The sequence below is a fragment of the Muntiacus reevesi genome, chromosome 7, assembly GCF_963930625.1.
Source record: "Muntiacus reevesi chromosome 7, mMunRee1.1, whole genome shotgun sequence".
Lineage (NCBI taxonomy): Eukaryota > Metazoa > Chordata > Mammalia > Artiodactyla > Cervidae > Muntiacus > Muntiacus reevesi.
This window is the reverse complement of record NC_089255.1, coordinates 13,551,781-13,695,959: the sequence shown is the minus strand read 5'-3', so window position 1 is coordinate 13,695,959 and position 144,179 is coordinate 13,551,781. Positions and strand designations below refer to the sequence as shown.

At 49.1% G+C, this 144,179-nt stretch overlaps 1 long non-coding RNA gene across 1 annotated transcript; it reads right to left on the bottom strand.

Annotated features, from left to right (window-relative positions):
• Positions 1-74,502: 74,502 nt before the first annotated feature.
• Positions 74,503-142,897, bottom strand: LOC136171921 (uncharacterized). Its single transcript, XR_010663940.1, has 4 exons — positions 142,793-142,897; positions 97,897-97,991; positions 97,098-97,349; positions 74,503-74,636 (listed from the first exon to the last, which is right to left on the bottom strand). It is a non-coding gene; the product is annotated as an uncharacterized lncRNA (long non-coding RNA).
• Between the last annotated feature and the right edge of the window lie 1,282 nt (positions 142,898-144,179).

The following is a 144,179-nucleotide window of genomic DNA, read 5'->3' as shown; positions in this document are numbered from 1 at the left end:
GAGCGAATCCCAGAACATAAATCAAATGGGGTGTAAAATTGTTCTGAGCCACGCTTCGTAAAGCTGCTACAGCACATCTTTCGTAGCAGCCCCAGAGCCAGCGAGACACACAGACAGGCACCTGGTGGGTGGGAAGGGTGGCAGTTAGCCCTGCAGAGATGATGCAGGGGCCCACGGCTCGTCTCCGGGGGCACTGCTGACCCACTGCTGACCCCCGCTGGTGGGGCAGAAGGAAGGGAGCTGAGGGGCAGGTGCTGAAGGTTGGCTAGTGCTTACCAGCCCTTCCTCTAAGTTCTCTGAGAATTTCATTGTGGGCACACCCACCTACAGCTTAATCTACAGAGGGGCCAAGGGCCCAGGAAGGGCCGTCAGCAAGCCATCAACTCTTCCAGACATGGCCAGGGCCCAGGGCGCCCAGTATACTGCTAGGATGAAGTCAGCAGTCAGCTAATTCCCCCATGATCTGGCATCTTAGCCAGGGGAACAGGGAGGAGCCTGCTTGAGTGATTTGGGACCTGTCAGTGATCCCCAGACCTAGATTTTGAAGATGCAGAGCTCCTTTTGTTTGCTCTTTTGCCAAGTAAATATATATTTGTAAACCCTACAATCTGATATCAGTACTATGTAGTCATGTTAATAGCAAAAAAAAATACAATCAGCATAATCACTTTCCTAAATTTGCTATATCATCTCAATTTTTCTCATTTCATTGTGAGTAGCAGAGGTCAGTGTTATACAAGATGTTATGAAGACCATTAACAAAATGAAAGATGGCCTACTGAATGGGAGAAAATATTTGCAAATTATATGACCAATTAATATTCAAAATATGTACATGGTTCATACAACTCAACATCACAAAAACACACAACTTGATTGAAAAATTGGGCAGAAGACCTGAACAGACATTTTTCCAAAGAGAACATGCAGAAGGCCAATAGGCACATGAAAAGATGCTCAATATTGATAATCATCAGGGAAATGCAAATCAAAACCACAATGAGTTATCATCTCACCTCTGTCAGAATGGTGACCATCAAAAAGGACACAGATAACAAACGGTGAGGATGTGGGAAAAGGGGACCCTTGCACACTGTCGGTGGGAATGTAAACTGGTGCAGCCACTGCGGAAATCAGTATGGAGGTTTCTCAGAAAACTAAAAAGAGAGCTACCATATAACCCAGCAATTCCACTCCTGGGTATATATTAAAAAAAAAAAAAAAAAAAACCTGAAAACACTAATTTGAAAAGCTACATGCACTCCAATGTCCATAGCAGTATTATTTAAAATGGAAAGAACCCATGTCCATCAACAGATGAATGAATAAAGATGTGACATATACATACATATATATATATATATATATATATACATACACACACACACACACAATGGAATACTACTCAACCATAAAAATGAAAAAAAAATTGCCATTTGCAGCAACATAGGTAGACTTGGAGGGTATAATGCTAAGTGAAATAAATTAGACAAAATTAAACACTTATATATCACTTATATGTGAAATTTTAAAAATATGACAAACTGGTGAATATAACAAAAGAGAAAGACTTAGATATAGAGAAAAAACTAGGGGTTACCAGTGGGTGGAGGAAAGAAGGGAGGGAAAAATAAAAGGGTAGGGGACTAAGAGACTTAAAATATTTTGTATAGAGGAAGCTACAAGAATATGTTGTACAACTTAGAGAATATACCCAGTATGTTAGAATAACTATAAATGGAGTATAACTTAAAAATTGTGAATTACTATGTTGTACACCTGTAACTTCTATTGTATACCAGCTACACTTCAAATTAAAAAAGAAAAAAGATGTTATGGAGGATCAACATGTGAGAGAGGAAACAGAAGGAGAGCAGGCAGAGAAGAGGTGACCTCAGTGCAGGTCTGATGATGAAGGCTCTGCCAGTGCCCGTCAGACTGTCCCAGATGGACCCACATGGCTGGGTCTTTATGCCCCCAGCTTGCTCCGTCCCTGGCTGCAACCTGCCCCTTAGGAGGACATGACCTTGAACCGTCAAGCCTCTGCAGCTGAGACCAGGTGAAGACCCTGACAGCTGGAGACCATCTGACCACTGGCCCTACTCCTGGCAGCAACCTGGATGGGGAAGTGGATGGTCACCTCCAAGTCTACCAGAATAGTTAGTTTTCAGCACTTGGACATCTCTTGAATATTGAAACCACCTTGGAACACAGGCAGAGTGGAAGTGCTTACCTGACTTCACAGATGGGTAAACTGAGGCCGCACATCGAGTGAGACAGTGCTGAGCAGGTTCTCTAAGCCAGGCCTTCAGAGTCCTCCTCCAGTGCCTCTGTGACCAAGAGCAAGGACTCAATGAAAAGAATAACTGTTACTGTAAATGCTAACAATTAGCATTACCAATCTATCACTAGGTGAATGGACAGGTTCTGTGTCTTAAATTTTGTGTATTAGTTCATTTAAACTTCCCCACATCCCATGAGCTGACTTCTAGTGTTATCCTCATTGTGGAGACAAGTAAACTGAGTCTCACAAAGGTAAGGACTGTTGCCCAAGGTCAGTTCAGTTCAGTCGCTAAGTCGTGTCCAACTCTTTGCGACCCCATGAATCGCAGCACGCCAGGCCTCCCTGTCCGTCACCAACTCCCGGAGTTTATTCAAACTCATGTCCATCAAGTCAGCAATGCCATCCAACCATCTCATCCTCTGTCATCCCTTTTTCCTCCTGCCCTCAATCCCTCAATCCCCAGCATCTGGGTCTTTTCCAATGAGTCAGCTCTTTGCATCAGGTGGCCAAAGTATTGGAGTTTCAGCTTCAGCATCAGTCCTTCCAGTGAACACCCAGGACTGATCTCCTTTAGGATGGACTGGCTGGATCTCCTTGCAGTCCAAGGGACTCTCAAGAGTCTTCTCCAACACCACAGTTCAAAAGCATCAATTTTTCAGCGCTCAGCTTTCTTCACAGTCCAACTCTCACATCCATACATGACCACTGGAAAAACCATAGCCTTGACCAGACAGACCTTTGTTGGCAAAGTAATGTCTCTGCTTTTTAATATGCTATCTAGGTTGGTCATAACTTTCCTTCCATGGAGTAAGCATCTTTTAATTTCATGGTTGCAGTCACCATTTGCAGTGATTTTGGAGCCCAAAAGAATAAAGTTAGCCACTGTTTCCCCATCTATTTGCCATGAAGTGATGGGACCGGATGCCATGATCTTAGTTTTCTGAATGTTGAACTTTAAGCCAACTTTTTCACTCTCCTCCTCCACTTTCATCAAGAGGTTTTTTAGTTCCTCTTCACTTTCTCCCATAAGGGTGGTGTCATCTGCATATCTGAGGTTATTGATATTTCTCCAGGCAATCTTGATTCCAGCTTGTGCTTCTTCCGGCCCAGCATTTCTTATGATGTACTCTGCATATAAGTTAAACAAGCAGGGTGACAATATACCCTGTATGTCAAACAGCCTTGACATACTCCTTTTCCTATTTGGAACCAGTCTGTTGTTCCATGTCCAGTTCTGACTGTTACTTCCTGACCTGCATATAGGTTTGTCAAGAAGCAGGTCAAGTGATCTGGTATTCCCATCCCTTTCAGAATTTTCCACAGTTTATTGTGATCCACATAGTCAAAGGCTTTGGCATAGTCAATAAAGCAGAAATAGGTGTTTTTCTGGAATTCTCTTGCTTTTTCGATGATCCAGCAGATGTTGGCAATTTGATCTCTGGTTCCTCTGCCTTTTCTAAAACCAGCTTGAACATCTGGAAGTTCACAGTTCATGTATTGCTGAAGCCTGGTTTGGAGAATTTTGAGCATTACTTTACTAGCATGTGAGATGAGTGCAATTGTGCGGTAATTTGAGCATTCTTTAGGATTGGAATGAAAACTGACCTTTTCCAGTCCTCTGGCCACTGCTGAGTTTTCCAAATTTGCTCACTCAGCTAATAAAGCAGGGTCAGAGACTCAGACCCAGGTCCATCAGCTTCCAGAGCCTGCAGAGAATGTGCTCCCAAACAACAGGGTGATCTGATCCCATTGCCTACCAGGTAGGGGTTGAGAGCTGCATGCTGGTGCTCCAAGTGTGGGCAGGCTGGATGGAAGAGCCCTAGAGATAGACATCACTTAATGCAGACCTGCTCTGACTGGGGGATGGAGCAGCCGCTGGTCCCAGTGATGTGGCTTGAAGCAAGTTCCTCCTACTTAGGGCCTCTGGGAAAAATGAGGGTCTAGCCCATGTGCATTCTTTTTTTGTTAAGGAATAAACTCTTTTTTTTAAACTTTATTTTGTATTTGAATATAGCTGATTAATAAGTGTTGTGATAGTTTCAGATGAAGAGAAAGGGACTCATCTATACATATAAATGTATCCACTGTCCCCCAAGCGCTACTCCCATCCAGGCTGCCAGCCAGCACTGAGCAGAGTCCCATGTACTATACAGTAGGTCTTTGTTGGTTATCCATTTTAAACAAAGCAGTGTGTCCATGTCCATCCCAAACTCCCTCACTACCCCTTCCCACTATCCTTCCCCCCGACAACTATAAGCTCATTCTCAAAGTCTGTGACTCTGTTTCTGATAAACTCTTTCCTTAATAAATAATCTTATTTATTTAGGGTTGTGAGTCTTCACTGCAGTGTGGGCTTTTCCCTGTTTGCGGTACACAGGCTTCCTGTTGCGGTGGTTTCCCTTGTTTGGGAGCACAGGCTCTATAGCGCATGGGCTCAGTGGCTGCAGCTCCTTGGCTCGAGTGCACAGGCTCAATATCAATAGTTGTGGCGCACAGACTTAGTTGCTCTGCAGCATGTGGGATCTTCCCAGGCCAGGGATCGAACTCACGTCTCCTGCGTTGGCAGGCGGACTCTTCACCACTGAGCCTCCAGGGAAGCCCCCCACCCCCATGTGCATTCTGAAGATCTTCCCTAGATCTCCTGACCATCTGGGTTTCTACTCGGGACTCATTTCTGGAGCCGCCCATGGCTCTGTAGGCTTCTTAGGAACACCCCTGTATGGCCCAGCCCCTCCCTGGCCTTAGGTTGACCCAGACTATGAGCATCATGTCTGTTTTGGGGTGGCAAGTGGGTCTCCCAGCTCTGCCATCTCTCCTTCTCCATCACACTTGTTTGCAAAGCACAGCTGGGCCTGGACCTGGTGAACCCTGCCTCCCCCAGACCTCCTTGCTCTTGGGCTCTGATGAGCCCTTAGGTTTGGGAGATACAAAGACGGGGTGGGGGAGAGGAAACAGGGAGCCGGATGTGCGTGTGTTAAGGGGCAAGGGAGGGCCTGCAGGGGCTCCACGTTCCTCAGGGAACCTCCTGCAAGAAACTCCATGCTCCAGCAAGAACCCATAAAAATCAAAGATGTGCTTCCATATGCCATAATTTATCCCAAACAAGTGATGAAAACTTCCCTCCCATTAATCACTGGGCAAGAGGCTAATTTATTTACAGGCGTGTGGTCTATACAGCGCTCTAGAGGGTTATATGTGGGGTGACTGCGGATGTGACATCATCCGCTCTCCAGCTCGGCCTTCCAGGCCCTCCCACCTCCACCTGCTCACCCATGTCCCCACAACTCCTCCCACTGCACCTCAACTTCTGATAAGTCCCTAAAGCTGCTCCTGTTGTTGAAAATCCAGAGACAGAGGTTATGACTGTGACAGACAGTCATGGTCTGCTACTTCAAACCCGTCACTACAGACTTAAACCACTTCTAACCAATCCAAGCAGGTTCTAGCTAATTCTAACTCTGACCAGATCAGGATGAAAACTGGTTCTAATATGATCTGATGGGATCACACCAATGGAGACCTTCTAAAGTAGGTTCTGGCTAAATCCGGGGCTTCCCAGGTGGCACTAGTGATAAAGAACCCACCTGCCAATGCAGGAAATGTAAGAGACTTGGGTACAATTCCTGGGTCAGAAAGATCCCCTGGAGGAGGGCATAGCAAACCACTCCAGTATTCTTGCCTGGAGAATCCCATGGACAGAGGAACTTGGCAGGCTATAGTCCATAGGGTCGCAAAGAGCACGCACTGGCTAAATCTAACTAGATCAAAATCACTGCTGTCCAGATCAAAGCAATGCTGACTGGTCTCACTGAGTCCAGACAGAGTCCAGCTCTGCCTGCTTCTGCTTTAAAGCTGTTCTCAATACAAGAGCCTCTCCCTTGGCCTCCTCTAGGAAGGTGACCCTGCTCACTGCTCTTGAACGAAAAGAGGGTTGGCTTTGTCTTCTGAGATCATTTAGAGAGGGAGGCTGTTCTTTTATTAATAACCCTATTTAGGGACTTCCCTGGTGGTCCAGTGGTTAAGAATTCACCTTGCCATGCAGGGGGTGCAGGTACAATCCCTGGACAGGGAACTAAGATCCCAAATGCCACGCCACGGGGTCACGAAGCCCGGGCCCCACAATTGCTGAGCCCACTCACCAAAACTAGCGAGTCCATGCACCACAACAGAAGATTCTGATGCTGCAACTAAGACCTGAAGCGACCAGATAAATAATACTTTTTTAAAAAGAACCCTCTCTACAGTTTGCTGGGCGCCTTTGCAAACACTGGTTACATGATCCCCACAAACAGTGTCCCAGCCAGAGGGTCATATTCTGCGCCCACTGGGTCTTCAGAAGGGCTGAGACGTAGTCTTGAATCTCAACCTCCCCTCACTTGGCTTGGTGGCTTCAATTTCCCTTCTTTGAACCTTAGTCTCACCCTCTGTAAAATGGCATAATCACAGTGCCTACAATTGTGATGGTGAAGATTGAGAAAGGTAATCAAGGTCAAAGCACTTTGAACAATGTTGCAACCTATAATAAGTGCACAGTAATTATTAGCTCTTTTTAGAAATCGTGATGATTCTTGTTGTTACTGTATGATTTCTATGGTCATCACGCAAATAGAAAGCTATCTGGACTCATCCTCCGGCCTTTCAGTCTCACTGGAACCCTAACCCCATCGGGGCCACGGCCTCCGGCTTCCTCTCTTAGAGGGCTCACATGAAGTTAGAGAATTGATTTCCACGATGCTCTTCGCTCTGCCCTGCCAGGTGAAACCCCAGGCTGTCCTGGGATGTGTTTTCCAATCGGCTCCCAGGAATTCATCACTTCTAAATTGCCCGCTGACAACTGGCGAGGTTTCCTCTTTACTGAGCGCTTTCTACGGGTGGGTGAACTCCCCTAGCGCCCGGGAAATGGAGTGAGCTGGAAGGGTGGGCAGAGACAAAGACCCTGCATGGAGAATGTGCTTTGAGGGGCCTCTCCTTGGGCTGAGGGCCCTGAGCTGAAGACCTGGGTCCTGGGTGTCTCTGCCTCTCTCCAGGCCTCTGTGTGGGGACAGGGGACTGGCTGAGGGTGTAGGGTCCTTTGGAGGCCCTGGAGAGCTGGTCTTGGGCCTCTTGACCCTGCTCTGATGCTGGGGGTGGGTGGGGGTGTAGGGGGTAAGAGGAATAGAGTGCTGGAGGCACCTCACCCCATGAAGATGGCAGCAGGACACCCCACCTTTATGCACAGTTACTAAACACTCAAAAACTAACAATTTATATAAATTATTGTTTGTTGAGGCTTCACTGTGTTCCAAGCACTTTCATGCATCTGCCGCTTAATCTCACCTGGACCCCACGGAAGAGGGGCTGTTCTCACAGCCTCACACACAGCAAGACAGGGGCTCAGGGAAGGAGGTCTAACCCGCCCCCCGCCACCCTGGGACTTCAGGGCCCATGGTCAGGTGATAAAGGCAGCAGCTGGCTGCTCTGCTGCTCCCCTGAACCCACCTGACTGTCCTGCAGGGCGGGGGCCTGCCCAGGGAGGCCGGCAGCCTGGGCTTGGGACCTGGTCTGGACAGGACGTGGCTGTCGGGGCAGAATGGCCAGGAGGTGAGCACAGTCACTGGAGATGTGGTGGACGCGGCTCAGACTCCGCTCAAAGCCCTGGTGGAGAAGGAGCTCAGGGGCCACCCCACTGCGGCACTGGGCCGCCGACCTCCACTTGCATGCTGCCTCTGCTGAAAAGCTCACCACCTACATCGCCGCCCTGACCCCACGGGCAGTTCCAGCCCCTACAGCTGCATCTAACCGCCACTGCGACTGCAGGCCCAGAGACCAGCCCTCTCAGGAAAAGGGTTAGGAAGGAGGAGCAGGATTTATTAAGCGTCCTTTTCACTTCAAACATGGTGCATAGCGATGGGGGTGACCACCTCATTTAATTCTCACAGCAACCTCATGAAGTAAGAGCTCATGCTGGCCTCGTTTTCTTTTTCCTAGATTAAAAAAAACTTTAAGTACACTAGTTTACCATCTTAAACATTTTTAAATGTACAGTTTGATGGTGTCCAGAGCACTCACTTTGCTGTGCACCAGATCTCTAAAATTCTTTAACCTTGCAAAACTGAAACTCTGGCCATTAAACCCCCACCCCGCCTCCCCTCCTCCAGCCCCTGGAAATCACGGCGCTGCTTTGTCTCCGCCTGTGCCGCCTCCAGGCACCTCATGTGAGTGGAGTCTTACTTTGCCTCCTGCGATTCCCTCAGTTCAGTTCAGTTCAGTCACTCAGTCGTGTCTGACTCTCTGCGACCCCATGAATCGCAGCACGCCAGGCCTCCCTGTCCATCACCAACTCCCGGAGTTCACTCAGATTCCCTAGCACCATTTTAATACAGAGATGGAACCAGGGAGACTAAGCCACTTACCTGCAGTCACCAGCTTCTCTGAGACACAGACCAGGGCCTGGGAGCAGGCTACCTCTGTCCATCCTCACAGGCCCACGCCGCCCTTCGGACTGAACCAGGCCTCTTGAGCCGCCCTTGCTCAGGTGGAGCAGCCTCACAGGTGTGAGCACTTCAGCCTCACAGCTGAGGCCGGTTGCGGGGACGCTGAGACACCTGGGTCCAGGCCTAGACACAGCTCAACGAGAGTTCGATTTTCATTATCACTCCCTTGGATTCGGCGTGAAGGTATCGAGTCGGTGGGGCTGGGGGAGGGTCCTAACCTTCGTCAGCTATGTATGCCTTGAGGCCCGACCTGCTCTCCAGGCCCTTTTCCTCAGGAGATGGCGCCAGGGTTAGACAGCCTCTCAGAAAAGAGCACCCGGACACTTATACTCCTGAATCTCTGCTAACTGTCGGACGCTTGTTGTTCATTCTGAGGGACAGATCTATGTGGGGACCCAACCATCAGCATGTCTGGGTCCAGAACAGTCAGATTCAGAAAGAGACCCTGGCTTGAAAGACCTCCCTGAACTAGGAGGGGCGGGTGTCACCTGAGCAGGCAAGGTGAGGGGGCTGAATGAACACTCCAGGAGAGGCACAGTTATAGAGGACTGAGGGAGTCTGTGGACAGAGATCATTTCCAAGGGGGGCAGGAGGCAATCAGGGAGGCCTTCCTGGAGGAGGTGGTACTCCACTGGGAGAATCCAGACAGGGAACGGAAGTATAGTCCAAATGGTGAAATAGCCTGAGCATAGGCACAGAGGCCCGTGGGTGTCTCGTCCCCTCAATTAGGGCAGAGATGAGGTCCACAATGTGTGCCAGGAAGTGTTCAGTAAGTAAGCACAGAGAATGAGTTCCTGGAGAGGGGGAAGAAGAGGGGAGACCCTTGCCCCTGCTTGGCCTGTCCTCCTCTTCTCCCTGCCCACCCACCAGGGTGCAGGCCATGCAAAGGCAATCTCCCTTCAGAACCAAACCTGCCCCACATGCCTGTAGCCCTCCCTAGGGGGAAAGGACAACCAAGGAACACCAAGAGCCCCAGTGGCCCCCCAGCACTCTGCACACAACAGGTCCCAGAAAACGCCTTCTGGGACTTCCCTGGTGGAGCAGTGGATAGGAATCCAGCTGCCAATGCAGGGGACACAGATTCAATCCCTGGTTTGGGAAGATTCCACCTGCCACAAGGTGACTAAGCCCATGCACCCAAACTACTGAGCCTGCACTCTAGCACCCACGTTCCCCCCACAGTGAGAAGCCCTGCAACTCCTGAGCTCACGTGCCACATCTGCTGAAGCTCGCAGGCCGACAGCCCGTGTTCTACACAAGAGAAGCCGCCACGATGAGAAGCCCCTGCACCACAAGGAGGAGTAGCCCCCACTTGCCGCAGCTAGAGAAAGCTCATGAGCACCAGTGATGGTCCAGCACAGCCATAAATAAATAAATAAATTTAAAAAAAAGAAAGAAAGAAAATGCCTTCCTCGTGACTTCTGTTTGGACGGAAGGGGGACAGACCAGGTGCTACTCCTGTTTGTTGCAGAATGCTGGCTGTGAGTCACCTGGAATTTCCTAAGTGAGTCAGAAGGTGGAGGAAGGGGCAGGGATAGGCCTGTTGGAAAGAGAATAAGGGACAAAAAACCAAACAAACAATGCACTAGACTACAGAGGAGGCAGAGAGCACCCCCTATTGTGGGGAATCATGATGTCATCAAAGAGGCGGAAGCATTAACTAAGGTGACCTTAGTTATGGACAGAAGAGGTTTTGAGAAGTTGAAATGGAGAGAAGGTGAAGGCAGGCGCCCCAGGTGGAGGGAGCCACATGGGCAAAGGCTCCGGTGGGAGTGTGGGCCACATGGGGAAAACATATGTTCACCTTGGCTGAGGCCTAAGGGGAGTGCAGAGGAGCCTGGAAACCGAGTTTAGAGATGATTAGAAGGGCCAGATCATGGACACTCTGGAGCGGACTGTCTTGGGGACGTTGCAGAAGACTTTCAGAAGTCCTTGAGCTGAGAAATTCAGGAAGAGCATGCTGGCAAGTTGCTGCAACACACTGGAGCCCGGAGAGAGGACCTGTGAAGGGAGTCCGTACAGAGGCGACAAGAGACAGAGCTCCCTGGTGTTGCAGGGAGCAGAGAAGAAAGATCAGTGAACAGAAACACAGGACTTCTAGTCTATCCTCCTGTTCTTCAGATGGGAAAACTGACAAGAATTGGCCCAGGTCACCCAGCTGTGGAGGTAATTGACCTGCATCCACTACGTCAGGAGTGGCAATCATCAATTGATTGGTAGTGACTACTTGAAGCACTGTGTAGAGAAAGATTCTGAACTGCGAAGAGTGATGCAATTGATGAGTGATGTCTGCCACGAGCGAGGGCAGAGCGGAGTGAGGCCTGAGAGCAGGGGGTGTGTTAGCTCTGCACTCTTTAAGTTCCAGGGTGAATACTCTGCCCTCCCAGCAGCAGTCATCAGCAAGGTCGTGTGTACAAAAACATTCTGAAGATTGTCAGGGCCGAATAAGTAGGAGGGGTGTTCCTATGGTTATGCATGGCACTCTTAGTCACCCTGATGCTGGTGCCAGAAAAAACAGCCCCCCGATATCCTCGACAGCTTTCACCCACCAAATGTCCCCAGCATGTTGACTCGCTTGTTGACTAAGGCAGGCTTAGTCACAGGTGGCTGCACAGGGGCTGAGTTTGGGGAGCATATGGAGAGATGACATATTCAACAACCACAGGCCAAGGGCACCATGAGTCACCCAGCTCCCTGGCACTTGGAGCGGAGGGCAAGGGCCTGACCCTGTTAGGATGTCCAGCCAAGTTAACTATTTATGCTGCATCTTGGCAGGCTCCAGCTTCAGCTCACTATGGGCTTCACTCTGTCCCTAAATTTCAGGGTCAGGATGGTTAGAGGCTCATTCTCCTGTTTGTATGTCTGATAAGGTGTGATGTCAGATTACCTGCTCATTTGCTCCCAGAACAGTGGACCTTGAGGCCTAGAGAGTCTGTTCCTGTTGGGTGGAGTCCAGAGGGATTTTCTTTCCATGGGGGTTTTGTAGAGAAAGCCTGGTGAAGCAGAGACTAGATTCAGGCTCACAGGATTGTGACCCTGGCTCTGCCACTCACTGCTTGTGGCACTGTGGGTACATCACTTAATCTCTCTGTGCCTCAGTTTCCTCATCTGTGAAATGGGGATAAAATTATCTGCTCTGCCTAGTTCCCTAGGAAGAGTAAGGTTTGACTCTGAAATAAACATATGTTCTTAAAGAACTACCACATTTGGAAAGGCCTTTCATACCCACTTGCATATTTCAGCTTTCTCGGACTCCTGTGGGGTAGGCAGGGTAAGTGCTTGTACTACCCCCATTTTACAGATGAAGAAACTGAGGCCCAAAGTCACATGGCCAGTTAGTGGTGAAGCCTGCACTTAGCTCCAGGTCCTATTCTCTGTTCACGATGATACCAGAAGGAGGAGAGATGTCAATGTGGTTGAAGGGGGCACTGCAGAAAAAACAGAGCCACAAGAATAAGATACAGAACAAAATGCAAGCTCCTGGCCACGACCCTGGATGGGGGAGCATGGGGAGGCCCTATCTGAGCCCTCCGGGTCAGACGCGAGGACTGCTGCACACTCTGGCCTCTGCAGCCACCAGCCTCCAGCTCTGGGGCCCTGCCCATCTTCCGCCACCCAGCAGCCCCTGCAATCTGCCCCACGTCCTCACACGCCCTCTCTTGCCCACATTTGGCCCATCTCCGTGCCCTCACTACTTCTGGTCCTCTGGTCACAAACACCTTCCCTTGGCCCATCTTTGATTCCGTGGGAGCCTCCCTTCCTCCCAGAGGGACTGCCGTGGGGGTTCGGAGCTGGAAGCAGGAACCCTCTCATCCCTACCTCCTCACTGCTCCCTCTTATCAATTTACCACTCACATGTCTGGTCCGGTGATGCCCAGACATCTGGCGCCTGCCACAGGGCTGGGCACCGCTGGTCAGGGAAGGTTTGTCCAACTGAACTGAACTGAGCATATTGCTCCCCTCCCTGGGCCTCGGCCTCTACCCCCGAGGAGTGGAGTTCTTGGCAGTTGCTGTGCCAACTCCCCAGCCAGCGTCTAAATGAGGATATGGAGACTCAAGAGCTTTCAGATTGACAAGTAGTAAGTAAATTCGGGTGATTCTTCCCCATGCACTGGTCCCGCTTAGTCCTCACCTTTCAATTCTCCCCCAAACCCAATGTCCCCAGGGGCCACTGCTCTTTAGCTGGGTGGTAGGCTTTCTCCCCCATGTCTAGTCTGAGAGTTCCTGGGGACAGAGACCTGGGGTCTTAGCCTCAGTGGCTCCTACATAAAGAACCTTCCCGTGGCCACACGTGGCCAAATGCCCATTAGCTGCACAAGCCTCTGGGCTTCCCCAGTGTAGGCATTTTAACCTGGGCCTGGAACCCTTCAGAAAGTACATGCAAAATGTCAGGGTTGGGGGTGTACTGAGGCTCATGACTTCCCAGAAAGGAGGCCCACAGAACTCACTGGAGTATCCAAGGGGGCCAGCACCCTCAAAGTACCAGAACCACTTCTAAGACCTCAAGTCACTGTCACATGAGCTGGTTCCCTGTGTCTAAGAACCCAACCAGACCATGACGCCCTGTCTTCATATGAGCACCGGCCCCAGGCCTGCCCCACAGTACTGGCTCAATACACTGAATTGGGAGCTTAAAATGTGTACATTTATTTGGCCATATCAACCCCCTTCGGAACTTTGCTTCTTGTATCTGGATGTGGAATAGGCTGCCTGAGTCATTCACTCCCCCTTTGCTCTCCTTGAGTCACCAATGAGATCACATTTTTTGAGTACTTGCTGAGTGCCAGGCAGAGCCTGTGCACACTCACATACATTGCTAAACAATCCCCATAACTCTGTGAGGTGTATCAGTCAGGGAAGGTAGGTTACGTGGCAGTAACAAAGAGCCCCTCACCTTTCCATGGCCTACGCCAGGTTTGTCTCTCTTACGACTCCGCAGTTTGGCAAGTTGTTCCACTTCACCCTTGCTCTCACTGACCCAGACTGATACAGCAACCACTATTGGAAATGCTTCTAACCATGGCAGCAGAGGCAGAAGGCTCTGGAAGGCCTTGTATCAGTGATCGTACAATCAAGCTCAAAAGTTACACACATCATTTTAGCTGACAAATCATCATCAAGAAGGAGGAGAGACATCAAGGTGCTTGAAAGGGGCACTGCAGAAGAAACAGGGCCACAAGAACGAGACTCTTACAATAGATACATGGCCCCGCTCAAGCGCGCAGGTGCTGAAAAACATCTGGGAGCAGGAGGAAAGCTTTCATCACCCTCATCTTCCATTTGTAGGCACAGCAATTAGAAGACTGCAAGGATATGCGAGGGAGCCTCGGGGCTGGAAGCTAATGCACTCAGGCCACTGCAAAGCCTTAGTTCTTAGTTCTTAGTTCTTAGGCACCATCCTGCCCTTGAGAGGGGCTGCCCAGGGTTGAGGAACAGTCTGAAACTGGTTGAAAAATCTGTAGGGCATAGGATGGAATCAATAAGCCCTTGGGGTTGAAGCCCTCGTATGGATACTCTAATGTGGAGTGCTGAACGAATGATGGGTGGCAAGATGTCACAGACCCCCTCTTGGCCAAATCCTTTGCAGGAAGGACAAATCAGTCTATCAGAGGTGTACTGAGCTTCTCCTGGATGTCCGGCTAGAGTCTCACAAAACAGTTGGGGAGCTGGGGTGGAGACAGATGACAACCTAAATGTCAGTCCGTTGCAGGGGCGAGGAAGGGGAGTGAGTCATCATGGCAGATTAGGCACCCATGTCTCTTTTTGCTGCCCCTTCAGTCCTCACCACAAAAACCAGAAAGGATGACTTTTTTAAAAAATACAAAGGTTGGAAGGACAGGGGGAAAAAAACAGTGAACAAAAAACACTGGAAGATAGAAATCGAAGAAAATGGAACGGTAACAGTAGTGGGGAAGGCCAGGCGCCAACACAGCTTGCACACCAGAATCTCTAGGAGGCTCAGGACCTGGAGGCTCCAGAAGCCCTGGAGAGACAGAGAAGAGAGGGGCCAATATACGATAACTGAGGGCAAGTCTGAGGAAAAGACAGATCCATCAAAGCTGCTGGGTTATTTTCTTGAAGGGGTAACATCAGAGCGTCTCTTAATGGGTACATGCTAAGTTGCTCCACTTGTGTCTGACTCTCTGTGACCCCATGGACGGTAGCCTGCCATGCTTCTCTGCCCATGGGATTCTCCAGGCAGTAATATTAGAGTGGGTTGCCATTTCCTGCTCCAGGGGATCTTCCCAACCCAGGGATTCAACCCACCTCTCTTATGTTTCCTGCATGGCAGGTGGGCTCTTTGCCACTAACGCCACCTGGTGAGCGCCAGCAGAAGGGGAGGGCAGGGTTCACACCACCCCCTGTAGAACTGAGTGAGTGTATCATATGATGCCAATGTCCCCCCGCCCCAGCCCTCTGCTCCCCTTAGTCCTGGAGCCCTGGCAGCCAGGCTTCCCCTTCCAGGAAGAGACTGGAAAAGTCTTTTCTGCAGAATCTAAGCTGCTGAAGAAGAGTGGCTTAAAGGTCCAGCCATCAGGAGTTCCCCATCCAAATGACCCAGTGGCTCACCCATAACTGATGAGCTCTCAGAGCCTCCAGTAAGCTGGCTAATTCCTCACCATGACATGTGAGCCTGTGGCCAGGCATTCTCAGACACCAAAGAGAGCCCCTGACTTGAAAGACCTCTCTTTACTAAACAAACAAACAAAACTTGGGGGAATCAGACTCTGCAGTTAGAAGAAACTGCAAAACAAGCAAAAGCTATCATTACTACCTTCTGAAATAAAATATACAAGATGAGATTACAATCATGAAACAAAAACAGGATACTGTAAAAGAGAACAGTTAATTAGATATAAAAGTAGCTCTTCCTCCTTACCCTTCTCCTCTGCCCCTTCTCAATAGCTCAAAGACCATTACGTGGAGCTGCAGAACAGGTGTCTTCTTGGGGTTGGGGACAGGGGTAGCCGAGAGAGAGAGAGGTGGAGCCTGTGTGGTATGAGGCGGGCACTCATGTGAGGATGGTGGCTGTACAGAGTGTTGAAAACCACGTGAGGTGAGATGGGTGCCCCCATGGAGGGGGAGCCTGGTGAGCAGGGGAGGACAGCATACCTGTGGAGGAAGGTGGCTGCAGGGACCTCAGAGGCCTGGGTGGGGTGAGGGGGGCATTGGTGGTGGGAGGTGGCAGAGCGGGGAGACTGGTTACACAGAGAAAAATAAATAAGTAAATATATTAAAGATAATGGGAGTAGTTTACTCACCATTAGAAAAGGGAGTTACAACTATGAAAAGGGACAGAACTAGATGAAATTGTGCTGGTGGCTGGAATGGGAAGTTTCAGATTAAACTCACAGATGGATGGGTGGATGGATGGATGGATAGATGGATGGATGTAAGCAGGTGTATATTGACATAACATGTAGAAATAAACATATACTCCCTACCATGGTTCAGGATCGCTGCTCCCTGCCATAGCTCCAACCATGGGAAGGGCCTGCAAGCAGCAGCGTTCCAACGGCAACTAGTACACTGAGCACCCAGGGCTTGGCTCCTGAGTACCACTCTCCATGGTGGGACCCGGGGCTCCTCGGAGAAATGAACTGGCTCAGAGAAAGTACCAGGTGAGCCTGACCATCTTGTGGTGCTAGAAGCAAGGAAGGGCTCCGAGAATGATGGGACCTGCCAGGAGGACACACAGGCCACCCTGCAGGGACTCCCACTAGACCAATCTGTGACAACTTGAGGACCAATTTATATAATGCTGGTAACAGATTCTAACCCATTGAGCAGAATAACAAACACTGAGTCCATACTCACATAAATAAATGAATAGGGCTTCCCTGGTGGCTCAGTGGTAGAGAGTTTCCTGTCAATGCAGGAGACATGGGTTTGATCCCTGATCTGGGAGGATCCCACATGCTGCAGAGCAACTAAGCCCATGCACAACTGCTAAGCCTGTGCTCTAGAGTCTGGTAGCTGCAGCTATGGAAGCCAGCGCACCCTGGAGCCTGTGAGCCCGTGTCTGCAATAAGAGAAGCCTCTGCAAGGAGAAGCCGTCTCACTGCAACTAGAGAGTAGCCCCCACTCTCCACAACTAGAGAAAAGCCTGCACCGCAATGAAGGCCCAGCACAGCCAAAAATAAATAAAGTCATTTAAAATAATAGTAAGAGAATTAAACAGGACAAAGTAACTCCCCCCAAATACTTACCAATTACAGATGGCAAAAGAATAATATTGCAATGGGGAAGTCTGGCAGACACCATCCTCATCAAGGAATCAAAGTGAATGTCATCATGAATTAGACAAAGTGAATCCTGTCCCATCCTCCTACCTGGTAGGATGCAATGAGAAGATGGCATCGTAGAAGAGTGCTGTGGAATTCCTGCCAAAGATGCAGGACCTGAATCTAGTCATGAGAAACATTAGACAACCCCCGAAGAAGGGACATCCTCCAGCAGCCTGGTGGTCCTAAAAGTCACAGAAATAGGAGAGACTTGACAACTAATTACAAGCATGCTTCTGTTCTGAATATTTTGCTACGAAGAATACCAAGGCAAAGCATGAAAGGTGGCTGCAGATTAGGTGGTAGCGATGCTTCTATGCTGATTTTATGATTTTGATGGTTATAGTGTGGAACTCTACACAGAGTTCCCTGGCAGTCCAGCTGTTAAGACTTCACCTTCCAATGCAGGGGGTGCAGGTTCGATCCCTGGTGGGGAGCTAAGATCCCACGTGCCTCAGCGGCCAAAAATCCAAAACATAGAACAGAAGCAGTATTGTAACGAATTCAATAAAGACTTTAAAAAGCAGTTCATATATAAAAAAAAAATCTTTAAAAAGAAAAACGAATTCGGTGGACTTGGGGAATCATTTCAGCAACTTATTCTTAATGGTTCAGGAGTGGGGGGGAAATGACTTTTTCTTTAAAGTATTTGCAACTTTGGTTTATGTAGGACATTGTTTCAAAATGAAAACTATTAAAAGCGAAAACAAACGAGTAACAAAAAGTGATAGGCCTTTCTTGGCTCAGTAGCTGGGGGAGAATGGTTTAAGGCAGCTTCGTTGGTGCGAGGGCGCCCTCTTGTGGTTTTTATACTACAATGCAGCACCCGAGCACCGGGTTGGGTCTGGGATTTTGCTAGTTTCCCAGAATTAGATGTGCCCAAAGGTCATCTTATTCGGTCCCCTGTCTCAGGCCATGGTTTCTCTTTATCTAAACCATAAAAATACCTGTGTCCTCTGTCTTCAAGGTTCCAGAAGTGTCCTTTTCTGGCCCTGATGCTGGAGACTGCCCTTAGGATTGGACTCCTTGGAGGTTCTCTGGACAGTCAGGGAGAGGTAAACCAGCATGATGAGGGGCTGGACCAGTGACAGAGGCTGTGGAGGATGGAGCTAGGTGGAAGGCTTGAAGTTGCCCCTAATGGTCTGGTTGGCCTTGGGGTCGTCACTTCCCTGCTCCCAAGTTCATTTTCTTTATTTCTGCACTGGAGACCAGGAACTTGCCCAGACTTTCACAGGAACTAATGAGATAAGAATAATAGATCCCAGTTTCCACTTAATGGGTGACCACATGTCCAAGGTGGCCTGGAAAAAGTCTGATTTATACCTGCGGCCGGGCATTGTCATTAATGACCCCTCTCTCTGTCACACACACACACACACACACACACTCAAACATCTCAGTTTGAATGGTAAATCATTCGATCACCACCAAGTATAGATAATCTACCAAGTGGATGACAAATGAAATGGCCACCAGCCACCTGAGGGCTCTCTTTTAATGCATCTTCCAAGGCCTTCAGGATTCTGAACCTCTGTGGTTTCTTCTCACCCCTTCCCCTGGGTGTGATGCTTACAGGAGAAACGGGTGCACACTCCTCTCACCCAGTCACAGAAAGCAAATCCTGGTCTGAGCTAAACCCATCTTAAGTGGCTGGACACCAGCTAGCTGGGAACTGGCTCCTTTATCAGACAGGAGTCCAGGCAGGTAGGTGGGTCCCAGGGGCCTTGGAAGTTTAGGTTACATGTCATCTATTGAAAAAAATTAGCATCATACTTTTGTGATGGAAGAAAGTGATAGCATCTCTTGCCATCTCCCCAGAAAGGAGAGTTCATGACTTTGAGTCCCAGGGTCAGGGAGAAGAAGGCAGAGTAACAGCCTCTGTATGTTTCAGGGGCTGTCACCAGGTTTGGTCCATCCAGGGGGTGGACCTGGCTTTTCCCAGGGGGAGGGGGGAGAGAACACTGGGGCTACAGTGCCTTGAGGATCAGAGAGGCAGTGACCCAGTATATTTGTAAGGCCTCCTCAGACAACCATTTTTCCTTTTTGCATTTCTTTTTCTTGGGGATGGTCTTGATCACTGCCTCATGTACAATGGTGCAAACTTCCATCCATAGTTCTTCAGGCACTCTGTCCCATCACTTCATGGCAAATAGATGGGGAAACAGTGAGAGACTTCATTTTAGGGGCTCCAAAATCACTGCAGATGGTGACTGTAGCCATGAAATTAAAAGACGCTTGCTCCTTGGAAGAAAAGCTATGACCAACCTAGATGGCATATGAAAAACAGAGACATTATTATGGCAACAAAGGTCCATCTGGTCAAAGGCTATGGTTTTTCCAGTAGTCATGTATGGATGTGAGAGTTGGACCATAAAGAAAGCTGAGCACCAAAGAATTGATACTTTTGAACTGTGACATTGGAGAAGACTCTTGAGAGTCCCTTGGACTGCAAGGAAATCAAACCAGGCAATCCCAAAGGAAATCAGTCCTGAATATCCATTGGAAGGACTGATGCTGAAGCTGAAGCTCCAATAGTTGGCCACCTGATGTGAAAAGCCGACTCATTGGAAAAGACCCTGATGATGGGAAAGATTGAAGGCAGGAGGAAAATGGGACAACAGAGGATGAATGGTTGGATGGCATCACCAACTTGATGGACATGAGTCTGAGCAAGCTCTGAGAGTTAGTGATGAACAGAGAGGCCTGGCATGCTGCAGTTCCTGGGGTCGCAAAGAGTCGGACATGACTGAGCGACTGAATTGAACTGAACTCAGTACATAGAGAATGGTGGGTGCCTATTCCATTGGGAAAGGAGAGGAGGGGTTTGTAAAAGGTGGTGTCCTATGCCTGCTCCGCATGTGGGCAGGGCCTTGACGGGCTGGTGGTGAGAGTCAGGGGGCTGGACAGGGTCTTCAGCAGCTGTGAGTGCCTCCAGCCCCATGCAGCAGGGGACAGAGAAGAAAGACCACAGAGTCATCTTCAGAGGAGGGGGCAGAGACAATGTAAACAGCCAGAGCCCAGACGACAGGCCAGGCCCTACTCTACATCCCCACACACCATATGATCAGACTTTCTATAGCATCTACGAAAGGGGTAGAAAATAGGGTGCTATAGAAATACACAAAATTGGCCTTTATAAACAGGTTCAGGAGGCATGTGGATTCAGGTTGAGCTTGATTTAGGAAAACAAAGAACCGTGAGGTTTCTGGAACTCAAGTGTAGAGGAGGGAGTGGCCACAGACACCAAATGAGTTCCTCTGAGAGGGGCCAGGCCCTTAGGGAGCTAGGGGTGGGGTGCAGCAGATATTTGAAGTTAAAACCTCGTTTTTCTTTATTTTTTTTAAATGTACATTCAGGATATAGGTTTTTTAAATGTACATTCAAATGTACATTCAGGTGAAAAGGGCATATGTTTTAGAAAAACAAGTAATATGAATGTTCACACAAGGGGTAATCTCACTGATCATTTAAGGGGTACCTTCTATGAGCAGGAGCTTTAGAACACACTCTCAAACCCTCACAAACACCCTGCAGAGAATCACTACCATCCAAAACATCGATGGGTCAACAGTGGCACAGGCCGGGGTCTCGGCTGAGCCCCCACAGGCAGGTCAGCGATGGGCTGCGATGGCCTGCTTGCATTCTGGCCACCACACCCCAGGTCTCTCCGGGAGGAGCCACAGGCCAGCTCTGCCCCAGTCTCCCGTACATCCTTGGGACTTGGGCTCAAGCCTGCGGGGAGATTGGCGAAGTGGGGCCATGGAGAGAGGCCGCGTGGAGAGGTCTGAGGAGGCTGCTGCCCTCTGACAGTGCCCGGTGGGGGCCTGGAGACCGCTGGAGGTTGAAGCAGTCAGGAAGACAGGCTGGACGAGGGACAGGAGGGGAGCCAGGACACGCTGGAGCCTGTGGGGGACTTCCACATGCATGACCCCCATTGGCATGACCCCCAACTCTGGACTTCATTTCCATCTTGCAAATCTTACCATTCACACCTGGCAGGGAAGCATCTTCTGGGAAGAGCAGTTCTGAGCTTTAGAGGGGAGTGGAGGTGCCAGGTTGACACCCCAACCCCGAGCAGTGACTTGAGGACCTCACTTCGGGGGGTGCTGGCATGGGGAAGGTGGTCTGGCAGCTGTGTATCTTTGGGAACCATCTCCCCCTGCCCACCCCTCACACATGAGACACAGATGCACGGGCAGCCTGCAGGCCCCTCCTGCCTAGGGTCTGGGGCCAAAGCAGTTGGCCCAGGGTGAGTGGTGATGGTGACTGGGCCTCTGGCTCTAACATCCAGAGGGAAGAGAGGCTGGGGTGGGACTCTGGAGAAGGTCCTTCTCCCACTGGTTCCCTGTCTTCTCTGCTGTCTGCCTGTTCCTGAAGGGTCTTCCATTCTGCCCAGGAGGTCACAGAGCCGCCCTTCCTGGGTGGGGGCTATGGGACACAGCAGGGGAGGCCTGGGGAGAGCTGGCCATGCCTGGGGACAGGCTCTGGGGGCCTAACTGTTGTCGTTCAGTCGTTCAGTCATGTCGGACTCTTTGCGACCCCATGGACTAGAGCATGCCAGGCTTCCCTGTCCATCACCACTCCAAGAGCCTGCTCAAACCCATGTCCATCGAGTCAATGATGCCATCCAACCATCTCGTCCTCTGTCATCCCCTTTTCCTCCTGCCTTCAATCTTTCCCAGCATCAGGGAATTTTCCAATGAGTCGGCTCTTTGTACCAGGTGGCCAAAGTATCAGAGCTTCATCTTCAGCATCAGTCAGTCCTTCCAATGAATAATCAGGGTTGATTTACTTTAGGATTCACTGGGTGTCTGCTTCCTCAGAGATGGGTCTGCTCACTCAGCCTCCTTCATTCTCTTCCTGGGAAGCAAAGGCCATCACCCCTCTCCCCTGCCAATCCCTCCCTGCCCCAAACACGAGACTTTTCCCATGAAAATAACCAACTGGGAAACGTACCTTTATCATGAGGCCCGGGTGGGCAGCCCTGAGCAGAAAGTGCTGGGGCAAGGGTCACGACCAAGGCTGAGCCCAGCCCCCACTGCTGGGTGGTCAGGAACCTTCTGGTGTGTTTCTTACCAAGGCTCTGACTTGGGTTTCCACCTGCGATGAGTGAGAGGGCAGCTGCCTCATCAGCTGTGGGCAGAACTGGGGCAACAGGGGGAGCCCAGCCCCCAGCAGTGTTGAGCACGTGGCACACGCCCCATAGAGCACCAGGGAGCATGAAAGAGAGAAAACACACTCAGGGCTGGCTGGGGGCCCTGGTGAAGATGGTGAGAACTGAAAGGCTTCCCATGGAAAGAGTGGGGGCAGGCCTCTGTGCAGAGACGCAGGAGTGCAGACACAGATCCATAGAAAGGTGCCCTGGGTGGGTGGAGGGCGGGTCTGGGAGCCTTGGGGTTGTGAGTTAAAGGGAAGCGGCTGTTAGCAGTTCAGTTCAGTTCAGTTCAGTCGCTCAGTCGTGTCTGACTCTTTGCGACCCTATGAATCGCAGCACGCCAGGTCTCCCTGTCCATCACCAACTCCTGGAGTTTACTCAAACACATGCCCATTGAGTCAGTGATGCCATCCAGCCATCTCATCCTCTGTCGTCCCCTTCTCCTCCTTTCACCAATCCCTCCCAGCATCAGGGTCTTTTCCAATGAGTCAGCTCTTCGCATCAGGTGGCCAAAGTACTGGAGTTTCAGCTTCAGCATCGGTCCTTCCAATGAACACCCAGGACTGATCTCCTTTAGGATGGACTGGTTGGATCTCTCTGCAGTCCAAGGGACTCTCAAGAGTCTTCTCTAACACCACAGTTCAAAAGCATCAATTCTTCGGCGCTCAGCTTTCTTCACAGTCCAACTCTCACATCCATACATAACCACTGGAAAAACCATAGCCTTGACTAGACGGACCTTTGTTGGCAAAGTAACGTCTCTGCTTTTTAATATGCTGTATAGGTTGGTCATAACTTTCCTTCCAAAGAGTAAGCGTCTTTTAATTTCATGGCTGCAGTCACCATCTGCAGTGATTTTGGAGCATCCAAAAATAAAGTCTGACACTGTTTCCACTGTCTCCCCATCTATTTCCCATGAGGTGATGGGACCAGATGCCATGATCTTAGTTTTCTGAATGTTGAGCTTTAAGCCAACTTTTTCACTCTCCTCTTTCACTTTCATCCAGAGGCTTTTTAGTTCCTCTTCACTCTCTGCCATAAGGGTGGTGTCATCTGCATATCTGAGGCTATTGATATTTCTCCCGGCAATCTTGATTCTAGCTTGTGCTTCTTCCAGCCCAGCATTTCTCATGATGTACTGTTAGCGGTTAGCACACCATAAATGTTCAAGAGAGAGCACAGTTCTGGCTCTGGAGCGGGGAGAGAGCACCTAAAGACAATGGAAGGCCTCAAGAGAGAAGCAGGATGACAAAGGACAAAGGGAGCGACCCACCAGGATCGCACAAGTCATCAATTACACACACTCACCGTTTTCTCCCAGGCTTTCTTACAACCCTGTGAAGCAAATCTTAACCGTTCCTCATCTTCATTTTCAAGCCCATACATTGCAAAGCCTTCTTTTTTCAGAGGAGGAAATCAAGATTCAGAGGGGCAGTGATTTCCCCAAGCTCTCCAAGACAACATCAAAACTCCACCCCACATCTGTGGTTCAGAACTTGTGATCCAGGGGACCCAGCTGGACAAAGATTGGGAGTTGCAGGCTTGGGCAACACGGCGTCTGAGTGACCTGGAGTGGAGGTCTGCCCCAGAGAGCCCCCGGGGGGCCCAGTGGTGACCCTGGAGGAAGATGGAGAGGTGGGCTGGGAGGCAAGGCAGACACCTGGCAGAATGAAACTGCTAAAGCCATCCTGCCTGACTTACCGCACCAAAGCGCTCAGCGTATGTAGCCTTCTGGAGTGGGGGGTGGTGACAGAGGTCCACAGAGTCTGGTGGGCAGAGCTCAGCTCAGACATGCCTCTGACACTGGGTGAGGCTTCTCTGTGCCAGTTTTTCACACACCTCCATTTCCCCAAGAGGACATTATATTCTCTACTTAACAGTTCAGAACACTGAGGCCCTGAAAACTGAAGTCACTAGCCCAGAACCTCAAAAGAAAATGGTAGAACTATTCCACAAACCAGGATCTTCTGTCTCCAATGTGTTTCTTTTCAAAATATGATCCACTGTTAATGAGAGCTGCTGATGATTGAGCAGGAACCAAGAACAAGGCAGGTGCTTTACCTGGATTACCTTCAACCTACATGATCCTCCCTCATCTTATGGAGTAGGAACCTCTGGTTCAGAGAGGGTAAGTGACATGTCTGAAGCCACACAGCATTCAACCCAGATCTTCCTCGACTCCAAAGCCCAAATTATTCTCTCTATAGCTTGTTTCCCGGAGTGTATTCCATGGGGCGTCCATTGGTGTCCAGAAAGGGTGGGGACAAGGGATGTTGGTGAACAGATATTTTGGGAAGCATTGAGTTAGACAACCACCTTTAAGACTTCTTGACGGTTTAATAATCTATTTTTTTTAATCTCTGAAAGTGGAAACTGGTGTGCTTACATTTAATTGGTCCACAGTCTCCTTTTATCATAAAACAATGCATTAGTTAGGAATATGCAGAACTGCAGACAGAGAAACAGCCCCTCAGTAGCAGCCAGGAACCAGCAGAGACGGGCAATCAGAGCTGATGTAGTGGCTCAGACATGGCACTGGAACCCAGGCTCCTTCTAGCCTCCTGCTCTGCCATCCTTCACAGGTATCTTCCACACCCACGGTGGCAAAATGACTGCAGCCCTTTCAGACACCAGTTATGTTCCAGGCAGGAAGAGGCAAAGAGCAAAGGTGAGTGGAACCTTTGTACCCCAGAAGCTCCCCCAGCAGACTTTTGCTACATCTCATCTGCCAGAAGCATGTCATATGGTCACCCTAGCTGCAAAGGAGCCTGGGAGGTTGAGTAATTTTAAGGGCCCATTATCACCCAGAAGGAATTGGAGGTCTCTGGGTAAGGAGGAATGGGGAAATGGATATGATAAAACTCCTGGAGTTGGTGTCCCATGGAAATACTTTGGAAAATGACGCTCTCCCTTCATGCCATCTCCTCTTATTTTTCTTTCCAATGACAGGCAACTCATTCTTCAAAGCCTACAATGGCCCCTCTGCAACGAAGGCTCTCAGATTCCTCCATCTCCCACCCCTGCCCCTCGCTTCCTGGCAGATGAGGTGGCCCTGATCAGTCCACTGTGGGCTGTGCTAGGATGAGGAGTAGGAATGTCCTCTGGATGGACTGCCTACCCATCAGCTGCTAGAGGGCAAGGACATGACCCATTCCTGACTGCGTCTACCAAGCCCTGGCACAAATGTCCAAAAAGAGCCTGAACGGCTTTCAGAAGGAGAAAGGGGTTCAGGATGCTTTGCTTGGTTAGGAGAAGCAGGTGCCGATCTCAGCTGCCAAACTCAGAAAGTCAGGCATCATAATAAGGATCCGGGGGCTTCTGGTAACCAAGGGTAGGGATGTGATCAGGGCTCAGGAAGGTATGCTGTAGAGTCTGGGTGAGCACCGGCGTCCTAGGCAGCCTTGCTCCATGCACGCTCCTTCATCCACAGGCCTGAAGCCCAGCCTTTTCTGCTTTTCCATCCAGGGAACAGAAATGAGATGCTACACTTCCGCTCCAGTGAGATCAGCTCCAGAGGCAAGCTGACTCTCTTAGCCTCAGTGCTAAATTGGGGGGGAGACTCAGATTGGCCCAGCTTGGGTCAGGTGCCACACTCGTTCAATCGATTGTGCCCCTCAGCAGCTGGGGGGAGGGAGGGGAGGCTCATGTAATGCACGGATGGGAAGGACAACACAGGCAGACATCTCAAGATGTGACTACCCGACTTTAGGGTATAGCAGGGGTCAGCAAATTATGACCCCGGCACTAAATCCAGCCTGCCAGCATTTGTATAAATCAAATGTCATTAGAACATAGCTATGCTCATTCACAGGGCTTGCTTCCCAGGTGGCACCAGTGGTAAAGAAACCGCCTGCCAATGTAGGAGATGTAAGGGATTCGGGTTCGATCCCTGGGTGGGGAAGATCCCCTGGAGGAGGGCATGGCAACCCACTCCAGTATTCCTGCCTGGTGAATCCCATGGACAGAGGAGCCTGGTGGGCTACAGTCCATGGGATCACAAAGAGTCAGACACGACTGAAGTGACTTAGCACACACACATACATGCTCATTCACTGATGCACTGTCCATGGCTGCTTTTGTGATAGACCACAGAACAAGAGTTGTGCCATGGACTGTGTGGCCTGCAAAGCCAGATAGTGACTATCTGGTCCGCACAAAACAAGTTTGTCAACAACTACCCAGCACCCCTATTACAGGGAGGAGCTTGTCTGTCTAGGAGCTTGAGGACCAATTGAAGGCAAGGATATGCCATTCGGATCTGCATCCCCAAAGGCCACAGCACAGGTAGCTGGTTGAGCGAAAGAAGGAAGGAAGGAAAGGAGAAAGGAAGGGAAGAAGGACGGGAGGGAGAGAGAGGGGGAAGAGCGAAGGCAGAGGCGGTGTGCCCTTGCTGGTTCCCAGACCTCTCCCCTGGCTTTTGAGCAGAGGGGCGGGATGCTGGGGAAGGGGTTTCTCTCTCTCCGTTGGCTCAGCCCGCATCTGCTCCTAATTGAGGCACAGTGGTACAAGCCTGATTGGGAATAGCAGGTGCCAGGACGTGGTGAACATTAGGGAATAGTCACTTGGCGGGCTCTGGAGCTGCCAAAACGAAAGTGTGCCGATGGGCCAGATGTGCGCTCATTACCATCCGCTCTTCCTCAGCAACGTTTTAAGGGAACATTTGTTTGTGGAGGAAACACAGCTGTTCCCTGGGAAATGGGTTTCCCTCTTTGAGCAGAGGAGTCAGGGAGGGGCTGCAGCAGGAGGGACTCTGGAGCCGTCTGGGGGACCTGGCAGCTGAAGACTCTCTGCCTGGCCGAGGGCAGGGGTTCAAGAGGACAGTGCCCACTGGGACCGTCTCCACGTTTGTGTGAAAGAGAACGTTAGCCCCATTTCTCAGAGGAGGAAGCCAAGGCCAAGGAAGGCCACGTGAGGCCTCCGCCAAGGCCACCGAGCCCATGAGTGACGGTCCCCAAACGCAGGCTCCGTCCCCCAGGACCGCTGCCCTCACACGGGCCCGGCTCCACCTTCTCAGCAGCATCTGCGATAAAGCATCTCTAATCTCAGCCTCAGAGTCTCCACTTCCCAGCCTGTGTGTGTTTCTGCCCCAGCAACACGTGGCCAATCTCCTATCTCTCTATCTCCAACTCCCCATCCCCGGGCCTCTGTGTTTTCCACTTGATCTCACCCGTCTCTTTCTCTGCCCTTCCCTGGCGTCTGCGGGTGAGTGGTCCTTGTCTGCTTGGCCCTTCCCGTCCATCTCTATCCCTGCTTCTCCCTCTCCATCGCCTTCCTGATGCCCGAGCTACCTCGATAACATCTGTAACATCTCGGGTCTGAGGCCAGGTCTGTGTGATTCGGCCTCCTTGGGGTTGTTTGACGAACTCTGTCTCTGCCTCTTTCTTTCTGGCACCTATTTCTCCGTGTTTTCAGAATAGTGTTTTTCAAGTTGTGTATCATGACTGTTGGTCACAAAATCAATGAATTAGGCTGTGACCAGCAATTAAATAAGCAGACAAAAAAAAAATACCAGAATATGTTCACATACTATCCTATGAACTGTTTCAGCTTTCTACATGACTGGGTTCCAATGTAAAATGTTTTCACTATAAGATTTGACAAAACAACATTTGAAAACTGTTTGTACTGAGTGGAGATACTTTGGCTGCAAGTGCAAAAATCTCTGACTCAAACAACCTCAACAAGATTTATTATCACCACTCCAAGAAGTCCAGAGGCAAGAGTAAGGCCAGTTAATCACTGCCAGACAACATCACTGGGAATCAGGTACTTTCCTTTCTCGCTTTGCCCTAGGCCATCCTCAGCGAGCCAGCTCACTGTCTTCACGGCCACAAGGTGGCTACTTGGCCTCCATCCACTCCTGACAGATTCATAACAGAACGAGGGGCGGTCTGCTCCCATTGTTGTTGTTCAGCCGCTAAGTCACGTCCAGCTCTTTGCAACCCTATGGATGGTAGCCCTCCCAGGGTCCTCTGTCCATGGGATTTCTCAGGTGAGAGTACTGGAGTGGGCTGCCATTCTCTTCTCCAGGGGATCTTCCTGGATCGGGCAGTGAAGCTGCCGGCAGGCAGATTCTTTACTGCTGAGCCCACCAGGGAAGCCCCGTCTAGGCCCATACATCCCTTTTATAGAAGTTAAGACACCCATCACATCTCATTGGTCAGGACAGGGTCACATGCCCACCTCTTAACCAATCACAGCCCAAAGAGACAAGGCTCACGGCGAATGGCTTAGATGACTCAAGAGGGAGTCTCTTCCATTTACAGAGGAGGGCAGACACGAGAGGCCTTGGGCCTTCTCCCACCGGCAAGAAGTGGGAGAAGCCTGTAGGCGGGGCTGTCACCCACATCTGCCTCAGCCTCCCTGTCCCCTCTGCCTGGGCGCCAGCCTCAGTTTCCCTCCTAGTCCTGAGGGGAGGCCATGGGAAGCGCAGGGCACCATTTAGAGTCTCTGCATTTGTTTTCTAGGCCTGCTAAAACAAACCTGGTGGCTTAACGCAACAGAAATGGATTCTCCCACAGTTCTGGAGGCCAGAAGCCCAAAGCCAAGGTGTCTCCCAGGACACACAACCCCTGAGGAATCTAGGGGAGAGGCTTTCTTCACTCTCCCTCCTTCCGGTGGCTCCAGCTGTTCCGTGACATGTGGACACATCACTCCTGTCTCTGCCTCTGTCCTCACACGGCCTTCTCCTATCCATCCCTCTCCCCCACCCCATGTCCCTCCTCTGTATCTCTTATAAGGACACTTGGCTTGTATTTAGGACCCACCTGGGTAGTCCGGGATGACCTCAACTTAGTCTGGGATAATCCTTAATTACATCTGCAAAGATTGTTTTTCTCAAATCGGGTCACATTGACAATTCCTGGATGTGGGCATATCTTTGAGGGGCTACTCTTCAGGCCACTACAGGGGCTCTGCTCACTTCACCCCAGCCCAGCCCCAGGTTCTTGCAGGCACAGGACCCAGAGTCATGGACACCCTCCCACCGACCCCTATGGGGCCTGACCTCTGAAATGCAGCATCCTTATCTGCCAAACAGAGACGTAAGTAACGGCGGCAAAAAAGAAAACCTAGCAAATATCAGGAAATAGCACGTTTTCCTAATCCTTCTTGTCCCTTAAGAGAAAAAGCAGGTTGACATTCCCACCCATTTTCCAGGGAACTAAGGCCTTTCTGGAAACTGGGCTGAGGCAGAGGGGCCTGGTGAGCTGTTAAAAAAACATCCCTATGTCCCCTGTGAAGGTCACAGGACCCTATTCAGGCTCTGGCTCCCTTGTACTTCCTTGAATCAAAGTATGAGGTTTCTAGAAAGCCCCTCTGATAAGGCTGCACCTGTTACCTGGGACGGGCTATTCTGGCCCCACCATAGCTATGGTAAGACTAACAGTAACTGCCCCTCAACCTTGCCTGAGGCCTCACAGCTCCCCAAAGACCCTCATACATTGGACTCTGGCAACAATCCTCATGGTTCAAGTAAAGTGACTGAAGTATATTCACTCTTTCCTTCAACAAACATTGACTGAGAACTAATTTTGTACCTGTCAGACATTGTTGCCAGCAGGCCTGGGGATTCATCAGTGAACAAGACAAACACCTCTGCCCTCACAGAGCTGATGTGTTCCAGAGAGAACAATTAAGTAATTCACCCACGGCCACATGCAGCTAAATGACTAGACTGGACCCAGAACTGGCTCCCCAGGCTGTTCACACTGAACCCATTGGTCCGTGGTCTTCTGGGAAAACCTCTGGGAGCAATGGGATAAAAACAGCAATGTTGGGATGATGTGTCAAAAAGAATTTGGCTGCCCTCTGACCCCTGTCCCTGGGAGGTAACCCTAACCCCCCTGGAGTTTACCCAGGGTGTCTCCTGACACCTGGGGTCAGGATGGGGTGTCTCCTCCCTAGTGATGGGGTGTCTCCATTACTCAAAGAGGGGCCCTCAGACCACACCCGCTAGTTTATGCTAATCAGATGATTCACGATTGTTCTCCCCATATTTATGCTAATAAGATGGCTCAGGGTTGGACCTGACTAGATCAGAACAACCAAGCCTGTGACTGGAGGGTTGAGGCTTTGGGTCTGTGATGTCAGCCTGATATGGTGGGGTCAGGGGGCATGGAGATGGAGTTCAATCATGTAGCCAATGATTTGACCAATCATGCCTGCGTAGTGAAGCCTCAATAAAAACTCTGGACACCAAGCTCAGTGAACTGGCCTGGTTGGCAGTATGCTCCGAGTTTGTGGCCCTTCCATGCGCAGGATAACACTTCCCTGAGGAGCACAGCAGTTTTGCATCTGGAACCCTCCCAGACCTCGCCTGTATGTCTCTCCCTTTGGCTTGCTCAGATTTGTAAACTTTTGCTATAATAAAATTAAAATCATCAAAAAAAAGAAAAACACTTATGATTCCACATATGAGGTATCTAGGGTAATCAGATGCATAGAGGCAGAGCTCACCAGGGCCTGGGTCATGGGAGGAATGGGGAGTTAGTTTTTAATGGGTACAGAGTTTCAGTCTTGCAGCATGAAAAGAATTCTAGAGATAGACTGCATAACAATGCAAATGTACTTCACTACACTGTACATTTAAAAGCAGTTACAGGGACTTCCTTGGTGGTACACTAGCTAAGAATACGCCTCCCCATGCAGGGGACTCTTGTTTGAGCTCTGGTCAAGGAACTAAGCTCCCACAAGCCACAGAGCAACTAAGCCTGTGCCCCAACTACTGCGCCCACAAGGCAACTAGAGAAAAGCCTGTGCATCACAAAGGCAGACCCAGCATGCTGCAACTGAAACCTGATGCATCCAAAAATAATAAATTAATTAATTCTAAAGTTATGGTTATGATGTTAACTTCTAGGGTATGTATGTTAGTCACTCAGTTGTGTCCAACTCTTTGTGATCCCATAGACTAAAGCCCTCCAGGCTCCTCTATCCATGGAATTCTCCAGGCAAGAATACTGAAGTGGGTTGCCATTCCTTTCTCCAAGGGATCTTTCCAACCCAGGGATGGAACCCAGGTTTCCTGCATTGCAGGCAGATTCTTTATCATCTGAGCCACCAGGAAAGCTCCTGGGTATGTGTATCTTACCATGATTAAAAAAAAAACTATAAAATATAGCACTTTTCTGAGCTCTTTCTATGTGAGTCTTCCTATCAAATTGTCAACCTGAGGGTGATCATAGGAACTCCTGAATTTGTAGCCAGCTTGTCAGAGTAAGGGGGCCCTGGGAACCCTTGACCTTCCGGCGGAGTCTGGAGTGAGAGCCTCGTCAAGGACTGTGTCCTCAATCTGGGAACGGTGGCCCAACTCCAGGCACATGGCTGAGGGAGGCAGAGAGTGGGAGCTGGGTGGGGGATCAAGTGGCTTCTGGAGCCCTGTCCAGCTCTGAGTCTCCGTGATTCCTCCATAAAGGCCCCCAGCCCCCAAGCACCGGCCCCTACACTGTCTGCTCCATGCACTTATCCCTTGACTCTCCTCTTCGTGTCCTTTTCAGGGTGTGTGCGTGTGTGTCTGTCCATTCCCCATCAAGGCTGTGAGCTCCTCTGGGCCTGGAACTATCTACTCTTCATTTGCTTCCAACACCAGTTTCTCTGTGGATGAACTGAATAGCCTTCCTCTTTCCGGTCTGAAGCTCTGGTCCCCGGGGCCCCTATGGTGGGGGTGGGGAACTCACTGCTGCAGTTCCATCTTAAGCATTTGCTTCCTTGACTTGGTGCTGGATTGTTTTTCAGAGGCACCTCTAGTGGTCGAGCTTCCCTGGTGGCTCAGATGGTAAAGAATCCGCCTGCGATGCAGGAGACCCCGGATCGATCCCTGGATCAGGAAGATCCCCTGGAGAAGGGAATGACTACCCACTCTAGTATTCTTGCCTGGAGAATCCCATGAACAGAGGACCCTGCTGGGCTACGGTCTATGGGGGTTACAAAGAGTCAGACACGACTGAGCAACTAACACTTTCAGTCCACTTCTAGTGGTGAGGCGCATGAAGAGGAGGAGAGTTTTCGGCTGTAACACACTTGCGCCCCAAGCTCACCACCCCTGCCTCCAGTCCTGAGGTCACTGGAACAGATCAGACCCTCCTTCCAGAGGATGACCTCGTCCCCCTGGGGATGTGGACTGTTTAATTAGAACACCTTCAGTCGAAACGCTCATTCGTTTATGGGGAATACAGGCACAGGCTTTTAAAGACATGCCATAAGTTTAACAGTTATTGGATTTTTCAACTTGTTTACAAAAGCAATATTGTTAAATGGCCAACGGCCAGGCCCAGTTGTTTTTCCTCCTGTGCCTTCTGACGACAGGAAAGCGTATTATCCCCCCCAGCTGGCTCCCGGGAGGTATGGGGAACAGCATTCCATTTTGCTGTCTGTTTAATTATCCATTCAGCCGGGCTTACACTAAAGCACTTCCTCATTTGTTCACAGCCAGATCTGCTCTGGAATCGACAGAGAGCTCCTTCCCCATTCCACAACCCCTGCAACAGCTCCTGCAAGCAGCTTCACTCAGAGAAAATGCCAGCCTCCTAAGAACCTGTCCCTTGAACAATGGATCCAAAAGGAGATGCAGGTAGTCTGGGTGACCTTGACACTTGACTTCACATTCCTGGGTCAAAGGCTCTTCCTTGCTCAGGGAAAGAATATTGATTTGGAAAAGTCTTTTTAAAGCAGGCTGCTGGACACTACAAGCTGTTGGAGAGGTTTTAAAAATAGAGCTTGCCATGACTTGCCTCTTCAGATTCTGATTTAGAGGGCCTGGGTCTTCAAATTTGAGATTTTAAAAGCCTCCCAGGTGATAAACTAGCAGCCAGATTTAGAGGCTTTTGGACTGGAAAATCTCAGCCTGCCTTTGACGCTGAGGTTCTGTGATGTTCTGTCCCGGTGGAGGGGAGGGTGGGAGACTGGGCCTTCCTTTTGCTCTTCACACCAGACCAAGTAGGCGCTCCATGGTCACTGAGCTGGCTGAGCTCGACGAAGCTCACACCTGGTGAGAAGTCATCTTGGGGAAACAGCCAGGTAGACGGGGCTCCAAAATCCTCAAGTAGCTAGAAATAAACCGAGTAGTGCCTATAAGCTGATGCAAGGGTTCTGTGGATGATCTTTGAAAGGTCACGCTGATTGCTGGCGGGAAGGCGCCAGCCAGAAAATGCTGACAGAGAAGCCCCCCCCCCCCGCCCCCTCGCCGAAAGGTCTCAGATAAGCCCGTTGCCAGGCAGACTGTCAGGGACAGACATCCACCAATCAACAGCCCATTGCCAGGCAGACTGATGGACGCGAAGGCGCCAAGACTCCGGCCAATCAAAAAACCGAAGCGGGACCTAGAGGTCCAATCAGCACCTTGGTCCCGTCACTTCCGTATCTGCCGGGGTATATAGGTGTCGCCCCGCCTCCCTTCAGATTGCAGACTCCCGCTTTTTCCCCTTGCTCGCACGTGGGAGCTCTGCCCGGGAGAGGTTGCCCAATAAAAGCCTTTTGATACTCTGGCGCTCTCTTTGTTTTGTCGTGGCGTTCTTACATCTGGCGCCCAACGTGGGGCTCGAGGTGAGGGCCCCCGCTCATGCCGTGTGGGCCCCCTCGAGCTCCACCACCGCGGCCATACGCGCCCAGCCACGGACCAACCTCCCAGACAGCAGACGACGGGGTAAGTCCCTCCGGTTTTGGATCCCGCCACCCTGGGCGACCACTTCCTAGGGCCAGATAACCGGTGCACACATATCGGGCCCTCATCCGGCAGCTGTGCCTCCTCCCAGTTCTCAGCTCGTGCCGGAGACGTCCTAAGTGGCTGAGTAACCCCCGGTCTCTCTCGAGACCTCCGGCTGCCTCTGTTTGCCCAGGACGCCTGGACAATAGAGGCTAGCCCCACGTGGTCGCCATGGGGTCGACGGCCTCCAAACCTGAGTCCAATTGGTCTACTCCGCTAGAATGCCTGCTAGCCAACCTAAAAAATCTGAGGTTAACGGGCTACATCAAGCCAAAACAGCTCACTTTTTTGTGCGCAGAGGCTTGGCCTCAATACCCCCTAGACAGTGATTCCCATTGGCCCCCCACAGGGACGCTAGATTTTGATGTCCTCCGTAATCTAGATAATTACTGTCGGAGAACGGGAAAATGGCCCGAGGTCCCCTACGTACAGGCTTTCTGGACACTGCGCTCCCGCCCTACCCTTTGCACAACCTGCTCCCTGACCCAAATTATGCTCACCATGGCTCCTGGACGGCCCGCCTGCCCAAATCCAGACCCCTCTCCCAAAGAATCGCCAAGCCCTGAGTCCTCTGCCTTCTCTATTCCCCCAGAAGACCTGGACGCCGCCCCCCCCCCATGCTCCCCTGACTCCAACAGCCTCCTCCCCCACTCCCGCTTCTCTGACTCCAGCGGCTCTCTCCTGCACTCTCACTCCCCTAGCCGCCCCAACAACACCTCCCCACACCTCCTTAATCGATACACAACCGACTGAAACTATACGCCCCCCTCCTACTCCCATTCTCTATCCTCCACTACCTCCCCTAACACCCTCCTCATCACCGGTCAGCTCACACACACGGTCCCACGGACAGCCATCCCGAGATTCTTTTCCCCGTGCCCCGGCCCCCCTACTCCCTCTGAGACAAGTAGCTGGAGCCGAGGGCTTAACACAGGTCCACGTCCCCTTCTCCCTCCAAGACCTGTCTCAAATCGAGGCCAAGCTTGGGTCATTCTCATCCGACCCTACCCATTACATCAAGCAGTTCACCCAACTGACCCGCTCATATGCCTTAACCTGGAAAGATATCTATGTGGTCTTAGGTTCCACCACCACCCCAGAAGAGCGACAAGCCATCTGGATGGCTACTAGGGCCCAGGCCGACCAGAGACACTTCGCTAACCCCTCTCCCGAGCACCCCCCAGGGGCCCAGGCAGTCCCCGACACAGACCCTAACTGGGACTATCAGGAGACTGGGGGAGGCGAACTCAGGGTCAGGTATATGATAGAGTGCCTCCTGGATGGCTTGGAAGCCACTGCTAATAAAGTGGTCAACTTCCTCAAGCTGGATGAGATCACCCAGGGCCCCGACGAAAACCCCGCTATGTTCTTAAATAGGCTGACAGAGGCCCTTATCCAATATACCCGACTGGCTCCAGACTCCCCAGCCGGAGCAGTCACTCTGGCCAGTTGTTTTATCTCCCAATCTGCCCCCAACATCCGAAAAAAACTGGCCAAGGCTGAGGACGGCCCTCAGACTCCCATACGAGAGACCTGGTAAAAATGGCCTTTAAAGTTTACAATGCCCGGGAAGAGACTGCAGAGGCTAGTCGTAAAGCCAGACTGAGACAAAAGGCTGAACTCCAGGCCAGCCTCCTCAACCAACAAACCCAGGCTCTGGTAGCAGCCCTGCAGCTGGCAACGGGCTCGGGCCCACAAAAACCCCCACCGGGGGCCTGCTTCAAATGCAGCAAAGAGGGTCACTGGGCCAAAATGTGTCCCAACCCAAGACCGCCCACAAGGCCCTGCCCAAAGTGCAGGCAACGCGGACACTGGGCAAGTGACTGTCCCTCGGCCTCTCGGGCCCTGACCCCAGGGGTTAAGGGACCAGAGCGACCCAAGATGACTCCAAGCCCAGACCCCGCTCTACAACTGCTGACCTTCGATGAAGACTGAAGCCGCCCAGACTCGGGAACCCCGATAACCCAAGCCGAGCCCAGGGTAATGCTCCAGGTAGCGGGTAAGTCGATCGACTTCTTAGTTGACATGGGGGCTACCTGTTCGGTCCTTCCCTCTTTTGGAGGCACCTTGCGTCCTTCCCTGGTCTCAGTAATGGGAATTGACGGCCAGCCGTCACAGTCTTTAGAGACCAAGCCCTTAAACTGCCAATTAGATAATTGCCTATTCACCCACTCCTTTCTAGTTATTCCCTCCTGTCCGACCCCTCTGCTAGGGAGAGATATTTTAACAAAACTCAAGGTCACACTTCACCTAGCCCCAGGGCCTTTCCCTTCCACAGGCAGATTCCTACTGCTACTCACCGGGTCCTCTAGCTCCCAAATAGATCCCCAGGTTTGGGACACCGAGATCCCAACAATTGCCCAACACCAACCCCCAGTCCTCATCCACCTAAAAAACCCCACCTGTTTTCCGGCTCGGGCCCAGTTCCCCCTGTCCCAGCCAAACCTTTGAGGGCTTAAGCCAATCATTGACCACCTCCTGGGACAGGGCCTACTGGTCCCCACCTCGTCCCCATGTAATACCCCCATCCTTCCAGTCCGTAAGGCCTCAGGAGCCTACCGACTAGTCCAAGACCTCTGGCTTATCAATGAGGCCGTTGTCCCTCCACACCCACTGGTCCCCAACCCCTATACTTTATTGTCCCAAATACCCACGGGCAGCACCCACTTCATGGTAATCGATCTCAAAGATGCCTTCTTTTCCATCCCAGTCCACCCCGACTGTCAATTTCTGTTCGCCTTCACCTGGACTGATCCTGACACCAGACAGGCCACTCAACTCACGTGGACGGTCCTGCCTCAGGGGTTTCGAGATAGCCCTCATTACTTCGGCCAGGCCCTGGCCCGGGACCTGGCCCTCTGCCCTCTTAGCCCTAGTACCCTGCTCCAATATGTAGATGACCTCTCACTATGTAGCCCTTCCGAAGATCTCTCAAAACAACACACCACAGCTCTCCTTAACTTCCTGGCCTCCAAAGGATACCGGGCCTCACCGGCAAAGGCCCAACTCACCCAGTCCTCAGTTACTTACCTGGGATTACAAATTACCCCCACCACCAAGGCCCTCACAACTGACCGTTGCCAACTCCTCCGGTCTATCCAGCCTCCAACTAATGGAGACCAAATCCTGTCTTTCCTGGGCCTGGCGGGATTCTTCCGCCATTGGGTTCCCAACTATGCCTCACTGGCAAGACCCCTCTATACAGCAGCAAAAGAAACCCCAAAGGGCCCACTCTCCTCACAAAACGAGGTCACCCGAGCCTTTCTCACGTTACAGTCTGCTCTGACATCTGCCGCTCCCCTTTCCCTGCCTAATCCACACTACCCATATCATCTCTATACTGATGACAAGGGGGGAATAGCCTTTGCGGCCCTGGTACAGCCGGTGGGCTCTGAGTTGCTGCCTGTCGCCTTCATCTCCAAACAACTAGATCCCACTGCCAGGGGATGATTCCCCTGCCTGCAGGCATTGGCAGCGGCAGCAGCGGTTTACATGGATGCAAAAAAGTTACTTCAAAATCAACCTCTAACCATTTTCTCCCCTCACCGCCTCAGTGACCTCCTGGCCTCCAGATTCCTCTTTGACCTCAGCGACTCCAGACTACAGCAGTTCCACTTAATATTCCTAGACAACCCGCAGGTCACCGTGGGATGTAGTTCTCAGCTGAACCCGCTACCTGCGCTTCCCTCTCTCCCTATTTCCTCAAGAGTCCCTGCTCACCAGTGTACCGAGGTCTTGGACTCTCTGACACAGCCACCACCAAACCTCTTTGCAGAGCCACTGCCGCATCCCGATATAACCATGTTTGTCGATGGGAGTTCCAAAAAGGACCCAGATGGGCGCCGGGCAGCGGCCTACGCTGTAGTCACCCTACAGGAAGTCCTTGAGGCCCAACCCCTCCCACTGGAACAACTTCCCAAAAGGCAAACTAACTGCATTGACCCAAGCACTTCACCTAGCAAAAAACAAAAGGGCCAATATCTACACGGACTCTTAAGTACACTTTCCTAATCGCCCACTCACATGCGGCAATCTGGAAAGAGAGGGGCTTTCTCACAACTAAAGGCTCCCCAATATGTAATGCCTCCCATATTACCAAACTACTGGAGGCCATCCCCCTGCCAAAAGAAGTGGCCATCTTACATTGCTGGGGACACCAGGCAGCTCGAGATAAAATAGCCCAGGGTAATAATTTGGCTGACCAGGTGGCCCGACAAACCACCCTGCAACAAGAGGCGGACCCTTTACTGGTCCTAGAAACCTCCTTTACCCCTAAATACACCAAGGCAGAAACCAGAGCTCTACTCGCCCAGGAGGGGACACAAACACATCCTTCCGGGTGGATCACCCTCCACGAAAAACTGGTCCTCCCTGAACAACAAGCCATTACCATCATAAAGCAGATCCATGACACCCTCCATATCGGACCGCGAGCTCTCTTAACTTTCCTTAGCCCGCTCTTCTCTCCTCTTCACCTTAGACAGGCCATCCAGACCGTACATCGCTCCTGTCTGACCTGCGCAATGATCTCTCCTCAAGGAGGGCTCCAGCCCCCCCAGGAAATCCACTAGCTGAGAGGACATCTGCCCGGTCAAGATTGGCAGGTGGACTTCACTCACATGCCCAGACACCGGGCTTATCGTTATCTGCTGGTACTCGTGGACACATTCTCAGGATGGGTCGAGGCCTTCCCCACCTCCTGCGTAACGGCCGCAATAGTGTCCGAAAAGCTGGTCAAACACATCATCCCCAGGTTCGGACTCCCTAGCTCCCTCCAATCCGATAATGCACCTGCTTTTGTTTCGCAGATAACCCAGCAGGTAGCTGCAGCCCTCAACATCACCTGGCATCTTCACATCCCGTACCGACCCCAGTCATCGGGTAAGGTAGAACGGGCCAATGGGGTCCTCAAGGCCCACCTCACCAAGCTCGCCTCAGAAGTGCGGCTCTCCTGGGTCGACCTCCTCCCCTTGGCTCTCACCCGCATCCGCACAACACCGCACTCAAAGACAGGTTTGACCCTCTTCGAACTGCTGTACGGCAGGCCCTACCTGCTGACCCATCTGCCCCCAGAAAAACCACCTCCCCTGGCCAATTATCTGCCCCTCTTCACCCACCTGTGCACCTTACTCAGGGAACACGCAGATTGGGTCCTGCCACAACCTGGAGACGGTGACGGCTCCATCAGACCGCTGTCGCCCAGGGACCAGGTGCTACTCAGGACCCTGTCTCCTGGGCCCCTCCAGCCTCGTTGGACGGGTCCTTACACAGTAGTCCTGACCACCCCCACCAAAGTCAAGCTCTCAGGCCTCGAACCCTGGTACCACGGGACCAGGCTCAAACGAGCCCCCCCCCCCACCCCCGGCCTTCCAGAAAGAGATCCAGGCTTAGACTCGGGTCCAAAGGCTTCGCCAGGACACACATACCAGTCCTCTCTAACGGGGCCCACAAAACTAAAAATCTCCCAGACCCCCTTCCCACCAGCGGCCAAAGAATGACAGGCACCCTCCTATTGCTTGTTCTCCTCTGTCAGACCTATGGGGGATTTGATGACCCGGCTAAGGCAAGGCAAATCCTGGCCAGGTAAATGGGAAAACCTTGCGACTGCGCTGGGGGGACTCTCTCCCAATATCCTGAGGGAAGGGTCAGACATGTCCAATCAGTCAACTGCGGGGACAAAATGGCTTACAACTCTATAGGGTTGGGATACAAGTCTTCCTCAAATGGATACTCACACATTGGAAAAGTCAATTCATGGCAATGCGTTAACGCCATCCAGACCCCAGAACCCCTGCCCCCAGGTCAGCTCAAGAACTGCTCTTGCTTAGAATACCAGGAAACTCTCCACTCTCTATGCTACCTTAAGGAACAGGCACGCCAATGCAGGGGCCCAAAAAATAAGACTTATTGGACTGCAACACAAACAGGACACTTCCCGGGTACATCGGGCCCAGGCCCTTGCTCACCTGCGTGCCCAAATAAGGCAGGTAAAGAGGTTTGCTGGAACCTAAAGGCACCCATACACATCTCAGATGGAGGAGGGGTCCAGGATATGACACGAAGGGAACAAGTCCAACAAAGACTCCAAGAAGTAATAGACCATTACTTTCCAAAAGTCCATTACCATCCCCTGGCCCTGCCTGACTGGCGGGGCCCTCTACAACTAGATCCAGCAACTACAAACTTAATACAGCTAACATGGGACACCCTAAATCAGTCCAGCCCCGAATGGGCTCAAGATTGCTGGATATGCCTAGCCGTAGGAACCCCTCACCCGCTAGCTGTGCCGGCCAACCTCTCCCAACTGGTCAACACCTCCGCAGACCCAGCAGCGTGTAAAGTGACATCACCCTTGCAGGTACAACCGATAGAAGCCTCAATAGGATACTGCCTATGAGGCCAAATAACAGACAACGAGACAGCTCTAGACGTGGGGGTGGGAGACTTTGCCAGCTGCACCACAATACAGAACATCACCACCTCAATATGCACCCCTCATCCCCTGGTCTTTGTCTGTGGAGGAAACCTGGCCTATACTTTCCTCCCTACAAACTGGACTGGAACCTGCGTACTCGCAGTTGTGCTCCTAGATATTGACCTGATATCAGGAAAAGAACCAGTCCCTATACCCACACTAGACCATGTGGCCGGGAAAAAGAAGCGAGCCATCCAAATGGTACCCCTGCTGGTGGGACTGGGCTTATCCACCAGCTTAGCGGCAGGGGCAGCAGGGATCAGCCTCTCACAGCACACATACGCCAAGCTCTCCCAACAGATCATATCAGACGTCCAACATGTGGCTGACACCATGTTAGAACTTCAGGGGCAAATAGATTCTCTAGCAGAAGTTGTCCTCCAAATAGACGTGGGCCTGACCTCCTCACCGCCCGAGAGGGCGGCATATGCCTTTTCTTACAGGAAAGATGCTGTTTCTATGCCAACCACTCCGTAATAGTCCGGACTAAGATTAAAGAACTACAGGACGACCTGAAACAAAGGCGCAGACAGCTCCAGGAAAGCCCCTTCTGGACCGGACTCAATGGTTTACTCCCATACCTCTTGCCCTTTCTAGGCCCTATACTCCTGCTGGTTATGAGCCTCACCATAGGCCCCTGCCTCCTCCAATTTGTTTTTCGCAGGGTTCAAGAAATAGCATAGGCCGCGACCGGACGGGCCATGATACTAACAGCTTACACTCAACTCAATCAAGAAGACATAGACCCACCTCACAATCCTGCATAAGCTGACCTTTCATCCCGACCGGCCCTGACCCCCACGTCGCCCCCGTCCAGCAGGAAGTAGCCAGAAGACAAACGTCGCCCCTTGTCCTATACCAAAAAGACCGGGATGAAAGGTCACACTGACCGCAGGTGGGAAAGCGCCAGCCAGAAAATGCTGACAGAGAAGCCCCCCCCCGCCCGCCCCCTCGCCGAAAGGTCTCAGATAAGCCCGTTGCCAGGCAGACTGACAGGGACAGACATCCACCAATCAACAGCCCGTTGCCAGGCAGACTGATGGATGTGAAGGCGACAAGACTCTGGCCAATCAAAAAACCGAAGCGGGACCTAGAGGTCCAATCAGCACCTTGGTCCCGCCACTTTCATATCTGCCGGGGTATATAGGTGTCGCCCCGCCTCCCCGCAGATTGCAGACTCCGGTTTTTTCACTTGCTTGCGCGTGGGAGCTCTGCCCGGGAGTGGTTGCCCAATAAAAGCCTTTTGATACTCGGGCGCTCTCTTTGTTTTGTCGTGGCGTTCTTATAATCTTATCGTGGAACACCTTCACTAGCCCAGCAGGTATTTGAAGGGCCAGGGAAAATGTATCCCTGTCCAACTTTCATTGGGTAAGTGCCTCTGGATAGGTGGACTCCACACTCAAGGCTGACTTGGCTACAGATGCAGAGAGGAGTTTGAGGGCCAGAGAGCTGGAGGTGGGGGCCCGCCCCCTCTCCAGGTCCCCATCCTCCCACCCCCCCCTCCAAGCAGTGCCAATTTGTCCCCCCAGAGAAGTCTTGGATTCAAACTTCCCCATCCGTCCCATCTAGAGTGGTCAGAGCGCAAACAACCTCAATGGCAGTTACACTCAAACTAAGGCTCAACCTCTCTATGGCACTTAATAAATAACACACTTGCCAACCATCATCACCCTCCATCCTCATAACACCTCTGTAAGGGCAGGACCATTTGACAGCCTAGGGGATGGAAGGTCAAAGACAGGACTGAATGACTTGAAAAACGTCAGAGGGCTGCCACATGGAGGAACCAGAATCTACCTACCCTCAGACCTTCTAATTCGAAGTCCAGAGCCCACAGCCCTTCTTAGTAGCATACACTTTCTTGGCTTTCATCTTTCTCAGAGTGCTTCCATACATGTGACTCTGTTAAGGTAATTATACTAAGCCTCGAAGGTTTTAGATCCTCAACTGTCAACCGAGGAATCTGAAGATCCAAGACGTTAAAGGGACCACACAGCTGTACCCTTTTAATCCAGGAGTTGTAAAAAGTGAAAGTTGGGGGACTTACTTGACAGTCCAGTGATTATTACTCCATGCTCTCAATGAAGAGGGTCCAGCTTTGATCCCTAGTCAGGTAACTAGATTTTGCCTGCTGCAGCTAAAGATCTGAGTGCCTAACTGAGACTCAATACAGCCAAATAAATTTTTTAAAAAAGAAGAAGGAGAGGTGTAAAGTTGGCTCTGGGAAGTGGGTAGCAGAAGTAAGGTTTTGAATTACACTGTAGCTCTTACAATCTGTGACCCTGGACAAGTTATTTACATTTTAAGTTTTGTCATCAATGTTCAGGGATAATTCTTAAAACATAAAATAACCGCTTTAATATAAATGTAAACATGGACAAATGTCAAAAAGATTTTATTTACCTAATTAATGAGGGAAGCAATAAGGTGTTAAATACTGGTTCAAAGCAGAATTCAAAGACCTTACATACCTAAGGCAATCTGAAATGAGTTTATAAGCAGTGCAAAACTGATCAATATCCTCGGGGCAATAGTCATTTGCATTCCACAAGCAAAATTTATTTGCATCTCTGGACAAGAATTATTTGCATTATTATCAGTTTGCTGCAACTTCTAGTGTTGTAAAAAAAAAAAAGCCCAAAGACAATAAAATGAACAGATCACCCAGGAAAGAGCCTTGCAAGGCATCAAGCAATGTTTTTTGGCTCATTACAAAGACTTTCACAATTTTTTCCTAACCTTGTTAAATGCAGATGATTCATGGGGCTGTTGGGAGGATTACGTGAGGTGGCGTGTTTCCTGCCTGATGCATGGTAGGTTTCCCTTCCCTGCCAATGGCAAGGATCTTCCTTCTGGGGTGGCTTCCTGATTACCCAAGTCTAGGGGCTTTCTCGCTCCACTGAGTCTGGTAGAAGAAAGGGACTGGGACTTAATGTCACGTAGACTCAGGATCTGGTCCTGGCCCTGCCACATCCTTGGGCACATCATTTCTTTGCTCCTTCCACCTCAGTTAACCAGCAGTAAGAACAAGGAGCTGGACAAGATGACCTCAAAATTTAGCTCAGTAAATCTTGGTTTCATACTGACTCACACTACTTCCTGCTGGACGGGGGCGACGTGGGGGTCAGGGCCGGTCGGGATGAAAGGTCAGCTTATGCAGGATTGTGAGGTGGGTCTATGTCTTCTTGATTGAGTTGAGTGTAAGCTGTTAGTATCATGGCCCGTCCGGTCGCGGCCTACGCTATTTCTTGAACCCTGCGAAAAACAAATTGGAGGAGGCAGGGGCCTATGGTGAGGCTCATAACCAGCAGGAGTATAGGGCCTAGAAAGGGCAAGAGGTATGGGAGTAAACCATTGAGTCCGGTCCAGAAGGGGCTTTCCTGGAGCTGTCTGCGCAGGACTCACACAGCACAGACAGAACTGTAGATTTCCTGAGACCAATTCACGGGATGGATGACAGACATAGATTTTGGAAGCACACAGATAGATGTTTGAATCCTAGTTCAGCTCCTACTATCTGTGTGACCTTGAGTAAGCAGCTTAACATCTCTGAGCCTACATTGCTCATCTGTCAGATGAGGTTATAACAAAGGCTCCAGAGTTTACTCTGAAGATGAAGATGGACAATATGTTACGTGTTCCCACATAGTTAATGCTAGATGTCAGTTTCCATTCTCCACTCCCGTGTACCAAGTGGGCTCTGCTTTGGGTCACAGAGTCAGAGATCCCCTGTCTCTGCCCATGGTCACTCAGTAGGTCTGTGAACAAACCCTCACTGGGTTTGCCTCTAGCCAAGCATTGCAAGATCGATTACACTTGACTCCTATACTCAGGCACTTTCGTCTTGCCAAGGATCTAGGCTGCAGACATGGCTAACGACAGAGGGAGAAAACTCAGTCTTTCAATGGGGTGGGCAATGGGCTGGGTGAGGCCCCAGGAGGCAGAGCTCACTTTGGCAGTGGTGGGCTTCCAGGAAGAGGTGAACCTTGAGTGGGCACTGCAAGATTCAGATGCAAGAAGGAGCTTTGAGGCACAGGGGCCACTCAGACAGAGATTTTTCGGCCATTGCTTCCGCAGTGACCTGCCTCTCCTGCTGCACCATGAGCTGCATGAGAAGCACTGTAAAGAATGCACTTTTTACCCACAGTGCCTGGCACAGGGGAGTTGCTTCACAGTATCTGAAAAATGAATGAGGGCAGTACCTAGAGCCCACGTTCACGTATAGATCGGTGGTTCTAACAGGGTGATGTTGCCCCAGGGACACCAGGCAATGTCTGGAGACATTTTGGTTATCACATATGGGGTGGAAGGCTAAGAAGGGGCTATTGGCATCCGAAAGCCAGGGATGCTGCTAAATAACCTCCAGTTCACAGGAAAGTCCCCACATGAAGGTTTGTTCAGCCCCAAATGCTAAGAGTGTCAAGGTTGAGAAACCGTGGTACAGAGGAACAGTAAGTAGATCGGGTCACAATACTTCCAGGGGATGTTTGGGGCCATGGAACACTGACAGTGTTTACTAAAGAAATCGAGACCCAAAGGGGATGAAGCATCTTTCTCCGGGTCACACCACAAGTTAGCAATAGCCTGAAAATATGAGGGGAACCACTGACTGAAACTGCCCTCCCTGGCCAGACTCTACAGTCACCACCTGCCTGAATTATGTTACAACAGGAGCTCCTGGTAAGAAACGCAGAGCTAACAAGCCATCACCGAGCAAAAGAATTCGGGAAAGGTCAAAAGGAAAGAGGAGACTCCAATCCATATGTCCCACCAAGCTTCCAGAATCCCCCTCACTGGAAGCCATCTTGGCTGAGCGATGCTCTCACCACCAGGAAGGACCCTGAGTCAGAGCGCTTGGCCAGAGACAACCTGGAAACTAATTCCACTACCGTGAAACACAGGACTACGAGCCACGTGGCAGAGCAGCTCTGCCGGGTCTCCTCACGCGACGGGTCTCCACCCAGGTGCCCCTTCCCGATAAAGCCCCTTGCTCTGTCAGCATGTGTGTCTCCTCAGATAATTCATTTCCGAGTGTTAGACAAGAGCCGCTCTTGGGCCCTGGAAGGGGTCCCTCTTCCTGCAGCCAAAAGAGAGGCCAATCTTTGGACACATTACCTAGGGCTCTTTCTGTCCCCACGCCCCTCACAGCCTCTTCACACCTGTTGTCACATCTCAAAGTCATCTTTACCCCACTCCCCCACACAGCTTAATAAGACTGCTTCAGTAGCAGTGACTTGAAATACACCAAATGGTTCAGGTCTTGGAGGCTTTAAACATGTCACTGACAGCACGACTCTGAATCCTTGTCCCAGGCCTGGGCCCATGGCATCATTCCCACACAAGAATTAACTTCAGAAAAATTTAAAGGTTAATAAATGTTGAGTCATGTATGAATGTGAAAGTTGGACTATAAAGAAAGCTGAGCACCGAAGAATTGATGCTTTTGAACTGTGGTGTTGGAGAAGAGTCCTGAGAGTCCCTTGGACTGCAAGGAGATTAAACCAATCAATTCTAGAGGAAATCAGTCCTGAATTTTCAATGGAAGGACTGATACTGAAGCTGAAACTCCAGTACTTTGGCCACCTGATGCGAAGAACTGACTCATATGAAAAGACCCTGATGCTGGGAAAGATTGAAGGCAGGAGGAGAAGGGGATGACAGAGGATGAGATGGTTGGATGGCATCACTGACTCAATGGACTTGAGTTTGAGCCAGCTCTGGGAGTTGGTGATGGAAAAGGAAGCCTGGTTTGCTGCAGTCCATGGGGTCACAAAGAGTTGAACATGACTGAGCGACTGAACTGAACTGAAAGCATGCCACAGTGAGTTAGTAATAAGATACCTTGGGATGTCCATCATGCTGGATTTTCAGACAGTTAAATTGGTTAACACGTTTCCCTTTGTTCTGTGGCTCAATCTTGGTGACTATCAGGGACAGGGTGGTCACGTTGTTATACATTACAGCTTAAATACCTCACTGAATGCCACTGAGGTCCCGCTCTCCAGGTAAGAGTCTGATTCATAGACAGCAGAGTGAAGGAAACATATGGCTCTGTGCCCACTGTGCTAGCTGCCTGGCAGGCCTCACTCTCTCTTACACCCCCTCCCTTGTATGCAGAACCCCCCAAGCAAGTAGTTACATACGTGCAAGTGAAAGTGATTTACTCAGATATCTTCTACTGTTGTGGTTTGGTTGCTCAGCTGTTTCCAACTCTTTGCGACCCCATGGACTGTAGCCCTCCAGGCTCCTCTGTCCACGGGATATCCCAGGCAAGAATACTGGAGAGGGTTTCCATTTCCTTCTCCAGTTATCTCCTACTACTAATGCATATTAATGCATTAATTCCCATAATCAATTATTTCCTGTAATTTGTGGGCATGAGGAAAATCCTCACCTCCTCTCTCCGTGGGGAGTTTCATTTGAGAAGCCACAAGCGGTTGGTCTGGCCCAATGAGGGCGTGCTCAGAGTGGGCGAGTGGGATGGTCACTGTGCAGAAAGTGTGCAGCAGATATCTGAAGCGGGTGGTTCCCTCCCTCAGGGGCAGGGATGAGGTGCAGAGCTCATGAGCATCGTGAAAACCCGGCCTGGGCAGTACCTCTGTGAAATGAGATCTAGCTCCCCTTTCAGTGTCCATGTCTGTTCAATGGGGCTAATAACTAACCTTTCACCCATCATCTTCCTTCCCAGTCTGTGCAGACTCCAGACAGGGCCTCGGGAATATCACTGCAGAAGAGGAAGAAGAAGGATGGAGAAGGGACCAAGGACAGCAAGACCCCAGAGAAAGGCTGTGAGCTGGGTAAGTCAGGTGGGAATATCATTCAACGGGGACAGAAGCCCAGGTCCAGGCCCCACTGGGGAATTCATGGCCTTCCCCTCTGGCCCCCGACACCCATGACTGGCCATCCCCCAACCCGGCAGTAACCAAGGCCAGACTTCCCCCTGAGGTCCCTGCCTCCTGGATGACATGTCCTCCTGGATCTGAAGCATCCTTCACACCTCACACACTCCTCTACCATCTGCACGTTCCCTGTTTCCTCCTTACGGCTGTTCATGGAAAACAAAAAGATTTCCCACAATGCTGCAACTAAAGATCCTGCATGCCACAACTAAAACCCAGCGCGGCCAAGCACATAAAACAAATTTAAAGAAAAAGAAGTGAAAGCAGGAACTCAGATATTTATGCACCCACACTCATTGCAGCATTACTCACATTAGCCAAAAGATGGAAATGAATAAACAAAATGTAGTATATACATACAACAGAATATTGTTCTGCTTTGTATGTGCTACAACATGACTTAAAATTGAAGACATAAGTGAAATAAGACACAAAAAGGCAAATATTATATGGCTTCACTTATGTGAGGTATATAGAAGAGTCAAATACATAGAGACAAAAGTATAATGTGGGCTTCCCTGGTGGTCCAGTGTTAAGAATCCGCCTGCCAACATCGAGGACATGGGTTCAATCCCTGGTCTGGAAAGATCCCACATGCCGAGAGGCAACTAAGTCCATGTTCCACAACTGCTGAGTCCGCTCACCTAGAGCCCATGCTCCGCAAGAGAAGCCACCGAAATGAGAAGCCTGTGGGTGGCAACCAGGGAGCAGCTGCTACCCACAACTAAAGAAATACCCTGTGCAGCAACAAAGACCAAAAAATAAGTATAATGTAGGATACCAGGGGCTAGAAGGAGACAGGGATGGGAGTTACTGTCTGGTGGGCACAGAGCTTCAATCTGGGAAGATGAAAAGAATTCTAAAGACAGATGGTGGTTATGGTTGCACAATGTGACTATATGTCACTAAACTGTACACTTAAAAGTGGTTAAAACAATAAATTTTATGTTATGCATATTTTACCACATTGAAAAAAAAAACTGAAGAAAAAAACAAGCCTAAGCTTTGAACTCCTTGTGGTCAGGGCCTGCATTTTTCACTTCTTTGGACTCTGTTCAGTTATAACAACAAAGGCCACGCCTGTGTGGAGAGAAGGGGAAGAGAAAGAGAAGGGCCTCTCTGGGTCAGTGGCCCACCAGGCTTGGAGGCAGGAGCTGTGGGTCCATTCGGGTTCCCTGACCCCACAGCATGCATCTCCCACAGACTCTTTTTCCAGACCTGCAACCCTGGCTCCACCCACTCCTGACCTGAAGCAGGTACTGTAGCCACACACCTCAGACCTCCAGGTACCCTACCAGACCTTGCCCGCTCCATTCCTGCTGACCTGGAAGGCCCCATCACTCACCATTCCCCTTTGTCCCCTTGTGCTCAAATCACATCCAATAACACTGTTCCTATTACATCGCATCCAAAAATATCATTCCCAGTTGTGCCATATTCTCCCCACCTCCATGTGCCTTTGCAAGGACCATAACTTTTGTCTGGAAAGTTCTGTCTTATCTGCTACCTGATAAAGCCCACCTCATCCTTCACGTCTCACTTCACACCCCCAGCTGCTCTCTGAGGCCCAGCACCCTGCTCGGCATCTCAGCACCCAACATCCAGACCTGTAATTGCCAGCATCTCCCACTGGATGGTGGGATGATGGAGCAGTCAGTGCTGATTGGACCCATCTCCCCCTTCCCCAACTCCCCATTTTCTTTCTTGCTTAGAGCCCAACTTCTGTTCAGCTGCTCCTTTTCTGCTTGGCCACCTCAAATGAGAGCAACTGGCATCACAGTGCAGCTTGAGGGAGATGAAGCCCGATTGGCTTACACCAATCACAGTATTCTATTCTTCTGTCTGGTATTGGCTGAGGAGGGGTCATGTGATCTAATTCTGGCCAATGAAATATGAGGAGAAATGTGCATGTTTCTCTCTGCTTAAAACCACATGGGACAGGGACAAAAGGAAAAAGGTACTTTTCTGCCTCTGGGCCTGCTCATCAGTACTTGTCAACTGGCATTGCTTCAGCCACCCTGTCACCCTGAGGAGTGATATCACCTACATATTGGGGGTGGGAGGGCAGAAAGATTTATTATCAGGCAGGGTCCTGGCAGGAGGTGGGAATCATACCAGTTATGCTAGGGAGAATTTATGGTGACTAATTGCTCACTAGGTGTAGAAGATGTTAATCAGGTAACAGAAAAGGTAAAAAGGAAGGTAGCCAGATACTACTTTTAGGGTTGAGAGAACATAGGAAAGAGGCTGTAATCGGTAACACTTAGAGGAGCGGTGCATGGAGCTGAAATGCCGACCTCTGGGAAGGGGCTGCTGCGTGGCTGGTGCAGGTCTCTCTGAGCTCAAAGGATGAGTCCACTGGGGTCTGGACCCAGCTTCTGAAGAGAAGACGCAACGATGCTGTGTCTGTGAGAGTGGGAAGAACAGCAAATCCATTCAGCCTTCAGAGGAATGGCCTCTGTGTGGTGAAGAGACCGTGCTGGAGGGAAGCTGGCAGGAGCAGGAAGCCCTGGGAAAGGTATTAACAGCCCCAAGGGCTCCCTCTAGTGTCCCCTATTGTCCAACACTGGCAGGGAGCAGCTGGCAAAGCAGAAATGGGACTGGTGGCCTTCCAACTCATGTCATAAAGCCTACGGTGGGCTAGGAGCTGAGACAACAGCCTAAGAACTGATACAGATGGAGAGTGCCTGAATCCTGGACCACAGCGGTACAACACTGCCATGAAAAACCAGGGTGTCGCCCTTCCTCAGATTTCCTGGCATGAGAGAAAATAATGTCCTCTCCAGGTCCTATAACTGACCCGACATCTGTACAGCCACAGTCCTGTCTGAGCTGGGTTCCCCCACAGGGCCTCGCGTGGGGCCCCACTATTTGGAGACTGATGAGGTTGACCTAAAGCACCCTCCTGTCCCTGGACCTTCTGTGGCCTCCATGAGATGGGTCGGGGTGCTGACTTTCATGGAGTTGCTCTTCAGCGGTGTATTGATTTCCTAGGGTTGTTATAAGAAATAACCACAAACCTAGTGGCTTAAGACACCAGACACTTATTCTCTCTCAGTTCTGGATGCCAGTCTGAGATCAAGGTGTCAGCAGGGCCAGGGTGCCTCTGGAGGGCCTGGGGAGAACCTTCCTTGTCTCTTCCAGCCGTGGCGGCCCAGTCATTTCTTGGCTTGTGGCGGCATGCCTCCAGTCTCTACTGCGTGTCCTCCTGACCTTCCCCTCTGTGTCTCTGGGTGTCTGTTCTGTCTCTCATTGGATCTAGGGCCCACCTCCACCTCAATCCTCATGTTAATTACACTTCTGATGATATCCTAGTAGCTAAATCTTCCAACTCTCTGTGACCCCATGGACTCTAGCCCCCCAGGCTCCTCTGTCCATGAGATTTCCCAGGCAAGGATACTGGAGTGGGTTGCCATTTCGTCCTCCAGGGGATCTTCCTGATCCAGGGATTGAATCCATGTCTCCTGCATGGTAGGTGGATTCTTTACCACTAAGTCACCTGGGAAGCCAAATTACACTTCTACAAAGACCCTGTCTCTGAAGAGGTCACACTCTGGGTCCCAGGTGGATACGAATTTGGGGAGGACACCTTTTAACATTATAAGAGGCAAGATCCAGATCCGAAGAGGAAAGCTGGAGTTGGAACAGCAGCTGCCTTGCCCAGCACAAGGGCTCCTTCAGGCACCAACTGTCGCCTGTGGGATAATCTCAAGACTTCAGCCCCTGGAACCATCCAGGCCCTGAAGGTCAGCAGTCACTGACAGACCCTCTCGGGAGGTTACGTGACGGCCCCTTGCATTCCACCCACAGGCTGCTGGTAAGGTCTGTCTGTCAAAGCACACACTGTAAATAAAGTCTTTTCCACTTGAGGACTGGTGGCAAAGCAAAGGGGAAAGGAAAAAAAATTAAACAAATGAAGGCAAAGTCTTCATCATCCACAAAACAATACACAAAAACCAGGGCATTCCTCTGGAATCGATAATAATCGATAAATAATCCAGACCACAGAAATAACACATTAGATGGCCTGTGTGATGGTAGCATGTGAAAGACTGTGGGACTTTCTAAAATTAATTTTCTTCATTTTGGTTTATTAAAATTGCACTCATCTATCTCCCCTGTTAAATATTTTATTTTTTCATATTAATGGCTGCAATTTCAGCTTGTGCCTGTTTCTGTCATTAACACTGTACAAACTTAATATCATTAGTAGTTTTTCCCTTAATTATGTGACTAGAGAAGAAAAACATCAAAGTTTCCGTGAAATTGGAATAGTATATCTAAATTGCCTCATGTTTATTTTAACATTAACAGTAAATGAAGCTAATGGGCTTTTATATTATTAAAAGCACTCATTTGTGTCCTGCCTGTTCTAATATATAACAAAGCTTTAAAAGATGTTAAATAATTAGTTATTTAATAGGGATGGGTAGAATAGATCAAGCGAAAGGAAAAGTTGAGGGTAACCAATGCACGCCATTGAGGGGTCTGTTCCTTTTAGGTCTTTCAGATGGGATTCCCTCTCCACAGGTTCCCTGTCCCCACTGTTAATGTGAGAGCTTCTAATTTATATCGACCCTGGAGAGTTGAAGCAACAAAATCTATTGTTGCAGCCTTGCAGAGGACACATGTGTGGGGGGCAATAATGCTCTCAATTACTTCTGGGCAACTTCCATTCATAATTCAATACCTGCAAAGGCCCGTGTTAGGCTGGGGCTCGGGAGGTCCTCTGCAGGAGGGAGCCACGTAGCTGCTACTGCAGGCCAGCTCCTCACTCACAGCCTCCTCACGGCCTCCTGGAAGCAGGGTCTCCTTGGCTTTAGAGGATGCCGATGGATGGAGGCACTGCTCTGCGTCAAGAGCCCAGTGGGGCCTGGCCTGTGGGTCTAAGAGAGGGGATAGACTGTTGTCACTCTCCTGCTCAAAAACCTGCAAGGACTCCCTGTGGCCTGCTTGGTCAAGGCCAAGCTGCTTGCTTGGCACTTGAGGCCCCACCTACCTGACCCAAGCTCCTGCTCTTTCCAGCATCTGTACTCTGTTCGGTCCAGCTCTTCCTCCAACCCCGGGCCCAGAACATGCCGAGCTGTCCCATCTCCTTGCCTTTGGTCGTGCCATTTGCCCTTACCTGAACCCACGTTTGTCGTTTCACCTGTCTATCCAAATTCTAATCGTTCCTAAAGATTCAAATTCAGATCTGGGCTTCCCTGGCGGTCCAGTGGTTGAGACTCCACCTTGCAATGTAGGGGACATCAGCTGGATCCCTGGTCTGGGAAGATCCCACATGCCTCAGGGGAACTAAACCCATGTGCCTAGAGTCCATGCTCTGCAGTAAGAGAAACCACGGCGATGAGAAGCCCACCACAACTGGAGAGTAGGCCCCACCCACAACTAGAGATAGCCAAGCAACCATGAGGACCCAGCACGGCCAATACACAAACAAATGAATGAATAAAATTCAAATTCCAGATCCTCCATTCGTCCTCTCCTGGTCCCCCTGTCTCATGAACCCCTAGAGCAGCGGTTTTCAAACTTGAGTATGTATCAGAATAACCAAGGGGGCTTGTTACAACACAGATCGACAGATTCCATAGGTCTGAGTGGGGTCTGAGAATCTGAATTTCTAACAAGTTCCCAGGTGATGCTGACAGTCTGGGGACCACACTTTGAGAACTACTAGAACATATGCAGCCGTTCCAGACCGTGAGGCACTGTGCTTGTACTGGCTTGAAAGGCTCTCTGATAGTAGCATGTGGCCAAGACTTCTCTCCTCAAATAGACAGCAGGTACTTTGAAGGCAGGGACTCTGAACTACTCCTCTATATCCCTCGAGGCATCACTAGCTCAAGGATGGGCTCATGGTGTGTGAGCCAATGACTCAGATGAGCAGATTGACTAGCTGCCATGAGTTTCATTCAATCCTTGATAAAATCTCCATTTTATAGGTGAGGAAGCTGGGACTTAGATGAATTAAGTCACTAAAGGTCATACAACTATTAAGTGACAGATAAGATTTGATCTCAGGTTCATCTCCAGAGTCCTGGCCAATGCTTCTTAGTCAAGTGATTTCAGACATAGGACTTGGGAGGATAAGGCCCCTGTGTTAGAAGGAAATTGGCTGCTTTTGTCACTTCTATGCTAAGGATTATAGGTTGTAACGATCCTTTAGTCTACGATGGAGTACACATGGCAAACAAGTTGCTACTCTCCTCCAGCCAGCTAAGGTACTCAGCCACCCTGACATAAATGCAAGTTTCAGTATCCTTCACACTGCACCAACTGATTGGCCTTTCTATGGCAGGATGAAATATATTTGCCATTCATAACCTAGTCCAATTTCTCCACCATGCTGGTGAGACCCAGAAAGGAAATGCAGCTTGGCTACCCTGCATATCAGTAACATGTATTAGTCGTCTCTTGCTGTGTAACAAATTATCCTCAAACTCAACAGCAGACATTTATTGACTCATAGTTTCTGTGTGGCATGAATTTGAGAATAACTCAGCTGCTTAGTTCTGGCTCAGGGTCTCCCATGTGCTTGCAATCAGGATATTGGCAAAAGATGAGATTTGGAATGAAAAGATCTGTGCTTACTTCTGTCAGGTACCATAAAGGCATTACTGATCCAAGACAGTGAATTAACTTCATGGCTATAGTTATTCTGGCCATTCAGGTAACACAAACTTGGGCTGCAAATCTACTTTTTTTTTTTTTTTTTCAGTGGGTTTTGTCATACATTGATATGAATCAGCCATAGAGTTACACGTATTCCCCATCCCGGTCCCAAATCTACTTTTTAAGAATGGTTCTTTGCCCTCCTGCCCTGCCCAGAATCAAAGCAACTTTTCTTACTGTCCCTGAGTGTGCAAGGGGTGAAGCAGTCTTCCTCTGGTTCATACTTACCCTGAGGGTTTCCTTTGGAGTCCAACCTTTATGAGGAAGGACATCCTATTAGATTCGCCACATTTGCTGGCCCTGGGTTTTATCTTCTCTCCCCAAATACCCTCGGTCATGTCAAGACTGAAACTCAGGTTTGCTTGTTGGGCAAATACCCACAGGGTACAAGGAGCTTCAGTGCTCTCCGAGTTCCCACTCTCACATAGATTTTGGCCTTGTAGCTTCTTACCATCTTGTCAGCCTTTAATGCTGTTAAGAAAATATTTTTCATTTTATTCAGCATTTCTAGTTGTTTCTACCATGAACATTGGTCTAAGTAACTCAACCTGCCATATTACTAGCAATAGAAGTCTGCTATGTGCTTTTTCCACAACTCTAGATTAATTTATTTTCTCAATTAAAGTGACAAAAATAAGAAGTGGAATGGATCAGGACAGTGGGTGGTGAGGTGATGGGATGGTGGCTGTCGTACAAAAAATCCTCCTAAAGATGGTGAGGGTTCCTTACCCACTGACCATGAGCCCTGCCCATGCACCTGAGTAACTGGTCTGTGTTCTCCAGGCAGGATGGTCTTGATCAACCAAACCTCCCAAGGTCTTTGGAAGATTTTAAGCAGGACGATGACACAATCACATGTTTCTCCAGGAAAGATGGTCGTGGCTATTCTTTGCTGACCAAAGTCCATATTGTCAAAGCTATGATTTTTCCAGTAGTCATGTACAGATGTGAGAGTTGGACCATAAAGAAGGCTAAGCGCCAAAGAATTGATACTTTCAAATTGTGGTGCTAAAGAAGATTCTTGAGAGTCCCTTGGACAGCAAAGAGACCAAACCAGTAAATCATAAAGGAGATCAACACTGAATATTCATTGGAAGGACTGATGCTGAAGTTGAAGCTCCAATACTTTGGCCACCTGATATGAAGAGCCAGCTCATTGGGGAAAAGCCCCTGATGCTGGGAAAGATTGAGGGTGGGAGGAGAAGGGGGCGACAGAGGATGAGATGGTTGGATGGCATCACTGACTCAATGAACATGAGTCTAAGCAAACTTCGGTGAGATAGTGAAGGACAGGGAAGACTGGCATGCTGCAGTCTATGGGGGTCACAAAGAGTCAGACATGACTTGGCAACTAAACAACAAAAATTTTTTGAAGAAGGGTTAGAGACACAATAGCTTTGGATGGGGAGGTCTGGAGGCTGTTATGGTGGTCAAGGTGAAATACAGTGACAGGTTGGACTGGGGTCAAGAAGGGAGAAAGAAGTAAAGGATTGATTGATATCAGCAGGTACCATCAACAAGCATCACACTGTTGGCATGTGATCCTGGACTTGATATAACTGAAAACTGTAGGTTTAAGAGGCACAGCTCTTCTTGAGGCTCAGCGGACATGAATGGCAATTTGATTCCAATGAACCAGTCCTGTCACCACATTGAAAACTGTGGCCTGGTATGGCAAAAACCACTACAATATTGTAAAGTAATTAACCTCCAACTAATAAAAATAAATGGAAAAAAATAAATAAAAAGAGTAAGAAACATCCCAAGCCAAAAAAAAAAAAAAAAGAATGTAAAATTTCAAAAAAAACCCCACAAAACTGTGGCCTGTGGAGAGTTGATTGTGAGACTCCCTGGATAAAGGATCTGAAGGGTCTTCCTTAAGTGGCCATGCCAGATGGACAACTACAAGGCCAGTGGCGGGGTGGGGGGTGGGGATGCTTGTGCAAGGCATCCAACCATCTCTAGGTGTGGGCTGGACCCTTCTCCGTCATGACTCCCCTACACGTATTCATCTTGCTTCCTGGTGTAAACACCTACCCTCAGGCAAAGAGGATTACAAAAAGGGAGTATGAGGAAGGAAAAAGAAGATGAGTCACATAATAAAGGAAAGAGAAGAGAATCATAAAAGGTCAAAGTTGAGAACAAGATGACAAAATTCTTAAAAACAAATATTAAAAGAAATTCAGGATTTGAAAATACTGAGTTTATGCATAATAAAATCAACTGGATTTTTAAAAAAATAAAATATTAGAACCTCAGATATTAAATGCCAAAAATCTAAAAGTGAGAGTGATTCACCAGGAGCAACTGAAAGAGTGACTCCAAGTCAAAAAGGTAAAAGCGATAACGAATTAATTGTTTAAAGTGCGGGACATGGGAGGATTGATAAATAGGGTCCAAATGGGAATGTGGGATAAGGAAAAGTGAAACAGATAATAAAATAGAAAAGTCCCATTAATGTCGGGCCTTCGAGCTCCTGGGGAGGGTGAGTGTGCCTGGTCAGGAAGGTGCCTGCTCCTCCACCCTCAAACCCTCCCAGGGCAGCCGGCAGAGGGGCACAGGGGGTGCTGTGAGGTGGCAGAGGGAGCCCCAGTCTGCGAGTCGAGGGACTGGGTCCCAGCGGGGTCTGATGGCATCCCTGCAGGGCCCGAGCTAATTTCCCGACCAGTCCTCAGTCTCCTCAGCTACCGGAGAAAAGCACCAACTTGATACCCACGCAGTTCCTTCTGCTGTGCTGTCTGGGCTGGCAAAGGGGTGCCAGCCGCAAGCAGGGGGCTGGGGAGCTTGGCTTCTTAGGGGAAGCACTGAATCTGGAGACTGAAGACCTTGAGTCTCTAGGGTTCCAGAACGCAGCAGAAAGCGGAAAACAAGAGCTGGGGACTTCCCTGGTGATCTAGTGGCTAAGACTGCACTCCCAGTGGAGGGTGCTTGGTCCAACCCCTGGTCAGGGAACTGGATCCCACATGCCACAACTAAGAGTTCTTAGGGCACAACCAGAAGATTTCCCACAATGCTGCAACTAAAATCCTGCCTGCCGCAACAAAGACCCAGTGAGCTAAATAAATAAATAACATATCTTAGAAGAAAGAAAGCAAGAGCTGTTCAACAGGGCAGCAGGGGGAGGTGGGTGTTGCCACCTCCCAAGTCCCCAGACCACGACCATCCATGTAAGTCACCCCGCCCATGAGGAAACCCAGCCACACGCTGCAGCCGCGTAAGCAGTATCCCAGAGCAGGGCTTCTTCAGCTTTCAGCAGCTCTCTGGTTCCTTGGCACTCAGCTGCTTAAGGCAGGTGCTTGCCTTATATAGGAGTTTATCCCAGCCCAGACTCCAGGCCCCAGCATGAATCTTATTGAGACCCTGGTCACTGCACAGGTAAAGGATGAAGAAAATAAAAATGGGAATTCTACCCCTTGTCAGCGCTTGGTAGGTGCCATTGCTTCATCTGCATGGGGTCATTTAGTCCTCACGATAGCCCTGTAGGGTAAGGACTACTATTATCCCATTTTATAGGTGGGTAAACTAAGGTTCAGAGGCTGAAATCACTTGCCCAACGTTGCCCAGTCAGGAAAGAGCTGAGGTGGGATTTAGATTCAGGTATTCTGACTTCAAAACGGTGAGATTCATCATTCTGCTATGAGGTGAATGAAAGGAAACGACCTTGGACCCCAAAGTCCACTGGTATAGGTTTGTTTCAGGGGGCTCAGTCGTTAAGAATCCACCTACCAATGCAGGAGACTCAGGTTCGATCCCTGGGTCAGGAAGATCCCCTGGAGAAGGAAATGGCGACCCACTCCAGTATTCTTGCCTGGAAAATCCCCTGGATAGAGGAGCCTGGTGGACTACAGTCCATGGGGTCGCAAAGAGTCAGATATGACTGAGCTACTGAGCATGCTGCATGGGTATGTTTGAGACCTCAGAATGAGGCAGCCGTGGGGTGTTGAGGGCACAGATGGGGTGCCCTTACCTTACTCTTGGGGTGGCGACCCAGCTATCCAACGTTCTGGTTTATCCTTCTGGGTCTCCTCTGCTTTGGTGCTGGGACAAATGGAAACTACAATAGAACAGAACAGCCTCTTCAGGATAAGACCCAAGGAAGAAACTAGTGTCCCCTGGCAAAGGGAGGTGGAAATTTCCCTGTGGGGAAGGAGCCTTGGGCCCGGAGGCCTCTTAGGAGGCCTTCTCCACTTGCAGTTCATTCTTCTCACCCTCTTCTTCCCAGGGGCTGTGAGACACAGCTCTGATGCATCTGCCCCCCAGCCCGCAGCTGACTCCCAGCGCTTAGGACACACTTCTGCCACCCCACTCCCCACCCTGGACTCCAGCCTCTCCCGTGGGCCTCCACCAGACCCAGGCAGTGTCTGTGTCTTTACGATTCCGTGTCTCAGTCTCAATCCTGGCCCGTGGAGTCAAGGGGCAGACCAAGTTCCCTCGGTGTTTAAGGGCAAACATCCAGTGGAGGCAGCTGCTCCTGCCTTGGAACTGTCCCCCACAAGCGGATGGGGCCACTTCAGCCTCCATCCTATAACGATCTGGACCTGACGCCTCCTCCCACAAGCTCCTGGAGACAGTTGAGTTCTCTGCTCTTTGGTGAACTTCCCTGTCTGCCTCCTCTGAAGGGTCACACCTTGCTCCCCCCACCAGGGGGCTCCCACCACTCCTCACGGTGCCCCCAGCTTTCCTCTCTCCCTCAAAGTGTCCAGTTCTCTCAGCTACAACCTCTGACCTGGAGGGGCCTCTGGGGTCAAGCCAGATCTGCTTCTGGGGAGACACAGGAAGCCCCTCCTCAAGGAGGGAGGCTGAGCCCCCAAGGGAAGCTGGAGAAAACTCTGGAATGGGGCTTGAGGGCCTGTGGAGGGCAAGTACCAGAAATGGTGCCCTGGCCCCACCACCCATCCATTCACGCAGTGAAAGTTACTGGGGGCTGCTCGGGGTCAGGCACCGGGTGGGCTGTGGGAGGGAACCAGGAGACGTGCTCTTCCCCTGTGGAGCACGTGGAACGGGGACAGCCAACATACTGAGTAGTCACAGGCTGCACGATCAGGGCTGGGGCCAAACCACCCCTCCTTCCTCAGCCTCAGGTCCTCATCTGTAAAATGGGCACACCACCATTCATGCCTGGGGTGGGTGGGATGGTTGAATGAGACAACACATTGAGTATCTCCCCCATGGTAACAGGTGTGTGCAGCATTTTCCATACTGCAGGTTGAGTTGTAAGTGTGAGCTGCCAAGAATTTAGTGTCATGAACAACTTCTTTTACAAAGGAAATAGAATAAAAACATTACGTGCATCCTCTGAATTAAGTGCATTATTTTGTGAAAATTCTACTTTAGTTATTAGTGTGTGCATATATACTGGCTCTTTTTTTTTCAAAGAAAAAATCTTTTTTTTTCAAAGAAGGTTGAAGGCCACTGACCTAGTAATCAGAGCAGGGCTTTGGGGTCATCTAGTTCCACCACTTATGACACCACGTGACACAGTTGCATATCTCTTCACCTCCAAGCCTCCCTGCAGTTGAGAAGAATGATGAGACAGCACATGTGAACACGCTGCTCAGAGCAGGCACCCAGGCCATCACAGGGCCTCCAAACACTGCCTCTTCTGCATGTCAGCATTGTGTAGATTACATATCAAGACCCCCCCAAGTCAGGGGCTGCTTATCTCTGACTAAAAACATGACAAGTAAAAAGGAAGCTGTGGTGGGGTGGTGGTGGTGTAGTTGCTAAGTCGTATCTGACTCCTGCGATCCCATCAACTGTAACCCCCCAGGCTCCTTTGTGCATGGGATTCTCCAGGCAAGAATACTGGAGCTGGTTGCCACGCCCTCCTCCAGGGGATCTTCCCAACCGAGGAACTGAACCCAGGTCTCCTGCACTGCAGGAAGATTCCTTATAGACTGAGCTACCAGGGAAGCCCTAAAAAGGAAGCTAGTATTGTTATTGTTGTTTTCTCTATGTCAATGACTAACATTTTCAGGCATTTGTGTGCTGGGCACCAACCTCATTTAACCCTCATGGCAGCTGGGTGAGGTAAATTCTATCATTATTCCCATTTTACAGCTGGCAAAACTGAGGTAATGGGAGGTGGAGACTTAAGAGCTTGTCTAGCTGACTCTCACTCCTGCCCCCACACTAGCCCCGCTCCCTACCTTGATGCAGGGTCTCCTCTGCCCCCGAGGCCCCCAGCGGCTCCAGTTCTGAGCCTCCTGGTCCCCAGCTGCCCTTTCTGCAGGCGCCCTGCCTGACTGCTCTGGCCTGGTAATTTCACGCACGTGCCCGGCCTCACACTACCACACTCCAGCTGTTTCTCATTTCAAAGCCCCACTCCTCAGCGCCTTCCGCACTTGGTAGCACCCAGGCAGCTGGTTACAGGAGTGGGGAGTGGGGAGCAGGAGGCAACCTGGTCTTCAGGGCCGCAGCCAGGCCTGGGGGCTATGACCTGCAGCTCCCAGCTCCAGTCCGGAGTGGCCAGGAGAACAGGACTCTACCAAGGTCTGAGAAAGCCCCTGGAAAGGAAGTCCTCCCCACTGGAGCCCCAGCTCAGGAGCTGAGCCCCGAGCCGGAAGTGGAGCACCAGCGCCCAGCCCGAGGATGGGCCCGAGGTGCCACTGTCGCTGAAGCAGTCAGCCCGGGGCTGGGTACCAGCGTGGTGTCAGCCGCCAGCTCTTGCCACATCGATCATCCAGTCCTTAAGACATATTAAAATGGATTTAAAAAGACATTTTGCATTTTCTCTCCTTAACACCCACATTATTGCCACACATCGGCTTTTGTTTTAATTAAAATCGGTTTTGAAATCCTCCATGAAACTTCAGTGGGATTGTTAAAGGCGGCAATTTCCTTATCGGCAGCGCGTCCCCACAACATACTGTAATAGTTATTTTGTAACAAAGCACAAGTCTTATTAATTTAGCTCAATCAAATCAGCACCACGTTAATTTATGGGGCTGTAAAAATCTGGCGGTGCCGCTCTAGATCAAGGAACTTAGGGCAGGCAACAGACCAAGTGGGATGTTTATTTTGTACAATGGTCCCTAACTGCATTTCCGTGATTTAAAAGCTTTTCGAGGCGTGCGATGATAATATTACATGCATATAGAATTGTGTGTTTGCTATGCCTCATTACTCCCCGCAGAGACCCAAAATCATTTGGTATTCAACTCCTACCTAAAATATTTCCTTTTACATACAAATATTTTTTCTTCTTTAAATGGCTTCTCTATGTTAAAAAAAAATTTTTTCCGGGGCTGTGAAGCAAGATCGTTTCCTACGTGGGATTCTATTTTGGTCCAGTGTTGATCTTTAGTGGTGATTACTAAGTGGGTAGCCAGTTTTTCCTCCTTCTTCCCCTCTGGCCATACCCTCCAAATTCGAAGCAGGTGAAGGTCTCCCTGGGATTTATTTTGCATTTTCTGCCCGCCCCCCACCCCCCACGTCTTGTTTCCTGATTCGTTTCCTGGTTTACTTTTATTGATGTCTACTTCAGCAACTAGAAATGTTTCTTTCTAACTCACATCTTAATAGCAAGGCCCATAGTAACAATTATGATTTGCCAGGAGATGCAGTGTAACAGCCAGTGGGGGATTTGCAAGGCTGTGTGGGATGGGGAATTGAGCAGTTGTGGGCTAGAAATGGGGAGATGGAGGCTCAGAGAGGGCAAGTGACCTGCCCAAAATCACACAGCAAGTAAGGAAGAGCACTGGACTCTGGGACTCAACCCAAAACCTCTGAGTTCCAATTTTCCCATTAGAATAAAGACGTATGAATTGGAAGGAGGTCAGTCACTCACGTGAAGGACATAGCACAGGGCCTGGACACAGAGCGGGCCCTTAGCAATGTTCGGATATGACTGTATTGTCCTTGCTCCGCAAGGACTGGTCCTGTCTTTCAAGTGCCCGGCTCTGAATTGCAGAGCTGGGCGATGCTCAGATGCAAGCTAAGGGCAACTGACATCTCGAATATTTATGTCTACAGAGCTTCTCCTGTGTACAAAGATGCTTCCATTTGCTCCAGGGGGAGCACACACCTGCTCTGAGGATACAGACTAGGTGCTAAAATACAGTGTTAACTGATGGACTCAAGACAACCTGTCAAAAGACAGGCAGCTGTGAAACCCTATTTAATGGAGGAGAAAACCAAGACTGCCAGAGAGTTTGGCTGACCACCCTCAGGCAAGACGACTGATGGCCAAGAAGAGAGTCCAGCTCAGGGCCACCGACTCCAAGGCCAGTGCCCTTTCTTGCACACTGACTGCCTTGGGCTCCCTGGCTGGTCCATAGGTGGCTGAGGCCTGGGCAGGAAACCTGCTTTCTGTCTGTGTATAAACAGCTGCTGACAGGATCCTCTATGACCCACCTCCCAGAATATTGGAAATAAAAGCAAAAATAAACAGATGGGACCTAATGAAACTTAAAAGCTTTTGCACAACAAAGGAAACTATAAGCAAGGTGAAAAGACAGCCTTCAGAATGGGAGAAAATAATAGCAAACAAAGAAACAGACAAAGGATTAATCTCAAAAATATACAAGCAACTCCTGCAGCTCAATTACAGAAAAATAAATGACCCAATCAAAAAATGGGCCAAAGATCTAAACAGACATTTCTCCAAAGAAGACATACAGATGGCTAACAAACACATGAAAAGATACTCAACATCACTCATTATCAGAGAAATGCAAATCAAAACCTCAATGAGGTACCATTACACGCCAGTCAGAATGGCTGCTATCCAAAAGTCTATAAGCAATAAATGCTGGAGAGGGTGTGGAGAAAAGGGAACCCTCTTACACTGTTGGTGGGAATGCAAACTAGTACAGCCACTATGGAAAACAGTGTGGAAATTCCTTAAAAAACTGGAAATAGAACTGCCATATGACCCAGCAATACCACTTCTGGGCATACACACCAAGGAAACCAGATCTGAAAGAGACACGTGTACCCCAGTGTTCATCACAGCACTGTTTATAATAGCCAGGACATGGAAGCAGCCTAGATGCCCATCAGCAGATGAATGGATAAGGAAGCTGTGGTACATATACACCATGGAATATTACTCAGCCATTAAAAAGAATTCATTTGAATCAGTTCTAATGAGATGGATGAACCTGGAGCCCATTATACAGAGTGAAGTAAGCCAGAAAGATAAAGACCAATACAGTATACTAACGCATATATATGGAATTTTAAAAGATGGTAACTATAACCCCATATGCAAAACAGAAAAAGAGACACAGATGTACAGAACAGACTTTTAGACTCTGTGGGAAAAGGCAACGATGGGATGTTCTGAGAGAACAGCATTGAAACAAGTATACTATCAAGGGTGAAACAGATCACCAGCCCGGGATGGATGCATGAGACAAGTGCTCAGGGCTGGTGCACTGGGAAGACCCAGAGGGGTGGGATGGGGAGGGAGGTGGGGGGGGGGTGGTTCAGGATGGGGAACACATGTAAATGCATGGCTAATTCATGTCAATGTATGGCAAAAACCACTACAATATTATAAAGTAATAGCCTCCAACAAATAAAAATAAATGGAAAAAATTTAAAAAATAAAAAATAAACAACTGCTGATATGACAGCATTTGAAAGGCACCCCTGATTCCCCTTCTGACTGTGGTCAAGGCTTACAGAGAATCATCCCCTAGGTTAAGTCTGGCCTTTTCCGTATTTATTCACTTTAACTATATGGGCCACATCATCCACGAAGTTTTCTTCTCTGTCCCGTTAGTGAGCATGAGTTTCTGGTTAGTCCAGGCAGCAGGGGAGCTCCCTGCCCGGCAGGGGCCTTTGCGTTGGGGGTGGAGACTCTTGTCAAGTGACTCCCAGATGCCATCATATCTTCAGTGACAATGACATGGGGGGACTCACTGCCTTCAGAGACAGTCCACACATTGACTGGACAAAACTCTGGTTTGAAACTGACCTTTCCTGAGAGAACCCAAACCAACACTGTCAGTAAAGCATTAATGAAGTGAAAAAAGGCAATGTGTTAGTCGCTTAATTGTATCTGATCCTATGCGGCCCTATGGACTGTAGCCCACCAGGCTCCTCTGTCTATGGAATTCTCCAGGCAAGAATACTGGAGTGGGTTGCCAATTGCCTTCTTCAGGGGATCTTCCCAACCCAGAGACTGAACCCAGAGATCCCACGTTGCAGGCAGATTCTTTACCATCTGAGCCACCAGGGAAGCCCAAGAATACTGGAGTGGGTTGCCACTGCCATCTCCAGGGGATCTTCCTGACTCAGGGATCGAACCCAGGCCTCCCGCATCACAGGCAGATTCTTTACTGCCTGATCCACTGGGGAAGCCCCGACTTACACATGGCCAGGCATGCTCTCAGATCTGCCCAATTCTAAGAGCTTCCAGGGTCACCTGGAGAGGAAGGATGTGATAGCCATGCCAAGTGCCAACTTATTAATACGTAAGCTGGTGAAGGCCAAGAGAGCTATCTCTGTGGACCTGGGCAGGCAAGGCCCCAGGTCCCAGAGGGCCAGAGCAGCAGAGGTGAAGTTACAGGACAGGAGAAGATGGGGCAGGGGTTTCCAGGCCTAGGGCAGACGCATGTGCAGTGTGCGTGGCCCCAAGGCCTCCGGTGAGGAACGAAGCCAGAAAAGTCGCAGCCACGGGGCGGAGTTCTGGGCTGATCCAAACCCTTTGGTTAAGTTCCAGGAAAAGACCATTAAGAAGGCGAGATGTGAGCTGAGAGGGCCTGTGGGATGAAGCTTCAGAGCAGGCATCATGACTGGGTGGTGACGTTAAGACAGATAGCCTCTCTGTCGGCTTAAGTCAACAAGTACTTCGGAAAACCTGCACCGGGCCCAGCACCAGGCGGGCTCAGGAGAGCAGCGGAAGGTGCTCTCAATTCAGACCCTGTCCTCGCGGGGCAGCCACTGGTGGAGAGCCTGTAGACTCCAGGGCCCACTTCATCCTGCCGAGCGAGTCGGTTCCCGCTTCCTGCCCCTTTTGTTTCTCCGTCTGTGCTGCGCTGTGGGGGGTGCACCCTGGAGGAAACGGAAATGTTCACGGAGCAGGCTGCTCTTTGGACACCCTAGCTCAGCCTCTGCAAACAAGTGCTAAGCAGGTCCCGTGCCTGAACCAGCCTGCGAGGCTCCGCAGAAGAGAGGCAGCAACTGGGTTGCTTTCAAAATGGATTCTCTTGGGGCTTCGCTGGCGCCCCAGCGGCTGAGACTCGATCCTTCCAATTCAGGGGGCACGGGTTCAATCCCTGGCCAGGGAACTAAGAGCCCACATGCTACACAGCCAAAATAAATAAATTTAAATTAAAAAGAAATGTTTTAAAAATGGCTTCTCTCAGATGAAGCGCAGTGAGATCGTGGAGTATCTTTGTGTGAATTTGAAGAAGGCACCCCCTTGGCATGTATATGGCTCCATAGGTCCCCAGACTGGCACATGGGCCACAGGAGGGACGTCAGCCTTTATAGCCTCATGGGTTGGGCACACTTGTGCAATAAACAGCTTGAACAACTGTAGTTAGTGGCTTTGCCCCAGACCCCAATCAAGCGGCCAAAACCCCCAGACCTTCGGACTTCCCTGCTGGACCAGTGAGTAGGACTCCGCTTCCAAAGCAGGGGCCACAGATGTGATCCCTGGCTGGGAAACCAAGATCCCACATGCCGTACGGCTTGGCCAAAAAATTAAAAAAACAAACAAAAAAAACCCCCAGCTCTTTGCAGTCATTCTTGGTGAAAAGTTCCAGGCTTAGGCTCCCCCTAGACATATGAATCGCCCCAGATCTAAGCCAGGACTGCCCCCAAAAGAGGAAGAAAGCTGTGCTCTAGTACCCCCACCACCCAGACCAACTCACTCAGAAACAGCATTGCTACACTACCTCTCCCGTCATCCCTTCATTCCTTTCACAGAAGGACAGGTGGACACGGCCGGGAGGAGAGGACAAACCCCCGAAGCCCCTTTCTGCAGTCAGGGCCAAACCTTCGCCTTCTTCTTGCTGCTCTTAAGAAGCTTTCTAAAGAAGAGGAACCTCCCGCGGTAGCAGATGGCGGATAAGTAGGAATGGTAAATAGTTTTAATTACTGCATAATGTAAGTGAGACAATAAAGGGGAGACAGTGGAAGCAAGCTGCTGCCGCCGAGGCCCTGAAACTGTTGTGGGGCCCAATTTGTCTGGCATGTGCTGTTCCTAGTCTTGGGAGGGCTTTAAAGAGAACGCCGAAAATATTAATTGCCCGCCTCACTGGCCCATCCATCTTCACAACCGAGTAACACGCTTTTTTAATTTCAGGGGAATCGTTTTCAAATGGGAATCATGCAAATGAGTATTTTAGCTATTCATTTGTTTTACTGCGAGCGCTTTGTGAGCAAATGGCCTACAGCTTGCAATGAATTAAAAGACATGGGCACTGGAGACCGATTTTTAATACAAAGTCTTGACTCGGAGACGACCCCGACCAGCAGCACAGAAAATGTTGGCATAGCAACTTTGGGCATTTTCATGCAAATTGGCTTCTATATAGATGATACGAATGCAATGTTTTCCTTCAACTAATCATCATAAAATTAGTTTCACTATATTTAAATGCCTCCACTTAATGCATTATATCCATATGCATGAAATTGCCTCTGCTAATGCAGTACATAAAATGCCAAAGATACAATGAATAGCCAAATTGCAAGCAGTTATGTTATCTCCCATAAAAACAACTCCCCTCCCCCTCCTTTTTTTTTTTGTGAGTGTGGGTGTTATTGAGTATGTGGGCGCCAAAGGCATCTATCACAAATGGCTATTAACCCACAGACTCACATACACACACACACATCCCAAAGTCCTCTACAGTTAAGTAACGTTACGGCTGGAACACAACTTAACGAAAGCCAGACAAGGTCAGGACTGGGCAGCCTCCCCTCACTCAGAGCCAGGGGTCAGAGGAGACAGTGGCGGCACGTGCCCTGTGTTGCATTCGCTCCAATACGGGCTGGTGCCCCCCGCACTTCCTCCCCACGTGTGCTGAACTGGAGGCCTGAGAGGTATGTGTCTGAGCCAGTCTGGAGAAGACCAGCTGGAACAAGAATTCAACCGGAGATAATCAAAGATGGAGCCCTTCTTGGTGGGAGCAGTCCCAGAAGACTGGCCCTGGTAGATTAGCGAGATGAAAACTCAGGAGGAACATGATCAGTCAGTAGCTGAGAAAAGGCTGGTGCAGAAGGAAGGCAGGTAATGTCCAGGGAAGCCTTATGCTCTGGGTGCTGTCCTTGGCGCTCGACACCTGCCATGGCACGTCATCTTCACTACAGTGAAGGAGCTGAAGTCAGTGCGCTCATCACTGGTCTTGTGCACCCTGAAGTGAGGCTCAGTGAAACTGAGGGACACAGCTGAGGTTACAGGACCGGTAAGCGCCCGAAGAAGGATTCAAACCCAGGTTTCTGCAGTCCAAGAGCTGCCTGTCCTCCGTGTCAGGCTGCCCCCTGCAGGACACATGGAGTAACGGCAGGAATGGGCTCTCTTGTTTGCTTTTTCTTGGCTCCAAGTGGAGTTGTCCTCAGTGGCAAGGCAGACGCTGTGAGGGAAGGTGACAGTCTTGTGAGTCTTTCCTTCAACACTGAGGCTTAATTCTCCTGTTTCTGATGAGACCTCAGCCTGGACTCCAAATTCCCCAGGGTCAAAAGGGTTAGGCTTCACATGGACAGAGGGCATCACCCTCCAACCCACTAACTGGGCCCCTACCCCTTTCAATCCACTGAGAAAGTCAGGGTTCGTCTCCATTCCAGCCTTGGTGGATTTGAAATTTGGCTTAAATATGTGGGTGCTAGGCAAGTCCAGGGTAGGGGTTACCAGGGAGAGAAGCAAGAGGTGAATTTGGAAAAACACAAGCCCTTCCTTCCCACCTGGTGATAAAGTTCCACCTCAGGAATTCTCCAATTCTCATTCGTTGGGGGACTCTGTGTTTGGCTTAAGTAGGGGTGGCATTTCCTCACAAAAAAACGTGAGGTGTGGTAAAAACAGTATGATGGTTTCTCAACAATTTGAAAAGAGAATTGCCACACAATCCGGCAATTTCACTTCTGGTTATATTAATATCTAAAAGAACTGAAGGCAGGGCCTCAGACAGATATTTGCACACCCATGTTCACAGCACATGGCTCACAACAGCCCAATGGTGGAAATAACCCAGTCCCTTGGTGGAAATAATCCATCCCTTGATGGACAAATGGATAGACAAGATGAGGTATATTCATACAATGGAATAGTACTCAGCCTCAAAAAGGGAGGAAATTCTGACACAAACTGTAACATAAATGCACCTTGGAGACATTGTGACTGTAAGTCAGTCACACAAACACACACACAAAAACACTGTATGAGTCCCCTTATATGATGTCCCTAGAACAGTCAGAATCATGGAGGGTGGTCACCAGGGGCGGGGAAGGAGGGGGAATGGGGAGTTAGTATTTAATCGTTACTGAAGGTCCCTCTGGGAAGATGAGTAAAGTTCTGAAGATAAGTGGTGATAATGGTTGCACACAATGAGAATGTACTTAAAATTGCTGACTCTACACTCAAAAATGGTTAAAGGAGTAACTTTTATGTCGTATGCATCTTACTCAATTAAAAAAATTTTTTTCAAATGTATGAAGTAGGAAGATGTCTTCCCCCAAACCCTCAGCATGTCACAGAATTCAGGGGCTGAACTCTTCTGCGGAGCTTGAGGAAGAAGTGAGGACAGCTCTTCCCGATCACTCTCAGGATTGCCCAACCTCTTGTGAAGCACTTCTGTGTTCGATACAGGCTTGTTGAATTAAATTAAGTTAAATTAAATTAAATGGTAAAGTGAGGGAGATCCTTAAGAGTAACAGGATTAACTGAGGTCTAAGGCACACGCCAGGAACGCCTCCAATCGCATTAAGTTGGTCCACTTTCCTTTCCTTCTAATTCTCTCCCTCTTGCTTTCTGTCTTGCCTGGACAACCCCCTCCACCTATCTGCAACACACACAAATACACACACAATGTGTCCTTCCATTGGTCTTTTCTGTTTCCCCTCCACAGGCGATTTCTCACCACCTGGAATTGTTCACAACTACTGTGACTTTACAAACACTAAAACAAGTTGGCACGCTTGCTTGTAAATGGAATCTTTTATCTTTTGCGTTTATCCTTACCAACGCTTACCGAAGACTCTGGTCCTAACCCAAAACACTGGTCTTGTGATTCCAATAGCAGCCACCAGGTGGCGCGTTTTTGAAAAAACCCAACCTCTTATCAATAAGGCAAACACCGCCTCTGGCGGCTGTAGTGAGATGTGCAGGCGATCAACCAGAACCTGAGGAGGCACATCTGTACTTAAAAGCCAGCTCCCTTCCGTGACAGCAAAGGGAACTGCTCCTGAAGACGACCCCACAGCTGGCTGCTATCACGTTCGCTCTGGTACCGTTCGCTCCCAGGAGAACCAGGGCTGCATGAGGTCTCCTTGCGTGTAACCTCACACAAGAGTTCTAGCAGGCTTGGAGGGGCGGGATTCCGACTTGAGATCAAATGTTCCAGCTCATTCTGTTTCTACTATCTTTTCCCAGATTCGGTTTTTAAATCCTGCTCCAAATGGAAGATCTCTTGTGGTTTTGTTCTTTGGAAATTTCCCCTTGATGTATCTTCCTTTGCTGGTATCTTCCATGCCTTTACTTCCTCCTGCTGCCTGTAGGAGAAGCTGTGTTTCTAGCTGCAATAGAATCCTGTCATCCCTGATCTGCAAAACTGTTACTTCCCTTTGTAGAACTTCCTTTTACAACTGATAGTATTCCCCTAGTTTACAAGAGTTAGGGGGAAAAAAAAAAAGAATTGGCGACCACTAGGAATTAGTGGACATTCACTAGGAAAAGCCCTGCCAAGCTCACCTGATTTCTCTTCTGATGGGATGCTTTACAAATAACGCATTTTGATTTCTGCAAAACATTTTGTAAGTCTCTCTTGTTAGCCTTTGAACAAAATGGAGAGAGGGAGCAAGATGAAGATTTAGATATGCAGATTCACAGCTGGTTAATCAACCCCACACAAAGAATATGGAGCAACTGATTGGAAGGAGGTCTCTAGTGAAATCTTTATCTCTGTTCTATTCTGCATTTTACTGCCTTGAATTAAGACTCTTCAAAGCAGACTTTACACATTTCCAAGGCACTGCAGAAGCGGTGACAAATATAGTTTGGCAAAAATATCTAATAGGCTATGAAAAATAGACTGGATGCATTATGGTGACATTTAACAGACAAAAATGTAAAGTTTTCCACTTAAGTGTAACCTGTCAGTTGGATAAGCATAAGATGGGAAATACTTGGTTTGACAACGGGAGCTTCCCTGGCGGCTCAGTAGGTAAAGAATCTGCCCGCAATGCGGGAGACCTGGGTTCAATCTCTGGATTGGGAAGATGCCCTGGAGGAGGGCATGGCAACCCATTCCAGTATTCTTGCCTGGAGAACCCCCATGGAAGAAGGAAATGGCAACCCACTCCAGTATTCCTGCCTGGAGAAACCCATGGACAGAGGAACCTGGAGGGCTACAGTCTACAGGGTCGCAAAGAGTCGGACAAAACTGAACACATAACATATTAATTAACAATATCCTCTACTGCCTCCTTCTTAAGGTCATTGTGAGGATTTTAAAAAATGGCAAAAGTAAAAAACCTGGCATATGATAAAGGCTCCCCCCAAACTGTGCAAAAAGAATGAATTTTCTCTGAACACCTGTCATGCACCCACTGGTTTCGATGGATAACGAACACCCCTCTGTCCGTAAATTCTGCTCTTTCTTCACAGGCAGAGCCTCCCCTCCTCTTTGAGAAAACCTCCCTGACTACACCGAGCCATCATTGTCCTGGCTTCTTCTGGTTCCCCAAATCGCTGTTCCATACCCTGTTCCCTGATTCCCCCAGGAACTGGGGGCACCCGCAGGGACGGCCATCTGGTCTCCCGCCCTGATTGACACCCTGGTGCAGAGCTGGACTGGGCAGAGTGGGGTCAGGAACAGGATCCTGACTGGGGACTTGGGAGACCAGGACTCCAGCCCTGGCTGCTACAGAAGTGGGCAATTCCAGGTTCCTCTCCAGGGCTCATGGAAGGTTCTCCAGACTCTCCTTCACACATGGGGATTCTCTGTAATACTCTGACTCCATGGTGTTCTCAGTAACTAGAGGTAAAGACGGATCCTTGACGGAAGAGGGTGCCTATGTGGGTATCATTTTACCTTCCAAGGAAGACTCAGGTACTTGGAGAGAGTGACAAGCTGCCCCCTTCCACCATATTTGTCCACGGGTTTCCTTAACTAATGAAGAGATTCAGCTCTTTACACCCCTTCAGGATGCACTGGTGGTCCATGTCAGAAGGCCTTCCTCTGACACTCCTTGAATCTCCTGCTGGTTTTCTCAGAAGCACCGAGGCATTAAGTCTCTAATCTCTGGGGACCTTGGGAAGCTCCTTCCCCTCTCATTTTCTTCACCCGCAAAATGAAAGGAAGTGCTCCAAGGCTCCGAGCAAAAACAATGTCAGAACTACTCTTTCAGAGCGGGCCTACCCCCAGTAATTGAGGCAGAGATATCAAAACAGGAGCTGGGGGTTAGTAAACAAAGCTTATTAAATGAAACCCTCAAACAATTATTCTTCCAATCTCAATCAAGAGACCCAAATAATCTGGTGTCTCAATTTGCTCTAGCAATTTCCTTGAATTTCTGTCGTTGATTAGTTCAGGCAGCCAGTTAATGGGGTCTGGCACACCAAACCCATTCATTTTGTTTTCTTTGAGGCAGGATCCATCTTGGAAATCTGAACCAGGAGGTAATGGCTTTTGATGTACTGTCAACAGGAAAGCCAGTCCTCACACAATGTCATCACTGCCTGGGGCCCCACAAGGACAATGACGTGGAGAGTGATGATGAAGAAGGATGCTCGAGAGGGTACCCAGCCACCACTGGGTATGGACGGGGTGGGTGTCCCATGAGGCAGGTCTGGCGGCTACAGAGTCCAGAGGCAAGATGGTTGGGATCCAGGGTGTCCAGGGGTTGATAACAGGAATTCACAGTGGGTTCTAAGAGGCTGAGCCCAAGAAGAAGCGGAAATCCTAATTCCAGAGACCAAGTTGACTTACTTTCACAGAGAGCTGGTAAAAGGTCACAGCCTGACTTGCTCAGAGCAGGTCCATTCACTCAACAAGGTTTTCAAAATATTTACTTATTTACTTTATTTATCTGGCTGCACCAGGTCTTAGATGCTGCACATGGGATCTAGTTCCCCGACCAGAGGTCGAACCCCAGGCCCCCTGCATTGGGAGTGTGGCATCTTAGCCGCTGGATCACCAAGTTCAGTTCAGTTCAGTCGCTCAATCATGTCCAACTCTTTGTGACCTCATGAATTGTAGCACACCAGGCCTCCTGTCCACCACCAACTCCCGGAGTTTATGCAAACACATGTCCATCAAGTCGGTGATGCCATCCAGCCATCTCATCCTCTGTCATCCCCTTCTCCTCCTGTCCCCAATCCCTCCCAGCATCGGGGTCTTTTCCAATGAGTCAGCTCTTCGAATCAGGTGGCCAAAGTACTGGAGTTTCAGCTTCAGCATCAGTCCTTCCAATGAACACCCAGGACTGATCTCCTTCAGGATGGACTGGTTGAATCTCCTTGCAGTCCAAGGGACTCTCAAGAGTCTTCTCCAACACCATAGTTCAAAAGCATCAATTTTTCGGCGCTCAACTTTCTTCACATTCCAACTGTCAAATCCATACATGACCACTGGAAAAACCATAGCCTTGACTAGATGGACCTTTGTTGGCAAAGTAATATCTCTGCTTTTTAACATGCTATCTAGGTCGGTCATAACTTTCCTTCCAAGGAGTAAAGCATCTTTTAATTTCAGGGCTGCAGTCACCATCTGCAGTGATTTTGGAGCCCCAAAAAATAAAATCTGACACTGTTTCCCCTGTCTCCCCATCTATTTCCCATGAGGTGATGGGACCAGATGCCAAGATCTTAGTTTTCTGAATTTTGAGCTTTAAGCCAACTTTTTCACTCTCCTCTTTCACTTTCATCAAGAGGCTTTTTAGTTCCTCTTCACTTTCTGCCATAAGGCTGGCGTCATCTGCATATCTGAGGCTATTGATATTTCTCCCAGCAATCTTGATTCCAGCTTGTGCTTTTCTGGCCCAGCGTTTCTCATGATGTACTCTGCATATAAGTTAAATAAGCAGGGTGACAATATACAGTCTTGATGTACTGCTTTTCCTATTTGGAACCAGTCTGTTGTTCCATGTCCAGTTCTAACTGTTGCTTCCTGACCTGCATACAGGTTTCTCAAGAGGCAGGTCAGGTGGTCTGGTATTCCCATCTCTTCCAGAATTTTCCACAGTTTATTGTGATCCACACAGCCGAAGGCTTTGGTGTAGTCAATCAAGCAGAAATAGATGTTTTTCTGGAACTCTCTTGCTTTTTCGATGATCCAGCGGATATTGGCAATTTGATCTCTGGTTCCTCTGCCTTTTCTAAAACCAGCTTGAACATCTGGAAGTTCACAGTTCACGTATTGCTGAAGCCTGGCTTGGAGAATTTTGAGCATTGCTTTACTAGTGTGTGAGATGAGAGCAATTGTGCGGTAGTTTGAGCATTCTTTTGGATTGCCTTTCTTAGGGATTGGAATGAAAACTGACCTTTTCCAGTCCTGTGGCCACTGCTGAGTTTTCCAAATTTGCTGGTGTATTGAGTGCAGCACTTTCACAGCATCATCTTTCAGGATTTGAAATAGCTCAACTGGAATTCCATCACATCCACTAGCTTTGGATCACCAAGGAAGCCCCCATTCAACAATACTGACTGAGGAACTACTATGTACCAATCACTGTTCTAGGCATTGAGGATAGTGCCATGACACAAGGCAGAAGAACCTGGCCTGCAGAGAACTAATTCCAATGGGGGAGGCAAAAACAAATAAACAAATAATTACATAATATAACGTCAGGTAATGACTGATAAGGGCCATAAAAAAAAATAGTGCAGGACAAAGGGAAAGAGAGTGATGGGAGATTGGGTGGTCAGGGAAGGCTTCTCTGAGGAGGCGACAGGAAGCAAGGACCTACATGAAGCAGGGAGTGAGCCATGTGAATATCAAATGAATTTTACCAAAAACTTCTCTTGTTGCTGGGAGTAATGGAGCTGCATTCAGGAGTGAGCATCGGGTTTCCCTGGTGGCTCAGTGGTAAAGAATCTGCCTGCCAATGCAGAGGACGTGAGTTCAATCCCTGATCTGGGAAGATCCCATGTGCCATGGAGCAACTAAGCCTGTGAATCACAACTATTCAGGCTGTGCTCCAGAGCCTGGGAACTCCAACTACTGAGGCCTGCAGGCCCTGGAGCCCACCCTCTACAACAATAGAAGTCACCACAATGAGAAGTCCATGTATCACAACTAGAGTAGCCCGGCTCATCGCAATTAGAGAAAAGCCCTGGCAGCAACGAAGACCCAGCACAGACAAAAAAAAAAAAAAAGGAATGAGCATCAGGAAGTCTAGCTAATCCTGGCTTGGGCGGAGAGCATTAATTTCAACTCACCAGAAAAGGGATGTAGTAGGCAGCCCAGGACTGGAGCGGAGGGTTAAAGTGGCCGAGGGACCCAGACTCCTCTTGTCTTCCTGCTCTTCATTGTTAGCATGTGGCTCTTGTCCGAAAGGTCATGCAGCAGCTCTTCACCTCCAGACACAGAAAGCCAGTTCAAGACATGAAAGGGGAAGGGAAACGGGCAAAAAAGGCCAAAGGGCCATCAGCTGGGCCTGTCCCCATTAGCCCCACCCAATGACTTCTGTGTCTTAATGGTCAGAACTGGCTAACGTGGCCACCTCTGCACTAGTCGCTGGGGGAGGGAAGGGGTTGTGTGTGGGGACTGGGTCAGCCAGTCAACACCATCCACCCTGGGTCATGTTATCAGGGCCTCCCATTGTGGAGAATGGCTTCACAATGACTTTCACCCTGGATCATCCTTTTTTTTTTTTTTTTTTTAATGTGGACCATTTTCAAAGTCTTTATTCACTTTGTTACCATATTGCTTCTGTTTTACATTTTGACTTTTTGGCCATGAGGCATGTGGTATCTTAGCTCCCTGCCCAGGAATCAAACCCACACCCCCCTGCATGGGAAGACAAAGTCCTAACCACTGGACGGCCAGGGAAGTCCCACCCTGGGTCATCTTAAAGGCTCTCCTCTCCTCTGATGAATAGCAAAACCCTGGAGGGAAACAGGAAACAGCTCCAGCTCTGCCACGAAGCGGCTGGGCGACCTCAGGCCAGTTGCTTCTGGCCTCTGGGTCTTACTGGAGCCATCATGAGGCTGCTGTTGGCTTTAATGGTCGAGGGTGCCAAGTGATACCCCCTGTCTCAGCCACCTATAAAGTCTGCCACTTAGAGGTCCTAAGAACCCAGCTGGGACCTGGAATGGCACACAGAATGGCCATTTTACCAAATAAAACACAAACTCTGAGGAACAACCCAGCTGGCAGGGCTGGGACCAAGGTCAGAAGACTGAGGCCCTAGCCTCTGGGAATACAACTTAAGGAGGCATCGAAAACCACAATAAACACTTAAAATATAATATTTTAAGGCAATATTTTAAAAAATCAAAATCAATGCCAAAAAAAAGTCCATTAATGAACAAAATTCCAAACTTTTGTTTGTTTGTTTTTGCTATCCCGTGTGGCCTTCGGGATCTTAGTTCCCCAGCCAGGGATGGAACACATGCCGCACCCCACCCCCCCCCACCCTGCAGTGGAAACATGGAATCTTAACCACTGACCCGCCAGGGAAGTTCCCCAAATCTCAAACTTGTAAAGAAAGACAACAGTATTACTGATTGTTTCCTTGGCTCCAGACTCTGAAATGGCTCAGGATGGCATGGCATTGATATTAACCCCATCTTTATTTAAACTGTGTAATTTCGTTTATCTTTTTTTTTTTTTTTTTTTGCATTCTTTTTGGTTATTTAAAAAATATACTGCATTAAAATGTTATTTCATGACTGAGTATTTGGACACCCATTTAAATTTTCTACCCAATACAAAGGCCTCACCCCGCCCTACCCTAGTCCCAGCCCTGCCCCTGGAGGCCTTAAGCAAGACTTGCTGGACAACAGCCAACCTGTCCAGCCAGGCATTTACCACGTCTGGGGACTTAGGGTCATATAGCACACATGTGTAATTTTTAGCCTTTTGCCATGAGGTGTTTGGATTAAAGGCCCTGGTATTTCTTTAATAAGAAAAACCGGCTGTAGCCATTAAAAATTTAGTCCCACAAATTAGTAGCTCCTCTCTGAGGTGCTGTATTTATTTAATCATAGCAAATTTGGGCCAAATCCTCTCCTGGGGCTTCCAACACCTGCCTCCATACCCCTAAGGAGTTTGTCTCTAGGACCACGCTATTCGCGCAAAATCCCTCTGCCTTTTAGCTCCCCTGGCCCACTGGCGCACAGGGAGATAAAACACCTTAGCCTCATTACTCAGATGGCTAATTGCAAACTGATTTAATTAAAGTATACAGATATTTCCCCAAGTTAGTTACATTTCATATCACTCCATTAGGAGTAATTGGCTGGAATGAGGAGCTGCAGAGATGGAGGCTGGCCAGGTGGGTGGGAACCAGAACCCCCTTGGTTAGTAGGAGTCTTGCTGCTGCGTCATTTCAGTCACACACACTGGATTGCTCACAGCCAGGGTCAGGAACCTGAGATTCAAGCCCACTCCAACACTTAGGAATTCTGGGACCTGGAGCAGTCACCTCACTTAGCTGAGCTTCAGTGTCTTCCTCTGTAAAATGGGAATAACAGAAATGCCCACCTCAGTGATTGGTAGCAGACTTAATGGAACCAGCCTGGAAAGCCTTTAGCATAGTACCTTGCACATAGTTAATGCTCGATAAATAATAATAACCTTAGTATTCACGAACCGGCGTGGCTACAGAGTGAAGCAGTAGAGACAGTGGATGAAGCATCTGTTGCCAAGTCAGAAACTTTGGGGTCTGGTTTCAGGCATGCACCTAGCTTTCTGTGCAATACTGGGCAACTTGCTTCCATCCCTGGGCCTTCGTTTACTCAGATGGCAAATAGGGGAAGGAGGCAAAGACTGAGATTTACCACCTTAAATCCATTCTCCCCTTCTTCCTGGCTAGCACAGCCCTGACTGGATCAGCAAAGTACTATATCCACCTTTTCCAACCTCCCTTATAGCTAGGGCAAGTCCATGACAAATTCTGGTTAATGAGATGAAAGTCAAAGATGTTGCTCTCTTCTTGGATGGCGGTCTTCCCCTCCCAGGATATATCCTTTAAAAGGGAGTTGACTCAGCTGGCAAGTACCCTTTCCACCCCTCTCCTCCTCACCTAGACTGTGCCCTGGATGGCTGGAACTCCAGCAGCCATCCTGCAACCATGAAGTGACCTTAAGAGTAGAAGCCACTTGCAGAGCAGAAAGATAGAAGATGCAATTGTGGAGTTGCTGTCCTAGCCCTAACCACCCTGGTGCGTTTTTTTTCTCATAGCACATGAGATAAAAAAATAAGCCTTATCTTTTGTTTTGCTAACTTTTGCTAACTCTTAGCTTTGAGGGACCATGGTTACTTGCTGCCAAATTCTATTCCTCACCTAATAATACAGGGTTTCTTTCTCTCTCAGAATATTAAAAGCTTGATCTCTGAGCAGGTGAGAACTGCCTGCTCGCCCCCTTTCTGCACCAAGAGTGGCCTCTCAGACTGAAACAATCACTCCAGCCCCAGTCTGCAGGAGACCCTGTTCAGGATCTCCACTACAGAGCCAAGAACCCTGTATTTCTAGCCTGTAAATCTCAAAATCTGAGGAGATAAGTAATAACCCCTTTTCACAGATAGGCAGGCCCTGGTCTACACACTTCTCAGGCCCCTGTACATCAGTCCATTTACTGATTGCCTGTGGCAGGACGAGGTAGACCGGGAAGGAGGTTTATTTATGACAGCCCTGGTGCAGTGGAAAATGCAAGGACTTGCTGCCGAAATATCTGGTTTGAATCCCTGTTCTTGTCCCTCACTTGTTTGACTGTTTCAGACTGAATCTTTGGGTCTCCCCAAAATTCATATGTTGAAGCCTAATGGTCAATGCTTTGTATTAGGAGGTGGGGCCTTTGTGAGGTGTTTAGGTCATGAGGGCAGAGTTCTCATAAATGAGATGAGTGGCCTTAGGGAAGGGGCCTCCAGCCTCTTCTGCCCTGTGAGGTTACAGTGAAAAGACAGCCTCCTGTGAGGAAGTGGGCTCTTATCAAACACCTCATCTGCTAGCACCTTGATCTTGAACTTTCCATCCTCCAGACTGTGAGATACAGAAGTTGTTTATAAGCCACCCAGTCTATGGTATTTTGTTATGGCAGCCCAAATGAACCTTTGGAAAGTCCATAAGTCTCTCTGGACCTTGGTTTTTTTCATCTATAAATTGAGTATAATAATAATACTGTATCCATTCTATAGGGGGTGAGGGGAGAAAATGAGATGGATGTGAAATGCACTGTGAGTCAAAAGTGCAGTATAGCAAATCCCCTATATACGAATGAGTTCCACTCCCAGCGTGCGCTCATATGTCCAAGTTGTTCATAAATCCAAAAAGTTAGCCTAGATACCCAACACAAATGGCTATATAGTATACTGTAATAGATTTATAATACTTTGCACACAAATAATACATAGAAAACACAAAAAATAAAGGAAACATTTTTAATCTTATAGTACAGTACCCTAAAAAGTATAGTAGTACAGTAATAACAGCTGGTGCTTCTTAGCAATACCAGCTATATCATTGCTGCTTTTATTCTTGTTTCTGGACATTCTGGGCTTGAAAAATAGATGCTGTACTCTGTACAGTGCATGCACGCATGCTAAGTCATTTCAGTCGTGACTGCGACCCCATGGACTGTAGCCCACCAGACTCCTCTATCCATGGGATTCTCCAGGCAAGAATACTGGAGTGGGTTACCATGCCCACCTTCAGGGGATCTTCCCGACCCAGGGATCAAGCCCCAAGTCTCTTGTGTCTCCTGCACTGCCAGGCGGGTTCTTTGCCGCTAGCACCACCTGGGAAGTATCCTCTATACAGTACTGTACAGTGAAGGACACAAAAGTGCAAACGCTTGTTAAGGATGCACTCACAGGCCAAATGTACGCCAGACAGGTGAACTAATTTACCTGATTACACATGCAAATGCACATTTGCATCTTTGAAAATTTGCAACTTGAAGCTTTGGATGTAGGTGACTTACTATACACTTATCAGGAGTTGTGATTATTTTCAGAGATCATTTTTTAGCCATCCTGCAAGTCTTTCTTGAGCGCTTTCTCTGAGGCCAGCCCTAGTGGGCACACTGAGGGGAATACCAAAGAAGCACAAGCCAGTCTCTTCCATTTCACAGAGGAGGAAATGGAGCCTCAGAGAGGGGAAGCCACTTGCCTAAGGCCACACAGCTAAAGAGTGGAGGCGCTGGCAGTTGAGAGCTGAGTCCAAAGACTGCCATGGCCTCACTACATAGAGGTCAAGACCAGCCAAATCCAGCCGCCACCTGACTTTATAAATAAAGTCTTACTGGACCACAGACACGCTCATTTGCTTATACCTTGTCTACGGCTGCTTTTGCATTATAGGGACAGAGTTGGGTAGTTGTAATAGAGTTTGCATGACTTGCAAACCTTAAAATATTTACTACCTGGCCCTTCACAGAAAGTTTTCTGAAACCTAATTTTAGCATCCAGTCTATTTGCCCATTATCTCGTCATCACTGAACAACTCTTGCACGCCGGACACTGCTGGGTGCTGGTGATTCGGAGACAAATCAGTTGTGGACTCAGCTGCTTCCCAGGTTAGCAGTGAGGCTGGCCCCATTTCACAGATGAGGAGACTGAGGTCTAGAACCACTGAGCTTCCCCAGAGAGCCAGGAGATTTGAGGCTGAAACGGATCAAACTCCAGTCTGGCTCCTCGTGCTGACCCAGTCCACCATGTGGGCACTCCGCAGGCTCCATGGGAAGGACCCACACACCCACATTAGAACCCAACAAGAGGAAAGGGATGGGGAGTGTGGGGAAAACTGATCTTGCTCTCCCTGTCTCTTTCAATCCCCGCCACCAATCCTCACTTGTTGGAAGGCCACGGTAGGTGACAGCACCTCGTTTGGGAAGGAAAATAATGATACTAATGACCACTAATTCATTGACAGTTACCAAGCGTACTGTGTGCTAAGCACAGCGGACACTTTTCTTTGTTCAATCTTACAGCGACACTGAGAGTTGTTATAATCCCCCTGCCCCGTCTTCTAGCTGGGAAATGGAGACCACAGGGATCAAAGGACTCGTCCCAGGCCACAGAGGTCACAGAACTAGGAAGAGGTAGGACCAGAATTAGTAGCCAGGTCTGTCTGCTTCTCATGTCCAGACAGGACGTCCTGCCTCTGCCCTCTTTATGTTCCGGGCTTAGGGTCGGGCGACAGAGAGAATGGCTTTGCTTACGTGGAAAATGTTTACGTAAGTGGAAAAGTTTGTTCCTGGGGCTCTCAGTCACGCTGTTTGGGGGCTTTGGCCCTCAACCATGAGCTCTCCTGTCTCCCTCAGTCTCTCCTAGGTCACTTCTGTACCCCAGGAGGCAATGACCAAGAACAAGGCCCCCCTCCCAGGAATAACTGCTCTTTAAAGCGATTTAAACTACAAAGGTAGCTGGTTTTCATGGTGGAAATTGAGGCCTCTGCTGGCCAGGCACAGAGGACAAAGCTTTACTGAGTCCATGAAGAAACACCCTAGAGAATATGCTCCCTGCACCTTCTTACAAGACAGGGGTCGGGCTTAAAGGCACAGAAGGCGGCGGTGGTGTTGGAAGCGAGGCTCCTGGCTTCCCTCTGCCTCTAAGGCCTTGGCCAAGTCCTTCCAGTTCTCTGAAACAAGAGGAGGGGCTTCCGTAGTGGTCCAGAGGTTAAGACTCTGTGCTTCCAATGCAGGGTCTACAGGTTCAACTCCTGACTGGGGAACTAAGAGCCCACATGCCCGTGTGGTGTGGCCAAAAATTTAAAAAATAAAACAAGAAGATGTTGGAGTTACTGAGTGCTTGCATCCCAGATTGTGTGGACTACCAGCAACCAGGGGTGGAGAGAGAAGTTGGGATTCAAAGCTGTCACAGCTAGACGTGTTTGGAGGGGAGCAGACTCCCAGGAGATAACTTGGCCTCTTGGGACCTATCATCACTCACCTGGGTCTTCATCATCCTAGCCAAGCACCACCCTCCCCTCCCTGAGTCCCCACACTCGGGCCGTCCTTCTCACTCCCGCATCAAGACAATCAAGGGGTAGCTCAGGATTTCCTTGGTGCTCCAGTGGTTAAGAACCTGCCTGCCGATGCAGGGGACACAGGTTAGATGCCTGCTCAGGAAGATCCCACAAGCCGCAGGGCACCTAAGCCCGTGTGCCACATCTACTGAGACTGTGTCCTACAGCCTGTGCTCCTAGCGAGAGAAGCCACCGCCACGAGCAGCCCACAGACCACAACCAGAGAGCAGCCCTCGCTGTCCACAGCTAGAGGAACCCTGCACACAGCAATGAAGACCCAGTGCAGCCCAAAGTAAATAAGTAAATAAAATTTTTTTTTTCAAAAAAGAGGTAGCCCAGGAGAATCCCTGGGAATTCTCACAATCCTGGTTCTTTGCCTTTCCTCTCCCCCTCCATCAACAGAAATCACCTCCAAGGGAAAGCCAGGCTGGGGGCCAGCCCTGTGCACCACACAGGATACTTGAACCCACTGCCCCCCATCTTTCGAGTACCAGATGCTCCACCATGCTCACCGCCCTAACCCCCAAAGCCCTCCCCAGCCCTCTGCCTCCACCCACCCCGCTGGTGTGTTTACTTAAGGCTGAATTCTATATCTGGAAGTTCATTAATTTTTTTGTGGGTGCCAAAATGCGGATCATTTGTGCTTATCCTCAACTAAATAAGTCAGGTCATAAGAGGTAATGCCATGGGTAGTGGAATGTAAACAAACACATTCTACCTCAATAAACATGCTAATTTCCAGCTATAATATTCACAAGTAAAAGATCCATCACGCCGACCCTATTTGGCAAAGGCAGCGGGCCTCATCCGTCAACGAGGGAGGCCCCCGCCAGTTCTCTGCGGGAGGGAAATAGTACAACTTAACTTGCTTGATGACGCCCTCGGGGAGAAACATGAGCCTCATAAATGAGCCTGGAAATGTGATAAAAGGATAATCTTGCATAAATGAGCCTATATCATCATTACCTGCACCGACCAAGGCCAGACGCGGGCTTTGAGGGATGGAGTCAGATGGCACATAAGTGAAGGCCGAGGAGGTGGTGCACCAGGCCAGCGGGGACGCCCCATCCTCGCCATGCCCCACGGGCCACCCTCGCCCAAGGCGGCCACCCAGCATGCGGGCAGGGCCGAGCAGAGGCCGCAGCCCTGTATGGGGCTCAGGGTGCAGGGGTGGGAAGGGCAAGGACAGCCCAGGCCTCTCGCCCGAACACGAGAGCATCCTTAGCCAAAGCCGCCATCGGAAGGGGCCCAGGCCCTTTCACCACCTCATAGAAACACTAAGGCATCGACCTAGGTCATTTACTCAATAATACTGATTGGTCACCTAGTAAACGCCAAGACACTGAGACAGACACTTGGGAAATCAAAACAAGATGAAGCCTTTGCTCTTAGGAATTCACACCAACTTCCCTGGTGGTGCAGTGGCTAAGAATCCACTTTGCAATGCAGGGGACTCCCTGGTCAGGGGGGAAATAAGATCCCACATGTGGGCAACTAAGCCCACGTGGTACAATTACTGAGCGTGTGCACCCTCTGGACCACGCGCCACAGCTAGAGAGTCTGTGCACCGCAGTTAAGACCTGAAGCAGCCAATAAATAAATAATTAAAAAAAAAAAAGAATTTACAGTGGGCTCAGGGAGACAAAGCAAGTTGTCACAGCCTGCTTGGTCTGTGGTCACGTGCGGAGGGTACACGGGATGGAAGGACCCCGTGGGCCTGGGTCTGCGGGGGAAGGTCAGGGCCACTGGTGCATAAAGGACAGCCGGGCACCGCGCAAGGTGAGGGGTGATGAGCCAGGATCCACCCTCTCCTTGTGGCCCCCCTCAGGCCCCTCCCCATGCCCAGAGCTCCCAGGGGTGCTGGCCCTGCCCCCACCCAAAGGTGTGCAGCTCTGTCCTCGCCTGTGAGTCCTTTTAACAAACGACAAAGGTGCACAGAACTTATACATTGTTTTGGGAACGATCTAGTGGAGATCTTGATGCTCCCTCCTGATCCTTCCCCTCCCTTCCCCCACCCAGAACCCTGCGGGTGCCCCACCCATCCCCCACTGCTAGGAGTGTTGGCAGCCAAGGCTGACAGCCACCCTCCTCCACAGAGAATTGCCTTTGGCCAAAGAGGAGCCACGTCACCTGGAAAGTCACCCTCGCCAGCCCCTCTGATGTCAGACTACACGACTCAGGGGTAGAGAGACTGGCCCCGTGACCGAAAGGGTTGAGGGTCACACTCTGAGGTGTAGTTCCCATTCCAGAGCTCCCTGCAGGCCAGGCTGAGTCTGGACTCCAGCTGAGCCCACACCCTTGCCACCCCATCCTGCTTCTCTCACTCCCTTCTCCCATGAACACAACCCCCAGTTGGCTGAGTGTATCCAAACAACCCAATCAAAAAACGGACAGAAGATCTAACTAGACAATCCTCCAAAGAAGACACACAGGTGGCCAAAAAGCATATGAAGAGATGCTTAAAATCACTAATTATCAGAGAAAAGCAAATCAAAACTACAGTGAGGTACCACCTCACAGCTGTCAGAATAGCCATCAGCAAAAAGTCTACACACAATAAATGCTGGCAAGGGTGTGGAGAAGAGGGAACCTCTCTACACTGTTGGTGGGGATGTATATTGGTGCAGCCACTATGGAAATCAGTATGCAAGTAAAAAGTCTAAAAGCAGAGCTACCAGCAATCCTACTCCTGGGCATATTTCTGAAGAAAACTCTTAGTTCAAAAAGATACATGCACCCCAATGTTCGTACCAGCACTATTTACAATAGCCAAGACATGGAAGTAACCTAAATGTCTGCTGACAGGTGAATGGATAAGGAGGATGTACACACACACACACACACACACACACACACACACAATGGAATATTCCTCAGCCATAAAAAGAACGAAATAATGCCATTTGCTGCAACACGGATAAGCCTGTGGTTTATCATACTATGTGCAATAAATCAGACAGGGAAAGATAAATATATGATATCACTCGTATGTAATCTAATTTTTGAATATTGATACAAATGAACTTATTTACAAAACAGAAACAGACTTAAACAGATACAAAAACAAACGCGATTACCAATGGGGAAACACAGAGGGGAGGGATAAATCAGGAATATGTATGTGAGCATATACACACTACTATATGTAGGATCAATAACCGACAAGGACTTGCTGTGTAGCACAAGGAGCTCTACTCAGTATTCCATGATAACCCATATAAGAAAAGGATCTAAAAAAACATGAATATACATATGTGCGATGCTCAGCTGCTCAGTTGTGTCTGACTCTTTGCAGCCCCATGGACTGTAGCCTGCCAGGCTTGTCTGCCCATATGTGTATAACTAAATCACTTACTAACACAACATTGTAAATGAACTATACTCCAATACAATTAAAATTAAAAAAAGATTTGAAATGATTGCCCTAAGTAGATAAAAATATCTTTGTATTGTGGGCAATGCATTTCCCTACACCCACACAGATGTATGCAACATATTTCCTATAATCACTTACCAACACTTTGTCTAGTTATGAAAATAAAATGATGATAAATAATAAATGCTCTTTCTTAAGAATGTAAAAAAAAATAAATAAGCTGTGTGTGTCCAAATCTCCATCTCAGGCTCTGCTTTTAGGGAGCCCAACCTTGGCACCCCGTTTTCCCTTTCAGTACCTGGTGCTTGCATGCTATCGTCTCAAAAGCAGACTCAGAAACAGGCCCTCAAAACACAGTGTGCAGGGGGCAATAGCCCTGTTCTGACTAAAGTGCTGCGGGTGGGGGCTCAGAGACAGCAGATAAACAGGCCTCAGGGAGTCAGGGAGGGCTTCTCAGGAAGGGTGGGTGAGCTGGGAAGGGTGCTCTCAGCAGAGAGAACAGTACGCCCTTGGATTTTCAAAGCACTTCCAAGTATCCCATCACAGTAAATAGAACCAGGCAGGCAGAGTGGGAAGAGCTTGCTTTAGAAGCCCCCAGAAGCACCACCAGGGTCAAGGGTGGCCAGTCCTCTTCCTATAGCGAATGCTTGTTGCAGGAATGGGTGAATATATGTAAACAAGTAAGCAAAATCATTGTGACTATTCCTCCTGTAGAAAGCATTTTATCTACCTGCCAGTTTCCAAGTGGTGCCAGTTCCCTCACTAGACCTGAAATTCCTTTATAACAGGGACGGGGCTTAGGTATCAGGGATGTCACCACAAGGCCTAGTTCTGCTCTTTGTACAGAACTGACGCTCAAGAAATACTTGTTCCATGGCTCTGAACTGTTGCCTTGAGAGGAGAAGGGGGTGTTTAGATGGATCAAGACCTTCATTCATTCACCAAACAGCTTTGTGATGAGATTGTAGAATCAGTGACCAAGAACAAGGAAGAGAGGAAACTGCTGTGTACCTACTGTGTGCAGGAATTATACTAGGTGCTTTTAAACCTCATGATAGGGACTTTCCTGGTGATCCAGTGGTTAAGAATCTGCCTTCCAATGCAGGGGACTAGGGTTCGATCCCTGATCTGGGAACTAAGATCCCACATGCTGAGGGGCAGCTAAGCCTGTGCGTCCTACCTAGAGAGCCCACATGCCACAATGAAGACCCAGCATAGCCAAAATAAGTAAATTTAAAAAATAAATAAACCTCAAAATAACCTGAGATGGGCATTTTTACTACCATTTTACAGATGATGAAACTCCAAAGAGAGGAGATGCGCAATTGACATGTAGGTGTATCTAGGTCCACAGTCTGTGATCTTTCCATCCTCTCTCCCTTCCTTCAACCCTAGGGGAGGATATTTTAAAATCAAAGTTACGGAGGCCTGGAATAGGTTAACCAGATCTCTCTGGAGGCAGAAGATCTGGAAGTCCTCCAGGGATCCCTTTCAGCAGAGAATCCTCTGATTCACGCTGCCCAGGCCCAAGCAGCCTGTGGGCAGGAGATTCCCCTCCCAGGCCGAGCCCAGCTCTCCTGAGGCCCATCCACAGCCACGCCGCTAACAGAGAGAGCCATGCTTCCAGGGATCAGAGGATCCAGAACCTACTTTAGGGTTAATGTGCTGAAGGAAGGGGGAAAAAAAGGTATAAATGCTGTTGAAAAACTGAGCTGACGAGCTCCTGGGAAACCTGAGCCGTTCAAGTCTTAGTCAAAAGCGCTGGCTGAGAAATTGTTGGCCCTTGCCAAGCCCAGCGAATGGAAGCTTGCACATTCCCGGGGCTGCATGTTTCAAATACTTTCCGTGGTTTCACCAGTGGAGGGCCAGGAGAGAAGAATCTGTCATTACCAACTTGGGTCTGCAAAACAGCTTGACCAGCGGGGAGCTGCGAAATCGCAGGAGGCGGGAAACCTGACTCAGAGCTTCAGGGATGCGAGAACGTGCAGCTGGGAGGGGGCAACCTGACCCCGACCTCAGACTTGCAGTTGGGCGGGCGTGGGGAGGCAGGGGTGTCCTGCGGGGACCAGGGCAGGGGGTGGGGGGACGGGGGAGGCGTGAAACGTGATCCTCGGGCTCATGATAGTCCTACTCATGATGGTTCTTGCCAGCTCACACGGTGACCACCGCTCCCTCTGGGGTAACAGCTTCTGTGGTTTTCTATCTCTTCTTCAGCAGTCCAGACTGCTGCTGAGCCCCTAGTAGGCGCCATGCATCTTGCTGAACATCTAATACAATGAGCCTAGCATGGTAGCATGCTGGCAACCCACGACTATTTTTCAAACTGGGAACCGAGATTCATAAAGACATAAGCATCACTCCATTCTACACAAATGACCAAAACTTCAGCTCATCCTTTGTGTACAAAGGACCTACCACGTGCAGAGATGGGGATGCAAAGACGGACAGAAGGTCTTTTTCTGAGAGGGGCTTTTTCAGAGACGGGCTCCAAAGTGTCATAGATTTAAACCAATCGATGTTTTTTCAAGGTACTGCTGTATCTGCCACCAAAGTTTTCTTTTTAAACCATGTGAAGGAGGAGGGCAAGGATGAGTGACAGACCAGACCACAGGGAGGTGGGGGAGGGGAGGGATGTGTTGCAGAAAGCACCCTTGGTCCATCCTAACTCGCAGTGAGTGGGACCCAGGAAGTCACTTCAGTCGCTTTAGGTCTTGGTTTCTGAAGAACACACTGTCCACACGTGGACGACCTCCTTTAGAAGTGTTGTCTGCTATGCACCATGGCCATCATGTCAGTGGCTTCTTATTGCAGCCTCTGCCACTCTCTGCCTGAAGGCCTCCTTGGCAGCAGAAGGATGAAGCACCCACAGGCGGGGCAGGCCAGAAGCGCCGGGAGCACAGGCTCCCAGGAGCAGCCCTCTGCAAGAGACAGGAGTGGGGGATAAGGAGCCCACTTCCTGTCCCCTTCACCAGGAGAGCTCTGCAGGTGTGCGCTCCTGGAGCCCCGGTTACCGACAGGATCCTCTGCTCATCAAGCACCCCGTGTTCTCTCCTTTCCTTCCCCCTCTTATGACCCCACAGATGCTTCCTGAGATCACCTCCCAAATAACCGGTGTGCATGTGCGTGCTCAGTCGTGCCCACCTCTGTGCGACCCCTGGACTGCAGCCCACCAGGCTCCTCTGTCCACAGGATTCTCCAGGCACGGATACCAGAGTGGGCTGCTGGGCCCTCCTCCCCCTACCTGCACTCAAATCCCATTTGGTGCTCCGCTTCTTGGGGGGAGCCAAACTGAACACTTTTCCTTGTCTGAAAGGAGGAATCCAGGCCAGAAGGGTCTTCGGCCATTATTCGTGACAACCCCATTATTGCATAGAAGGAGGAATCGAGGCCCACAAAGGGGAGCTGCTGTCTCCCTAGCGATGACCTTCCCGCTTCCTCCCCAGGTCTCAGGAAAGCAGCCGTTGAATCCCACTGGCCCCGCCTCTAGCCGGGAGCAAGGCCCAGGAGGTCAGGCCCAGGGTCCAGGGGCAGTCGGGCACCGAGGTGGGGAGCCCCTGGGTTACGAGTCCCCTGGTGACCACGGCCCTAAGTGGTCCCTTGGGAAGCCCTGAGCACAGGGGTCCTGCAGAACCACAGAAGCGAGTGCGAGCTGCAGCCCGAGGGCCTCGGCCCCTCCCTCGGCACCTTGACCAGGCGGCCCCCCTCCCCAGGCCCCTCTCCTCCACTCTGCATCACACACGGAGGGGAGACCCAACGAGAGGCCCTCAGTTCGCCTGCCTCGACCCCCACACAGGCTGCCCGCCTCTAGCGAGTTGGTGGTTCCCTCCCTGCCCCGCAGCCAACTCCTCCTCCACCTTCAAAGAGCTCAGGCTTCTCCAGGCCTGCTGCTTCTCCAGGCCAAGCTCTCCCACCAGGAGTCACCCCCTCCACGGGGTCTGGAACACCCTCCAGCACTGCACCCCTCCAGCATGCTGTCCCTGGGGAACCACTATGACAGGTCTGTACTACGTCTTCGCAGTAGCTCTCTGAGGGCCAGACCTGGGCTTCTGCACCTTTTTAAAAAATTTATTGGGTGGCCCTGGGTCTTAGCTGCAATATGCAGGCTAAGTTCCCTGACCAGGGATCGAACCCAAGCCCCCTACATTGGGAGCGTGGAGTCTCAACTACTGGGCCACCAGGGAAGTCCCCTCACGTACCTTTTTTTATCCTCAGATGCTGGCTTTTATGGCTCTAGAATGTTTGCTGAGTGACAGGTGGAGGAAAATCATTCGAAACAGGTAGAAACCCCAGAACCATTGTCCTTCCCCATTCTTGGATGTCTCTTTTTCCTTGGTTGGTTATAGAAACATTGGAGCCAAAGAGAAGTTCTTATAGAGCAGGGAGAAGGTTGCTGGGGGTGGGGGAACGGGTGGTGAGAGAGGCCAGTCAGGCCCGGTGGGAGGAGGAGGGAGCAGGAGGGGCCGGGCAGGCAGTGGCCTGGGCTTAACCTGCAGGGAGCCTGATGGACAGAGCAAGACCAGGAGTCTGGGGCCCCACACCAGGACCTCAGAGCCGATTCTGCCACATTACACAGCTCCATGGGCCCCTGTTCACTGTCAAGAGATGTTCAAGGGAGTGGCCCTGTGATAGGTGCCTTCCTGGGGCAATTGTCTACAAGTGCAGTGGTTAAATGCTTTTCTAGCTGTGGAATCCAAACAAAATCCCACCTAGATGTCCAACATGTAAATATTGTCCCAGGTGAAGTGGGGGACACATGGGAAGAGTTGCCAGTCCTCTCAGCGACCCCTTCTCCTGAGGCAAACCATTCTGAGAGCCCCCCAAGGCTCCACAGAGTTGTCCTGAAACCACTGGCCAAGTTGCAGGAGCTGGATTATGTCTGAAGACCCAAGTTCTCATCCCACCCTGCTATTTCAAGCTGTGTGACTCTGGACAAGTTATCTCAGCTCTCTGGGCATAGGTTTCTTCACCCCCACAATGGAGAAGATAACATCTGCCCCCACAGGGTTGCTGAGAGGCTCAAGAGGTGATAACCAGGGATGTTTTGCACCTTACTGTGGTCACACATAAAATCTGTTGTCAGGAGGCCCAGAAGGACATGAGAAATTTTGTGTCATCTTGAAAGAGGAGCTCTTAGAGGGGCTAGGTCCTGGGCTGCAGAACAGACACATGGCTAGGAGACTTGTGGCTGCCTTTCTTTCTGGGCTTTCAGGCCCTAAGTGCTCGCGAGGCCTCCCTTTGCCCCAGACCTCATTACCCAGCCAGCTGGGGCTCTTGCACCGTCATTGTTTCTCTTCCCTAGTGTGGAGCTGAGACACGTGAGCATGGAAAACTCTTCCCCTCACCGCTCCACCAGTCAAACCCCAGCAAACCTCAGTCCCAGCCCGGGACCATGGACCCCTAAAGGGAAATGGAGGCAGAGTGTTCTGGCTTCAGGAATCAGCTAATGGAACCTTGTTAATTAATATGTAAATTACTTTAATAGCTTGGATCCCCTTCAGACAATTGTTTGGGGGCTTAAGGCCCTAGACTGGGAAGATGGGGTCTCCGTTGAGGGGACGGAGCAGCCTTTCCTTGGCCCAAGACCCTCTTGTATGGTTTCCCACGGGGCAGGAACAGATGCACGGATGGGGAACTGGAGGGAAAGATGGGTTCACATCTGCCCCTGGATGGTGGGATCCTGAACGTGACATTGAGATGGGGGAACTGACGCCATCCTCGAAGGCGGGAACTGAAAAGGACCTCATATGGTCTCTAGTGTACCCTCAGCCCCTTATTGCAACCAGAAGAAACAGAAGCCCAGAGCAGGTGAGTGACTTGTCCAAAGTCACACAGCAAGGAGACTGGACAGGCAAGGACTAGTCTCCCATCTCCAGCTCATGCAAGAATGCCCAGTCACTCAGTGGTGTCCAACTCTGCGACACTGTGGACAGTAGCCCGCCAGGCTCCTCTATCCACGGGATTTCCCAGCCAAGAATACTGGAGTGGGTTGCCATTTCCTCCTTCAGGGGATCTTTCTGACCCAGGGATCGAACCCACATCTCCTAAATTGGCAGGCAGATTCTTGACCACTGTGCCACCTGGGAAGTCCAATATTTTTATTTATTTATTTATTTGACTGCACCAGATCTTAGTTGCAACACACGAGATCTAGTTCCCTGACCAGGGATTGAACTCCAGATCCCTGCATTGGAAGCACAGAGTCTTAGATACTGGACCACCAGGGGAGTCCCCATCTACCCCAGTGGTTCTCAGACAGGCACCTGTGGGGTGAGCTGGACCCAGGGGTCCTGTCTAAAACATCATATAGTGAGGCTTCCCCAGGGTACAAGAGAAAAATCAAAGGTAGGCATTTTTCTACTGCCATGTTGATAATAAAAAGCTAGTGAGGACCTGCTGTGTGGCACAGGGAACTCAGATCAGTGCTCTGGTGACCTAGATGGGTGGGATGGGGTGGTGGGAGGGAAGTCCAAGACGGAGGAGTGTATGCATACATATGGTTGATTCACTTCAAAATATAGCAGAAAGTAACACAGCAGTGTAAGGCAACTATAATTAAAAAAGAGAGAAATAGTTTCTTGATTTTAAGTTCAATGTCTCTTTTAAAAAAGATATACTATCCTACAGACATGATATATAGTTATATTTTCTTCCACAAATGTGCTTTTGTATTATGGAATTGAGTATGTCAAACTGTCGTAGTGTTCTGTGAGGATACCACGACGTTTATGATCCTCTAACCTGAGGGAAAACCTCAGTGCTGAAGCAATATTTTTATCTCAATTTTCCAGATGTGGGAAGAGAGGCAGAGAGATGCTAACAGACGTGCCTTAAGACTTTTGACTGATCTCTGCTCTTTCCACCACTCCACCTACTAGAAGTATGTGTAAACAAAGAGTGAACAGGGTCTGAGAAAGGAGTGGGGAATCGTGAGGATAATAATACTATGGGGCTGGAGCCAGGATGCTGAGCTCATAAAGGAGGCATGTGAGTATTTAACAGGCTTCTCCTGGCTGCTCGGGGCACAGGCTCCTCTCTGCAGCACAGGCTGAGTTTCAGCAGGTCTGCTGGCAAGATGAGGGTGGGACTGGAGTGGTTTTACTATAACTTTGAAACTATGATTAACATCTCCATCCAAAACTTTATTCTCTTTCTTTTCCTACCCCTTCAGGATTGAAGAATATCAAAGAGAAGAGGGGACTGAACCCTGAGCAGCACCCTTCAGGGCCCTCCTGAGTTCAAAAGCCCCCTCCATGTCCCATTTCATGTTTGTAGAATTAGACTTTAGTCTCCGAGGTTTCCCTGAGTTCCAAAGAGCAGACTCAAGGAGTTAACTATAAGGACAACAGAATCACAGGCCTCCTAGTTCCTTCTTAAGGGATATAGATGACAATCTGATGCATATCTTTGTTCTATAGAAACTAAGACCCCCACCCAGGTGGAAAATGGTAACTTCATGCTGACCACAAGCCCTGGACCCTAGAGTGGTTGGAACCAGTAGGCTGTGATTCTCAAAACCTCACCCTGTAACCTCACCCCCAACCAATCATCAGAAGGTCCACAAGCTGATCATGTATCCTAACACCCCCACCCCTCACACCATCTTTAAAAATGCTAGCCTGAAAGCCATGGAGGAGTTTGGGTCTTTGGAGCATGAGCTGCCCATTCTCCTGGCTTGGCGCCCTGCAAGTAAACCACTTTGCTGCAAGCACCTGTTGTCAGAGTTCAGCTTTCCGCACCTCAGGCACACGAGCACTTGCTCAGTAACAACATGGCAGCTCTGTGGTCACTAACTGCGTGACCTTGGCAGGTGGCATCACCTGTCTGAGTCTTGGTCCGTCATCTGAAAAATGAGGACAAAGATACTTACCTCACAGGATGGCTGAAACAATGGAATGAGATGGTGCTAAGCACTTGGTACAAAAAGCCATCACTCACCTTCTCCCTCTTTCTGTCTAAGATACAGATATACATATTTTTGGTGGCTCGGAGGGTAAAGAATCTGCCTGCAAAGTGGGAGACCCAGCTTCGATCCCTGGGTCAGGAAGATCCCCTGGAGAAGGGAATGGCAACCCACTCCAGAATTCTTGCCTGGGAAATCCCATGAACAGAGGAGCCTGGCGGGCTACAGTCCATGGGGTTGCAAAGAGTAGGACACGATTGAGCTATTAACAGTTTTAAATTAGGGTCAGGTGTACTGCCTTGGGGCGCATCACTGTGTTCATGCAGGAGACCCCCACAGCTCCCCCAGAGTGAGTGCCATCCTGCACCCTCACTAGAGGCCCTCAGAAAGGCTCTCCCAGAGCCTCCCTCTCGGCTACTGCAGTCCCAGCTCCCTCTGCCAGCTCCAACCCTCCCCTCGGGGCTCTCGCCGCCCCACTCCCATTTGGGGAGCCTTCTGGTGCCTCCAGAGCCGGGGGTCCTTGTCCTCATGGGCTCTGTGAGGACACAGACGGCCCCTCGGCCCCTCTGGCTACAGCCTCGGATGGCTGCTTCAGCACCAGCTCAGCCAGGTTCTGCGTACTCCAGGAATCTACGGGAAGGAACCGTAGGGCTGTCTGAACCTTGGGCTCTGCCCCTAGAAATGAGACAACACTGTTCCCACCACAAACACAGGAGGGGAGAGGCAGCAGGGATTGGTAATGCTTGTGATAAAGACGCAGATATCATGTTCTGTATAGACGGTGCCAGGCTCCCTTTCGGGTATCTGACGAGCTGTGTCCCCTGCCATGACTGCCATCTCCTCCTCCCTTGCTCACCTCAGAGGATATTTCTATGCAGAAACCCCTTCCCACCCCACCCCCAGCCAAGCATGGCTCCAAGTCCCTCACCCCAACACTTCCAGAAGGGCAGCTGTTTCTTGCTCACTGGGGTGCCCTGTGAGAAGGGAGGAGCCACATCTCATTCTCCAGGCATTGGCCTGGTTTTGGCTATAGGTCAGTCAGTCAGTTCAGTTGCTCAGTTGTGTCTGACTCTCTGCCAGCCCATGGATCGCAGCACGCCAGGCCTTGCTGTCCATCACCAACTCCCAGAGTTCACTCAAACTCACGTCCATCAAGTGGGTGATGCCATCCAACCATCTCATCCTCTGTCGTCCCCTTCTCCTCCTGCCTTCAATCTTTCCCACCATCTTCAAATAAGTTAGTTCACAGCATCAGGTGGCCAAAGTATTGGAGTTTCAGCTTCAGCATCAGTTTTTCCAATGAATAGTCAGGACTGATCTCCTTTAGGATGGACTGGTTGGATCCCCTTGCAGTCCAAGGGACTCTCAAGAATCTTCTCTGACACCACAGTTCAAAAGTATCAATTCTTCGGTGCTCAGCTTTCTTTATAGTCCAACTGTCACATCCATACATGACCACTGGAAAAACCATAGCTTTGACTAGGAGCTACAGGTAACAGAATCCAACTAAAGCTACTTAATCAGGAAAGGGAATCTGTGGGAAGGCCATGAACACAGTTTAAGAGGGGCCCACGGAGCCGCAGCTGGCCTTAGGAAGGGCTGCAACCAGACGCGGCTCCCCCACTGGGCTTCCCCTGCATCTCTCAGCCCTGCTTCCTTCTCTTCTCTCTGTAGGATTTTATAATGAAAGTTTATTCTCAGCCCCCTAACATGAGAGATCTATTATTTCCAAAGTGAGAAATTGACAGTCCACTGTGCACAGTTTAAAAGTAAGTGGTCAAGTGGATAGGAATCTGCCTGCTAATGCAGGGAACACGGGTTCGATCCCTGGTCTGAGAAAATCCCACATGCCTTGGAGCAACGAGCCTGTGTGCCACAACTACTGAGCCCGTGGGTCTAGAGCCTGTACTCTGCAAAAAAAGAAGCCACTGCAATGAGAAGCCCGTGCACTGCAACCAGAGAAAGCTCAAGCAAAGCAGCAATGAAGACCCAGCACAGCCAAAAACACATAAATAATTTTTTAAGGTGATATTTTTTAAAAGGTGGTCAAAAGCTGCTAAGATAACCACAGGTCCTACCATTAAGTCCTTCCCAATGCAGAGGTTATGCAAGTATAGAAGTCCTTACCATCATGAGAAATGCTAACAGTTGCCACTGATAGCGCACTTATCATGGGCCAGACCACCATGCTTAACACTGCGTGTGGATGATCCCCTTCGACCCTTGTAACAGGTATCTGTGCATGCATGGGTGTTAAGCAGCTTCGGTCGTGTCTTTGCAACCCCGTGGACTACAGCCCGCCAGGCTCCCCTGTCCATGGGATTCTCCAGGCAAGAATACTGGAGCGGGTTACCATTTCCTGCTCCAGGGGATCTTCCCGACCCAGGGATCAAACCGGAGTCCCTTTATGTCTCCTACATTAGCAGGTAGGTTCTTTACCACTAGCACCCCCTGGGAAGCCCCACCAGATATCTGAGAGAGGATCTGTTATTCTCTCCATTTTACAGATGAGAAAATTGAGGCTTGGGGAGATGAATGACTCCCTAGTAAGTTTCAGGCTCTGAAGCCCTGACTTGTGCTGTCATGTCAGCCTGCGGGTATGGCTCACAGTATTTCCATGTGCGTTACACACTTAGAATCAACCCATCTGCCAGTGTTGATAGGTGTGCACATATGTGTCACACGCACATGTGTGGCCAGTGTTCACCTGCAGAGGGAGACTTTGGAGGGAAGCACCCCCACTGGGTTTGGCTGGTTCACACCCCAAGGAGTGCTGGTGAAACTTCACTTACCCGCCACTCTTTGGTGACCATTTTTCTTAATGAAAAATTCAGCAAACACGAATGATTGTCAAGCTCCGGGGAGGTCTGCATGCTCAGCGGCTTTAGCAGATGAAGCCCCAGGAAGACAAGCAGGCCCACGGCACTCACTGATCCCACCCTCATCAGGGGCTCCCGGAAGCCACCATTCAGGGGAAAATATGAGACTTCGAAAGACACAGGAGACCTCAGCAGCTGCCTTCCCTCGACCTTTCCCACCCACTAGGCAGGCTCCCCGACCCTTGTCTCCAGCCCCCCTCCTCCATGCTACCCCCAGAACTACCTTCAGAAAATGCATTTCATCCCCATGATGGCCCTCTCCACAAACATCAATAGCTCCTTATCACCCTGAACATAAAACTCATCTGCAAACCCAGCTTTCCTCCACCACCGGGCCTCAACCAGCTTTTCCAGAAAACCCTTCCAGGTAGGTGCCATGGCCAGCACCAGGTTGAGGGGAGAGATGTCCAGAGCACAAAATTCATGGAGGCCCTCACTCTTGGGGTCCAGCCCATCCCTCTCCCTGGCTATCCTCGGCCACTCCAGCATAGGAGCAAACACACCCATGGGCTGCTCAGGCTGAACTAAAGGTACGACAGAAAACTCAAGTCAGGTCCAACAAAGCCTTGCAGTGCCAGGTCAGTGCAGGGCTTCCCTGGGCATCCTGTCACCCAGCTTCAGAGAAGCCCCATGGTGAAAGCAGGTACCTCCCTGCCCTGAGTCTCAGGCGCTAAAGCCACAGGACCAGTGAGCAACAAGCAGCAAGTTTTAAGATTCCCTGGGTTGATGACCCACCATGGGGAAGCCGCTGAAGGCCTGTCACCTTGTTAACACTCGCGATGATCCAGGGAAGGTGGTGCTGCCCTCCATCCTCTTTTATCACGGATCATGGATTTGCCAATGCACCTGCTCAATGAAATGTACTTTATAGTGTGGAGAAAAGGGACCACTCTTGCACTGTTAGTGGGAATGTAAATAGATACAGTTACTATGGAAGATGGTATGGAGATTCCTTAAAAAGCTAGATTCCTTAAAAACCACCATATGACCCAGCAACCCCACTCCTAGGCATATACCCTGAAGAAACCAACATTGAAAAGACACATGTATCCCATTATTCATTGCAGCACTATTTACAATAGCTGGAACATGGAAGCAACCTAGATGTCCATCAACAGATGAATGGATAAAGAAGTTATGGTACATGTACACAATGGAATATTACGTAGCCATAAAAAGGAACACATTTGAGTCAGTTCTTATGAGGTAGGTGAACCTATGCCTATTATACAGAGTGAAGTAAGAAAGAGAAAGAGAAATATCATATACTGGTGCACATATATGGTACTGAAGAATTTATTTGCAGGGCAGCAGTGGAGAAGCAGACATAGAGAATAGACTTATGGACATGGGGAGAGGGAAGGACAGGGTGAGATGTGTGGAGAGAGTAACATGGAAACTTACAGTACCATATGTAAAATAGACAGGCAATGCGAATTTGCTGTATGTCTCCAGAAACTCAAACAGAGGCTCTGTATCAACCTAGAGGAGGGGATGGGGAGGGAGATGAGAGGGAGGTTCAAAAGGGAGGCAATACATGTACACCTGTGGCTGATTCATGTTGAGGTTTGGCAAAAAACAACAAAACTCTGTAAGCAATTATCCCTCAATTAAAAAATAAAAATAAATAAATTTTTTAAAAATAAAAGAGGGAAAAAAAAGAAATGTACTTTAACCCCGATCAATGCTTACCATGCCTTCAGGGTTGCTGATGGACATTCACAAAGTGGCCCCACATGCAAATCCCCAGCTGAAGTCCAGCAAGCTGACTGATGCTCCACTTCCTGTTTCAGCTCACACTGTTAACATGTCCTTTCCGTGATCCATCTAGTGCAGGGCTCGTCACAATTTTGTGCTTTTTGTGAGTGATTTTGCTCTTTCAAATGGCCCCAAACATCGTGCTGAAGTGCCTTCTAACTGCAAGTGTTCCTAACTGCAAGAAAGCTGTGATGAGTGTTACAGAGAAAACAGGTGTGTTAGAGCAGGTGTGTCCATTTTGAATCAACAATACACATTAAGTAATGTATCCAAGCAGAAATACACATAAAACAAGATTAAGTTTGATCAACTGAAAAAAATGTGATCAAAGGCTCACAAAAACCTAATCCTGTGTTTTCCGTAGGAATAATGACTCAGTTCTGCTAATTCGGGCTTCTCAGGTGACTCAGTGGTAAAGAATCCATCTCCCAAAGCAAGAGATGCAGGTTTAATCCCTGGGTCAGGAGGATCCCCTGGAGAAGGGAATGGCAACCTGCTCCAGTATTTTTGCCTGGAAAACCTCATGGACAGAGGAGCCCGGCAGTCTACAGTCCATAGGGTTGCAAAGAGTCAGATACAACTAAGCGATTGAGCACACACACACGCACACATTTGCCGATTCAGTGTTCCAAGCTACTTTACAGAACATGACTACCACGAATAACAAGAATCAGCTGTGTTTTCATTCTTTGCTGGCAAAGAAACTAGGGCTTAGACAAGTTAAGTCACTCACCTGGGCTTGCACAGCCAGTGAGTTGCAGGTCACTCTGAGAGGAGTCAGAAACAAGCTCTCTGCTCTTTTATGAGGTGGAGGTAAACGCTGGTGACCTGGGACATAAGTGAGGGAGCAGACGCAGATTTGGCATTAACTGGCATTATCTAAAGTTCCTTTTCATTTATCTTTCAATCTTTATGATTGAATAGAAGTGAAAGCCTGGGCTTGGCATGCATCAGTCCTCAACACCTCTCAAATTCTCCCAATAAACCACCATTTTTAATAAAGAGAGAGCAGCCATCAGGTTCAGAGACCCCAGCAGGTAGAAGGGTCTAGCTGGAAGTGGGTAACAATCATTTTCATACTTGCTTTCAGATAGAATTCTTGCCATAAATACTGGGTCATTATAATAGTTTCAACATTCCACAAAGTGATAGAAAGTTTCTTTTCAGATAGATATCATTAAGTAGGATAAATATTTAAATATTTAAGTAGTGTAAATATTCTTTAAAAATGTTAACAATTGTAAGGAAAACTCCAGAGGTGGCATGCAGTGGTATGTGGATGAGTCAAAAATCAGGAAGGCGATCTGTGAATGATTGATGTTTTGGGGGGGCTGGCAACATTCTGTTTCCCGATCTGGATGCTGACCATAAAAGGTTTATTAAAACATTTAATGGTTTATACCACAGTGGCTTAAACCACCAACGAATTACTTATTCTACAGTTCTAGAGGTCAGAAGTCCACGATGAGTTGGTAGGGCTCTGTCCTTTGAAGAATGCTAGAAGAGAATCTGCTTCATTGCCCTTCCCACTTTCCAGAAGCTGCCTGCCCTCTTTGGCTTGCAGCCTCTTCCTCCATCTCCAAAGCCAACCAAAAAACCTCTCTCCTGTCTCCTTCTTTCCTCTAAAAGGACCCGGTGGTTATGTTAGGTCCATTTGGATAATGCAGGACCACCTTCCCATCTCAAGATCCCCAATCACATATCCAGAGTCCCTTTCTGCCAGGTAAGTAAGGAACTCACAGGTTCTGCAATTGGGATGCAGACATCATTGGGGGCCATTATTCTTCCTACCACACGTGGAAGCACGTTTAGGCAGGAGGGGTGTGCACGTGTGGGTGTGTACGAGCCTGTGGAGCTGGGCCCTTGGTAACTAAGGCTCCTCCTCCACGCATACAGCATTCCGCCACACTCAAGTATGCAGCTGCCATCTGCCACTGTCCCCTCAGAGTCTCCCTCTACAGCCTAACTGCAGCCAGCAAGCTCACCTTTCCCTCCCAGCTGAGACCAGGGCAGAGTGGAGGGTGGGGGAGCCCCGTGCTGGGGAGCTGGGCAGTGGATGGCCCGGGGGGGAAGGTGGCCCAGCCCACCCTCAGCAGTCACTCTGTTCAATTGCTCCTTGACAGGTTCCTGCAGCAAATCCACGGCAGGTTCATTGTCTGAATTCACAGGGAATCATTTGGTCACAGTTCTGGATACCACCAGTCTCCCCCATCCTAGTTTAGCTGGGTTTGCGGTTTTACAAAGTGCTGATCCACCTGCCCTCCTGATCACATCATGTATTTTCAAAACTGGGATGCCCTGGGACTTCCCTGATGGTCCAGTGGTTAAGAAATGTGGAAAAGAAGTTGTTGACACCCTTCATGGCCTCTTTTCTCTATAGATTACAATATTCTTAATAAGAATATAGTTGGCTTTTTTTTCTGCAGAGGTACCTGATAAGCTTAGAGAAGATTCTGCTAGATGGAGGATATTTTCAATTCTAATTTATTTAGGTGGGAATGATTAACTATTTCAGCCCAAATATTTTCACAGACAGTGTATTTCCATTTAGAACACACTTAACAAATGTTATGCAAAGATAAAACTCTCATTTAAGTTGACTTTATAATTCTTTTTAATATTTTGCCAGTCGTATATGCTGCAAAACCATAAAATTCTGTCTTCACTTAAATCCAAGTACAAAATATAAATTTTCTCAATTTAAGGCAGGAAATCCATCAAAACAGTCTTCCCACAAATGAAGGCATTCTAAAGAAAAATTTGAGAATCTCTAAATTAAATCTTGGCCACCACTTATGTTCTAGTTACTTAATTTGTTTAGCAACTCCCTTGCTTTTGAGAGATATGTGAAAATGTTTTCCAGTGTGAAATAACTGAAATTTGATGAAAGCTTTGCTTACAGTACCTTAAATTTGATAAAAGTTAACATTTTGGCAGGCTTGAAGAACACTCTGACCAAAGGTTTTCAATTGCTTTTGAACAAAATTTAGAGGATTCATTTACAAAATGTTCAATTCCATTGTAAACACTTAAAATGATTTACAAAGTAATTCTTCAAAGGCTCAACCAGTTGAAAAATTTGACTGATGACAGGCAGCAAATGAGTAAACATACTGCTATGCAAGGCTCTGCCAAGTAATGCTGGAACCTGAGGGAGCAAGAAAAATGATAATACTGATCCTATCTTTAAAATTTGGACTTTTTTTTATCATGGTTTTGCATAAATTTTTATTTAAAATACATGTAGAAAAATGCTATTCGCCTTGATTATTGAGTTTTTTGCTACCCCTTAAGCTTTGCGCTGTGCCTCAGTCATGTCCAACTCTTTGCAACCCTACAGACCGTAACCCACCAGGCGCCTCTGTCCATGGGATTCTCCAGGCAAGAATACTGGAGTGGGTTGCATGCCCTCCTCCAGGAGATCTTCCTGACCCAGGGATTGAAGCCGCCTCTCTTACGTCTCTTACGCATTGGCAGGCAGGTTCTTTACCGCTAGAATCACCTGGGAAGCCCCCCTTAAACTTTGTACCTCCCCTTTCCTAGTCCTGGCCCTGGGTTCATATTGAAATATGTCTTATATTAAACACCTATGCCAAAAAAATATTGTAGTGTAATTACTCTTTATGTATGCATGTGTACATACAAATGACTACAGTTTCCATTTCAATTGATATTCCATCACAGCTTGTTTTATCCCAATTTTCAATTATATTTGCACCACACCGATTCCAAATTCATTTCTGCTCCATGAATTTCCTAATTGGATATGAATATTGTTTTTACCATGCTGCTGTCTTCTACTAAAATTTATATTCATCCTTGCAAGCACAAAGAATTCTATCTTTGATGCTGAACTTTTTAAATGAATGTGCAAGAATATTTACAACAATGTCAGATGTTTCACGCTCCTCAGAACGAACACTCAAAAGCTCGACTTTGATTCCATTATTGAAATCTACTGAATTTCCATAGGAAGTGCTTGAGGACCTTGATTTAAAACAACCGAGGGCTGGTATGTTTGTTGCAAGCAGCAGAGGCCCTCCAGCTCTGAAGGAGAGGGTTGGTGGTGGGGATGACCGTTCCAGGAGCCTGGAGGGAAGTTCATGAAGGTCTGAGTTGGAGTGCCCTGGTCCAAACTGCTGAGAGCCCACAGGAGTCCAGGACAAGAGCTGGCCCCCAGTGCCCCAGTGTCTATGTCTGTGTTCTGCTCCCACCTGCAAATTCTTTCCATACAGTTGAACCAGGGAATCTGAACGGCTAGACCCTCCTGTGAACTGGCTGCTCCTGGGTTAGGTGCCAAGTGTGAGTTCAATCAGCTGAGACCAAAGGGCAAAGGGTGGCACGAGGTGACCCAGGACCACAGGATATTTTCCTTAGGAGGGGCTGTGATGATGGACTTTGTGGGCATGGACTGGTGGCCCTGGCCAAGCCAGCACTTACTGCTGCCAGGCCTCAGTGACTCCTGCTCCAGACAGCTCTTTCTTCTCTCTCCCGATTGCCCATCTGACATTCATGCCCTCGGCTCTGTTACTGGAAGCTGCTCTCCATGTCCATTCAGCCAGATATCTTGGAAAGGAAAAAACGTCCTTCCTAGGGATCCCTCTTACCTACTCTGAGACAGACAACATTCCCAAAAGTACCCAGAGGAAGCTGCCAGCCCCTGCCTATGTGGTCTTGGAACCCCCTCAGGATCGTAACAGTGAAGATTAATGAAGTCCTTGTGGAGCATTCCCCAGCCTCCCTTGCACCCTTGCCATGGATACCCGTGTGACACAGTCAATGTCATGTGAGGGCAGATGTTGCACAAGACTTCCAGGAAAGTCCCTTAAAAGGGGGCAGTCTCAACACAGATTCTGCAAGTATTTTGTAAGATTTATACCTAATTATTTCATTTCGGGGGCACTGTTAAGTACAGTTTTTTATATGTCAGTTTCCAATTGTTCACTGCTGGTATGTAAAAATATGATTGATCTTTTGTGGGCTGGTCTTGTATCCTGCAGCATTGCTAAAATCTCTTATAAGCACTAGATTTTTTTGTAGATTCCTTGGGATTTTCTGTATAGAAATGCCATCTGCCAATATAATAGTTTTATTTCTTCCTTTCCAACCTGTATGCCTTCTATTTGCTTGTTTCGACTTAATGTACTGACTAGGTGTTTCAGGACAAGGTTGAATAGGAATGACGAAAACGAATATTCTTGTCTTGCTCCTACTGCTAGTGGGTAAGCATTCAGTCTTTACCACTGGGTATGATACAGGTTGTTTTGTATACGTCTTTTATCAGTTTAAGGAAGTCCCCTGTTCCTAGTTTATGAGAGTTTTTGTGGATGTTATAAAAGTACTTCATGGATACCCATGAATGGATGTTGAATTTAATTAAATGTTTTTTCTGAATGATAGGCTCATGTGGTTTTTCACCTTTGGACTGTTAATATAGTAGATTACATTGATTGATCTTCAATGCCTTGCATTCCTGAGATAAAACCCACTTATTTTTTACATATTGCTGGATTCAGTTAGGAAACATTTTTGTCGAGGATTTTTGTATCTATGTTTATGAGGGATATTGATCTGTAGTTTTCTTTTTCCTGTATTATCTTTGTCTGGTTTTGGCATCAAAATTAAGTTAGTCTCAAAAAATGAGTTGGGGGCTTCCCTGGTGGCTGCCTGCCAATGCAGGAAACACGGGTTCAGTCCTTGGTCTGGGAAGATCCCACGTGCCACGGGCAACTAAGTTCACACCGCACAACTACTGAGCCTGTGCTCTGGAGCCCTGGAGCCGCAACTCCTGAAGCCTGCCTGCTCTGGGACCTGTCTCTGCAACGAGAGCAGCCACTGCAGTGAGTAGCCTGTACACTGCAACTAGAGAGCAGCCCTTGCTCTTCGCAACTAGAGAAAAGTTTGTGTAGCAATGGAGATCTAGCACAGCCAAAAATTAGTTAATTAATAATAATAATAAATAGCATAGCATATTGGTTGTTTAAAAAATGAGTTGGGAAGTATCCCCCTTTCATATGTTTTCTGGAAGATAGCATATGTGAAAAGATCAGTTTAATGTCTTCTTGAAACACTTGGTAGAATTTGCCAGTGAAATCTGGTTCTGGAGTTTGTTTTTCAGATGGTTTTCAACTATAAAATCAGTTTCTTTAATAAATATAGGACAATAAATTCATGTTATACTCTTTCTTCTTGGATGAGTTTTTCATAGTGTGTGACTTTCAAGGATTTCATTTATCTAAGTTGTCTATTCTGTAGAATTGTTTTTATTATTATTTCCTTATTACTATTTTAATGCATGTGAGGTCTATTGTGATAATTCATCTTTCATTCCTGATAATGGTAATATATGTTTTCTCTTTCCTAGTCAGTCTACCTAAAGTTTTATCAATTTTATTCATTTTTTCAAACAGCAAATTTTTGTTACACTGATCTTTCTCGGCTGTTTTGTTTTCCATTTCACTAAATTCTGCTCTTCATTATTTCCTTCCTTCTGCTTGCTTTAAGTTTATATTTCTCTTATTTTAGTTTCTGAAGGTGAAATTTAGATATTTAGATTTTTGAGATTTTTAAAAATATAATCATTTAATACTATCGATTTTCCTCTAAGCAATGCTCAAACTGCATTTCACAATTTTTGGTATGTTTTATTTTTATTCAGTTCAGAATATTTTCTAATTTCCCATGAGACTTTCTTTTTGACCCAAGAGTTATTTAAAAGTGTGTTAAGTTCCAAGTTTTAGAGATTTTCCAGTTATTGTTCTGCTATAAATTTCTAGTTTAATTTCATTTTAATCAAATAACATACTTGGTATGATTTCAATATACATTTGTTAAGACTTGTTTTATGACCCAAGATACAGTCTTTCTTAGTGAAGATTCTTTGCACACTTGGAAAGACTTTATTTTCAGCTGGATTTTGATGGAATGTTCTATAAACCTCAATTAAATCCAGCTGATTTATGGCTCAGTTCTTCTATATCCTTGCCATTTTCTATTTATCTGCTCTATTAATTACAGAGGAAAGTTGAGGTCTCCAAATTTCCGTTTGGAGTTTCCATTTCTTTCAGTTTGATCAATTTTTCCTTCACGCATTTTGGAGTCCTGTTATTATACGCACACACGTTTAGGATTTCTGTGTCCTCCTGGTGAACCGGCCCCTTTATTGTCATGGTAACGTGTCTCTTTAGCCCTAGTAATTTTCTTTGCTTTGAAGTCCATTTTGATATTAACATAGCTGCTCCAGCTTTCTTTAGATTGGTGTTTCCATGGTATATCTCAATATTTTAAAGAGCTTTATTGAAACATAATTCACATATCATATAGTTACCCATTTAAAAATATTGTTCAGTGGTTTTTAGTTCACATATTTGAATCTTTTAACCTGTCTATATCATTATAATTATATACAGCATATTGTTGTGTCTTTTTAAATCCACTTTGATCATTTCACTTATTGGTATGTTTAGTCCATTTCGGTTTAATGTTGTCATTGATATGTTTGGACCTAGTTCTGTTGTTTCATTATCTTATTTTCTGTTTGCTCTGTTTTTGTGCTCCTCTGTCTCCACTTTCCTTCTTTCCTTGGTTAAACATTTTTTTCTGTATTTCATTTTAGTTTATTTCTTGTATTTTTACTGTATTCTTGGATAAAATTTTTGTGATTGCAGTATACACACTTAACTTTCTATTCTCTGCTTAGAAGAAATACTTTATTTACCACCTTAAATCGAATGTAGAAATCTCACCACCATAGAAGTCTCTTTACCCTCCTTCCTTTATAAGTCGTATGATAGATCTACATTGAAAACTTCCTCTACCAATGCCATAGTTTTAGCTTTCAACTGTCAATCATATTTCAGATAACTCAAGAGAAGGTGAATAGTCTATTTACCCAGACAGTTATCATTTCTGTCATTCGTCCTTCCCTCCTGACGTTCCAAGTTTCCCTGTGGTTTCACCTCCCTTGCACCTGAAGAACTTCCTTTAGTGTTTATTTTAGAACAGGTGTGATGGCAACAAAGACTCTTAATCTTTTTTCATCTCAGGATATTTTCATTTTATTTTCATTCCTAAAGGATATTTTCACTGGATAAGCTGGGTTAGTGGTTCATTTCTTTCAGCCCTTCAAAAATGATACAAATGAACTTACTTACAAAACTGAAATAGACTCACAGACATAGAAAACAAACTCACCAAAGGGGATAGCAAGGGTAGGGGGAAAGAGATAAATTAGGAATTTGGAATTAACACATACACAATGCAATATATAAAATAGGTAAACAGCAAGGACCTACTATATAGCACAAGGAACTGTACTTAATATCTTATAATAACCTATTATGGAAAAGAATATGAAAAATAATACACATGCATACAACTGAATCACTTTCCTATACACTTGAAACTACTACACTGTAAATTAACTATGCCTTAATTTTTAAAAACAGTTATTTTACTTCCTTTTTGTCCCTAAGGTTTCTGATGAGATATCAACAGTCAAATAAATGTTCTGCTTTAGATAATGTGCTTTTCTCTCTAATTTCAAGTTCTTTTTCTTTGTTTTTAAAGAACTTTGATTCTCACATATCTAGGAGGTGATTTCTTTGAGTTTATCCTGTTTGAGACTGTTGAGTTTCTTAAACCTAAAAATCTACAATACATTCAGCAACTATTTTTCAATTATTATTCCTGAACTGCACTCTTTCTCCACTCTTTCTAGGACTGAGATAACATGAATGTTTGAATTTTTGGTATTGTACCATGTTCTTGTGGTCCGTGTGTCTTGGAGAAGACTCTTGAGAGTCCCTTGGACTGCAAGAAGATCAAACCAGTCAATCCTAAAGGAAATCAGTCCTGAGTATTCATTAGAAGGACTGATGCTGAAGTTGAAGCTCCAATACCTTGGCCGCCTGATGAGCAGAACTGACTCATTGGGAAAGACCCTGGTGCTGGGAAAGATTGAAGGCAGGAGGATATGGGGACAACAGAGGATGAGATGGTTGGATGGCATCACCAACTCGATGGACATGAGTTTGAGCAAGCTCCGGGAGTTGGTGAGGGACAGGGAAGCCAGACATGCTGCAGTCCGTGGGATCGCAGAGAGTCGGACAAGACTGAGTGACTGAACTGAACTGAATAGGTTCCTGAGACTCTGTTCAATGTTTTCAATCTTTTTTCTCTTCATTGTTCAGATTGAACAATTTCTATTGATATATCTTCAAGATCACTAATTTTTCTGTCATCTCTATTCTGCTATTGAGCCCATCTAGTTAAGTTTATTTTTTAAATTTTATTGAAGTATAGTTGATTTATAACGTTGTGTTAATTTCTGCTGTATAGCAAAGTGACCTAGTTATACATCTATTTTTTTCATATTCTTTCCACTATGGTTTATCACAGGATATATTGAATATAGTTCCCAGTGCTGTAGAGCAAGACCTTGTTGCTTGTCTATTCTATATGTAGTAGTTTGAATCTGCTAACCCCCAAATCCCATTCTCACCCTCCCCTCTCCCCCTTCCCCTCGGCAAGTACAAGCCTGTGAGTCAGCTTCTGCTTTGTAGATATGTCCGTGTTGTATTTTAGATTTCATGCATAAGTGATATCACAATGGTATTTCTCTTTCTCTTTCTGACTTACTTTGCTTAGGATGATAATCTTGAGGTCCATCCATCCAGTTATTTAAAACTTTTGGTCACTGAATTTTTCAGTCCTGTAATTTCCACTTGGCTCCTCTTCGTATCTTCTATGTCTTTGTTGAGACTGTCTATCTTTTCCTTTAAGAGTGTCCACCCTCCCTTCTTTAATGTTTACTGTTTGTGGTTGTGCCAGGTTCTCACTGCTGCACGTGGGCTTTCCTATTTGTGGGGAGCAGGGGCTACTCGTGGTTGCAGAACAGACGCTCTAGGTGCACGGACTTCAGTGGTTGCGGCACTGGGGCTCAGTAGTCGCTGCACACAGGCCCAGGTGCCCTACGGGCTTGTGGAATCTTTCCAGACCAGGGATCGAACCTGTGTCCCCCGCGCTGGCAGGCAGATTCGTATCCACTGTCCACCAGGGAAGTCCCCCTTACTTCTTAGAGTAGATACTTTAAAGTCTTTGAGTGATAATCTGAACGTCTGTGTTTTCTCAGGGTTCACATTTATTGATTGCCTTTTAACTGAGAACTGAAATTTTTCTCATTCTTTATATCCTAAGTCGTTTTAGATTGTATTCTGGACATTTTATATATCATGTTGTGTGGCTCTGGGTTTTGTTTATCAAGGAGAATGTTGATACACACATACATATATATATATGTATGTATATATTATATAAAATATTTATAATATATATAAAATATAAATCTATATTGTAATATTATATACATAAAATTGACCTAGACTAGATGCAGGCCATACATTTCAACTCACTTTCTGGGCTCTGGTTCAGAACCAACATCAGTTGAGTTTTCAAAGCCTTTTGCAGTGTCGCTCAAGTGGGTCCTACATGTGCAACATCAGTGACCAGTCTGGGACCTGGGTTGCAGTCTGCCCCATAGTTCAGTTCTTAAAACCTTTCACATTCTGTTTAGGGTCATATCCACACATCCACAGTTTGGAGGTGATCCCAGAAGTTCACACACAAAGTTACAGGATCACTTTCTTGGGCTCTCTTCTCTCCATAATCACCCAACACTTTCTAAATCCGTGGGGACTTCCTTCCTCATCCTCCAGCCAGAAATCTGGGACTTCAGGTTCCCAGCTCTGCTATGTACTCACTATGACAGCATCTGTGTCTGGGGCGAAGCAATGGGGAGACAGAGAGTAGGGGTGGAAGCAAAAAAGTTTGCTCGAGGGCTTCCCTGATAGCTCAGTTGGTAAAGAATCCACCTGCAATGCAGGAGACCCCAATTCAATTCCTGGTTCAGGAAGATCCCCTGGAGAAGGGACGGGCTACCCACTCCAGTATTCTTGGGCTTCCCTGGTGGCTCAGCTGGTAAAGAATCTGCCTGCAATGCAGGAGACCTGGGTTCGATCCCTGGGTTGGGGAGATCCTCTGGAGAAGGGAAAGGCTACCCACTCCAGTATTCTGACCTAGAGAATTCCATGGGGTTGCAAAGAGTCGGAAACAACTGAGTGACTTTCACTTTCACTCACTTCACTTGTGTTCACAGGTCTTCTGGCAGAGGGAAGGTTTTCCTTCTCTCAGAATTTTAGGTACCCTCTTGACTGACGGTGTCATCACCATTGCCACCACCACCACTGCAAGACTGCCTGGAGGCTAGGATGGGAGACCTTGGGAAAAAATGAAAAAGAACAAACAGCAAAACTCTCCCTCTTATGCTTAGGAGGCCCTTTCCTACTCCTCAGACCAGAAAGAGAGCTCTACCTTGAAGCTCTTTCTGTCTGCACCTGCTAGACCCCTTCAGGCTGCAGTCTGCCTGAGTCCAGGCCAGGCAACACCGGAGGGAAGAAAAATGAGATACTCACCCAGTTCCCTTGTACTTCACATTCTTGTTTCCCTCTCTAATCTATTGGACACCAGTTACCTTGGGACTTCCCTGGTGGTCCAGTGGCTAAGACCCTGCACTCCCAATGCTTGGGGCCCGGGGTTTGATCCCTGGTCAGGAAACTGGATCCCACATGCTACAACTAAGTCCTGGTATGAACAATAAATATTTGGGGCTTTCCTGGTGGCTCAGATGGTAAAGAATCCACCTAAAATGCGGGAGACCTGAGTTTGATCTCTGGGTTGGGAAGATGCCCTGGAGAAGGAAATGGCAACCCACTTCAGTATTCTTGCCTGGAGAATCCCCAAGGACAGAGGAGCCTGGCAGGCTACAGTCCATAGGGTCGCAGAGTCAGACATGACTGAGCGACTTTTACTTTTTTCACTTACCTTTTAAGTCCTCAAATAGTTGGTCCATACATTCTATCCAGGGTTTATAACTGCATTCCATAAGAGACAGGTAGAGTATATTTACTCCATCTTTCCCAGAACTAATCTGCCATTCATTAGGTTTCTTTTAAAAATGTATTTTATCCAGTTATAGTTGATTTACAATGTTGTGTTAACCATTGGGTTTTAATTTCAATTATATTTGTCACTTCTAGAGGTTCTATTTGCCTGGAAAATCCCATGGACAGAGGAGCCTGGTAGGCTGCAGTCCATGGGGTCGCTAAGAGTCAGACACAACTAAGCGACTTCACTTTCACTTTTCACTTTCATGCATTGGAGAAGGAAATGGCAACCCACTCCAGTGTTCTTGCTTGGAGAATCCCAAGGACGGGGGAGCCTGGTGGGCTGCCGTCTACGGGGTCACACAGAGTAGGACATGACTGACGCGACTTAGCAGCAGCAGCAGCAGCAAAGGTTCTATTTGGTTCTTTTTCAGATTCATCTGATCACTTTTGATACTCCCATTCTTTTGTCATAGATTCAATCATCTCCAATTTCTTAAGCAAATTACACATAACTACTTCTTATTTTATAACAGATAATTCTAATATCTTCAGTAGTTGTTGGTCTGATTCAGCAGTGTTGTTTCTGCTGACTCTCATTTCATGTAGTTTCTATTTAATGATTTTTTTAGTATGACCTTCTGTTCCTTAGAAGTTTATCTGTGTGAATTCTTTGAAGCCTAGATTTAAAGTGTGTTTCTCTAGGGAGCATTTACAATTGCTTCGTCAGGCATCTGGGGAACACTTTAAAATGCATTTTTTAGTTAGTTTTTTGAAGGAGGGGAGCACAGGGGGTGATACGGGCAGTGCGAGGCTGGCATCATACACACTTGAAACTGCTCTTGTCCTGGAGATTCTCAGGGAAGACTCTTCTTTCTTTTGCTCCAACCCCAGTGAAGACAGAGGCAGACAAATCTCTGTAGATATCATTTTTCCTGGTTTTCTAGCCCTTTGGGGTCCTAGGTTTATGCAAGAGCTCACTTTCTTACTTTGGTTGGGTCCCAAGAATTATCTTCTCTTCCCTGAGTTTTGTAGCCTGTTAAAGCCAGACTTTGGGTCACCAGAGATAGGCAGATATCCTTTGGGGCAAATATTGCTCCAAAACCTCTGTGGATTCAAGATTTTCTAATGCTTCTGAACTTTGGCATTTCCCTTATTTTCTGTCATCTAAGCTATGTCTTTGAAAAGTATTTTTAAAGATTTATTCAGCATTTTAGTTGTTACATCCCAGGGAATTTCTCTATATATAGCTATTGGAAATGACATCTTTCACTTCTGATAGGGGAATTCACCCAGATCACAGCTATTGTAATAGTTAATGAACTCAGTTTTATTTCTCCCACCTAGTTTCATATTTACTACTGATTATATTTTTCTCCCTCTCCCTGGCTTGGTCAACTTTTTCTTTATTCCTTACGTCAAATTGCTTCACCACCATCATCATTTGCTTATTCAGAACTTCTGCTCTGCTTTTCAGTTTCACTGCAGGTTTTGCCTGTTTACTTCTCCCCTGTCCTTTTAAAAATGTTCTTTTGTGTATGGCTGCACTGGGTCTTCACTGCTAAGCACAGACTTTTCTCTAGTTGCTGCTAGTGGGGGCTACTCTCCACTTGCAGTGCGTGGGCTTCTCATTGCAGCGGCTCCTCTTGTCATGGAGCACAGGCTCTCGGGTGCATGGGCTTCAATAGTTACGGCACATGGGCTTAGTTGCCCTGTGACATGTGGAACTGTTCCAGAGCAGGGATCAAACCTGGTCCCTTGCATTGGCAAGTGGATTCTTAACCCCCAGCAAACTCCTAGAAGATCTTTAGAATACTTTTATTCTCTACTCTCCAAAATATCCTCTCCTTTCCAAGGAGTTGCTAATAGTTTAAATCAATGACGTCCAAGAGAATTTTCTGCAATATTGGAAATGTTCTATACCCAATGTCCAGGACAGCAGCCACGACCCATGTGTGGCCATGAAACACGTGAGAAGTGGCTAGTGCAACTGAAGAACTGCATATTTGGTTGTATTTAATTTTAATGAATTTAAATGTAAAAAGTCACCTATATGACTAGTAGCTACCCCACTGGACACTGCAGACTTTATTTCATTTCTGACTTAATAAGTTTTCCCTTATAGAATGGCTTTGTTTCAAGAATTCCTACTTTAAAAATTACCAATTATTAATCACATCATCATTCATTTAGATTTAGCTACATGTAATCATTTCTTCACGACCCAGGTCGTGACAAGTTGGACATGACTGCGCAACTTCACTTTCATTTTCATGCACTGGAGAAGGAAATGGCAACCCCCTCCAGTGTTCTTGCCTGGAGAATCCCAGGGACAGCGGAGCCCGGTGGGCTGCCGTCTATGGGGTCGCACAGAGTTGGACACGACTGAAGTGACTTAGCAGCAGCAGCAGTCATTTCTTCTTATATATCAAATATTCCCTATATATTTTTTCATCCTGTGTCTTGAAATCGCTCTTCTACCTCAGTTTCATTTGGTATGAGTATTTTGTTCAGTCTTTTTTTTTTTCCAGATTTTTTTTATGTGACCATTTTATTGAATTTGTTACAATATTGCTACTGGGTTTTTTGTTATTTTGGCCACAAAGTATGTGGGATCTTAGCTCTCTGACCAGGGGTCAAACCTACACTCCCTTCATCGGAAGGCAAAGCCCTAATCGCTAAGATCACCAAGGGAGTCCCTGTTCAGTCTTCATGCACCCCCAAAATTCCCTCACAGAATTAATGGTATCTTGACTGGGGCAAAGACATGAATCACAAATCTTTACCCTGGTGATCTGTGGAAGTTTCATGGCCCAGCCTTACAGATGTAAAGACTAATGTTAGTTTATCTTTGAAAGTCATCTCTTCTCACCTGTACGAACCTCTATCATGTCCCCTTTATCCTTGGGTGGCAGGTACAAATCTCAGACTACAAACCAAGGTACATGATAAACAGAACTCTCCTTATCTAACTGAATTGCATTTCTATTTTGAGCCCTCATGTCACTTGGATGGAGGACAGGTCATCTTAGTCAAGACTATGACTCAGTTCTTGAGTTGGGATGGTGATTATGCGGTGCTGAGGCAGGGGAGGGGGAACGCAAGGCAGATTCAGTTCTTGGGGATCTGCCTTGCTGTCCTCCCCCAAGAGGTCTGGACATCAGACACTGTGTCCTCAGACCACACTTGGTCTCCCTCTGGGCCTCCCTCCACCTCTCCAGGTCCTCCTGCCCTCTGGGCCTCATCTCACCACACTCCTGCGCCCATCAGATGCATGCTGCTGAGGCCACAGCTCTCCAGGCGGTGGAAGATATTCGTGGGCACACGGAAGCCTTCGGCTGCTCCTGGGAGCTCTGTGAGGACACATCAGGCCCACCTGCCTGGCCGCGCCTACCGGACGACTTCTGCTTCCACTCCAGCACCCATCATGGCACAAGGAGGTCCAGGCCCTTCCCACCTCCTCATCCGCCCCAGAGGCCAAGGCCTTGGACTCCCCAGACCTGACTGTCCTCTCTTCTCACTTCCCCTCTGAGTCTCCTCCCTCCCCAGCTCATGGAATCTTTATTTAGTGTGGGGGTCACACAGGGATTGAGCGGCAAAGACCAGATTGATACCCAGAGGTCCAGACATCCCAGACAGGCTCCTCTCAAGCCTGCAGCGAGCCTTCACAGAGAAGGAAGCAGCCTGCCCTGCGCAGCAGTGCCTGAGAACCCTCCGGGACAGGAGTCACCTGCCAGGAAGGAAGGACTCCATAACCCTGGACAAGGCTGAGGCCACCCAGGCAAGAGGTCTGCAGCACAGCATCACTCTTCTTGTATGGCTGAATCCTCACCGCAGGCCTGACACCACCACTGCTTGACTCATTAGCCAGGGAGCTGAGAGGACTGGAGCCAGGAAAGAGGAGACGATAAGAGATGAGGGAGTGTACCCCCAGCTGGTACATAGCACATTACCTTTTTAAAAAACTTTTTACTTTGTATTGGGGTATAGCTGGTTAACAATGTTGTGATAGTTTCAGATGAACAGTGAAGGGATTCAACCATACATATATATATATATATATATACATACATGTATCCATTCTCTCCCAAACCCCTCTCCCATCCAGGCTGCCACATAACACTGAGCAGAATTCCATGTGCTATACATTAGGTCCTTGTTGGCTATCCATTTTAAATATAGCAGTCTCACATTACCATTTGAAGAATCAAAGAGAGAAATTCTTCTTTATTCCCATTTTACAGATGGGAAAATTGAGGCTTCGAGAGATTGAGTAACTTGCCCAAGGTCACAGAGCAAGTAACTGGAGAAGCTGGATTCAAGTCAGCTTGAACACTGAGCCCCAAACCTCCACACCACACAGTCTCTTCCCCACCAGGCTCATGATGACACCCATTTGGCAGATGAGGGAACTGAGGCCAGAGGAGAGAATGACTTGCTCAAGATAGTAGAAGAGCTGGACCCAAACCCAAGACTACATGCAGGGCTGTTGAACCTCCGTGCTCCCTGCCTACTTGGGGTCCCAAGCTAACAGGAGGACAGATTCCCGTGGTCCTGTCCCGGGGCAGCAGCCATCAGGTGGGCATAGTGCCTTTCAATTCCAGCTGGCCTCGTGGAGCCACCGGCTGCGTCACGCTGACACAGTCGGCAAGAGAATGCTGCCAACACCCTGTCTCCCTCACCTGTCCTGCCAGTGGGCGTGCCCCCTGACGGGCCCCTGCAGTTCAGCAGGCGGGCTCCAAGGCCCTGCTGAAGAGACAGCGTGTGGCTCCACCCCCTGGCCACAGCTGATTGGACCAAAAGAAGACACCTGACCTGGGTTGGGCCAATCGGCTTCTCTCCTGGGTTTCCAGCGGCCCCAATTCTTCCCTCCAGCTGAGGCCCCTGGGGCCATCCTCCAGGCCAGGTCGGGGACAGAAGGATCTGGGAGGCCAGGACAGTGGCCATGACAAGGGGCCTTTCAGATTTCCCCCTGGGGAACGTAACTGATTGATGGCTTCAGCAGCTGCACTCTGGGCCTTAAAGATCATTTTACACGTAGGAAAACTGAGGCTCAGAGACGAGGATGATGTGGTCAAGGGGAGGGAGGACCACCTCAACAGCTGGACATGAGCAGACAGCTCTCAAACTTCAGTTTGATAGTCAGTAGTACTAAAGCTGAGAGACAGGGATCCCCCCGCAGCCCAGAACACACAGCATTCCAGCACACCCAGTGGGCCAGCAGGTGCCAGGGCTCGCCAAGCCCAGGGCCTATTCCCCCCAAAACCCAGATGCAGGGAATTCACTTCTCCCGGGACCCAGGCATCACTACCCCTTCAGCCCCAGAGCCATGGCCCTGTTGGACAATCCCAGTTCTGGGGCTCTTCCCACACACAGAGGTGAACATGTGGGCCTGAGGCAGACTGGAAGACTAGCAGAAAGGGATCGCCATACAGACATTATGTCTGTGTTTTATTATTCAGGAATTCATCAGGCACCTATATATGCAGGACACAGTGACCGCAGAATATTCCAGGAACTGCCAGGATTTGGAGATGCCTGGAAATCAGAGACTGAGCATTCACACTCAGAGCTGTGTGACCTTGAGCAAGTTACTTAGCCTCTCTGATCCTGTTTCCCCATCTACAAATGGGTTATACGAGAATTTCATGTTAGCACAAAAACTGACAAAAGCAGACTTCTACAATTAATCAGGAATATTAGTGCCAGGGGGCTTCCCTGATGGCTCAGTTGGAAAAGAATCTGCCTGCGATGTGGGAGACCTGGCTTCAATCCCTGGGTCGAGAAGATCCTCCAGAGAAGGGAGTGACTACCATTCCAGTATTCTTGCCTGGAAAATTCCATGTACAGAGGAGCCGAGTAGACTACAGTCCATAGTGTCACAGAGTCAGACACGACCGAGGAACTAACATCTTGGGCTTCCCTGGTGGTTCAGACAGTAAAGAATCTGCCTGCAATTGCTGCAGTTAGGACTTCTGTCCTTGAAGGAAAGAGCTGGGCAGTGACATGGATCTGATGCTTTATTCTGGGTGCCCAGAGCCCAGCCTCCTACACACAGCGCAGCAGGTAGAGTCTGTGCGCTGGGCAGCCATCTGCCTTCTGAAGGGCAGGGTCCAACAGGAGTCTGGCCCATCTTTCTCCTCTACCACCAGACCTCCTTCCACAAGAGAAGACTCTCTGGCTAAAGCCAAGCACTCAGAGGAGATGGAAGACAGGTAGGAGTCAGGGCTCTGCAGCATGTATGCCAATGGGGAGGACTCAGTGTTTAGAAGGACTCAGATATGGAGCAGACATGGGATCAATCCTACAGGAGGCGCTACTCAACTGGACATCTTCAACCTGAGTTACCTAGATAAACACTAATTGTCTGTATACCAGGAGACAGATGTAGTTACTGGGGAGTTCAGTGGAAAGACAGCTCAGACCCAAATGGAAAAATCCAGGAGTTCTTCCTAGAGGAGGTTGCACTTAGCCAAGTCTTGAAAGATGCTGTGGTGACTAAGGGAGAAGGTAGGACACTCTGGGGAAAAGAACCAGCATGAGCGGAGACTAGGAGATGGGAATGGGTCAGGTAGCTTGCCTGGAGTGGGACAGGAAAGAAGGACAAGAGTGGGAAATGGGGCCATAGGGGGGCCATCAGTAAAAGCAGGGGTAAGCTTCTGAAGGCCCAAATGCCCTTGGTTAGGAGTTTGATATCTACCTTGTTCTGCAGAGGAACAAGGATGAGATTTTGAGCACAGGAGTAATGTTCTCAATGTGTATTACTGAGATAGATGCCCCAAGGCATTCTGCAACCCTAGGTGTTGCCAGCAGATGCCAGAAAGTTTTTGCCAGCTTTTGCATTTCCTTTAAATGGTCTAACGTCTCTCTCTCTGCATTTTCATCAGAGATCTAATAAAGCTCTGAATTGTATGCATCATGAGCCTGTCACACATCCCCTGTGTATCATTCCAATACAAAGGGACACTTAGACACACACAAACCAACCCACTCAGGGCCAGGCAAATTGCAGTCCATTTCTGGGCTGCATGGCCAATATTGGCCACCAGAGGGCGCCTCCAGCATCCCAGTAAAGAAAGCGCCCAGACTGTGCTTAAGAACCCACCCCAGGCAGAAGGGTTGCAGAAGCCAACAAGTTCACCTTCCTCATCTTGCATGGAAGGAAACAGAGGCCTAGAGAGCAGGGTGATGTCGTCAAGGGGAGGGAGGAGGGAGTGGCTACCTCAGCAGCTTGTCGTGAGCAGATGGCTCATAAACTTCAATTTGAAAGTCAACAGGAAGACTTCCCTGATGGTCCAGTGGCTAAGACTCCTGTTCCCAATTCAGGGGGCCCGGGATGGATCCCTGGTCAGGGAACGAGACCCCACATGCTGCAACTAAGAGTTTGCATGCCACAACTAAGGATCCTGTGTGGCACAACTAAGACCCAGTACAGCCAAACAAATATTAACAGGAAGGAAAGAAAGAAAGTCAACAGGATTAAGACTGAGAAGGAGATATCCCCTGGGCCAGCACACACCACCACTACTCCAGGAAGGAGTAAAATAGGGACAAGAATTGCAGCCAAACCAAGCACTAGGCTTCCTGGACTGAGAGTCTATGTCATTCTCCTAAGAGTCATTCATTGACTTGCTCTTTCTTCACCTGCTCACTCATCAGGTATCAGCCATGTCAGGGGAGACAGAGAGACACTCTGTTCCATTTCTGACTCCCACTGAGGGCAGACTGGGAGAGGCTGAGGGCCTGAGCAGGCAGGACTCAGGAAGGACGGTCACTGTGTGGCCGGAGAAAGGTCAGGAGGCAGAAAGGACAGCCCAGGAAATGACTGGCTAGGATCACAGCCCAATCTTCTGGCTCGGGTGTCCCAAGGCGGTGGACCCACTCAGGGCCACTCTGTTCACAACTGCTGCATCCCCAGCATCTGGGGGCTTGAGACTGATGAATGAATGAATGAGACCAATGACCAAGTAAAGAAAAGACCTGAACCTTTATCATAGACAAGGGATTGCTGTTCAGTCACTCTGTCGTGTTCCACTCTTTGTGACCCCACAGATGGCAGCACGCCGGGCTCTCGACTTTCACTGTCTCCCGAGTTTGCTCAAACTCATATCCATCGAGTTGGTGATGCCTTCCAACCATCTCATCCTCTGTCACCCCCTTCTCCTCCTGCCCTCAGTGTTTCCCAGCATCAGGGTCTTTTCAAGGGACTGTGTGTGTTAGTCGCTCAGTCGTGTCCAGCTCTTTTCGACCCCATGGACTGTAGCCCACCAGGCTTCTCTGTCCATGGAATTCACCAGGCAAGAATACCAGAGTGGATTGCCGTTCCCTTCTCCAGAGGATCTTTCCAACACAGGGATCGAACTCTGGTCTCCTGCATTGCAGGCAGACTCTTTACCATATGAGCCACAGGGAAGTCCTATAATTAATTTATATTAATCTATAAATTTCAAGGGATTAATGTCTATTATATAAAGAGCCTCTAGAAGTAGAGAAGGAATAAACCAACAACTTCCAAGAAAAATGAGCTAAAAATATTGCCAGACAGTTCACAGAAAAAGAAATGCAAATGGCCCTTAGTCATATAAAAAGATGATCAACCTCAATCAAGTAAAAGAAATGCAAATCAAAATGACTCAGAGATACCATTTCCTCCCTATCAGACTGGCAAAAATCCGAAAGTTTGGCAACACATTCTGCTGCGGAAGTTACGGGGAAACAAGCCCTGTGCAGCTGATGGGAACGCAAAATGGTACAATCCCTTTGCAGGGGAACTGGGCAAAAGCTAGCAAAATCACCATTTATGTTCAAGCTGTGACTTGGGAATTCCACTGCTGGGAATATACTCCATCTTTCTACTATGCCGAAAGATGGAAGTACAGGGCTTTTTACTACAACTCTATTTTTAACAGCAAAGGACTGGAAAGAAGGAAAATGTCCATAAGCAGGGGACTCTGGTTATCAACACAAAGGAGGACTCTGATGATAAAGACCAGAGGAGCTCTCGACAGACCACTGTGGGAGGTACTGCAGGGCAAGATTTAACGCGAATGAAACAGGATAGCGGAGAGGGTGGCTGTGCACTCACACTTAACTAACAAAAGAAGGGAGGGATGTGAATATATGTGTATATCCACGTATGTGTGTACGTGTATATAAATCAATGGCAGGATAAAGCTCAGATATGCAGATGACACCACACTTACGGCAGAAAGCGAAGAGGAACTGAAGAGCCTTTTGATGAAAGTGAAAGAGGAGAGTGAAAAAGCTGCTTTAAAACGCAACATCCAAAAATCAAAGATATGGCATCTGGTCCCATCACTTCATGGCAAAGAGATGGGGAAACAGTGGAAACAGTGAGAGACTGTATTTTCTTGGGCTCCAAAATCACTGCAAATGGTGACTGCAGCCATGAAGTTAAAAGACACTTGCTCCTTAGAAGAAAAATTATGACAAACCTAGATAGCATATTAAAAAGCAGAGACATTACTTTGTTGACAAAAGTTCATCTAGTCAAAGATACAGTTTTTCCAGTGATCATGTATGGATGTGAGAGTTGGACCATAAAGAAAGCTGAGTGCCAAAGAATTGATGCTTTTGAATTGTGGTGTTGGAGAAGACTCTTGAGAATATCTTTGGATTGCAAGATCAAACCAGTCAGTCATAAAGGAAATCAGTCCTGAATACTCATTAGAAGGACTGATGCTGAAGCTGAAGCTCCAATACTTTAGCCCACCTGATGCAAAGAACTGACTCATTGAAAAAGACCCTGATGATGAGAAAGATTGAAGGCAGGAGGAAAAGGGGACGACAGAGGATGAGATGGTTGGATGGCATCACTGACTTGATGGACATGAGTTTGAGCAACCGGGAGTCAGTGATGGACAGGGAAGCCTGGTATGCTGCAGTCCACGGGTCACAAAGTCAGATATGACTGAGCGACTGAACTGAACCTAACTGAAGGATAAAGCATAATTTTTTTCAAATTAATAATTATAGGAAGGGGGGATGGGATGAGGAGGGCACAAATGAAAGTTAGACCTTTGTAAATATATTCTGTATGACAGACTTTGTAACCATAAATAAAATTTTAGATAAATTCATAAAAGCTGAAAGTAAAATGAAGCAAATAAATCTATACATTGAATTAGTGACATAACCACAAAGAGAAGAACTATCCCAAGTGACTTTCTAGCAAAGTAATTTAAAGATATGTGAACCAATCACAATGTGTGGACCTTATTTGCATCCTGATTCAAATACCCAAGTTGCGAAAAAAAAAATAAGTATGACATTCAGGAGACGATCAGGAAAATGTGAGCTCTGACTGGATATATATTAACTGGGATAATGGCGTGTTTTACATGTGATAATGGTACCGCGGAAAGGTAATATTGAATATTTATGAATAAAATGATATGACATCTGGGATTTGCTTCAAAAATAATTAGGTCATGGTGGGTGGGGTGAAGAAACATGATCTAAGGATGATAAGGAGGTAGCTCCTGAAGGTTGCTGATGAGTAAGTGGAGGTTCAGTAAAGTACTGTTCTACTTTCTTAGATGTTGGAAATTTTCATAATGAAACATTAAAAAAACAAACAAACCTGGCACTTGGTAACAATGTGGAACAAATGAAACTTGTACATTACTGGTGGTAATGTAGTCTGGAAGCTTCTTATGACAAACTTAACCCACGCACGATCCAACAGTCCCACTTCTGGATATTTACCTAGAGAAATGGAAACTTCAGTTCGGTTCAGTCGCTCAGTCATGTCCAACTCTTTGTGACTCCATGAAAACTTACATTTACCCAAAAAAGAGATGCTTTCAGTTAGGAACAGAATTCCTGCTGGCATTTGTCAAGATGTGCAAGTTAGAGTTTAGACTTTAGAAGGTTATTATTATTTTGAAAATAGTATAGCCATTCCAGATAACAGTCTGGCAGATTCCTATAACGCTAAACATACACTTATGACTCAGTAATCCCACTTTGAGGTATCATCCCCAGAAAAATGAAAATTCCTTTTTGCACAAAAACCTACACATGAACATTTGCAGTGGCATTATTCATAATTGCCAAACACTGGACACAATCCAAATGTTCATTAGCCGACGAATAGATAAATGAATTGCCTGCGTGCTCTGTCACTTCAGTCGTGTCTGATTCTTTATGACTCCGGGGACTGTAGCCCGCCAGGCTCCTCTGTCCATGGGATTTTTCAGGCAGGAATACTGGAGTGGGTTGTCATTTCTTTCTCCGTAGGATCTTCCCGATCCAGGGATCAAACTTGAATCTTCTGCATCTCTTGGATCTCAGGCTGATTCTTTACTGCCAAGCCACTGAGGAACCCCAAATAAATTACCTATAACCTATACAACTCTGAATCTATACAATTCATACAGAAATAAAAACTCACTGGGCAATAAAACAGGAACCAAGTACAAATACATGGAAGAACTCAGATGACTCTCATAAGCTTTTACGCTGAGTAAAAGAAGCCAGATTCAAAAGGTTACCTGCTGCATGATTCCATTTACACGGCATTCTGGAAAAGGCAAAAGTATAGGGACAAAAAATAGATCAGAGGCTGTCAGGGGCTGGGAGGAGGAGGAAGTGCTGTTGACAAAGGCGCAGGAAGGAAGTACTGATGGAAATATCCAATAGCTTGATTATGGTGGTGTTTACAGCACCGCTGAACATTTGTCAAACCTCACACAATAAAAAGGGATGAGTTTACAATATGTAAATCGTACCTCAGTAAATTCTGCCCCCAGCAAACAAAAACCTGGCGCTTGGTAGATGATCAATTAAATGTTGATTGAAAGTCGGATGGATGAGTGAACAAACAGAACCCAGAAAGAGGAGTAGGTGACAGCAGGAATGTGCCTGTTTGAGCAGGAGGGTGGGGGACCTCTGGGAGCCCTGAGTGGTGGTGACCAGGGGCAGCAGGACATTCAGGGTGGAGTCCCCAAGGTCACAGGTCCTTGGACATCAGCTGACTCTACTCCGCCTCCCTCTCCTGCCCCTGTCCCTCCCCACAGTGAATGCCCAGACCCCGGCCACTGCCTCCAGGAGCAGCAGCTTCAACCCAAACACGCTCACTCTTGGGGGGACTCAGTCTCGCTGCGGCCCAAGTTCAAGTTCCTTTGGGTTCTGACATAGGTGGGTGCAGAGAGCGAACCCAAAGCTGCCTCCCCACCGGATCTTTCCCATCCTCCCTATGTCCTGCCTGAACCTCAGGAAACAGGTTCCATCCTTCTGCATCAGACATGGAGTGCTACCCACAAGCTTGACGGAGCGCAGAGCCCAGAGCCGCCTCTCCCCACTCACTGCCACGGTCACTGCTCCAAGGGGCCTTGACCCAGGGCTTGGGGACTCTGGGGGAGACAACGTCCCTTCCCTGAAAGGCTGTCAGTGTAATCTGATTGGAGAACACAGATCTCTCCCACAAAGAGCTCTCAGGTTGACGGAAACCCAGATACACTCTTGTGATTCTCACGCTTGACAGCCTCCCTAGTTTAAGCCTGTACTAAATCCTAGTTTCTTGAAGATGGAGTTACAAAAGGCAAAAGTGCGTTGACTATTGTTGAACATGAGGAGCAAGGAGGGATAAGGTGGGTCCAAACTTGTGAGGAGAAGGTCCAGATGTGGTAACCATGGGAGGTGTTGACTTAAAGGGGAAAGAAAACTTTGCAGAAAGTTTTGCAGAGTGAGTCAACGTTGTTGAAAGGCTGTAGGGGGAGCTAGAAGAACGTGAGCATCCGTGGGCAGCTCTGGGAGTAACTCAAGCTTTGGGAACTTTCAGGAAGTTTCAAAACACAGTGTCCCTGGAGGCATGTGTGGCACTTCACCTATAAAAACCAATCATCACACCTTTGTCCCACAATTATTAGAAAGATCAAGTGTTACTACCTAGGTGAAACTAAGACAAAGGAGTTGTTTGGGGAAGAAAACAAAAGGCTGCCAGGAGCCAGGACAACCAAACCGCACTGGGTTTGGTGTTTTGAGCCAGTTCCTTGCAGTGTAGTGAGTGGAGTGCAGGGAGTCAGAGAAATCTGGTCTCAGTCCTGTCTCCACCAGGGCGGGGCTGTGCAGCTCTCGGCAGGTCACTGCTCCTCTCCGGGCATCAGTTTCCACATCTGTAAAATGGGCCTAATACCGCACTCAGTTGCTGTGAGGATGAAATAAGAAAAACATGTTGGTGTATCCGGTGCCCATGAAGTCCGGCCCTCGGCAGGACTCAGGGAGTGAAGGTGATTGGAATAGGAAGGTCAGCCAGCCTCCCAGTGTCACCGTGAGGAGGCTAGGAGGGGCTCAGGCTTCAGGAGGTTCTGAGGCAGCGGAGTGGCTAGAATCTGGGTCGCACTGGTGAAACTCGGCCTGCTGAGGACTCTGCCTGGGGGTGGGACCTCAAAAACCACGGGGGCACCTGGGCAGCAACGCTGAGCATTTGGCCTTGGACTCAAGCCCTGGTTGTGTTACCTACAAACTAGGGGATCCTAGTCAAGTGTCTCTATTTCTCTGCACCTCACTTTCCTCTTCTGGAAAGTGGGGATACTATGCCTGCATCACAGAGGTCAAAGTGTGGGTGGCTGGGTCCGCAGTTAGCATGTTCCCAGCAACCTGTCCCCAAGTTCACCTTTCCTCAACTCCCCCCATGTGGGGGACTTAGGGGGAGCAGAATCTGAGAGGAGGGGAGAAGGCAGAAGCCCTGCATGACCAGACCCAGAGAGGGGAAGGAATCCCTGCGAAATCTCCCAGCACGTTAGACGTAAGCCTGGGTGCTTCCTGGAGGGGGTGGCCTTCTGACAGCAAAAAGCCTCCCTGAACTTTCAAGGGGTTTTGATGTCTGAATCTGTGTCCCTGTCTCTCACCCTGTGACTTCCCGGTGCTTCCCTCACATTCACCAGGAGTGTCTGCCTTTCCCCAGTTTGCGGGGAGTGACCATCTGTGAGGGCCTCGGGAACCTCAGTTGCAGACACAGCACCATTCTGTTCTCAAGAGACCAGAAAGAGGAGAGACTTCGGGCTGCTGTGAGGTCTGGGGAGAAGGCAGGAACTTCCAAAAACGAGTCCATGCCAGCATCCCCAGGCCCCAGCCTGAGAAGCATCGCACTAGGAATGAATGCAAGCGGGAGGGTGGGAGGCAGGAGGCCTGAGGAGGAAAACACGAGAAGGCCTTAGAGAGATGACCAGGGAACTAACTGCTGAGCCATGGGTTTCATGAGGTCAGGGGCCTCCTCTCTCTTAATAGCTTGAGGCCTGGGGGCAAATTCCTGGTGGTTCCTGCTTCAAAATATACCCAGGCCTTATCTTTCAGTGAGATATACTGACATATTTATGGATGAAATAACATGATATCTGGGATTTGTTTCAAAATAATCCAGTTGTCAAGAGGGGTGAAAGGTCTGTATGAAACGAAATTGGCTGTGAGCTGATGATGGTTAAAGTGGGTGATGGGGCCATGGGAGCTCCTTGCATTATCTTTGTTACTTCTGTGTGTGTTTGACATTTTCCATAACAAAAAGTTCCTATGTCCAGAATCAGCCATTTCTCTCTAGCTCCAAAATCACTGCCCTGCAGCCAGCCGTTGCATGGATGCAATCTCCTCACAGGTCTGCCTGCTTCGGTCAGGCCCCTCCAGCCTATTCTCAACACCACCACCAGAGGGAGCCCGTTACAATGTGAGGTCCCCGGTCAAACCCTCCCGCGGCCCGTCTCACTCAGAGAACCCCGGCCTCCAGTCCTCACTCCATCTCACCCCGCTACCCCTCATGCTCCTCTCCAGCCACACTGGCCTCTCTGCAGCCTCCCACAGCCTCCTTCATGACCCCGAGGGCCCTATGTGCTGAGGGAGGCTTGAGGGAAGGTCTGATTTAACCAGACTTCAGAGAGGATCCTAGGTGGCACAGTGGTGAAGAATCTGCCTGCCAATGCAGGAGATGCAAGTTTGATCCCTGGGTTGGGAAGATTCGCTGGAAGAGGAAATGGTGACCCACTCCATTATTCTTGCCTGGGAAATTCCATGGACAGAGAAGCCTGGTGGGCTACAGTCAGTCCATGGGTTAGAGAGTCAGGCACGACTGAGTACAGGGCCCAGTACATGCAGACATGCAGACAGCATTCACCCATGACACTCAAACATTATAAAATTGCAGAGGACACAACTATACATTTTTAAAAGTATTTGCTGTTCTCTGAAATTCAAATCCAACTGGGCATCCTATGTTATATCAGGCAGCCCTATCTGTAACATACTATGAGCTAGTCCTACCAAGAGAATCATGTTGTCATCTTAATGTCTCCAATGCCCAGCACACAAAGGTGCCCCCTCCTAGCAGACAGTTGCAGAAAAGCACCCTCTGGGCTGATGAAGCTCATGCCCAGTTGCAAGGTTTCAGGTCCATTTACTTCAGTGGCAAGGTGTCCTTTAGCAGTGCACAACCTGCCCAACCATACATGGCGGCCCTGCAGGAAGCCAGAGAAACAGGTGCTTCCAGAATGAAAGCAACTGAAACTGGTCTCCCAGCAATTTCTCTCCCCTAAAATGGGTAGGGACCAGGAGGGAGTGACAATGCCAAGGCCTAGACTGGCAGCCCCCTCTGAGCAATTTTGGATTCAAGCCCATCTGGGATGGCTCTGAACTCTTGTCTTGCCCCATGGTGGTGGGTAGAGGAGGGCCCAATGCCAGACGCCAGCTGCCCCCGTGGCTGGAGGGTGCCCACTTGGAACCATTCCAAGTAAACATTTGACCAGCTCAGCCCCGGCCATCATCCCACGCCAACACTTGGCCCTTGTTCCTGGACAGGCCGCCCTGTGTCCTGTCCTTTGTGGCTGACATTTTCAGCCGGGCCCTGCAGGGGCTGGGGTGACCCGGTGCCCCATCCCCATTCTGCAGACAGGCTCCAGGGAGGTGGTCCCTGCGGCAGTGAGGACTTGGCGGAGGAGTCCCGGCAGACGGGCTGTCGCCAGGCCAGGCCAGCCACCCCCCTGAACACCCCACGTGGGCCCCAGGGCTGCACAGTCCACGGTCTAACAGTGGAGCCATGGGGCTGCCAGCTGACTCGGCTGCTTTGTTCCAGCCCTGGAGTGGTCTGAGGGTGGCTGAGGACCATGGCTCTTTCTCTGCTGAGAAGCCACAGATAACGCCGGCGACAGAGCCTGATAAAGCGTCTGTCAGAGGCTCCCTCCCAGACAGGCCCTGCTGTTCCTGCCAGCCCCTAGGGCCCCTGCAGCCCAAGCCTGTCTCCAAAGGTCCACCCCTCCCTGGGATCTCAGCTTTTCTCTTCCAGAGGCTGAAGAACAGGCTAGCAGACCTCTCCCCACCCATATCTTCAGTCTGGCTCGCAGAAGTCCCTGAGGCCTCTGGGCCCAAGAGCAGAATAAACCAATCCTCTGATTTACTCTCACGAAGAGAATGTCAAGGCATGTGCCTCTCTCGGTGGAATTCCAGACTGTGACTCCCGGGAGTTTGGGGGATGGTGGAGTGGAGGGCCTGGGATCTCTTCCTAGAGCCTCTCAAAGGACACCCCAAGTCACCTCTTTCAATACCACAAAACCCCACTCTATGCTGGGGTCTATGATGATACAGGAACAAATAAGACACAACCACAGAAGCTTCCAGGAAGAGGGTACTGAAGATCTACCCCAGCCAGACCTGCCCCAGGCCGGCACCCCAGGTCTACAGAGGGGCCTGGCCTGCAGTAGGAGGTATGTGAGAGGTCCTAGCCAGCCCTGGGCTCCCTTGGGTGAGGCTCAGTGCCCAAGGGCTAGAGAACGGAGACCACAAGTCTTGGATCTGGTGGAGGAGACACGGGCCCTGCCCTGGGGATCAGAAGACACGGTAACCAAGGCCCTGAGAAGAGGCTTCTCTGAAGTCGGCCCCCGCCTCATCCTGAGCCTGGTGCAGGTGAGCGGGTACAGGCGGCAAGCACTGTCAGAGGGGAGGCCCCCACAGGACAGGCCCTGCTCCTGCATGGGGGCGCGGGGCTCCCACTGTAACTGAAGGGCTGTGGGCTTCTGGGTGGGGCTACCTGCTCTGTGCTGACTGAGCTGAATAAGGTAGACAGTGGAAGCTGGAGATGCCAGGCTGGAAGCCGGTCTCTGCTCTGCTCCTCTCTGAGTGACCCAGGGCAGACCTTTGGCTCTCTCTAAGGCGTGGGCTACAGGTCCTCCGGGGCCCCCCAGCGAGAGGAGTCCCAAGGGAGAAACCCTGTCCAAGGGCCAGCATGCCCAGAGGGAGAAGCCTGGGCTGCCTCTGCTCCCCCGGAGGAGGGCTGCCTCTCCAGTTCTGCCTGCTCGGAGTGCAGTGGAGGGTGGGAACCCAGGTTTCCTGCATCTTGGACCAAGGCACTGCCTTTTCTGGATGCGGGGACCTCCCCCACCCTGGCCCCAACAGCTTCACAGGGGCCTCTGGCTCATAAAGCCAGTTGTTTCAGGGTGTTGGGATTGGAAGAGAGTCCTCCTACCTTTCCCCACCTACAGCAGCTCCCTCTGAAACCCCTGCAACCACACAGGCTCAGCCTGGGTAACCCTACACACACACACACACACACACACACACCCCTGTGCACCAGAACAAACCCTTCCCTCCCTGGCATCGACACGCCTGCTGTGGCAGTCTTTTCTCACTCATTCATTTATTCTTCCCTCAAACATCTACCGTCTCACGTGTGTGCCACGCACCGGGGCCCAGCAGTGAACGAGACAGTCCTCGCTCCTGTCCTGGAGGAGCTTAGAGAGCTGAAGGGCTGGGGTTCACCCTCCACAGTACCTGGCAGAGAAGCCCCTGTCATATTGGGTATTTCCCTGTTATAACTATGGCTGCCCTCCCTCTTCAGATCAAGAGGAACACAACCCCCAGCCATGCCCCCATGGGCATACGGGAAAAGCTTGGCTGGCAACCCAAGCCCTGAGCCGCTCATTCTCCCATCCAGCCACGGCCTTGACGGCTGTGCTGCAAACCTCCTGTGTGGCTTTGGAGATGTCACTTCCCTCTCTGGGACTGGGACAGTGACTTTGGAACAGGGTTGAAGTGGTACAGTTGTCCCCAGCCAGTTGATCCTGGGAGCATTTGGGATGCCATGGTCAATGAGAGGTGGGAGTGGGGCTCTGCCGCTCCATTGCAGGGTGAACCTGGGGTCCTCAAGGCCCTCTCTGAGGAATCTTGCCCATCTACAAATAGAAGGGTCACTCTCAATGCCATCTCATTGGCCCCCAACCAGGAAAGCCGAGTGCTCCCCACTTCAGGGAACTCGTTGCATACCAGGCCGCGGATCTGAGCACCACAGTGAGTTACCACATTTAATGATAAAGCAAATCAATGAGAAAAGAAGACCCTGTCCCCTTTCATCCCTCATTTCTAACAGCGTCATCTGATCCTAGCTAAGGCTTGGTCTATGACAGGACATCAGGCTTTCCCAGTGGTTCAGCAGTAAAGAATCCACCTGCCAATGCAGAAGATGTGGGTTCAATCCCTAGGCCAGGAAGATCCCCTAGAGGAGGGCATGGCAACCCACTCCAGTGTTCTTGCTGGGAAAATCCCATGAACAGAGGAGCCTGGTTGGCTATGGTCCATAGGGTTGCCAAGAGTTGGACACAAGCAACTGATCACCACCACCATAGCAGGACATCAGTGGAGGGCCGTCCTTGCCTCTCAGCGTGGTACTGGGAAGCAGGGAATGTCCGCAGGTGTCGGTTCTGAGACAGGCACAACTACATTCTCCATCTCCTTTACTCTTCACCAGCTTTCCAGGTAGTGTACTTTTTACTTTTTAATTGAAATATACATAGGACAACACACATGAATCTCAAGACATTCATGGAGCTCGAGTTCAACGAACTTTGACATGCATATTAACCCATATGGTGGGACTTCCCTGGTAGTCCAGTGGTTAAGAATCTACCTGACAGTGCACAGGACACTGGTTCAATCCCTGGGCCGCAAAGATCCCACATGCCACAGGGCAGCTAAACCTGTACGCCCCAACTACGGAAACCAGGGCTCCCAGAACCCATGCTCTGTCCCAACCGAAGCCACCATAGCGAGAAGCTCTAGCACACACCCAGTGAGTAGCCTCTGCTGGCTGCAACTAGAGCAACGCCGCACGCAGTCATGGAGAGCCAAGGCGGCCCAAAAAATAAAAACCTATGTGACAACCAGGTCAAGACAAAAAGAGTTCCAACATGCCAGAGGTCTCCCTCAAGCCCCCTTTCAGTCCACAACCCCCAAGGATAACCACTATCACAGCCTCTCTCACCATAGATCAGCTCTACTTGTCCTTGAACTCCTTACTAGTGAAATAACATAGACTTATTCTTTACACCTGGCTTCTTTCACTCGACAGCGTGGCAGTATCGTTCACATTGCTGCATCTGTCTGTCCATGGTTTCTTTATGTTGCTGTCCTTCCTTCTGCTGATGGATGCCAGAGTTGACTCCATTTCAGGGCTATTGTAACCAACTCCCAGGGTCACTGCCCTGTGCCTTTTGGGCATGCACATTCACCTCTCTTGGTGACACAGTACCTAGGAGCGCACCCACTGGGTCAGGGGGTGGGTGGACACTTAGCTTTCATAGCTATTTAGGCAGCATGTATGTTTAGGACCACTTTACAGACATAGAAGTCAAGGTTCAGAGAGTTTAAATCACTCACCGAGCTCACACAATCACTAAGTCATGCAGCCTGCTCTGGAATCCAGAGATTCCAGACTCCAAAGTCCTTTTAATCCTGCTTTGTAGAACAGGTGAAGGGGGTGCAAGGGTGGAGAGCGCCAAAAGAGAGGGGAAGCAAAGGGGTAGCTCAGCCAGCCTGCTCTGTAATCAGCTCCTGGGATGTCCCGACTGCCTTGGGAAGGCACAGCTGCAATTCCAGGCAGACACAGAAGAAATGCGACAACTCAGAGGCAAATAGAATGCAGTCCGGTCCCTCACCCTTCCCCAGCCCCACTCACTCCAGCTACACTGCCTTCCTTGCTGTGCCCTGAAAATGCCAGCCAGATTCCTGCCTCACTGGCCATCTGGCCTTCAGCTCCCCCTTTCAGAACTGTTCCTGCCTCAGCCAGCCACATGGCACCTCCCCCACGTCTTTCGGGCCTCTGCTTCATTTCCCAATCCAAAACAGCACCCCATCCCTCACTGACCTCTCACCTTTCACCTCCATCTAACCTAATTTTTTTGTGCACATTTGTATATTGCCTGTCCCCTACCCTAGAATGTGACCTCCAGAGGCCCAAGCCTCACAATCTCATTTGCTGTTCCACTCAGGAGCAGTGTCTGGCACCTGAGAGGCCCTGAGTGAATGAATGAAGGAATGAAAAGCAACCACTTGGAGCAGTTGGTGGCAAAACTGCAGGCCAGGAGGGGCTTGTGTGTCAGACCCAGCTGCCATGCTTACGTTCTGAGATACAGCTCCTGCAGTCCACGACAGCAATCTAGAGCCACTGAGCAGGGTGAGGTGATGCCCACACTGACCACAGGGGCCTCCAGGAACTGCAGGACTCAGCCATCGCAGCTGGCTCTCGATGGAGCCAGAGGGACAAGGGTACCAATGTGTACCTGTGTACCTGCTGGACTGACCCTTCAGGATGGGGAATTTAGGATTCCTGGGTAAGAAGAGGAAGTAATGGCCACAGATCTCCCCAAGTGACTTTTCCCTTAGGGAGTCTGAAAGATTATCTTCAAAACAGATGGGCCTGGGAATGATGTGATGGGTCTAGGAAAATTCCCACCTCCTTCCACCCCTGCCTGGAATACATTCTCCATGCCTCACTGCCACTTGCTGGTCTGGGAAGCCTCTGCTGATTCCTATTACCACCCTGGGCCTCAGTTTCTCCCTCCTGGAAAAGGGGTGGGATTTGTCCGTGATGGACAGTGAAGAAAACAACTCTGGCTCAAACGTCTGCTGGTATGAGTTCTCATACCTCAGGACTGCTGTGTGTTCTCCAGCCAGCTCTTGCCCTCTCTGGGCTTCAGATTCCCACATGTTAAATGAGGTAATGTGGCAGAACGATCTCCAAAGACTGAAACCCTCCCTCGGGTATGACTGAGCTTCTGTTCTTCCCAAAGGAAGGACAAGTTTATCCAGGGATATAGGGAGAGGGAGCCACGGGAAGAGGGTGATGACATCAAATCCAAACTTTGCCAATGCCATAGCTTTGCTCTGATCTAGACATGTTGAAGGTTTCCTCTCTGAACCCCCCTGAATGACTGGGTAGGCTTTGGATAATATGGGTGGGGGAGCTGTGGTTGGCTTCTCTCTCTGCAAACAAGAGTCTGAGTCTCAGAAGGTGGCCAACACCAGACCACATCTACGCACTGTCCCCAAGAGTTTGCCCACACCGCTCACAATTCTACCACATCTCCCCATTACCACCAAGACCAGGAAAAGACTAGCCCAAGTCAGAGAAAGACCCAACTTTCAGATGAAGAAAACTGAGGTTTTTCTAGGGATCCCACAGATCATTCATTCCAGCACATAGGTACGCCCAAGTCTGGCCTTGCCACATGTCAGGGTTACCTCACTGACCCCATACACGAGCCTGTAAAGAACACACCATTTTTCTCCTATTTGACAGATGGAGGAACTACAGCTCAGAGAGGTTAAGTGACTTACGTAAAGTCACACAGCTGTGAGTAGTGGGGCCAGGATTTAAAACTAGGTCTGTCTGACTCCAGATCTGCTCTATACGCTTTCTGCCTGTGGACTGAGGGACAGTGATTTTGTGCTTCGGAAATCCAGAAACCTGAGAGGTGGATTTTGCCAACAAGGGGTGAGTAGGGGAGTCGGGGCCTTTGCACCTGCTGTTTGCTTTATCCAAAAAGCCTTCCCCTAGATAAATGCCTCACTCTTCACTCAGATCTCAGCTCAAAGAGCACTTGCACGGGAAGACATTCTTTCTAGGACCACTGAGCCTCAACAGAACCATTCTTCTCACTCTCTGTAGCCCATTATAGCAACACCTGTCACCACCTGAAGGATTATCTTATCTGATGTGAATATCCATGTATTATTTACTTGTTGTTTGTCTCCTCTGAGAATGTAAGATTTTGTCCCTCTTACTCATCCCTATAACCCCAAAGCCTAACACACACTTGGCACAGAGTAGGAATTCAACTCCTATCAGTTGAGGGAAGGCTCTGAGAGACCAAGTGCCTTTTCCCCTAATAATTGAAAGAAAGTGGAGCAGCTCTTATCTGCTAGGCAGAGAGAAGAGGGTGGAACCGCACACCCTCACGGCCATCCCTAGTTGTTAACCCATTTCACAGATCGGGGAACTGAGGCTCCCTCCAGCTTCAAGGGCCCACAGATGGCACATGGCAAATGAAGCAGTCCGTCGGTGTGGGAATGCACGACCCCATGAGTCCGGCCGCGAGCCCAGTGCTCCCAGAGTGGGGGTTCGCGACCAGAAAGGGAAGGGGTGGCAACACCCGCCCCCACACACAAGTGCTCGCGGCGCACACCCCGGGCTGTGCTGTGCGCCACGGGGCCCTGGCCTCGCTCCGGGGCCGCACCCAGGGCCTGGCCGCCCGAATTCCTCCCCTCCCGCCCCCGCGCCGGCGCCTCCCGCCGCCCCCTGCCGCCCCTGGGGCCCGAGCGCGGCCCCCGCGATCCCCCATCCTTCCCCTTCCCGGGGCCGGCCGGGTGGCGGACGGTGAGGACGGGCCAGCCCCGCCGGGACGCTCGCTCGTGCCCCCCAGGCTCCCCCTGCCTGCCGGCCCCGGGCCCCCAGACTCCGGGCGCCCGCAGGCCCCGCGGGTCAGCGGGAACCGGCAATTTCCCGGCCGCCCGCCCCGCCGCCCGCTCTGTACTTAGGCTGATGACGGGTTCCCGCGGCCCTGGTGGCGGGGCGGGCGGCGGGTTCAGGGCGGGCGAAGCCGGCCCAGCCGGTCCCGTGCTCGGCTCTCAGGCGGCCGCCGGGCCTGTGTCATCCACCAGGAATTTCTGTTTTCCCCTCCGCGGGGCTGGAAGAAAAAACAATAATTAGGTCACTGGGCAGGCGGCAGAGAGGGTGTGGGACAGGCCAGTGGCGCCCTGTTGGGCCGGGAAAGGCTCTGGGAGGAGGACGGGGCGGAGGGGCCCCCGCAGCGCTCCCTGCCCCCTTCCTGCCCTCCCCAGGATGCGGGCGGGTGCAGCAAAGGAATCCCTCACCCCTCAGGGGCCAGTTCATTCCGTGAGCGCGTAGTGGGCACCACTTGTCCGCCAAATTCTGTGCTAGGCGCCGGGGACCTAGCATTAAACAGAAGAGAAGGAAGAACTTGGTAGAAAAGACCCACAAGCCGTCATGCAGAAATGTACAATCATCGCACCCGTGGGGGGGCCGGGGGCGTGGGTTCCAGAATCCCCGCTGTTACCGAAATCCAGAGGTGCTTAAGTGCCTTATATAAGGTAGGATGGTATTTACATGTAACAAACCGGCATCTTCCTGTATTGTTTAGTCACTAAGTCGTGTCTAACTCTTTTGCCACTCCATGGACTGTAGCCAGCCAGGCTCCTCTGTCCATGGGATTTCCCAGGCAAGAATACTGGAGCCGGTTGTCATTTCCTCCTCCATCCTCCTGTATCCTTCAAGTCATCTCCAGATTACTTATAGTACCTAATGCAATGCCAAGTAAATGACATGTAAATAGTTGTAAATATAATGTAAATGCTATGTAAATAGTTGCCCAGCCAGCAGCAAATTCAAGTTTTGCTTTTTAGAACTTTCTGGGTTTTCTTCCCAAATACTTTCCACCCAGGGTTGATTGAATTGCAGATGGAGACGCCACAGATAGGGGGAGGGCTGACTGTATAGTGGGAGGCATGCTGCACAGAACAGAGGAGTTTCAGGGTACTCTGCTTGCCCAGAAATGAAGAGGGGGGTGGGTAGTTAGAGAAGGCTTCCCTGAGGAAGTGGCACTTGCACAGAGGTTTGAAAGAAATGAGGATTGGCCAGGCCAAGTGGAGCTGGTGACAGGAAGGGTAAGGTGGTGGAAGGAACAGCATGTGCAAAGTCTTGGAGGTAAGAGCCAGTGCATGTTATAAGAACTGGGAGTACAGAAGAAGAGGATCAATGAATGTTTAATTCTGAATGTGAAACTAATGAAAGACACATATTTTGGGTCTTGTGAGGCCCGTAAACATAAGCCAGTTATATTATCTGATGCTCAACTGAAGATATAGCCACCTTTTCCTACACTGGAGGAATCCTGTTTCGGGCTTTTCTGAGAAATTCTAGGTCTGGATATTGTACCTATGGACATTTAAGGAATTTTCAAGGGTCATTTGGACTTAGCACATCTCTCACCTTTCACTCTGACCTTAGGACAAGTCCCTGGAAAAGACGGGATGCCAGAGCAACTCTGTCTGGCTGTAGAGTTCACAATATGTGTGATAAGACTAGAGAGGTGGTCAGGATTAGATCATAAAGGGTTTTAGGGGCCATGGTTGGGAGGTTAGATGTTACCTTAAGGGAAGTTGGGAGCAATGGTTTGGGAGGGGACTTCCCTGGTGGACTAGTGGCTAAGACTCTGTGCTCCCAAAGCAGGGGGCCGGAGACCAATCCCTGGTCAGGGAACTAGACCCTACATGCTGCAGCTAAGAGTTCACATGCCCCAACTAAAGATCCCATGTGCTGCAACTAAGACTGGGCACAGCCAGATAAAGAAATAAAAATTAATATTTTTTAAAAACAGGATGGGAGGGAATGATCTGATTTCTGAACACTCATAGCTGATAATATCCACATTTATCTCCTATTAGGTGTACAGGGCTAAGTGTTTCACGCACATCATCTCACTAAGCTTGATGAGAATCTTTTGAGGATGTTTTTTAGCCATTTTGTAGAAGAGGAAGGAGGCCAGGGAAGTCATTTGCCCTGGGTCATCTGCTACTAAGGGGGCAGAACCAGAGTTGAAATGTGCTAGGCCCTGTTCTGGAAGCTGTGAGACAAAAGAGGGAATCTCTGGCCCTACTCTTAAGGAGCTTGTAGTCTGCTGGGGGACATGTGCTTGTGATGGATGAGAGCCATGGCAGAATACAGTTTACTTCTCTCCCCTATGATGACCTAGGGGTAGATTGTCTAGGACTGGAATGGTGATACTGGTCCAGGAGCTTGCCCAGGCACCCAGGTCCCTTCTGCCTTGTTGCTCTGATGTGTTGATGTGTCCAAGTTGGCTCCCCCCAACTTGGGTGGAGGGGGGAGGAGGGAGGGAGCATGTCCTTTCCCCTTAGAGAACATCACTGCTACATCTTCATCTGTATCTATATCTGCAGCTGTATCTGTATTTGAATCCACAGCCACAAATGAATCTATATCTATAGAAACAGATCCACCAGTTACCTAATATCCAAGGCATCAGCTTTCAAGATAGACATTCTAGGGACTTCCCTAGTGATCCAGTGGCTAAGACTCTGCACTCTCAATGGACGGGACCCAGGTTTGATCCCTGATCCCACAAACCACAACTAAGAGAGAATGATCTCCCTTCCTATTGACATCCTACTGGTAGTTTTCTTAACACAACTCTTCCTGCATATAACACTTAGTTCACCTGAACAAAATATTTTTGGTATGGTTTTGATAAAAAGAAATTAGTTTTTTCCAAAAACATTACCTTATAAAATCCTGGAATGTCGTATGCATCTATGGGTGTTATGGGTCAGAAATAGCTGCAAAGATGAACAGGAGAGGGCACAGCCCTCTGCAGTTCTTTCAACCACACCCCACTCCCTCAGAAGAAATGGTGCCCAGATAGGCACTCGGGATGTGGCAAACTGCCCTTGGCCTATGCTTATGGGGACCCATCAGGAGAGTGATGTGGGAGACACGCTAGAGCACTCGTTCTCAAAGTGTGGTCCTCCACCAGCCTTAACAGCACCACTTGAAACTTGTCAGAAATTCACAGTCTCGGCCCCACCCAGGCCTACAGAATCAGAAACTCTGAGAGTAGGGTCCAGCTGTCTGGGTTTTCACAAGCCCTCTAGATGATTCTGATGCAAACTAAAGTTTGAGAACCACTGGCCTAGAGCCCTGCACATGGGACTGAGAGTTGGAAAACCTTGGTTCTAATCCTGGACCTGGCAGTCCCAAGGCTGCGTGACCTTGGGCAAGCCAGTTTCTGTGGGTCAGGAGCCTGGGCCGAGTCTAGCTGGCCCTCTGCCTCCTGGTTCCTCACAGGCTGCAGCCAAGCTGTCAGCCAGGCCTGCAGTCATCTGAGCTCACCTGGGGAATGCGTCTGCGACCAAGCTCACTGAAGGGCTTGTTGGCAGGAGTTGGCACCTCATGGGTAGCTGGACTGCAGACCTCAGTTCCTTGCTGGCCTTGCTGGTCCTGCTGGCTGTTGACTAGAGCCCTGCTGCATCGGCCTCTCTGTTGGGCAGCTCACAACATGGCAACTGGCTTCCCACAGAGAGAGCAGAAGTGTGTCTCAGATGAAAGGCGTGATCCTTTTGTAACCTCATATCAGAAGTGGCATTCCATCACTTTGCTGTCTTTGGTTTGTCAGAAGCCTTCACTGTGGCTAACCCACATGGAAGGAGAGGGGATTATACATGGGCATTAGTGCCAGGAGGCAGGGGTCATCTTAGAAGCCCCTACCACATCTGAGAGTCCCTTGGACCGCAAGGAGATCAAACCAATCAATCCAAGGAAATCAACCCTGAATATTCATTGCAAGGACTGATGCTGAAGCTGAAGCTCCAATACTTTGGCCACCTGATGCGAAGAGCTGACTCACTAGAAAAGACCCTGATGCTGGGAAAGATTGAAGGCAGGAGGAGAAGGGTACGACAGAGGATGAGATGGTTGGATGGCATCACCAGCCTGATGCACATGAGTTTGAGCAAACTCCAGGAGATAGTGAAATGAAGGTGTGCTGCAGTCTATGGGATCTCCAAGAGTCGGACATGACTGAGTGACTGACGACAACAACGCATCTGCAAAGACTTGTTCCAAGCAAGCCCAAGATGGAGGGAACCCCAACCCTGGGAGAAGCCTGAGAAGTGTGCCTGGTGGTGGTGGGGTGGTGTCTTCAGACAGCATCCTGTGCCTGCCGACTGATTTTTATCTTCACTGTGGGGCCCATCTGATGGTGGGGGGTATTTGCAGCCAGCAGGAGCTGCATTCCAGGGCTGGGTACTTAACATTCCAGAGGAGCTCTCAGCTAATTATTGCCTTGCCCAGCCCAGGCCGGGACCACCCGGCTCCCCTGAGCTCCCAGGGCTTGGCCAGAGGACTCTGGTGGTTTTGTTCCTGGGTCACACTGAGAGGCCCAGAGACGGGCCAGACTAAAGCAGGGTTACGCAGCACTGAGTCAGCAGTCACAGGGGGCTGGAGCCCAGGCCCTTTCACCCCCAGCATGCAGGCCAGGGGCAGAGGCAGCAGGGGTCTTGGGGCTGAGCCTCCTCGGGGGCGGGGGAAGGTAAACTAGAGCAGAACGCCCAAATGACTTCTCTGAGCCTCCTCCGTTTCCTCACTATAAAAGGGAATTTTCCCAAGATCTCGTAACATGTGACAAAGACTCTCTCCTTGATCAACCTTCAGACAGGCTCCTCTTTTCAACTAGGCCTTGTCCTTGGGTCTTATCTTTGGCTTGCCTCGCCCAGTTCTAGTGAGAATCCTACTAAATCTGTTTAGTGAGAATCTCCCACCCTCGGTATCTGACCACCTTGCCTGCTTTCGGCATGAGTCCTATTAAAGTTGGTTTTAGTAAGAATGGCCCCTACCCTTGAAGTCTCCTCTTAGCCATTTCCATCCACTGACCCCTCATCCACTTGTTGGCTCTAAGCCTCGCTGTCTATGCTGTATCTAGAGTTGAGTGTGATTGCTCCCGGCTACTGTGACGTCTTAACATCTATCGCAGTAGTCCTGAATAAAGCCTTCCTTCCTTATTGTTTTAACTGTTCTAACAAATGGTAGAATAACTTTCTTTTAACTATGTGCTTGCATGCTAAGTCATTTCAGTCATATCCGACTCTTAGCAACCCCATGGACTGTAGCCCACCAGGCTCCTCTGTCCATGGAATTCTCCAGGCAAGGATACTGGAGTGGGTAGCCATTTTCTTCTCCAGGGGATCTTCTAGACCCAGAGATGGAACCAGCGTCTCCTGCATTGCACGTGGATTCTCTACCACTGAGCCACCAAGGAAGCCCATTCCTTTAACAATGCATCCTGTGATATCCAAGTTCTGATCCCTTCCCTGTGCAAAAGGGTCCCAGGAGGCATGACATTCTCATTGCTCCTCAGGTGATGAAAGGGGAGCGTGGGCTTGGGGTGGGCAGTCCTTTGCCCAACACAGGAACAAGCAAAGGGCTTGGGCAGCAGGTGGCCTAGGGCCCGAGAAAGGTCAGTGGGGACAGAATCCTCTAAACGCCCTCCCCTCCTCCTCCTGCTCTCCTACTTGGGCCCACTCAGCCCTGAGGCCTTTGGAGCAAACACTGAGGGCCTTGGTGAGTAAGATGGCAAGAGGGAGGCCTCTGATAAGGGGTAAGGGGATCCCTGGCACAGAGGCAGGCACTGGGTGGGCCCTGAAGGCTGAGTAGGACTCTGCATGTGAAAATTGGAGGCAGGGCATTTCTGTGGAAGTGGGTGGCATGAGATGCTGCAGGGCCCAGAGGCTGAGACTCCAGTATGTGAGAGATGCCTGTGGCGCTGAGGATTCTGGCGGGCTACTGCCCCTCTCTTCTGCCATGCGTCTCACGGTCAGGGTTCTTTAGCAAGAGCTACAGACGCCTCCTCCACCCAGGGGCAACGCTTACCTGCTTCTCCTCTTTTTCCTCGACACCCGACTCCTAGGATTTCCTCGGTCTCCATCAGAGAAAGCGTACTCTATCATAACTCTAAATCATGTACTTTGTTACACCCAGGATCACATATGCAAGGCACAAACTCAAGAATTCTCACTCCCTCCCCGTCTTCCCTGCTTCCCCTCTTCCTGAGGCAATCTTTGGTACTACAAGGATGCATGCTTTTATTCTTACATGAATAAGAAGTAGCTCACTGCATTCACTTCCTGTTACATCTGGGATTATTCCACACCAAGCCAAGTCATTCTTCTGATACCTGCATAAGTATTCTATTATTTGAACATACCAATGTGTATTTTTAACTAGTCTCCAAGAGGGCTTCCCTGGTCATCCAGTGATTAAGACTACATGCTACCAATGCAGAGGGCCCAGGTTTGGTCCTTGACCAGGGAACTAGATCCCACAAGCTGCAATTAAGAGTTCACATGTCACAACAAAGATCAAAGATCCCATATGCCGCAACTAAAAAATATCCTGCATGCCACAACTAAAGATCCCATATACTCTAAGACCCCATGCAGCCAAAAAAAAAAAAATATATATATATATATATATATATGTCTCCAAATAGCAGCAGATTTGTAGATTCAAACTGGCACCTAACCCTTGGGCAATAAACACACGCAGATGGTCTACTATGCCTCAGGATATGTTACAGACACGGGTGATTGCAACCTGTTCCCCGTGAATTGGAGCTCCCAGGCTCATGGAGGCGACCAACCGACCTTAGAATCACAGAGTGGGATAGCAGCCCAAGAGCCATTCCAGGAAAGCATGCTTCTTCCTTGGGCTGGAGAGAGGTACACCTTTGAGCACATATGTGAGCATTCTTTAAAGGATAAGTTGGATTTTACTGACAGGAAAGGGAAGGATGGCTTTCCAAGCCAAAAGAACTATGCAAGCAAATTGGAGAAGGAAGATAATAAGTGTGTGTCTATAATAAGGAGGGTCCAGGGCAAGTGGGCAGAGGTGTAATGAGGCTGTTAGGAGCGTGAGTCTCCAGAAGCCTTGAATCTCAGGGAGATAGATGGCTGTTTCCTGACTCCTGTTGTTCTCCCAGAGTCTCCCCTATGGGGAGGGGGAGAAAGGGGCTCAGGGGAGGGGGTGGAAGGGCAAGGGGCATCTCAGGGAAACAGGGCAGAGGCAACCCTAGGCAAGATGGAGTAGTGGCTTGTCAGGACTGAGATCCACCCTGTGCCGAGCATTGTATTTAATTCAGTTTTGCTACACGGACTTTATCTCTGAACCATTGGAGAGTTAGTTGCAGACAGCATGGTATATTCATCATGGTATTCTTCCCCTAAGTATTTCAGCAAATATCCCTTTAGAATAAGGATATTTCCCTGTAACATCCTTATACAATGATGACACTCAGGAAATTTAACATTGTTATACTATCATCTAATGTCCTCTCTATATGCAAATTCATTCAACTGTCTCAATAATGCCCTTCATAGCTTCCCCATCCTACTCACAATCCAATCAAGGATCACCTTTCTCATCCCCTTTAATCTAGAATAGTTTTCCAGACTTTTTCTTTCTTCCCTTGTTTCATCCTATTGGCATGTTTTGAAAATCCAGTTCAGGTGCCTTGCTGCATGTCATGCAATTTGATGTGCCTGACGTTTCCTCAAGACTGGATCCAGGAACCTCGGGGCTGTGTGCTTCTCAGGGGGGGTTGCCCCATTACTGGTGGTATTCAGTTTTATCACTGCTGGGGTCCACCAGGTTTTTCCATTGTAATAAGTCAGGCACTTAATGTTCACTTCCACTTCATCATGTAGATGAATAGCCTAAAGCTCAAGATGTCAAGTGACCTGCCTCACTCTCTCCCTCTCTCTCTCACATACACACACACAGCTAAAAATGAGCAAGGGCTAGGATGTGAGCCCTATTCGACTGTTAAACACAGCACTATGCTGCCTCTCCACAAGTAATACATAATGATGATAGAAAAATTAGAAGCACAGAAAAGCTAAAAGTCGAAAGAAGAAACCCACTGGATTCTGTTACCTGGAGATCACGTTTGTTAATTTTGTGGGTGTTTCTCTTTCTAGATTTGCCCTCATGTGAATACACACATATCAGTACGGACTTATTTTCCCCAAAAGGAAATCATCTTGTTGTCCAAGCTGCTGTTTTCACTCAATACCATACAACCTGAGTATGGAAGGCATGTGGCCATGTTTATCGTCTGCTCTGCCTGTCACTACCCGCCTCAAGCCTGCTCCAGAAGTTACAGAAACCCAACATGGCTTGAAGGACCTGGAGAGGGAGAGGACTCGGGGGACCGGGCTTGCCCCAAGGGTGGGTCTCGGGATGCTTGGCGACAAGGATCCTAAGAGGACAGCGGGCAGAGCGTCAGGAACAGACACCAGCCTAGCAGCTCCATGCACTGGGCAGCCCGGCTGTCTTCCCTCAGCTGGGTCTCCTGCAGTTACTCAAGGTCACAGCACAACCCTGTTTATGCTCCCGGCACCTCCTGGATGTCATGAGGGCAAAACTCAGGCCAAGCTGTCACCTGGTGAGGTGGGCGGGGCCCGGCACACAGGGGTTAGAGACCCGGGCTCTGGTCTCGGCTCTGTTACTGACCTCAGAGTGACTGAACAAGTCACATTCCTCTGCTTTCCTCATTCATTCACTCCACAAACTGTTCTGCATGCCTGGCCAGGAGCAGGCTGGGTGCTGGGGACTCAAGGTGACTAAAATCCAGGGGGGAAGAGCTGAGCTGGAGTCGAGAGGTTCAGGTGTGAGGGCCTGAGGCTTCTACAGCTCAAGGGCTGTTTGAAGAACAAGAATACCAAATTAGGAATATAGTATTGGTTACAGAGGGCTTTCCTGATGGCTCTGTGGTAAAGAATCTGCCTGCAATGCAGGAGACACAGGAGGCGTGGGTTCGATCCCTGGGTGGGGAGGATCCCCTGGAGGAGGAAGTGGCTCCAGTATTCCACTCCAGTATTCTTGCTTGGGAAATCACACGGACAGAGGAGCCTGGCGGGCTATAGTCCATGGTGTCGCAAAAGAGTCGGACATGACTGAGTGACCTGAGCGTTGGTTACAGAGTCTTGGAAGGGCTGCTATGAGTGAGGGGCTCTGAGGCTGAAACTGCTTTAGCTCTGGGGTAAATTCAACTTCGGCAAAGGGACTCCAGACAGAGGAAAGCCCAGAGGCCACAGGCAGCAGCTCCTCCACCACTGCCCTTGAGGCCCACTCTCCTCCACTCTATCTGGGCAAACATGGAAAACAGTCGTGGGCTGGACCATGAGCCTTTTCTGCTCTGGACTTAAGTGAGGATGCCTTTCATTTTACTTAGAATTCTTATATCTAGGGACTTCCCTGGTGGTCCAGTGATTGTTCATTTGGAAGGATATCCATTACCTATGGATAGATAGATATAGATAGATGGATATAAAACACATCGCATGATCTCACTTAACTTTGGAAACTATTTATACATAGAATTCAAATGAGCAAATTTTCAAGATTTTTTAAGGGTGGGGACAGCTGGTCTCTGTCTCTCTCCGCCTATCTGCACCCAGCCAGGCCCATGCCTGCGAGTGCTCCCTGAGTCTCTTGAAGGAGCTGCCAGATGCTGCTATTTCTTCCAGAATTTTGTGGGTTCCCATGGCCCAGGCAGTGCTGGGTCTTCTCTCTGTGTCTCCAAGGACAAGTGCTGCCCCCTTCCCCACCTGGGGTGAGGGCAGGGGCCGAGCTTATCCCAGGCGTCAGCTTTGTCCTGCATGAGTCTTCAGCAGGAGAATCCAGCCAAGGGTTCTGAGTTGGGGCCATGGCAAAATGAGTGTCAGGGAGGACAGAAGAAAGAAGATTAGAGCCACCTGAAAAGATCTCCTAGACGGGGTGACTTAGGTCCGGGGGAGGACCATCTGCCCGAGGCTGGTCAGTCAGTGACTCAGAGGTGGGGCTCAAAGCCGTGGCAGGGCATGATGGCAGCATCCTCATCCAGCCTAGACTGGGGGCTCGGCCAGGCCCTGGCTGAGTTCCCCAAGGAGGCCACCTCTAGCCTAGTACTGGAAACTTAAAGCCCAACAAACCTGGCTCTTTTACAAGATGTACAAACCTACTTAGTGGAACAGAGAATCACAGGCTCTTTACGAGGCTCAACAGAACCTCCAGGCCAGTGACTTTTGAATGCAACCCCTTCCAGCAGGGAAGGTAAGTGCACAGGAAGACTCCTACTCAGCCTCTAGAATCAGCCAGCCCATATTCATTCCTGTCAGCTGTGACCCTGGACACATTGCTGAGCCTCTCTGGGCCTCAATTTTCTCATCTGCTAAATGGAAATAATAACATTACCTACCATATAAAGTCATCATAAGGATACAATGAAACAACGCAGCTGGCTCAGTAAGTGGCAGTCATAGAAAAATAGGTCTTATTGTGCTTTTCTTCATATCAGTTGGGATTATTTAGTAGCAGCACAAACTTGCCTAAACTAGCTATAGCTAGCAAGGACTTCCCTGGTGGATCCAGTGGTTAGAATCCACCTGCCAATGGAGAGGACATGGGTTCAATCCCTAGTCTGGGAAGATTCCACATACTACAGGGCAACTAAGCCCGTGAGCCGCAATTACTGAGCCCATAGGCTTTAGAACCCATGCTCCGCAACAAGAGAGGCCACCACAATGAGAAGCCCGTGCGCAGCAACTAGAGAAAGACCCACACGCAGCAACAAAGGCCCAGGGCAGCCAAAATTAAAATAAACATTAAAAAGATAATACTAGCTACAACAAGAAAAGGAAGATATTGGAGGAGGGGCATGGAAGGTACAGAAAGGTGCCTAGGGTACCTTCTGGAATCCTCGACCAGGACCCAGCTGGTCTCAGGAAAGGGTGCTGTCAGGGCTAAAAGCCCTGCAACGCCCAGCAGGGCTCCCCTCCTCTTACCTTGCTGCTCTCCTCTGTCTCTTCATCCTCCTTGCGGCCCCTGGCTCCGTCCACCAGTCTAATCAGTAGTAGAAAGCACGGCGGTCAACAGCTCCTGGCCTCTAGCCAGCCTCAGCTGAAGTCTTTTGGTTCTGATCCCAAATTCTCTGCACAAACCAGCGATTGGCTCAGCATGGGTCAGGTGATCCCACCTGGGGAGAATCAATATGGCCAATCCGGTAGGAAACCTGTGGCCGATGATGATGGGGACCAGCTCCCACAAGGAGACAACACTGGATAAAGAAAACAACAGTCGTCTCTTGCCTGTTCTGGGTTCCCGCCCCCCTGGTCAGACCCAGGACTCTCAGCCCACCTCCATCACAGAAGCAAAGCAGATGGGTACTGCTCTCCACGCTGGGCTGATTTTATTGGTTTGTAAAAAAATAAAAATAAAAGACTCCCTACCCCCTAATACATTACAGAGCAGACACTGATGATGGGGAATCCAGATCACAAAGTCTCCAATCTTCAGTCCTGCCTTTCAGGGCTAGTGCTTTGAGTAGGGGGTGTATAAAAACACTTCCTTAGAGCTGATTAGGCACACGCTCCCCAGGATGAAGGAGGCTGCATGCCACCCCCTGAGCCACTGTCGATACAGGTTGCCTACCTAGTCCCTGTGGGCGTGTGAGTGGTGAGTCCTCGCTGGGTGAGTATTCCTCTAGCACTGGGGTGTTCTAGCCACCAGGTCCCCTCGGCCTGAGTCTCCAGGCTCATGGAATATGGCCTGGTAGTGGGGCCTGGGCTGCAGCTCACGTTTACATTCCAAACTTTGACCCAAGGCTTTCTGGAGCCAGAGGCTATGAAAGGCTGGGAGGTGGGGGCACGGGTGCAGAGGTGGTCCAAGGCGGGTGCCTGAGACGCTAAGGCGCCAACTGGGTCCTGGAGACCAGGGAATCCTGCTTTGTTGAAAGCCTGTGCCTGTGGGAGGTCCTTCGTTCAGAAATCTCCATGGTAACAGGCACTGTGCCCAGCGCCTGAGCCCTCACACAGGTTCTTCCCATCCGTCACCTGGAAGCCTCAGCATGCCCTTGAGAAGCAGCCAGCCAGCCACTTTACAGATGGGGAAACGGAGGCTTCCAGTCACCCAGCCTGTCCAAGGCGGACCTGGAGTTCCACACCAAGGCCTGTGCCAGATGCATCTCCCACTCTTTGCCCCCAGGCCCAGAGGGGGCTCAGGGTGAGGGCCGTGCTTCCCTTTGACCACGCCCAGATCCCCTCCTCTGTGGCGTCCAGTCTTCTTCCAGAGCACATACCCCATGGCCCCAGTCCACCCGACCAGCACTTCTGTGAGACATGACCTGGGGGTCCACAGATTCTCCTCCCCCAAGCATCCAGCCCATCAGGCCTC